This window comes from Phyllostomus discolor, chromosome 9 (genome assembly GCF_004126475.2).
Source record: "Phyllostomus discolor isolate MPI-MPIP mPhyDis1 chromosome 9, mPhyDis1.pri.v3, whole genome shotgun sequence".
Lineage (NCBI taxonomy): Eukaryota > Metazoa > Chordata > Mammalia > Chiroptera > Phyllostomidae > Phyllostomus > Phyllostomus discolor.
The window spans coordinates 75,502,391-75,646,569 of NC_040911.2; the positions used below are offsets into that span (position 1 = coordinate 75,502,391).

General features: G+C 39.1%; 1 protein-coding gene across 5 annotated transcripts; it reads right to left on the reverse strand.

Annotated features, from left to right (window-relative positions):
* Positions 1–26,643: 26,643 nt before the first annotated feature.
* Positions 26,644–105,774, reverse strand: SNAP25 (synaptosome associated protein 25). 5 transcript variants are annotated; one of them, XM_028523938.2, is made up of 8 exons: positions 105,629–105,774; positions 55,607–55,742; positions 53,775–53,816; positions 46,723–46,771; positions 39,810–39,927; positions 36,053–36,178; positions 33,232–33,376; positions 26,644–27,923 (listed from the first exon to the last, which is right to left on the reverse strand). In XM_028523938.2, the coding sequence occupies exons 2-8, from the start codon at positions 55,676–55,678 to the stop codon at positions 27,855–27,857; spliced, it is 621 nt and encodes a 206-aa protein (XP_028379739.1). In that variant the 5' UTR covers positions 55,679–55,742; positions 105,629–105,774; the 3' UTR covers positions 26,644–27,854. The 5 variants fall into 5 exon arrangements, with proteins under 5 accessions (XP_028379739.1, XP_028379741.1, XP_028379742.1 ...); XM_028523940.2 differs by lacking the exon at positions 39,810–39,927 and adding an exon at positions 40,089–40,206 and having other exon boundaries at positions 105,629–105,773; XM_028523941.2 differs by lacking the exon at positions 39,810–39,927 and adding an exon at positions 40,089–40,206 and having other exon boundaries at positions 105,449–105,773.
* Positions 105,775–144,179: the final 38,405 nt, after the last annotated feature.

Below are 144,179 nucleotides of genomic sequence, written 5' to 3' on the forward strand. Positions count from 1 at the left end.
TCCAGCAAGTTAGATCTAGTCTCTGAGAGACCTGACATCATAAAGGGATATTGTGTTCAGGTCTCCTGATCAATGTAAACATTACCTCAACACTGCTCAGCTTAGTCACTGCCACGATTTCTCTCTTTGCCTGTAGCACCACACTTTATGGAAGAGAAATTATTGCTCCAGTACTTCACCACCTAATATTTTTGAACTCCAAGATCTGCTGCCATAGAACACTGGCATGACACTGCTCTTTGGAAAGTCACCAAGTGCCTCACCTTCTCCGACCTAATACGCATTTTTTAATCTTGATAGATGACACCACTGAACACCACCTTCCCACTTCACCATCTATTGGGAAGCCTTGTTTTCTTGCCTTTTGTTGACATGGTACTCCTCTCTTTTCTATGCATCCTCTTGGCTGTCCCCTACAGTTATTCTCCAAAATTTTTTTCTTCCAACCTCCCATTCTTTATATTCATCCTCTTAACATGCATCTGTTTTCATAGTTTCAGCCACTACCTCACTGATAGCTGGAGCATCAGCAGCAGTCTTGACCAGTGAAGTACACTTGAGGATGGAATTCCCCAATGGAGCATGGTGAAGCAGGACAGTAGAAGGAACTTGGCCCTGTGGTGACTTCATTGAAGCTGCCATATCTGTTCTGCCATACTTATCTCCTGATTTCTTCTATGTGTTGGGATAGACCTTGTGTGTTTAAGCCATTGTTATTGGATATTCTCTGTTGTGTACAACAGAATCTAATTTAAATAATAAAATGGGTAATGCCTTCTCATAAAGTCTGTGTAAGGTTTACATATAATATAGGTCTTATGCCTAGCTCATGTGCCTAGCCAGGTATAGCCTAGGTGGTCATGATATTACAGACATTATTATTGTAAGCTCTATGCTTTCATTTTCAATGTCATGATGCACCATACTACAGCATGCCAAATGTGCCCAAAATAAAACCCTTCCAAAGCCAACTCCTCCTCCTAATTGCCTTAGTTTTTGGCTTATGACAAGCCTAATTTCTTGTTTTAGTCAAGGTTTTGATTCTCTTCTTTCTTCTCCTAATACTGAATCAATTGCTAAATCCTATTGATCTAATCCTTCAAATTTTCTCTAATTAATTTCCTCATTTTTTATTTTCCCTGCAAACTCCCCAGGTAAAATTTCATTATCACCTCCCCAAACTACCTCAATCATCCACTCAGTTGTTTTCCTGCTTCCAGGGTGCCTTCCTACTCATAATAATCCTACAGAAACCCTGACATCTTCCAAAAACACTGCTCTAATCTTGTTACTTCTTTGATTAAAAACTTGAGTTGCTGTCATTGTTCACTGGGTTAGGAACGCACCTTAGCTTGGTACTTGAGACCCCAACCTGTTTTGTAATCCTCATCTCCGACTCCTTCTATGCTAATCAATCTAGACTCTCCAATTTGCTTTCTTAATTCTGTTGCTTGGCTCATGTTTCACTCACCCACAGTGTCCCCTTTCTACACAACTCCCTACTCTTCAATGCTTTAGTTAACTTTAAAAGCTTCACATCTGTACTGTCACTCCTCAAAGTCCTGCTTGCAAAAAAGATGTTATTTTCCCTGTACTCAGAGCACTTTGTTTCTCTCTCATGGTGCTTGTGTGCTATTGCTTTACAGCTATGATTCTCAAATTTTAGGGGACATCATAATCATCTGGAAGAATTATGAAAATATAGATTGCTGGGACCACCTCCCAGACATTCTGATTCTGAAAGTCTGGGGTTGGGTCAGAGGATCTGTAATTCTAAATCCCAGGTAATGCAGATGCTGCTGGTCTGGGGACCACACACTGAGTACTGCTTTCTAGTTATCTGGATCTGATTCTCCCTCTACATTGTAAACTTCTTGACAATATGGTTTATTCTATCTTTGTGTTTCCTGAGGTCCCAGCACACAAAGTATACTTAAGTAAGTTTTATTTACTTAAATAAAATTGAATAGAACAAGAAGCCAAATTTCTACTTTCAAATTTGGCACTGACCCTTTGGAGTTATGTTCAATTGTTAGTTTCCATCATCCAGAAAGAACACATCTAAGTGCTTTTGCTGAGAGCATAGCCAAATTCTCCTTGGTCTTTGCTATTGTTTTTGATCTGGGGAAGTGAGATCATAGCATGTGTCTGAAGGAACATCAGGGATTGAGGACAATGACAGGACGTGAATTCAGGAAAAGCAGTAGTTGAAGTGCTCCCCCAAAGGAACAGAATGACAAAAGAGCAACGTTTAGGAAATTAAATATGAAGGTTGCCACGGTAAGGTAACAACAGATTTCAAAATTACAAATCTGTAATTGTACCTGGAGACAGGCATGTAATAGTCCTTTCCACATATTTTTGTTTCCTCTTGTTTTTAATGTTTCAGAAGCAAGTCACTCTGAATTCAAATTGTGCTCCTAATTATTCTTCTTATTATTCTCAGGATGTTCTTTAAAACCAACATGGCTTTTAGGGAAGAAAATTAATTGCAACTTTTCTCGGTGTGAAAATGTAGGAACTGGCTCTCCTGGCAAATTCAAGTCCTGTTTTCCTCCTGTGTGTAGATAACAGACTGACATTCTCCTTCTGCTGTCTATTCAGTTATCCAGTCAGGGCATTTATTCAGGAGGGCAAAAGGAAGGTTTGTGTGTGGAAAGTGTTGTGAAACGACAAGAAAATAAAGAACAAGTTAGCCAAAGAAATGAAAACACTGCAGTCATCCCCCAAAGACCTTTGTTCTAAGCTTGAATGTTTCACATCATATTTCTCAAGAAATAAATCCTACAGAAATAATGAAGGATAGATGGAGAGCATTTAAATACAGATGTATATCAAATGTGGATTTTTTTTATTTAAAGAGGCAAATAGATTATACCCAGATGGAGCATTAAAAATTCACACCTATGCATCATCACTTTTTAGCAGAGGCACAGATGGTACCTTTTCATTTGTACCGCATGCCAACATAGCTGACTGCCCCATCCTCAAGATGATTCCTAGTTTACAAGTAAGAGGACATGTTGGTTGAGTTAATTCAGACACCCTTGGGAAACTGCAGTGCATGGGGCCCTGACATTACTATTTTATAATATTTTCTTCTTCAAGAAGCAGATGGGCTTACCAGACACTGACTTTTATCTGCGGTTTTTAAGTAAGGTGCCCCAGGGCTTCCTGACCTTTCCAACAGCAGGCCACTGATCTACAGCGATGGAGAGAAGCACACAACATCTGCAGACCTTCTGTGGAAAGCACTTGTTTGTTTAAACATCTTGTTTCCTTGTTATTTCTACTTCTGGAAATCAGAGAGATACTTATCTCTTCTTATCCCAAAAAGGTTAAAAATTATGATTGATGTTATTAAGGGCCCATGACTTTTGTCCTGAGTAAAAAAACGAAAACCAAAAAACAAAAGAAGCCAGAGTGAAAATACACCAACCAAGATCACCACAACAATCACCTCCACCTGACTGTTGGAATGGATTGCCTGAGGATAGTAGCAGAAATCCTTCTTCCTGTAGCGGAGTTACTGTTATCTTCTTAGGGCAGCGGACCTCATTGCAGGGCTCAGGACAATCCCACTCGAGGAAGGCACAAGGTAACTAATAATTGAGTAGCACTTATAATTTAACTAAAGGGAGAATGGAATTGTTTGCCAGCCTATCTCATGCTGTCCTGAAATGTCTGCTTCAATGTGATAAAACAAAACTGGCCAGAGAGCAGAGAATCCCTAATTTTTACATACTCTCTGGCCCTAAAGCATTCACAATCTAGCATTTATTTACCACTTTAGTTCTTGGCTTCCTAATCTTACTGATTTCACTGGCAATGATAGGCACTTGCCATTTTCAATATTTCACAACTATGTTAACTAACTTCTGTTGTCTCCTGTCCCTGACTATTAATGAAGAAGGGCTTTCAGTTCTTTGAAAAGCATCATCTCATTTTTTAGCTCTTCCTGTGTCCATGCCCTTTGTCATGTGGCTTTACAGCTTCTGCCATCAAGAGGTTGAGCCTATTTTCCTGTACTTTGATTCTGATTTAATCCATGTGACTTGTTTTGGCCAATGGGATATTAACAGATGTAACTTAAGCAGAGGCTTGAGAAAGAGCTTCTTCACATCCATTGTGGCTTGTATCTCCTGTCTGTACAAGTGTGTGCCCAGTTACCTGCTGGAGAATGAGTGCCATATAGAACAAAGCTGAGTTATTCCATTTGTCCCAGGTAAACACAGTGTAGATCAGCAATTTTCAACCTTTTTCATCTCATGGCTCTCAGAAACTAATTACTATAATTCTGTGGCACCCCCCAAAATATATTATATATTTTGCTAATCTGACAAAAAGTAAGTATAATCCTTTTTAAGAAACACTTTGTTTTAAATCCTCACCTTAGGACATGTTTATTCATTTAAAATAGAGAAGGAGAGAGAAACATCAACATGAGAGGGAAACATCGATAGGTTGCCTCCCTGACATATCCCGACCAGGAATTGGACCTTTAACCTCGGTGTGTGCCTTAATCAGAGATCAAACCAGAAAACCTTTGGTGTACGAGACAACACTCCAAGCAACTGAGCCATCCAGCCAAGGAAAAAATAGGTATAATTTTGATTCATTTACATTGGACAGCTATTGGCTATTGTGTTGGCTGTTGTCTTTTCTTTTTAACAATCTAAAGAAAAAGAAGTAAGTGCCCCTGACTACATTGTCAGGTACTGCATGTTTTAAAAATTCTTGTGGCACAATAGTTGAAAATTGCTGATCTAGAGCAACCACCAGCCACTTGATCCCCCTACCAATCCTTTACCTTCCAGCCCATTGTTCAATTCTGGTTTTTACCTCCAAGGTAATTCTCAAGTTCACCCACTTTTATCCACCTCCACAGTCACCTCCTAGTCCAAGTCACCTACACAGTATCTCATCTGGATTTTGTAATGGTCTTTTAGATGGGGCCTCTGGTTTACCTTACACTTTCTTGCAAAGTTGTTCCTATTCAGTAGCCAAGGGGTCTTTATAAACATAAATGAGATAATATTAGTCCCCTGGATAAACCTTTTGACAGATCCTCCTTTCTCCTAGAATAAAATCCAATACACTTACACAGCTCTCAAGGTTCATATACTGTGCTTTTTTTTTCACCTGAACTTGTAAAATGTTCTCATCCTTTTACTAGACTTCCATTCCACTGGTCTGATCTTTTTTGTCCAATCCCATTCCCATCTTAGGGCCTTTGCAGGTGCTGCACCCTCTGCCTGGAAAACCCTTTCCTTGGTAATGCTCATCACCAGCTCCATGTCCTCCATCAGTTTCTGCTTAAACATCACCTCCTCCTGGAGATCCCCTCTGTCCTCTATCTAATAAGCCCCTCCAAAGTTGCAATTAGACCATTTAGATAATTTCTTTCATGACATTAATCACAATCTGTTATTATTCTATTTAGTTATTTGCTTCACTGTTGGCTGCCTTCCTAGCTACCAGGTAAATTCTTCATATAGAAGATCTTGATTTCCTTATTTTCACTGGTAGGTAAAAACTAGAGGACTCTTTTACACACACCACACATGTAATAAGCATTTGTGGGTATATGGTAATGATTACCTTAACTTCACATATATATGTAATGCATATGTGGAACATACACATATGCAGTGTATGCTCATATGTATAATGTACATATATATGTACAGTCATAACTCAGTACTTCTCAGCTTCAGAACTCATCAAACCCTGTACTCATTGCATTTTGATGAGAAAAAAGTGTTTCAGTACTTGGTGCTTGCTCGGGACTCATTGCATTTGCTAAAACTTGTATGAGTCATGCTGCCGCCCCACAAAAGAAAATTCTTCATTACTCCTCACTTGCTCACCACTCAGCTCCCCTCTCTTGGGATGAAACAGAGGTCCATGCGTCAGACTCATGGTAGCTTGTGAACAGTGCAGAACCCCCACATACTCCTCATTACTGTCTTGTAGTTTTAAGTGCTAATCATGGGTTACAAAAAGTTTAAGACCGATACTACTAAGCCAAAAAGGTAGTTAATAAGAACTATGATCAAAAAGAAAAAAGAGATTATAGCTAAGTATGAGACTGGTGTAGGTGTGACTGATAGCATTCTTGTGTTCAAGATGCCAAGAGTGACAATATCGACAACAGTGAGAAGTAAGGAAGCAATTAAAGCAGCAAATGTTGCTAAGGATGTAAAGTCTGTGAGTAAGCAAATTTCACAGACATTGGAAGAAATTGAAAAATTGCTTTACATCTGGATTAATGAAAAACATTTAGCAGGCGACAGCATTCCTGAGGCAATAATTTGTGAAAAACCTAGGTAATTGCATGCTGATCTGTTCAAAGGCAAGCCTGAAACAAGTGGTGAGAGCACTGACCTGTTTAAAGCCAGTCATGGATGGTTCAATAGATTTAAAAAGAGAACTGGCATTCCTAGTGTGGTGAGGCATGGAGGGGCAGGCAGTGCCAACAAAGAAGCTGTCGAAAGCTATGTCACTGAGTTTAGGGAGTATGAAGAGGCTAAGGGTTTTGTCCCTCAACAGGTGCTTAACTGTGATGAGACTGGTTTGTTCTGGAAGAAAATGCCTAACAGAACCTACATCATTCAGGCAGAGAAAGCATTGCCAGGGCACACGCCAATGAAGGACTGGCTAACTCTGTTGTGTTGGAATGTTAAAACTTAAGCCTCTACTCGTGTGTCACAGTGAAAATCCATGAGTTTTCAGGAGATAGAATGTGATAAAAAGCAATTTAAGTAAGATATGGAGGGCTGGTTGATGTAAAGCTTGGGTCGATGAGGCAGTTCTTTTTAGAGTAGATGAAGGAAGTTTTTGACCCCAGTGTGAAAAAATATTTGCAGGAAAACAAACTGCTTCTGAAGGGCTTTGTTAATTTTGGACAATGCTCCTGCTCACCCTCCAGGCTTGAAGGGCAACTTACTGGAGGAGATCGGTTTCATAACTGTGAAGTTCTTGCCCCCTAACACAGCTTGTCTGCTCCAGCTCCTGGACCAGAAGGTCTTTTTCCAGAGTTGTTTGGAGTAACCTGGGATACACAGTTGACACTCAGAGAGTTCTAGAAGCACCATTTTAATATATTCTACTGTGTTAGGCTCATAGATGAGGCCTCACATGAAGTCTCTTAAAAGACCATGAACTCTGAACTCTGCCTGGAAGAAACTATTGCTAGGAGCTGTAACTCCAAGGGACTTACTTAGAAGGCTTAGAAGATGATCCTGGTAGCCCAACAGTGCAGCATATTGTGTCTCTGGGCAAGTCCATGGGCCTGGAGGTCAGTGATGAAGATGTCGAAGAGTTAGTAAAGGAGCACTGTTGGAGTCCACCCTGCCTGGTCTCAGGAAGCTGTAACCCCCCCATGACTTAGGCTGAGTGAGAGACCTCGGAACCAGGAGCCACTAAGGAGACAAAACTTATTTCCCTGGCATGAACGCTACCTGTTCTGTGCCTGGCCTCTTATGCTTGATCAGTTAGCCAATGACAGGTAAGATTTCCCATGGAGGGAATTGCCTAAGGCAGGCATGATCACAAGGAGGCCTCAGGGAAGAGACTTGGGGCTGTGGAAATGAAGGGGTGATAGACATCAACCCCTGCCACCTCGGCTTTGTCAAAGCCTGAGTCCTTGTTCTAAGTTGTGAGAATTCCAAGTCTCCTGGCTGCCTTTGTCTCCTGTGTTGGCTCAGGCCTGTGGAAATAACAGGGGAGGTGCAGCCCAGACCAGAGTTGGCCGACCCCTGGGGTAATCAGGCCTGGGACATAGAATATGCAAGATCCTGTGAGATCTGCTTGCTGGAGGATGCTATTGAATTAGAATTTGAAGGCACAAGCAGGAAACGAAACTAGCTTTTAGGTCCTGTAGCCCTTTTAATTTGGTAGAATCCCAAACTCCACCCAGAATCCCAGTGGGATATCCACCAGCACCTTTGAAAGTTACCTATTCCTTTTGATCTTTGCTGCCAGACTGTAAGTCCACAAACTGTCTGTATTCTTAATAAAAAGCCTTCTCAGGTGGGGGCTTGGTGCTTTCTCCACTAGAGAGAGTGGCCGTTTTGTCCCTATTTCCCCACAGGACCCGGTTGTCTCTGTGTATGTTTTTCTCATGTTTCCACGAGCCATCTGCACCATTCCGCAGTCACTGCAGGCCAGTGGTCGTGTCAGAGCACAGAGCAGAGCTCAGCACTAAGCAGCTGCAAGAACTTCAGAAAGAGCAGCAACAGACAGTGGCTGAGGAAACTTCTTCAGGTGAGAAGGAGGGAAGGGGGAAAGTCTACTGCACTGATAAAAGAAATGTGCAGTAAATAGGTTGAAGTTCAAAACTGTGGAAAAGTATCACCCAAACAAAGCTCTTGCAAGCTAGCCCTGGCTGGCGTAGCTCAGTGGATTGAGCGCGGGCTGGGAACCAAAGTGTCCCAGGTTCGATTCCCAGCCAGGGTACATTCCTGGGTTGCAGGCCATAACCCCCAGCAACCGCACATTGATGTTTCTCTCTCTCCCTCTCCCTCTCCCTCCCTCCCTTCTCTCTCTAAAAATAAATAAATAAAATCTTTAAAAAAAAAAAAAGCTCTTGCAAGCTGAAATGTGGACCTGTTTAATGAACAGACAATGTCACACTTTGGAAACATTTTGAAACAGAGGGAAACAGGTTTCTTTTAATAGATTTTTAGCGGAACTCTGTAAATCTGAGTATCCATCAGTGTTCAGTGAAGCCAAGAGACAAAAAAAAACACAACAAAAAACCAGAAGAAATCCCTTAGAAACTGTCTGAAATTGTCTTGGAAGAGGAACCCTATTCCAACAATTAACCCCTCTCCTCTTCCTCCTCCTCTACCTCGCCAACCATCCCATTATGCCAGGAACTCCTCTCAGTACAGGTAACGTGAAGTTAAATTTTATTTTATTTTTGTTAATTAATTTTTTATCTATATCTGTTTAGTTTTAAGGTTCTATATTACAAAACAACATCATTACTTAATATTAGCCCACTAAAATGAGAAAATTTGGGGGAACTTTCACAAATTATTTCTAATTACATTCTTTTTTAAAAAAGATTTTATTTATTTTAGACAGAGGGGAAGGGAAGGAGAAAGAGAGGGAGAGAAACATCAATGCGTGGTTGCTTCTTGTGCACCCCCTACTGGGGACCTGACCTGGCCCACAACCCAGGCATGTATCCTGACTAGGAATTGAACCGGCAAACCTTTGATTCGCAGGCTGGTGCTCAGTCTACTGAGCCACACCAGCCAGGGCCTAATTACATTATTTCTAATGGGAAATTTTTTTGGTACTCATCAGGAGTTCCAGAATGAATAAACAAGTACTAAGGTACCACTTGTAATGAGGCTTTTATTTGTAAACTGACAGACACATGCACATATACAATTTACTCTTCAGAATCTTGTATTGCATAAAAATATAAATAGAACATCTTTTATAACCTCAGAGGTAGGCTTCTCTCATCCCTAAGATTCCACAGTGTTCCTTTGTACAGATACCATAATTTATTTAACCAGTGAGACCTAGTACTATGGTTGTTCCTATTTTAGTGATGAGGAAACAGAGACTGAGGGAGCTAGTTTGCTGAAGCCAGCCAATGTTGAACTTAGTGTCCAAGATCCAGTCAAGGAGTGGGGCAGTGCAGACCTAACCTGGCATGCCCTGGGGATGTGAACAGGTGGAGGCAAGTATGTTGGGGGTGGGTTCTGTTCCTGTTGCTATTGCATTTCTTGGCCTGAGGCTTTCTGTTACTGGTCCTCTCTCCAGCCAATGCTCCTCCCAACAGTTGAATGAGAGGATGTATGTTGGTGGCTCTCAAAAAGTAGTGTCCACAAAATTACTTGGACATCTTGTCATGCAGGTATTTAGGTCCACCCCAGAGATTCTCACTCAGCAGATCTTGGCTGGGAGCTGAATTTCTGCATTTCTAACAAGTTCTTAGGAGATGCCAACACTACCAGTCCATGAACCACCCTTCAGGTGTGCGAAGTGCCCTGTAAACTCTGAAGCCCATGCAAAGTCATGGGGAATGTGAACTTTAAGTCTTTATTAAACCCTTACTGAATGCCAGTTATGGTGATAGGTATTCTGGAGGGAAAATAAACACAATGTGGGGGCCTAATTCAAGAAGGCTTAAAGATTTAGTTTGTGAAAACAACACGTGTGTTGCAAGAACATAAATTTTCAGTGCAAGGAAGAGTGAGATAAGTGTCAAGGAAATAGTCTTTAATTAGAAACCAGTTCTTGGGGAAAAACAGCACTCTGCTCAGTGCAGACAGTAGGATTTTTGGCATCTACTTATTGAATATTAATTTTGATGAACCTTGTGCCCGCATTATAGCAGGTGCTGGACTAACATTCTCCCAGAACTGATTGATGGCTGACTAGAACTTCTGCTTGCTCATCTGTCACTGAGCCAAGACTGTCTTAAGAGCCACATCATCATAAAGAGACGTTCTCTTAGGTAGGTTCCTCATAGGTGAGCTTAAGATGAAGATTCTTGTGTAAGTGATTTATTTAGGGAGGACTCTCGGGAAGAACCTGTGACAAGGTGAGTGAAGCAGAATAAGGCAGGGTGGAAGGGAAATAAAGATGTGGTCTCAAGGATAGCCTCAGCCTGGGGCTCTGGAGCATAAAGAGCACCTGTAGCTCTTCCACCTTGAGTCAGGTGCTGCCTCTTATAACCCAATACCAGTCAGTCATTGATGGTGGACTGCCTTGGGGGGGGTGGGGTAGCTCCCACTGGCACTGGAACTTTCAGTAGGACCTTGCAGGTCAATAGGCCCCTCCGTTGTGGTTCAGTGGATTCCTGACCTTCTCCCATTTCCACTTGGATTCTCACAAACTTTGTAAAAACACATTTTCCTTGTTCTTTTTAGCAAGAAAGTATTTCACACATATTCTAGGTTCTAGGCATTTGTGAGATCCTTTTAGGACCTTAACTTCTCTGTTTCAAAGTCTACAGTAACATCATTTGATAATGAAATGTGACCTGCTGGCTACAGGGAGAACCCTGGCATTTTCTCTCTGGGGTTACACACCTGTCATTTAGCCAGTGTGAGACTGAATAGCCTGCTTCTAGTCTAGCTCCCTCCTACCCTGTTCCACATTGCAGTTGGGGGAATCTCCAGTGAAGGAAGTCTGATCACTTCTCTCTCACATAAAATATTTAAGCATGTCCTATCACCCTGTTTTGGTCTGTAAGATTCTTCATGCTCAGATATTTGCTACCTCATCTCTCACCCCTCCTTAAGCTTAAGGGATGCTGAAGTGTCCACTCACCAGGGTTTCTGCATGTCCACATCTTAGGTTATTGTAATACACTGAGTAACAACCACCCAGAGGTAGTAGTCCTACCTCCTGCAAACCGTTAATTTTACTGTAAAAGGAGAAGGGGTCTCTGTGGATGTGATTGTTAAGGATCTTAAGATAGAGATATTATCCCCAATTACCCGGGTGGGTCTTGAATGTAATCACAAGTGTTTTTAAGACAGAAACAGAGGGAAAGTTGACACACAGAATGGAAGGTGCTATGAAGATGGAGGCAGAAATCCATTTGGCCACAAACCAAGAAATGCCTGCAGCCACCAGGAGCTGAAAGAGGCAAGAACAGATTCTCCCCTAGGGCCTCCATGGGGTGCATGGCTCTGCCAACACCTTGATTTCATACTTCTAACCTTCAGAGCACTGAGAGAATAACATTCTGTTGTTTTAAACCACACACTTGTAATTTCTTATAGCAGCCATAGACAACTAATACAGTTGTGATATTACCTCTTTCTAGAATTACCCCATCCCCTCCTCCTATAACACATACTTCATCAGGATGATTCCTGTATTTGCAGCTCACATGCCACCTCCTCCAGGTAGCCTCCTAGATGTCCTCCAACCCTCTCCAGGTTCCAGTCTGAGTAGAGACTCCTCTTCTGTTTCCCACAGCTCCTCTCTCATTGCTTTTCCTCATTCTTTTGTGTGACCATTGTATGTCAATCTCCATGTTAAATTAAAAATCCCCATGTGCCTTATTTATTCTTGTATTCCCTGGTTTAGCACAATGCTGAATGTAAAGTGGCTTCTTGGTGAGTATTTGTTTCTTCCCACGAAGAGGAGGGAGATGCTGTTGTTTAGTGACTAAAGGGGAGTTTTGGGGGCCTGTGAGGCTTCATATCTCTGACCCAAACCTGTGTTCCATGAGTGGGTGGCAGGTCCCTTGGCTGGGCCAGCTACATGCAGGCTTCTCCCCTGTGAACCTGTTTCTCAAACCCTCCAGCTCAGCCAGCTCAGAAACTTTCTGAGACCTCAGACCTAGGGTACTCCCTTCAGCTTTGTGTCTGCAGGGCCCGTGTTTATTTTCTGCTCAGCTCTTTTTATATTCTCTTCCTCTCTCCTTCTCTTGCCTCCCAAACAACAGTGACTCAAAACCTCAAACACTGCTCCTTTTTCCCATTATTTTTAGGAGCCACATGGTTTCCCTCATTATCGCCTGAGGGCTAGAACAGGAGTTGGCCTGCGGTGTTTTATTCCTCAGGGCCACTCTGGGGGATGCAGAGCAAGTGACAGTTCAATAAACTGGGGGTGGCGGTAGTGTTCTAGAAATCTGTCTGCTGAGGGGGTGAAGGCTAAACGTGGAATTTGAAGAGTAGGGATTCATGTTAGACAAAGGGATGATGCTAGAATTTTAAAATTCTTCTGCAAATTTGCTCCAAAACTCAGACTTCCTGGACAACATTTGCAGCCAAGTTTAACAATCCTTCCTAAAGTCTAACAGTTTTCTATCAGCCTCCAAGGAAGGTAGATAATTAATTTGTCTTTTTAAAAATTATTATTATTATTATTTAATTAAATTTATTGGGGTGGCATTGGTTAATAAGATTGCATAGGTTTCAGGTGTACTTTTTTTTTTCTTTTTAAACACTAGGTAGAGGGATTCCAAGATAGGGGTGGTATTGTGTTTTTTTTTTCCCCCTTTATTCTGTGAAGAAGCCACTGTAGTGTTGTAATTATAAAACCTGGGCTTTGGGGGAGGCTGTATAGTTTATTAACAAATTAGCTGAATTAGTTATTTATTGCTGCAGAGCAAGCTATCCCAAAGTCTAGCAGCTTAAAACAACAGGCGCTTATTACCTCAAAAAGTTGTTGAGAATCAGGACACAGGAGAAACACATTCTACCTCAGGGTCTCTCATGAAGTTGAGGAATGTAGGTTGGGCTGCTACATGCTGCAGAAGGGTCTGAGGATCTGTTTCCCAAAAGTTCTTTATATGCCCGTTGGCTGGAGGCCTCCATTTTTTTGTCACACAGACCTCTCTGCAGGGTGGCTTGAGTTTCCTTATGACATGGCAATTGGCTTCTTCCAGGGTGAGTGATCCAAGAGAAAAAAAGAAAGAAGCACACGGCTTTTGATAACCTAGTCTGAGAAGTTACACACTCATTTCTGCCTTATTCTATTCTTAAGGGTGAGTCACTAAACCCACACTTAAGGGGAAGAGAATTAAGCTTCTTCTATTGGAAGGCACATCAAAGAATTTGCAGATATATTTTTAGCCACCAGAGTGGCTTTCCTTCAAATAGCTCTAGAGATGGCAAACAAATCATTGTTACCCTTTAGATAAACTATCACCTGGTATTTGAAAGTTTTGCTGAGAGGTTGTAAAAGCTTGGAAGTCTTACGTCATGATCATTGGAACAGCTAAAAATTAATAGCATTTAATAGTGAAAAATAAGACCAACTCGGATGGGTGAGAGGCTATGTTGCTCTCTTAGGTAATAGAAGAAAGGATTTGAGAAGTGTAGGGGATACCACTGACATCAGTTTAGTACTTTCTGTTTAATATGTACACTATTAACTAGCTATCTCATTGTGCTCCTAGATTCAACAATCTGACACCAATTATCACACAAAATCCTTGCCTTCAAGGATGAGACAGACAGAGCAGAGATATCCCAGCTAAGCTGCTGCTGCCTCAGCCTAGCCCCACCAAGACAGAACCCCACCTGACCATAGATGCATGAGTGAGCCCAGCTCAGATCAGCAGAACCACCTAGCCTAAGGCTGCTGAATCCTGCAGAAATGTGAGACATTAATATTTATTGTATGCCATTGAGCTTATGTGACTGTTATGCAGCAAGAGTAACTGATACAAGTTTAGGGTGTCACGAAAGAGACAAACATAAAGGCAAAATTTGCAATGCAATATGATACATATCACCTTTGAAGATTGAATGGGGTGTCCTGAGAAGAGTGAGAAGGAAGTGCCTAAATCTACCTCAGGGTGATCAGGGAAGTCAAAGACTTCAGTTGATGCCTAAATGAAGTCCTAAGGATGAACAGGTGTTTACCAGAGTGGGGTGGAGATTGAAGCTGGGGTGGGGGAAGCATATCCTTTTTAGATAACAGCAAGTGTCTTAGTATACTAAGGAGCCATAGCAATGGATGGGTTCCAATTGTTGGCAGCCACTGGCTCATGGATAGCTTCATAAGTCCTGCTAAAAAGTTTGGTTTTTATCTTAAATATAACTACTAAAGGAATGAAGAGGCACCACATGACCAGATTGATGTTTTTTTAAGCTCTGGGAATGGTATGGACCCAGGCAGGAATTGGGGAGGCTAGTCTTGAACCTGTGGTCTTCCAGATTTGGCCATGGGCAAGAAGGGATTAGAGGAGGGAGATATTAAGAGGTGGTACAGACAAGTCTTGGCAACCAATTCAGTGAGGGGGCGATACCTGGCTTCAGTCATGAGGCAGAAGAGTTTGGATGGGGTGGTGGTGAGGATTTCCACGAGGGTCATGATGAGTCTGAAGTGCCTGTGGGTGACCTGGAGGGAGCTGTTTAGTAGGCAGCCAGAAATTTGGTTTGGTGCCTGAGAAGAGGAGCCACTATTAGGCATCTCATTTGGGGCATTATCTACATGAATGCAATGGCTGAAGCTACTACAGACAAGGTTGGGTTTATGTAGAGTGAGAAGAAAACCAAATTTAGTACCTCAGGGAAGCAACAACACATATAAGATGGGCAGAAGAAGAGGAAGCAAAGGAGACTAAGAAAGGAAGCAGAGGAAAGTGGTTTCACATAAAACAAGAAAGTGGTTTTGAAGTTGAAGGTTAATAGTATCAAATATCCCAGAAAAGCTGGAGCATGAAGGACTGAAAAAGTGGTTTGTTTGTTTTGTATCAGGAACTATGATGAGTTAGTTTCATGGTAACTTGAGCAAGTGTTGACTCAAAGGTCAAGAAGGGTGAGAGATATATTGCATAGAATAGACAAGAAAATGTAGACAAGAATGGTTATTTACTTCATCATAGAAGAACCATTCATGGTCTCTTAGCCCCAGGTTTGCCTTCAGCCATAGATAGGTAGACAGTTCTGTGCAGGCTTAGCTTCACTTCAGGCTGACAGCATCTTGCCTCTAGTGTGTCCTTTGAATTCTCCCCTCTGTCCAGGGCTTTTCCAATGTCACGGTCACCCATGAGAGTTTGCTCAACACTGAACAAATAATTTGTGCCTAATAATTGCAGAATGCCACTTTGCTCTACTCTAGGAAGCATTTTTTTCATACTAGGAAGGAATTGTGTAAACTCTGCTCCTACTGACCTTTAGTTTTTCCCTTAAAACATAAGGTAAAGTCTTGCCAAGAGAAGGAAGGAAAAGCATGGTTGGGAGGAGGTTATTTTTTTTGTATTTAAAATGCCTCTAGAGCTGAAGGAGAACCAGATAATATGTTAGGAAATGTATTTTGTTGTCTTTTTAAAATTGTTTCAAACCTTGTTGTTGAGGTATAACATACATCCAGAAAAGTGCACATATATTATACAGCTCAGTGTATTTTCACCAACTGAATACACACATGCAACTCGCATCAAGAAACAGAACATGGCCAATACCCCAGGGACCTCCCTTGTGTCCTGGTTAAGTCACTAACCCTTCACCTTAAGGATAACCACTATCCTAACTTCTAACACTGTGGATTAATTTACCTGTTTTTGAACTTCATATACAGGGCTCAGCACAAATAATGTCCCTGTTTTATTACATAAAAAATCTTTTATTAAAAAATCATAAGCATGTAGTTCTGTAACATAACAATATCACACTCAAGCACACCTATGACTTTTTAGGTGAAATGTTAAAATTGCTGTCCACCTCGTGCGAGATACTCATGTACCCTACCAACCATGCTCAATAGTGCTACTTCTGCTGAAACCTGTATATAAATCACACAATATGTTCTTTGTAGTTGGCTTTCATTCTACACTGAATTAGTAAGGTTTATGCATGTTGCTTCAGCTTAGAGTTGTGATATGCTCATTCTCATTGCTGTAAGAGTCCCATGTGTAAACAACCATAAGAGATTTCTTCATTCTATTGTCAATGGGCATTTGAGTAAATTCCAACTGGGGCTATTGTGAGTACTTCTGCTATGAACATTCTAGCACATATCTTTGGGTAAAGAAAAGTACACATTTCTGTGTATAGATACCTAGAAATGGAATTGCTGAATCATAGTGTATGCATATGTTTAGCTTTCCTAGATACTGCCAAATCGTTTCTCAAAGTGCTTCTATCATTTTATACTTCCATCTGCTGGGCATCAGAGTGTCCACGGGACCACTGCTCTTTATTGACCCCAGTCCAGGTATTTGCATGAATACAACCTGTGTTCCCAAGGACCTCATCTAGAGTTTGGGGTGTATTGTCCAGGGTTGAATGACAGAAAATTTAAGATGTTGACATAAGAGTGGAGGGTGTGAGTACCATGGCTCTTGGAAACATTGGGAAGTTGGACTTAGAGGAAACTTAAGAGAAGCAACTAGAAGTTTAGATAAGTTTGAAGGGCATGCACAGAGATATAAGAACATGAGAGAATGGAAGTGTGAAATTTTTGGTCAGAGAATGAGTTTAAGGTCTCAGGACTTTGGGGCAATGTTGAATGGGTTGAGACTGAGGATGAGAGTGGCTTTGTGGTATAGACACTTGTAATCAAGGTCACCATGATGATAGCCATGAAAATCAAGGCAGAAAGGGGGATCAAGGAACACAATTTCATCAGGAAGCTGAAAGAGAAATAGCCTGGAAATGGCAACAAGTAACTGAGTCCAAACTAGCCCCTGTCTTCCAATCTTTCAGCTACTATTATTATTTAAAAGTTCCCTTTTATATTTTTTCTTGTTTCACTTTAACTATTTCATTCTCTGCCCCCCTTTCTCTTCTGAGTTATTTTGCCAGAATCTTTCAACCCTGCCTTCTTTGGTGTCCCTTTTTCTTATCTTCCACCTCATGCTAAAGTTTTTGGCTCTTAACCTCTGGGTCTTCAGAACTCAAAAACAAAAATAAAAATTCCTTATTACTTTCTTCTGTCATCTAAAACCTTTGATCTGCTACCAATATTTAGAACTTAATTTTTCCCATCTGTTCTACAGTTTGTCCTTTCCATTGGTCCTCCAAATGATTCTAAAACAGTGGTTTTTAAAGATTTCATTTTCTGTCATTTTCATATTTTCTTCTTTAGCCATGAAAGCTCTTTCAAACAAAACCTCAATTGAGACCTTATGTATGGAACAGGAAAATAGGAAACTAGTCTTATGATGTGAATCGTGCCTTCTAGGGTTGAGCAGTATATAACCTGCACAACTGTATGCAGGGCACATCCGATGCTTCTTAAACATACCTTCAAATTCTTGTGTCCCTGTCTCTGTTCCTAGCCCCAGCAGTGGTGACTAATTTCATGTAGACTTCAACCAGCCTTACAAAAATATAAAGAGACAGTGCCCACCTCAATTCCACCTCTCACTTCTGCCTGGGGCTTATTTGACGACCAGTACAGGACATCCTTGAAAAGAACCCTTCGAAATCCATGCACACAACATAGAAGTACAGAGAGTTACCATCCTGTCCTGTTGGTCCTTCCAAAGGACCATGGAAGTGGATGGCTAAATCTTCCTTTCTTTTTCCAGGAAGATGGTCCTAATGTGCACCTCATAAGGATTCTCAGCTTCCCACAGGAATCAGATGCCTGTAACATTGATTAATTCCATAATGCATTCTTGCATTGAATCTCCTCCCTTCACCATTTCACTCTTCCATCCCTTTTTTCTGATCCCTGGAATCACACTTCCAGATAAAGTACATAGACTTATGCCCTTATCTCAGGCTTTGTTCTCTGAGAGTCAGCCTGTAACACCCCATAATTCAGCTCTTGGGGGTAAAATCATTGCTCTGGAATAAAATTATGTTGAGATAGTTCAGATATCTTGAGTTGAGCAGGCTATTTGAATTTAAGGTGCATAGATGAAAGTTCAGTGGGCAGAAATTCAAATGGACCATTGTCATGTTCAAATCAATTTGTATGGAAAACAAAGTAGACTTTTAGTGGAGAGGTATAAAAGCTCTACCCCCTTGGAGAATCTATTTGGCCTAGTTTGGAGTTTTGCCTTTTATAAAAGATAACAGTATGGGTTTAGGTCTCCAGGGCTTTCTATCTCCACAGCCTCTGAAAGTTTAAAAACACACACCATTAGCACTTGCCTCATCTTTCCTAAACTGGTGTTGTCACGGTTCCCTTAAAGAAGTAAGGCAGTGCCTTGGAAGACAGCAGTCACCTCCCACACCCCCACTCCCCCAGATACCTTAGATACATCTTGTGTATACTTAAGCTGTCTCTGACACACATAATTTCTTTTTCATCCTGAGTAATCAGCCTTTTAGCAAAGAGAACAGTATATTTTTGTACAGAAAAGATTGGAAGGAAAGGAAAATAAAAGAAAGCCCTTCACTCCCTGAAATTTCAGGGTAAATTCCCACAAAATAGCAACAAATAAAAGATGTCAGGAAAAAACCACAGAAGTTTCTAGAATAAGGGTATTTGTCAAGTGCTGGTTGAAGATCTAGTTCTATTTTGAACATTTTGCAATGGTTTTTTTCAAGTTCTGTTATTTTGGTGTTAATGATGGTACTGAAACCCTATTGCTTTGAACAGGAGGGATTTGTTTTACTATTTCAGGATTAAGGTCAATCTTATGGACAAGCTGCCACATCCTGTAAGCACTCCCCAGTCCTGCAGAAACTCTGCTCATGCTTCTCAAATCCTCTCTTGGGATGCTAGCCAGCTGAGCCCTACAGTTTTTCTTCTGAATACTACTGAAATAGAAGAATGTTAACATGTGTCCATTCTAAGACACACAGAAGGTTCACCCTAAGCATTTTTCCCCCATAAAATTCAAAGCACACAGAAGAGAGAATTCATAGGCCTCTTTGAGGCTGAGGTAGATTACTGTAGGTAGTCAGCTAGCTATTAATAAAGAAAGGTAGGAAAGGGAATCAGACATTGTTGAGCATAATCAACCAGAGAGCATAAGCAGGCTTATGCTACAGCTTCACTACAGGAGAATCACAGCATTGCCCTGCCAAGGATTAACCTCCTCCCTTCTTGCTCCAGTACTGGATTGTTGCGGGGAGCAGAGGGAGGTAAGTACATGTGCAATAAAAATCAAAATGGTGTAGGCAGAGGTGCTTGACCCTAGAGGCCGGTCAGTCTAACCTGGGAAAGGGATCAATTGACTAGGTCATGGATCCATCATAAGCCCAGGAAAGCTGGGGAAGTTGATTGGTTATTTTGAAAAAGCTCCTGGTCTTTTCCAGGCCCAAGATAATACAACTCAGCTTCACAAAGAAGCTCGCTCTTTCTTTCATGCTCAGAAACATGCATTGCCCTGTTCTTCACATGTTCTTTCTGTAGTGACCATCTGGATCTAGCAGCCACAGGGACCACAAATGCAGGCTCTAGGTGGGAGCCTGAATACATCAGTGAAGCTGGAAAAAGTTCTTAGCTACCTGGATGGAGATTGAGACGGCTGAGCTATCTCCTGCAGGCTCCAAAGGATGAAGATTTAACATGAAATGGAGACTGTGGACACTGGCCTTTGTTTTGGCCTTGCTGAAGACATGGTTGTACGTTGTCCATGGAAGGACAGACAGAGATGGAAGACAAAGAGAAAACCCTCTATTTCCACCCAAATAAATCTTACCATACCACAATCTCCCATGCATGAGTCCATGAAATGCTTTTTTTGTGATCCTGTGAAAGAGCTCCATTTCCACGGGCAACAGATTGTAAATATAGTCATATGATTCACCCACCTTGGTATCCACACCCTTTATAGTATGACTTTGAAACTTTTCCTAATATAGGTGGAGAGAATTTTCCTATCTCCTGAGACTGAACTAGTCTTGTCACTTGTTTTTGCCAATAGAATATGGTAAAAGCAATGAGCTTAGAGGAAGTTTTGTGTGCATCTACTCTATTTCTTGGAATTTTTCTGACTCTTCCATGAGGCTAAATCTTGGACTACTTGAGAAGAAGAGACCACAGAGAGAAGTAAAGTGCATCAGCCAAAAGCCAGCCAACTCCCATGGTTAAGCTGCCCAGCTGACGTTCTGTTGACTATGTAACATGAGGTGCTTTGCAAAGGCCTGAAGAACTGCCAACCAAGCCCAGCTCAAAATATCAAATTGCAGAACTGCAAGCTAAATAAACATTCATTGTTTTAAGTCACCATGTTTTGGGGTGGTTTGTTTCATAGCTGTAGCTAACTGTTACAGAAGTTTCATAGCCTCCACTGTATTTCTTGAATCATTTGTCTTGTTTGCCTTATTACCATTGACAATATTGGCAGAAATGAAAACAATAGTAATATTAGGATAGAACTGTAGAGTTCTATGACTCGTTTGGTTCTCATAATAACATCTAGAGAATAATTTCTATTTTAGATGAGATCAACAGCAGGAACAGTGTTAATATCCTTGACTTTAAGACATTTGGGTAAAGGTCAGAGAGACTGAAATATAATAGTGAAAAAATTCAACACATCAACTGCTACAATTTGGTACATGGAGATACTTGGACAGTTGATTGGTAGAATTAACAAAGTAGTGAAACATATTTGATGTGGAAATATATTCACATAAACTTAAGATGAAGTTCATTGTGTAAATCATGCATACATATATGCAATGAAAGAATTCTCTAATTAGAAGTGGCAAGGGAGGGAAGCCTGTTTTTGTCTCTGATGGTGTTGATTGTGTTTTCTTTCACTTAATTAATTACTAATTTATTTTTACTTTTTAATTGAATTTATTGGAGTGACGTTGGTTAATAAAATTATTAATAGGTTTCAGGCATACAATCCTATAATACATTATCTGTATATTGTATTGTGTTCACTACTCCAAGTCAAGTCTCCTTTCATCACCATTTATCCTCCCTTTACCCTCTCCTACACCCCCCTACCCTTTTCCCTCTAGTAATCACCATACTGTTGTCTGTGTCTCTGAGGTTTTCTTTTCTTAATCCCTTCACCTTTTTCACTCAGCCCTGCAACCCCCACTCTGACAGCTGCCTGTCTGTTTTCTGTATCTATAAGTCTGTTTCCATTTTGTTTGTTTATTTTGTTCATTATGTTCCACATGTAAGTAAAATCATATGGTACTTGTCTTTCTCTGGCTGGCTTATTTGTCTTAGCATAATGCTCTACAGGGCCATCCATGCTGCCTCACAGGGTAAGATTTCCTTATTTTTTATGGCCAAGTAGTATTTCAGTGCATAAATGTACCACAGCTTCTTTATCCACTCATCTACTGAGAGGCACTTGGGCTGCTTCCATACTTAGTTTTTGTAAATAACACTGCAATGAACATAGGGGCACATATATTTTTTGAATTAGTGTTTCTTTTTTGGATATATTACTAGAAGTGGAATTGCTTGGTCATGTTTTCTTTCACTTTAATTGTTATGTTTGTGGCATATAAGATTTACAAGGCATTTAATTAACATTAGTTGATATTCTAAACCATTCAGGGAAACAGGCAAGACAAGCATCATTATATCCCTTTTGCTTAGACCTACATAGACTAAGCCTTAGGAAAGTCTGAAGATTCTCTTTCCATAGCACCTTGACACTACCCTTTAGTTTATAACTTTGTGGGAGGCAGCAAACTTCCTTTTCGTTCCTCCAACCCTTGTTAAGGGGAGAGTGTGGTGGTGCATAGGTACAGAAGCTGGATTTCACAGGTGAAGAACAATGTGCTAAGGCAATAGTTGGTATTGCTTTGCATGCAGCTCCTTGATCACCACTGATGAATACCAGTTTTTATTTAATTTTTATTTATTGATTTGAGAGAGAGAGCTAGAGAAACAGAGAGAGAGAGAGATAAACATTGATTTGTTGTTCCACTTCTTTAGGCATTCATTGGTTGCTTCATGTATGTGCTCTGACCAGGGAACAAACATGCAACCTTGGTGTATCAGGGCAAATGCTCTAACCAACTGAGCCATCAAGCCAGGGCTAGAATGCCAGTTTTTAAATGCAGGTTGTAAGAATTAAGGTCAATGTCACTGGTGATGAATGGGTCCAAAGAATGCTTGGAAATAGGTGGAAGGCAGCACCTATAGAAATTTCTGTGTGGCAGTGTTTTGGGGGAAATTCTCAGAAGCTGGCATGTATCTCATGAGAAAGTGTTGCCTGAGGTAGGGCTTCCCCAGAAGCAGATCCTGAAACAAGGTTTTGGGGCAAGTAGTTTATTTGAAAGGAGATTCTAGGAAACACAAGTTGTGAGGTGGGAAAGAGACAGAGAAGAAAAGAAAGTCATGAAAGAGAGTGATAATCATCAGGCAAGTTATCATGTGAGGAACTGGGATTTTTTCTGCAAGGACATCTCTGAGAGATAATGTAGAACACACATGTAGAGCTATCCCAACCTGGGTCCAAGGAAACTGGGTATCTACTCACCCATCCCCATCCATCCTGGTTGAGGACTGTTTCCAGGGGCATTAAAACTTTAACATTTCTGGTGTTCCCTGACCCAAGGCAGAGAATTACAGGGTTCTTCACTGCAACAGCCTTTTGTGAATAGAGGAAATTGCTCAGAGGTTGTAGACTGGGCACCAAGTGTCTTGTAGAAGAATTATGGGCCACATTTTTCTGAGTTGCTTGTGGAAAGAAGATCATGAACTCAAGGCAGTAAACTCCCTATTATAAGAGCCTGGAGGAGCTATGGATGGGCATAAGGGTGGGTGGGGAACACCAGCTAGTTGAACCCTGCCTGGGACTGGAACTCTAGAATTCTAGAATGTTAGATAGTTATCCTGGAAATAGTCATGGGTACTATGGTTAAATGACTTGTTTATAGTTTACTTTTCCTTAGCCTCTTTGTTTCCCAAAGCTTTCTACATGTAGAAGATTGATTTGAGTTTCTAAAACCTAGATAGAAAACCTGAGGTATGTGACTCACCTACTTGAAGGTAAATTACTAAGTTGATGATTGTACAAAACCCACATAAAAGAAGAATTCCTAAATTTTAGACCCTAAAGTTAACACTTCCAACTCTTCTAAGAAAATTTGACTTGATATTCGTCCCTTGCATACCGTTTTATCCTCTGAATTTGCCTCCTTGCTTGGGCCAAGGATTTTGCAAGTGTCTTTTGAACAATGGTGGAAACACTTTAAACCACTATTGACTGAGTTGCAGAGGAGGTCCTCCAGGATTACAAAGTGAAAAGATATAGGTAGCTTGTACATTTATTTAATTAATCCTGGCCCATCTTTCCTAAATGGGTTTACTCTGGACATACCATTTTAGTTATTCTAACACTTGAATTCTCTGCTTAAATTTACCTTATCTGTGAGGTCTTCTATTTTTATTTTTTAAAAGATTTTATTTTTAGAGAGAGGGTAAGGGAGGGAGAAAGAGAAGGAGAAAAATTTCAGTGTACAAGAGAAACATCAATGGGTTGCCTCCTGCTTGCCCCCAACTGGGGACTAGCCCACAACCCAGGCATGTACCCTGATTGAGAACTGAACTAGTGACCCTTTGGTTCATGGGACAATGCCCAACTCCATGAACCACACCAGTCAGGGCCCCATCACTCTGTTTTAAAATAACACCCTCTTTCCTATCTCCTGAACTCTTTGCTCTTCATTGTTTTGCATTTTCCTCTGGCACTTACCATCTGATATACTTCGTATTTTACTTGTTCGTTTATCTATCTCTCTCCAGCTTGAGTGTAAGTTCAGTGAATGCAGGGAATTTTCTACTTTTCCCCCTTTCTGCTCTGCTCTCAATACTTAGGACCTGGCATAGAAGCCCAGTAAATATTTTACAAATGAATAAATAAATGATAAGAGGCAGGTTCACCAAGAACTCCTGCTAAGAAATCCAATATACTTGTCTTTGCTGTTTTTTATGAAGCCAAATATCTCCTGGAGTTTCTGGTTGAATTGAGGGAGGCACCATCCTGAATTTATTTTCCAGACCTCTCTATAGCTTTGGATTTACACATACATCATGCTTATATCACTTACTAGCTGGAAGATCTTGTTTAAATAAACTATTAATTTCTTCCCCTGAAAAATGAGCTATTAATGCCTATTTTGTGGAGTTTTTAAGAGGCTTTAATGAGTCTACCTATATAAGGCACTAAACACAGGACCTGGCATGTACTGGATGGTAACAAAGTATAGATTTTCTTCCCTTTCTCTTAATTTTCAGTGTAATCATCCAATTGATGACAAAGCAGTGACACAAACATTGGGAAAAGTTGGTCAAATCAGATGCTGAGGGAGGATGTGGAAGAAGAATAACAGAACCTAGAAATAGGCAAACAAAGGAAAGGACTCTGTTGCTAGGATCCAGGACCAGCTTTCACCTTGTCTGGCCTGTCTTTTGTAGAAGGCTTATGGAAGAGGGAGGCAGAAGGTTTAGCCTTGACACAGTTCCTCCTTACCACAATCATTATATTTCTAATGTACTTCCTGAGTTGGCACGTTACCCAGAGCTAATTCATCCACAGGGTATATGTTCTCTTTTAGCCAAAAGGAGTTGATTGCATTAGAGCTGAGGTTGAATAAACTCAATTATCAAAGAAATATGCTTCAGAGTGAACTATGTGATGGACTTTAAAGCAAAATGCCCATATCTTACCTTTCATGTATCCAGTATGGGTTTTTAATTACTCAGACAATGTGGAAACACACTCACTCACCTGACTGAGAACAGATGGAATTTGGAACAGAGTTTTCTAACATGGCCCCATACATTGCCCCCTTAGCAGTTTTGACATATGCCATGTATTTATTCACTTTCTATGTCTTTTAGCATCTTCTGTAGGATGTAGATGTGTTACAGCTAGCTCTTAGAATAACTTTCCTGAGCATCTAGAATATCTCTAGAACCTGTTGTGAGGCTTGGAAAGAAGGTAAAGAACTGCAAACATTTACTGAGGATGATGAGTTTGTCTTCACTGTTTTTACTTCTTAGTTGTTCTCACAAAATCTTAAGAGCTGCTGGTGAAATGATCTGCAGCCAACCAGAACATCCAGAATAAACTGATTTGATTGCTATTATGGGATAGGAGAGGCAGAGCGGGTAGTAGAGGTGACAGAGGTGATGGTGGTAATGGTGGTGGCTGGTGAAGGTGGTAGAGACGGCAGAGGTAGAGGCAATGGTGGTGATGGCAATAGTAATGGAGGTGCTAAAGATCATTGGGAAGGTAGCAGTGATAATGGTGGATGTGCTAGTTAAGATGGTGGAGAGGTGGCAGAGGCAGTAGGAGGATGAAGGTGGTGATAGTCAAGGCAATGGTTACATTGGAGATAGAGGGGGCACAGGTAATGGTGAAGGTGATGGTGGTAGAAGTGTAGGTAGTAGAAGTGTAGGTGGTCAAGGCAAAGATGGTGGAAAAATAGCGATGTTAACAGAGTTGAAAACACATGTCTACACAAAAATTTATACATGAATGTTCATAGAAGCATAACTCATAATAGCCAAAAAGTGAAAACAATCCCAATGTCCATCAGTGGCTGAATGGATAAACACAGTGTGTTTTCCGTATAATATTATTTGTCCATAAAAAGGAATGAAGCTGTGACATATTTTACAACATGGATGAACCTTGAAAACATTATGCTAAATAAAAGAAGCCAATCATGAAAGATTACATCTTGTCTAATTCAATTCATATGACATGTTCAAAACAGGCAAATATGTAGAGGCAGAACATAAATTAGTGGCTGTCTATGGCTGGGAATAGTGGGATGGGACTGACTGCTAATAGGTATTGGGTTTCTTTTTGGGGTGACAATATTCTAAAATTAGACTGCACAATTCTGAATATGCTAACGACCATCAAATTCTATATTTTAAATAAGTGATTTGTATGATATGTCAGAAAACTGTTACAAAGTCAAGGTGGCAGTGGTGGTTGTGGAGGGCTCAGCTTTGGTGGGAATATACCGGGGAGTGGAAGGAAGACTGATAACTGATACACCTGAATCTATTTAGGTCCACGTCTGAGCACCACAGATTACTTTTCCCATGTCTTCTGGAAAATTATGTATCTTCCCACAGCCAATACTGAATCTACACACAAGTATTTTTGAAACAGATTATAAAAATCAAGGCAAGTTTCAACTGCTACTGGAATTGTGTCTAAGAGACACCTTTGTTTTTTCCATTCAGTGTCCTCAGCACACAGAATTGGCTTCTTAAGGGCAATGGGATGAAGTGACCAGGCTTTCCCTTCTTGTGTGAGTGCAAAATCAGATGGGGTCCATGAAGAAGTTAAAGCAGACATCTGGTATCTATAATTTTTAATAATTTTAAACTAGCTACAAAATGTCAATCACTTCACAAACTGACAGAGGAGACAGGAGGAATTTAATATTACATGCTGTAATGATATTTATCTCACAGTTTATCTATATTTCATTCATTTATATTATTTTTTAAAGATTTCTTTATCAGCTACTAAACATCTCAGCAATTTGGTATGCATAGCTCTAGATTAAGCAACAGAGAATTGAACTGATAACAAACCACAGGGAAAATGGTGATTAGTAAGAGTCAGCCTTATAAAATTTACATCTCCACAGTTTCACAGCAAGATAGCTTTCTCCAAAACACAGCCTTCAAAAGCAGCAAACAAACCCTATATTACATCCACTTGACATAATTTCAGCCAAACGTTGATTTTGCTGGAAATGATTAAATGGTGTGTGTCAAATTCATCTTTTTTTAAAATTATTTTTTTAAAAAAGGATGATTATGATTAATAAGTCTATATATTGACAGAAAGAAAATGACACTACTGCAGTTTTGCTGGTATAACTTAATCTTGACAGTGTCTCAATACTGAGCATGCTTTGTTGTTCTGTTGTTGCTGTTGTTGCGTGTGTGTGTGTTTTCTCATCAGTATGCTACTGTCATGGAAAGATTTTGTTTAAGTAGGAATCTAAAAATCTATTTAATTCTCATGCATAAATGCATAAATCACATCACTTTTAGTGCAATGCCTGTTATGTAATTCCACATTGTCTAATCATGAAATCATAGATGACAGCCATGAGGAACCAAAGACAGCAAATTTTGAGAGTTTCAGAGCCTGACACCCAAAGAAAGGACCGTGACAGTAGCTCTGTGGAATGTCACAGTTTTACAAGAACAATACTGTGATTGAAAGAATCAACAGCACATTGAGCATTCCTAAATTGTTGTCATTCAGCAAACACCACTGAGGAGATAAAGGGAAAAATGAAAACCAAGACATCTTATGTAGGGAGTTAGAGCCACCAAATGACTACTATATACAACCTTTGGAAAGAAAGAGACTCAGAAAGAACAAAAGACATAATATTTTTGGGAAACTGATGGACAACACAAGACAACATTCACAATGAGGGTGGACTGATGTGTGTGTGTGCAGACCTACTAGGTAATACCATGAGAAAAGCATGAAGGTGCTGTCTTGCTTGACAGCATTTGGAAGAGAACACAGGTGGACACATTTAACCACTCCCCAGCATCTTTGTTGCACGTTGGTTGGCCTCATCAATTCTGGTTTTGTTGGAATCAGCCTAGGAAAGGACAAAGAAAACAGAATCCAGGTTAGCCATTAACACTTCATTCACCCCTGTGAGTCCAATTCAAATGCACCCTTTTTGATGAAGGTATCTCGCAACTTTACCAGAGTTGACCATCTCTTCTTTGTGTTTCTACTATATTAGACATGATCATAGAAACTTGATCTTAGTTCTCATGACTATTTCCCCCACCAGAGAGTGTCCTTTTGGGGACAGAGTTATATCTCTTATATTTCTCTCCTGAAATGACACCTAATGACATCTATGGTGGGCTCTTACATCTGTTGCATTGAGTTGAACTATTACTATTTATACAGTTGGGTTCAAATCAGAGATAACATATTAGTAGTGTTACTTTGAGTAAATTACTTAACATCATGGGGCCTCAGCTGTCTCATCTGTAAGCTAGGGGCAATAGAGAGTACTGTTAATAAGCACCAGTGTATACTCTATTTCATTCATTCAACTTTGGTAACAGCAAGATAGACATCAACTATGAAGTGTATACTGTTATTAGCTCCCCTTTCCAAGTGAGAAAACCTAGAACAGAGGATTTAGGCAATTTGTCTAAAGTCATAGTACTAGTAAGTGGGGACACCAGAGTCAGAAGACAAGCAGCCTGAAGTCAGAGTCCACACTGGTAATTATTATGTTAATCATTTTACTTTTTAGATTTGCTGTGAAGAGGAAATCCATTTATGCACACAATGTGCTTAGAATAATGTTTTGCAAAAATTAAGTGTTCAATATATCTTATCTTGAGATTATTATTAGGTGAAAATTTGGCTTGCTTTTTGGGATTTTTAATTATTTTACAGCCCCATTTCTGAAGACCCACTTCTATGAGTTTGAAAACTGACTTGTTTTAACACGAGTACATTTACCATATTTTCATGTCTTGATTGATAACCTCACTGCTTGAGCTAACTTTTGTTATATATACAGCATGAAACCCAGGGCTGCTACCAAGACAGACCTTTAAACCCCAGAAAATAAACTGTTCCTAATATCACTGAGAAACCTAGGAGTCAGCAAGTAGAGGCAAAAATTAAACATTCTAGGAAACAACTGTTTTTCTGTCAATCAGTATTTATTCACTGATTACTGATTTTGCTTCTACTACTGTGCTTTGTGCATTCCAACCTCTATCAAGTTGGGTCTTCTATATTCAGTTTAAGTGTGGGGTCCCAGGACCTGAGAGTTATCCATATTCAAATAGAAGTTTGCCAAGTGGAAACAGAAATATTTCTAGATTATTCATAATTCTAAATTATCCAGCAATAGTTTCCAACCTCTGTTTGGATTATCGAGAGTTGACTTTCAAAACAAGTCAGGGAGAGCATTAACTTTCCTTGATTATTTTAATCCATAGACTCATATTTTTGATCTTGGGTTCCTAATTTGGAAAATAATATTCTCTTCAATTTTACTTAGCTTTGTTTTATCCTTACCCTAGGATTTTTTTTTTTCATTGCTTTTTAGAGAGGGAGGGAGAGAGAGAAAAAGAGACAAACATTGATGTGAGAGAGAAATATCAGTTGTGTATGAGCCCCAGGGATCTAACCTGCAACCCAGCTATGTGCTCTGACAGGTAACTGAACCCACGACTTTTTGGTCTATGGGACAATTTTCCAACAAACTGAGCCACACCTGCCAGGGCAATTTTTTTGGCTTTTAAATCTTCCTTCTTTAGCTACAATTCCTATCAGAAATAATGACATGTTGGTGCAAAGAAAAATTATAGGTTTAGACCAATGTGAAATGTTCCTGCAGATTGAATTATGCTATTTTCCCAGACTGAGAAAAGCTTAAATGAAAAAAACTATCCATTTCAAAATGAATGACATTTTTGTAGGCAAATGTTCTAGGACCTCCTGCATTAAGAATGCATTAGTGACCTTCACATGGTGGAACAAGAGGATATTTTAAAGGAGAGCATGAAGTTTCTCTGGACATCTTCAAAGGATCTGGGAGGAGCTGAAACAGACCTGTGTTCAGTGAGCATCTGTGATTTCCACCTAAATTTTTTCTGAAGCATATCAAAATTCCAACCCATACAATATCAGACACAAAGATGCCACATCTTTATAATTAGTATAACAGAAGTAGTATCTTTTAGAAAAAAATCCTGAAATAATCTCCTTTTAGATATCTTCCTGGTATTTGGAGAATGCTCCTGTGTTTATTCTATTTATAGGCTTTAGGATTGTATTTATGGAATTCATCTCATCCCACTTTTCATGTTTCTATTTAGAGGATCCTGAACTTGCTGGCATACCCAAGATATGACAAGATTTGTCCTTGTGGGAAAGCCAAGATGCCCACTGGAAAGCCAGTAAGAGAGTTAGAAGGAGCCAATTAGCCCACCCTTCTGAACATGCTGGAAATCTCGGAATCAGAGCATGGCAGGTAGTTTTTAGGCCACAGCTCAGACTCCCAGAAGTAGAGGTTTATTATCCACCATGGCAGCCAGTTCTCATCCCAGGTTTGAACTATTCTTGTATTATCTTTTAAATGAGAATTGCAGGAAAACCCTGTTGGACTCAAGATCTTAGTTTTCAAATGCCATGTTTCCTTGTTGGTAGGAGAATCTGAGGATTGCTAAAGCTTCAGCCTCACTGTATTCCACCGTGCATGTGGCATCTGCCCCTGACAAATTTAAACTGAAGTTTGAACATCACTAAGTTATTTCCTTAGCAACAGTTCCCATAAAATATCTGATGTAAACTTGTCCTATTTTAATGTTATGAAACAACAGTACCTTTTTAACCTTAGAAAACATATATGTGGGGTGGGCAAAAGTAGATTTACAGTTATGGGCATGCAAAAATTTTATTCTTATATTATTATGTATTCATTATTGTATTATTGTCCACACAAACAACTGTAAACCTACTTTTGCCCGTCTGTATATATAAATATCCTAATTAGAAAGCAAGCTTTTTTAAAGGGCAAAGTCATTTCTTGACAGTCTATGGGCACATACTGAAAATTTCATTGTTTTGAACTCCCGAAACTTTATTATTAATCAAAGTGATGAGAAAGGATCATTATTGATGGAATTTGCTGAAAGTTGTTGCTGGGGTCATGACAGCATATGAGAGAAACACCAGAAAATTCTCTTCCCTCCTACTGTGTGATTTTGATTTAGTATTAGGCATGTGGGAGACTCTGCACACCATTTCCTATGATCAGAAGTGAGAACATATGTGAGAAGGTGAAAGTCTGTGAATTGTGAAGCCCACATAACATGCATTGAGGGCAATGCTGGGATGAACTGGGTTCTAACTAAATCATGTCCAGACTGTAATTATGGGGGGGAGAAAAAGCTAGTTATTCAAGGCAATTAGACCTCTTCCCACCCCTTAAGCAACTCAGTGTTCAAGGAATGACACCAACCATAATGGCTATTTCCCCCTGAATTTTGATTAAACCATATAGCTGCATATGTCTTTGTTTTTGTAGTAAATTGGGCCCAGAATGAAAGGTTTTCCCTAAAGAAGACAGCTAGAATTGCAAAGTGGCAGAATTAAAGTGCCACTTGCCTTTCCAGGAACAATTTTTCTTGCTTAAAGTCCAACTCTATCAATAAAGGTTGACCCCTCTCTCTCTCAGTAAAATTTCTCCTCCAGAACTCTAATTGAGTTAGAGATACATTATCTCCCTACTTCTTTGAGTAAATTGAGTCCATTAATAGAAAAGGGCTACTTGTTTTTTCAAATCATTTTTCTGTTGGAAGGTAGTTCAGCAATTATTCCTTAGTTCATTTTTTCTTGGCTGTAATGGGTTAGGTCAGTTTGTGTTGACTCCAGTGCATTTTAAAACTCTCAATATCATTCTAAAACCTATTGATTTGCTCAGCTTTAAAAGCTTTAGAGTATCAAAGGCTCTAAACAATGGTAAGTATGTCATGACTTGTAAAAGTAAGGCAAAGCACAAGCATTTTGCCAATCAACACTGACATTTGTGTAGCTAAATATTGATCAAGTAACATATTATGCAATCAGATATTTTTAATATGGAGCCCATAGAGCACAAGAGGACAAAGTGTTCCCTTTCCATCTGCTTATTCCTTTTTCACATCAGTGGAGATTGTTTAGGTACCAAGAAACTGAATATTTAGCCTTATGATTCAAGAGATCTCAAAAACATCCTTCTCTGTTCATCAAAGTAGAATAAATTGTTAAAAGGAGATTTGGGATCTCAGGCTCAAAACTTCAATATCTCCCAGGGAATAAACTCACACATGATAAGATTAGTCAACTATAACTGATTACAGATGCACAGTTATCATTAAACTTATAATGTGTCTATTGTTTCCTTTTGTCATTTGGACACTTGAAAATATTGTAAGTAATAGTCAAGACTCTACTGATTGGTGAGGGGTGGAATACAAGGACATAGAAACTATGTCAGATTTATATAATGTGGAATGTTAGGTTTTGGTGTCCCAAATATTTTTTATAAAAGCTTTCCAGTGCTCCTTTCTCTTCCCTTGTAATCTCAGACCCCCAACCTCACCCCTCCCGATTCTACTCTTGCCACTCTTCCTTATGCTTCTTGGTGACACGATGGCTCAGTCTTGGAGTTGCATCTGGTGCCCTTGTGTGAACTCAACCTTATGTCACATTATGTTCCTTACTTTGAAATCTGGATATGTGTATTGTTGGACCAGAAATGGAATCTGGGCCTTTTTGAACTATCATTAAAGCTTTGGCATTTATAAAAATCAAAGCTTATATTGATCTTCTGGTTAAACTAAAATAACTATTCTTTTCCCCATTTCATGATTTTTATTTCTAAATCATATCCACTTGACGAGGTCCAAACCATCCTACAAGACTCAGTTCAAATTCAACTCTTGTTTTTTTTAGATTTTCCCACCCCTCGACCCTTAAAATATTTCCTCATCTAACCTACTTAGCATTTCATGTGTGGTTCTCTCAGTGAATTACATTTTCTCTGGTAATAAATTCATCTGGAAGCTAATAGCCTCCCTTAGGCTGAGAGTTTCTAGGCAGCAGGGATGGTATCTTTCTCATCTTGACATGTTCTGTGATGCCTAGCACAACACCTAAAATAGAGGTGCCCCTGAGGAATACCTGCTAGATTAAATTCTATCCTGTATTTATTTACCTGTTGCTGAATTTTTATCTTGGGGTAGATGAAAATTTTCTGTCTACCATTGTGCTTGAATCTACTGCCATGGTGTGAGGGTCTCATTATGCCCTTCGCACTTTCTCAGTGATTACTTCAGAAGAAGTCATGAACAATGGAAATGTGCTGACTGCCACATGCTCACCTTCTCCATGATCCTGTCGATCTGGCGATTCTGTGTGTCAATCTCATTGCCCATATCCAAGGCCATGTGACGGAGGTTTCCAATGATGCCGCTCACCTGCTCCAGGTTTTCATCCATTTCATTTTCTCGGGCATCATTTGTTACCCTTGGAAACAAGTAGCAATTTTTGATGGATAAAGGTTGAGAGAAAACTTGAATGCCAAGGATCCAAAACTTAGGAAAAAAATCCTAAGACCTCTAGGTATCAATCTTATCTATCTGAAATCTCCATTCAATGGGAGGACAATATTTATCTTGTATACATTAGAAAATAATTTTTGTTTTTCTTTATTTTATTAGAAAATTTTATAATACATTTTGATCCCTTGAATTTCTAGTTTTAAAGAATTTCTATTATTAAATAGGTTAATTTATTTACTTCTGTCGCTTCTGCCAGCATATAATTTTGTCTCTTTAAATGTTTATCCCAATTTTCACTTTTTAAGAATAAAATTATTTTAGTTGGGAGGATTCCAGGTCAGAAAATGAAGATGGAGCTAATTAGGAACTATATTTTTCTTTCTAAATTATCAACCAAAATCTCCAAGAGCCAAATTGAGAATGAAAGAAAAAGCCATTGTGCTAAGGCAGAGCATGTCTCTGCTCCCTTCTTTCCCATTGGGGACCAATGTCCATGGGAAGAGTAATGATAATTTCTACTGCCTCCTAATCTTGCTTGCTCCCAAGAACTCCAAAGGGAGCTGCTTGTTTAAGATGATTTTTATTTTCTTAGATTTCAATGCTATGGGATTTTTGGTGGCATTGTGAATTGGTTATTTCAGGGGGAAAAAAAACTGTGATAAAAGGTTTTGTTCCAGTTTGAATAGAAAGGAGTTGGCTCTCAAAGTGCCTTGCCATTTTGCTGTATTTTTTTTTTCTATAGCTCAGCTTGAAAGTTAAAAAGGCAGTAATTCTTATTGCAAATGGTAGGTACTTACACTTACTCCAGAATGTTCTGGCTAAATAACATATTCCCACTATAGATGGTGATGGGCTAAAAGTATTCAGAGGGGTTAAAATCCTCCGCCTGTGGTAACTCCTAATGCAGACTAGCCCACTGAGGTTTTTAAAGCAGCCCAGCCCAGAAAAATTAGGGGGAAACTTCCTAGCTTTTTTTTTAACATAGGAGAGAAGCTTATTTAAATGATTGTCAACAGCTAAGCATATTCTTATTTGATGGTTAGCAGCCTTGATTGCATATTAGAATCACCTGAGGAGCTTTAAAAACTGCAGCTGTCTAGGTCTCACTTCTAGAGATTCTGATTCAATTGGTGTGGATTAGGGTCAGGCACTTGTATTAAAACAAAACACTCCTCCAGTTATTCTAATATGCAGGCAGGAATGAGATCCCCTGCTTTAGTTTCCCTGGGAGCAGATAGCAACAGGAATAAAATTGCCATCTATGAGGCTCTAGGTAGATATTTAGACCTTATACCTAAGTGACAGTGACCTGTTCCTTGAATCTGCATTATTGATTGGCATCATTAGTGGCCTGGGTGATGAGTCCTGGTATAGTAGCCTATAAAAGTGGATAGGTATTTTTTTTCTTTTCAACAACAGAAATATTTATTACTGTAACTGTTTTCTGGTCTCCTAAAAGCTGAGTTCTGAATTGACAGATCTGTGTAACATGAGATTTTTAAAAAGATTTTATTTATTTATTTTTAAAGAGGGAAGGGAGGGAGATATATATATAGAGAGAAACATCAATGTGCGGTTGCTGGGGGTCATGGCCTGCAACCCAGGCATGTACCCTGACTGGGAATCGAACCTGCGACACTTTGGTTTGCAGTCTGTGCTCAGTCCACTGGGCTATGCCAGCCAGGGCCCAGATTTTTTAAAAATAGATATTTAACTTGGCGTTTGCTTCCAGATCTCAAAGGAAATGATTAATGAGAAGCCAGGTATGCCCAGTATTCTGTCTTTGTACTCCCAGATTTGTTCTCTGACCTTTGCTCTCTGCCCCAAGAGGCTGACCTCTCTACAACTCAGATATCATTGAGATATCATAGATATCACTCAGGTTTTCTCACCTCTAACTTTCAAAGGACTTTGGCAAATGGCCAATGAGAGTTTGGAGGGCAAGAGGAGTAATGAGTTGGAGCATCTATTGCCTTTCTCATTTCCCACTGTTAATAGTTTTGGCAGCGGCTACATTTCTCTACCTATTACCTCTGCCTACAGCCCTAGCTATTGCTGGGTTGTGATAATAGCTCTCTCCTGTCTCTTCAGAACTCTTCTTGCTGTTGCTAATCCATAAATGCTTTATCAATTCTTGTTATTAACCCTATCCACACCTCTAAACAATCTCTTTAATAGTTCTGTTCAATTAAACTCACAAAATGAGATGCCTGTCTACTGCAGCGTTGACCCTGGATATTGATCATGTGACTTGCTTTGTCTGATGAGGCTTTGGCAAACATGACACAAGCAAAGGCTTAATAAGTGCTTGTGAATTAGAGCCTGCCCCATGGAATGCTTCTACCTCCCTGTAGGAAGCCTGAGCTATCCTGCTGGAGGAAACATGATGAGAACAGAGGCACTCTGCTGTAGGCCCGGCCGACCCTAGCAAATGTTGACAGCCCCAAACAAATGAGTGAGGCCTTTTTGGATCATTCCACACCCAGTTACCTGTAATGAGTGAGCCTAGAAGAGGCTGTCAGAAGAACTGTTCAGCCAATGTACAGATTCAATGGGTGTTGTTTTAAGAACCAGTCAGCCTAGAGTTGTCGGTTGTGCAAAAAATAGACAGCTGCTACAGTGTTGGCTGCACAAGGCTCACCTGCGAATGAAGCCACCACTGATGGCCATCTGCTCCCGTTCGTCCACCACACGAGCAGGCTGGCTGGCCACCACTCCATCCTGATTGTTGCCCCAGGCTTTTTTATAAGCATCACTTGATTTAAGCCTATGCAAAAAAGAGGGTGAGTAACGAAGGCAAGGGGGTGGAGCATCAAGCTCACAGCAATGGTTATCTCTTCAAGCCAAGGGCCGAACCAAGCAAATGAGTTTTAATTTGAGGCATTAGAGAATACCGATATATCATAATATGGACCCAAAGAGTTGGCCACCACCATGCCTCAACTACTCAGCATTTTATTTCCAATTGAGTCAATTGCAATTGTCGAGACTGTAACCTTTGCCCACAGTTTGTTCTTGTTTTGGTTTGTTTTTGTGGTTTAGTTAAAGACAAGGATTAAGGTAGCTTGAGGACAATCAGTTCTATTTCAGTGACATGGTTATATTTTGAGACACAAAACACACAGGAAAACATACTGGCAAACAGACACAAAACAAGACTGCCAAGTATAATGTATACAACACCACAGCAACACACTGCCTTCAAGAAAAACATACTTGACTGAGTTTTTACACACTGCCATGAAGAATTTCCTGTTGAATTATTTCCCCCAATGCATGTGTGGAACTAACCATTCCAACTCTGCATGAAGGACATAAAGGATTGGTGGTTGGCCAAGGGTGATGGTCTCTGAGTTGCCTCTAACATGATCTGAATTAGATAATATATCGGTACTTCCAAACAGTCACCATACATCCAGAGTTGATGTACAAACCTTTGTCCACAGAGACAAAAAGTAAAAGAGGCATAGTGAAATGAATGCAGGAAAATAGAAGAAAGAACAAGCCATCTAGCATCAAAATGGAAAACCCCTCTACATAATCTTCATGCACCAGCTACAGGCATGAGTAGAAAGTGAAGCATTCTCATTTAAGCCAAACTACTCCAGAAGTTGACCATTCTCGAAAAAGGCACTAGCAGGACAGTAATAGCCTTCATGAGGATTTGAAACGCAGTTTCAATTGCTTCTTTGTCGGTCTCAAGGGCAGGGTGGGAGTGAGTACAAACTCCTACTTCAAGCTATCCTGGATGTGGCACGAGGGGAGTGGTCTGGAACTGGTGTGGTCTTCACGGGCCATATTTCACTGAGCTGCCTTGGAGAGAAACTTAAAATCCAGGCATACCTGTTGTGCCCAATAGAAACATGTGCAGCTTATTTTGGTGGGTGTGTTGTAATTTAAGGCAATCAAAGATGTTGTTAGGTTCTTTGCATAGTAGAAATCATACACCTTTTAGTCCAAAAATGAAAACACTTCCTTTGGTCCCATTTTCATAATTTCTATTAAAGATATTTACCCCCACTTTTTAAAATTTTAACTAGACAACCACAGCTCTCTCTGTTAAAACTGGCTCTACTATTAAAACTTAATTGGGGAACAAACAACCCTGGAGACATATTAGAAAATTGTACAGATACAATTTCAATAGCTCCCACAATCTAGTATATAAAGCCACAGCCCTTAGAGCTGTCATAATTTACTGCGCTAAAGAACCATGGGCCCATTCAGTGGGACAGGATCCAAAAACTAATTTAATAGAGCTCAGTGTCTGTTTTGTTCCCCCCCGCCAATTTCCCATCCCCTTCCTCCTCACATTAAAAGAAGTTACCTGGACCTGGTGATGTTTTCTGCTATGTAAATGTCTGGTATACCATCTTTGGCAAAGTCAAGGGGGTAGGAAAGTTTGCGTTTCTGAAAGAAGGCAAATCACTGCACTCACAATGCTGCACATAGACTCACATAACTGCCGTACATCTACCATAATCCTTCGAAACATGCCGAGACAGGGCGAAGCCCCCAGAGAGTCCAGGGCACCACCAGACACTGTGTTGTGACACATGGTTTTTACAGCATTATTTACACACAATGGGAACACTTCGGTCAAGCTTTGAAGCTCAAATAGGGTCTCCTGTGCAGTAAGAAATCTGTGCCCACTAATATGTGGAATTTGTAGGGGTCATCATTTCATCCAAACATTAGAATCCATCCTAAGGGGACCTGCCTCGGTTCTTTCTCTATACTCAGTTGATGAATGGGGAAAATATGTCTTTTGGAATTTATTATAAAACAGGTAGAAATCTCCCTTGGTGGCAAGTAGCCACTGAAAGATATACAGTGAAATCTTGACTAACTGGAATGCTTTGAAACGAGTCATTTTAATGAATTATGTGACTTTCTTAATTAACAGTGGGCCATGGAGGAAAATTTTGTTTGAGGGTAATTGGTGATTATTAGTTAAATTCTTGAGCCACTTTCTTGCCTTAGTCTTAGGGTAGTGAATGTGATCAAATCTTTTCTCAGTTATGGTTTCTCTTCGTGAGTCTAATGGCCTTTCCTCTGAAGATCACCTCTTATTGTTTGGTCCTCCTAGATGTGGAAGTTACAGAAGGAAGACTGTGCGAAAGAATCCAAGCTACCCAGATTGCCCATTTTCAATTTCTGATGTTAATTTCCCCCCCTTTGTTCATTTGTCTCTTTTTGCCAAAAGTGGAAGGGGACAAAAATGTAAATACATTTGAGGGTTCCAGTTAGCTAGATTCCAGTTAATCATGCTTTACTGTAGATCATTCTTTTTAAAAAGAAGTTTTAAATTTATTTGTAAATTGAGCCCCTCCCCCTCCTAAACAGGAAGTGGGATATTTTAGATCAGCCTCAAAGTTTAAAGGACGTGAATGGTCATATAATTAGCTAGAAATCACATCAATTTCTATTCTAAAAGCTAGGATCAGGAAAGCTTTTAGGAAAAAGGTTTCTATTTAAAGGGAAGTGGGAGGGGTAAGGGAGGTCACGTAATGGGTTTAATTTTCCAAATGCATGTAGGACAATCCACTCATGCATTTTTTTCCACAGCTAGTCAAATGAGACTATCTTCCAGAACCCTCATTTTCAGGTTCTTTCTGTCGCAAACCCTTATAACCACATGTCACATTTCTGCTACATTCCAAAAAAGCGTTGCAGAACCTTGAGAACAGTTGAATGTGTTGTGATGTTGTGCATGCAAAATCTACACATTTCAACATTTCGGCCAGTGTACAGGTAGATCTTCCAAGAGGGAGAATTTGAGAGGGATGGGTCCAATTTGGGTAAGGCTTGAGCACTTCTTGCTGAAGGACTACTTGCCTCCCTCCACCTTGGGTATCGCTTCGTCATCTCTTGTCTAACCACTGATCAAGTTTGGCAACCGGCAGGCAATTGAGAGGGTGAATCTTTGTCATAGACTCTAACTTACAGAATGCTTACCTGGGCCAAATTTCCTGTCTTGTTTACTTCTGAAAAATCAAACCTTGATATATGTGCTTCTCATCTTCTAAACTTAGCCCCAGTCTTTTCTAAATCTGCAATTTTGACTTTTGGGGTTGGGAGAAAATAAAATTCACTGGGTGACTCTTTCCTGAGGCTAGTCTCTGCCTCAAAGTACACTTTCTGGAAAATGTTGAAACGTTTGTCAATAAAAGTTGCTGACAGTGAAGCTTTCACTGTAGTATGCCTGATTTTTAATGCATCAACAGTAACTCCCACTAATATCATCTATGCTATGAGATGAATGCATTGGAGACGGTATTGATCTGTTCTGCATGCCACATGCTCATCCTGTCTTTGTGCCTGGCAGGAATGAGCTTTTCAAGGCTTGGAGATGGGCCTTGGGAAACCAAAGCTTCAGGCAGGCAGGCAGCACCTACTTGTTACAGGGACACACACAAAGCCCGCAGAATTTTCCTAGGTCCGTCAAATTCTTTTCTGCTTCTTTCATGTCCTTATTGATTTGGTCCATCCCTTCCTCAATGCGTTCCAGTTGTTCTGATTAAACACAAGTATTTTATCCCCACAGAATGAAGCAGATGGAAAAGGACAAAGAAAAAAAGACAAAACTTCAGACATTCACTTTGACATTAAAAAAGAAAAAAAAAGAAAGAAAGAAAACTGGACGCCACAGATTAGAGCTGGTACCCAGTACCTACTTGTTACAAGGACATATGAAAAGGCCACAGCATTTCCCTAAATCTTTTAAATTTTTCTCGGCCTCCTTCATGTCTTGGTTGATATGGTTCATGCCTTCTTCAACACGATCGAGTTGTTCTGGTTAGGACAGAGGGATGACAGTGTGGAATGAATTTTTTTTGGGTTTCCAACAGAACATGAGAAATGACTATGTGAAACGGAATTGAAAGATAAGGAGAGATATTACAATGCATTGTCCAAGTGGATGCATTGCTGTAGACTACTTCTGTTGCCCTATGTAGGCACGGAAAGAAGGAAATGAACAAAAATGATGCTCAAAATTGTTTGTAATTCAGACATGATGGGATGGGGTATGTAAGCCTGTCTGATTTTGAGTGTCCAGGAAAAAAGCACAGCAGATTCACTTACTCAGATGCCAGTGAAACCCAAGTGAATGAAAAACAGAGCGTTAGTTCGTGTGATAGGTGTTGAGATTTAATGCTACCAGACAAAATATTTGCTTCATCCTTAACAATGTCTCTATCATGGTTTTTTTTAAGCATCCTCGACCATGTAAAGGTTGGAAGTAGAATGTATCTTTTTGGAGAGGGGTGGATAACAACAACCAAAGTGATCATTGGCAATGGGTTCTGGATCTTTTTTCTCCTAGCTGTGGCCATCTAGCTAAAAGCAGCTTGTGGGTAGTGTTTAGTTTTGAATACTTAATTCAGAGAAGCTGTAAAAACAGCTACACCTGCATACAACTTTACAAGGACTGGAACATTTCAGTTCATCCTTCTTTGTATGACTTATTTGCTATGAGAGCTTTGGGAGGTGTTTCACTTCTCTGTCCCCTGATCTCCCATTCTCTACCATGGAGGGCCTGCTGGATCCCAGCCACAGGTGGAGAGCAGAGGAAATGAGCACATGAGTCTCAGGAGGAGGAGCAGTGGACTGGAACTTAGAACAGTACTGAATCATCGCTGCCAGCAAAGCTGACCTCAGTGTACTGAAGACGTAGATCGATAGCTATAAAAACTAATTATACTTCTAGGTTGCCAGAGTTACATACACTGACTTGATTAATTTTTCAAAAGTTGCGTCACCAAGTTGAGTAAACTACAAATTCAATGAAAGGATTTTTAAAATAGCTTTTAAGACCATTAAAGGAAAGCAGCAATGGGACATCTTGGTTGTCTAATTACAAAACATAATTACACTTCCATTCCTCTTTTCGCCCATACTTTCATGCATGCATGCCTATACTTCTGGGAGTAAGGGCATGATTAGGATAAAACTGACAAATACGTTTCCAGTCTATGGGCATAAATAATCACTTAAAAACAATTTCACATTAAATGGTACAGTGAAATTGTCATTCTGAAAAACAAAGGTTCACTAGTGACCCAAACTGGGGAACTGTCCATTTGGAAAACAAGAGCTTATTGTTTTCTATTTTGTGAGGCTGGAGAACAGAATTCAGATTATAAGGAATCTGCTGTTTCTGCTATGCTTTTCAAATGACCAATGAACACAAAATTTCAGTGTTCATCCAGTACTAGATAGCTTTAGGAAATAACAGTGTTGTGCTGGTGACCTTTTGCTGAATAAATGCAGGTGTAGTAATTAAGGTCTTCAAGACTAGCCTGAAAAAAAAAGCTATAAATAAATAAATAAATGACTATTCTTTACATCCCAGAAGATTTTATACTTTTTTAAAGACTTCATTCTAGTTTATTTAAAAATGCAATAAATTAGTTTGTAGGTCAAATTAACTATCAAGTGAAGAGATTGGGGGGTTGGAACCAATCAACATAATCAAAAGAAGAACCATGTACAGACAAAAATAGGGTGCCAAACCCCAATCGAATAGTTGCTAATGGCTTCCTGGAGTTCTGGGTTGAGATGAGATTGAAGGAATGGCTGGGCTCAGGGGGAAGAAAGCCTGTTGGATTCAACTAATGACAGTCGAAATACATACAGATTCTGGCCTGGGGATATGTATATATTAAGACATTTGCTCTTCCTGAAGAGTTCTCTTGAGTTCATATTTTTATCAAAATATTAACTCTGATTATATTACAGGAAATCCATGCACTGTGTCTCCAGGGATTAGGAGGTAACAGAAAAATTGGCCCACAAGAATTGGACTTCTGAACTAAATAATTCAAATTAAAAGATAAAAACAAGCAGATCCAAATCCATATTCTGAGAGCTGTGTTCTGCCATGGTCTCGGGCTTGTTCAGTAAGGTCACAGCTAAGAGAGGATTCTAAAGCTCTTTCAGAAAAGTTGATTCAGAAAATTATTTTATAGCTACGAATGTTGGTTGAGTGTATCTTTATACATAATTGTAAGTCAAATGCTTAATTTAAAAAATATCATGGAACCATTTTCTCACAGATATTCTAGCAATAATATTAATTTTTAGGGTATACGTTATGTTTGTGGCTATGTTAAGCATATTGGGACTTCTGAGCACACCAATAATTTCTATGAAGACATTTCTCAGGAAATGCTTGAAAATAACCAATATCCTCATTCCATTCTGAGGTGGACAGCAGCTTCTCGGAGACTGGAGTCATGCAGTGTCTAGGGCTGACTGCTCCTTCACTCCCTAAGTTTGCTTTCTGGCTCATGTCTCTGTGTTTTTGGAGCTGGGAAGGATAATAACATTTTCGGTCAGAAGAGGTATTCCACTAGATAACACTATGTGTTTCAACAAGAGCTTAAATTTTTTCTACCATGTTTGGATGACCAGATACTTGTGATAAATCCACCAATGGCAGTATGCCCAGAGATAAAAATTTAGTCATCTGTTCTACTAATCTTACTCAAGTAAGGCAAACAGGGCCCTTGGAATCCTCAACTTGGTAAAAAATAGCAGAAAAATAGCAAGACATCAATGCTATAGATCAGTGTGCAAGCATTCATGAGTACATCCAGTTATAAAATGAATGCTGCCTATATGATTTTCATTTTTCTTGGCATTGTTGAACATATGAAAATTCATTTAAATAAATTTAAATAACCACATGTGCTACCATATTGGACAGTTGCAGCTTTAGTTATTGATAACATATTGGTGAATGGACTTTAGCAAGAAGGATGTCTTCACAAATGCTACATTTTTGCACCTTTTAAGAAAGCAAGCTCTCTGGATGAAGCTTTACTTTGTCTTTAGTTTTCTAACCAGGGGTCAATGATTTTACTGTTTAGTTTAGAGTTGATCCCAGGAGATTTTTCCCAAAAGCTACAGTTTCAGCATCAAAACAAACATATAACCAAGCAAAGACCAACAAAAGGAACAAGAAATAAGTAAGTGAAAAGTTAAGTCATCACACATTAGTGCTAAGGTTGTTTCAATGGGATTCTCTTGGAGACAAGAAAAGTCCCAGGACTCAGTACATTTCCAGGGCTGTCTGTCATGCTTGGTGCTCCTTTGTGTCTCCTGATACCTGGGTATAAAACAAATATTAAGTAAGGAATTTCTGAGTGCAGTCATTTAGCTGGGCAACCTGGAATGGTTCTTTAGGAGGATGATGGTTTCCTGGGCGTCCTGTGCAGCTGAAGATTGAAACAGTCAACACCTTTAGTATTCAGGCATAGACAGAAGTACTAGGGCATAACTGGAGAGAAATTTTAAAGCAGTTACTGATCTAAACAACTAAATACAGCATAGGCAGAATTAAAATGCATTTATGATGGCAGTGAAGATAGTTGTTGACTTATGCTCAGTCGTAATTTTAAAAAGGTCCTCATCTCCTATTATACTATAAATAGAACATGTGAAGCACATTTAACTGAGGAATTCAGCAGTTACTGTGGTGTGGCTACAACTGAAATGTTTTAGCTGAGAACATTAACTATCTTATGGGTAAAATCTGCTATTCTGTTTTGCTTCTCAGAGAACAGTATGTGGACGTTTCTGGGAATCATTTGTGCTAAGAATAATACATTTTTGCATTTGTATGACAATTTGGCAAATTTTATCTCTAGATTTTTTTTCATCAAAGTACAATGAAGTTTGCAATTCATTAAGCATGTTACTCACTTTCTCTCTTTTTGATCTCAGATTTGTATATATTATTTTCCATGATTTTATGTCAGTGCTTTATAGTTAGGGGGATAGAAGACATTTTCCTAAACTTTTGCCCAGCCTTTTCTCCTATTGCAATGCTCCTTTTTTTTTGCCCCCTTCACACACAAATAGTTAACTAAGAGAGTTAATAAGGCAGAACTGTAATTATTTGAATGTATATGTATCAACTTAGCTCTGGAAATGGGGTGCCACTCTTTCATATGGACATCTGCTGCTTAATTTAAAAACAAACAATGTCTAGCTGCATCCTGAGTTTCAAAGTCTGGAACACCACTACAGAGATCAAGCCAGTAAATCTTACAATTACAGCAAAATTATTTGGGGAGTTCTGAAGACTGCCACAGCCATTGTAATTTCCTCAAAAAACAACTCCACTAGATTCATTTATTTGCATATAAATCTTGACAATTTGTATTTTAAAAATTGGGGGAAACATTGGGGTTGATGTTCAATTGCTTTCAAATATCTTTTATTTTATTGACTGATTGGTATATATTTATTGAACACTTTGAATACAAATAATATAGAAGCATAAGTCCTTACATGACAGCCATGAGGGTTCGCCCTCATATGTCCCTTCAAGAGGGACCCTACTGGGAGGATGTGTTTAGCTGACACCTCCAGATGCTGCACCAGTGAGATCTGCCACAGCATTTGCATGGAGTCCATGCTGTCCCCAGGGTGCTTCTAGCCAACAGCTGAGCACAATGGCATTACCAGAGCTAAAGCATTCCTGCCCAATGTGGAGCTGTTCTTTGGGTAGTCTTTGCTCCTGGGCTTCCAGCTGGCCTGGCTGAGATGTCTTCATCTCAGTACTGCAGTACTGCATTTAACACCCTTCCTATTCAATTTTCCTTCTCCCCTCTTCTCCTCTTGTGTCAGATTCACCTCACAGTCAGGAGGCTTTCCCTGCCTACTCCTCCTTCTCCCCTCGACTCATCGGACATTTCCCTGATAAATCTCATGCACTTTTAACTGATTCTCAGCATTTGCTTCCCAGACAACCCCAATGATACACCTTTAGCCAGTCCCTGCATGTCCCCTGCCCTATAACAAATGGTTGCAAGGTATTTTTTATAGCATAATTCATTTGGTTGGTCTCTCCACTGACAGACATTTAGGCTGTTTCCAGTTTTACATTACAGGTAAGTCATGTACATTTTTCTTTATGTAATTGTCAATGTACATTTGCAGTGGAATGTCTTGGTCAAAGATGGTTGCACTTCAAAATTTGAAAATATTATTAAACTGTTTTTCAAACATTTGTTAATAGACTATAGTGTCCATCTCTAGAATGAGAGTTAGTGTTTTTCAAACATATTCACAGCACTGGTGACTGTAAGTTTAAAAAATCTGTGTCAGTCTGCTAAAGAGTGGTATGTTATTATTGTTGCTGGTTGAAGCATGGTTTCATATGTCTGTTTGTAAACTGATGATTTATAACCGACATCCATTTTTATTTTAGTTTGTTGCCTTTTTCTTTGATGATATGCAAAGGCTCTCTTATTTCAGAAAAATGCTTTATGTCTTTTATCTGCATGGGAACATTTTTCCCAGCTTGAGGTTTTTGCTTAGAGTTGTTTATGGTACCCCATAAACAAAGATAAAAATATAAAACATTCATAACAACTTACAAGTTTGATTATGGTATCTCACAACAGCTTATTTAACAACTTGTGAATAAATTATTGTGAGTTTTATATTTTTATCTTTGATGCTATAAAACTTTTTCATGATTCTGAAGAATTTTCTAATGCTTTCATAAAACATGATAAAGATAAAATTTTCTCAAAAATCTGTTATTACTATTAGAATTCAGAATGAAATCAGGTAACTAACTTGTGGCTAAAATTACATAAATCATCACCATATGACTACATGTATTGAGACAAAGAAAAAGTTCTGTACTGTCCTTCTTGATTCCACCTGCAGATGCTACACTAAAATGTTGGCCCTCTGATTTTTATTGCTTCTAGAGTCTCCACAGTTTTAAAAACAGGTCTAATATTTCAATTGGCTCAATTTCCCATCTTCCAATGACCCCCCATTAGCATATAACATGTTAAAAATAGCACACAGTTATTTAAGGCATCTCCATAATAACTTGGAAATCAGAATGGCCAGCTACTGACTTAGGATGGTAAAAAGAAATGGACAGCATGATATATATACTATTCTCTCATTCTAACAATTTTTAGAAGAAAATGAAATTTATGGGAAAGATTGGAAATAGGGAAATAAAAGGATTCTCACGCTGTCTAAAATACTATAATTTAAAAACCAACAAAACAAATAATAAATATTACCCCACCATATAAAACAGGGAGGTTAGTGTCATGCATTTAATCATAAAGGCCTCAACATTTCCATACATTTACCTTTACCAATCTTTTCAACAGACAAAATTTAAAAAGGCAAGGTAATAAAAACTCTATAGTGCTCATATTCATATGTGTCTTTAATACATGTCAAAATGACTATCTGTGTATGCATGTATTTTTATGTACTTCATTTAGATGAAAAATTGTTCTTACTGAAAAAATCTCGACTTACCTCCTTGTTCATCCAACATAACCAAAGTCCTGATACCAGCATCTTTACTCTATATTCCAAGAATGGTAGCAAAGTAGAAAAAGAGTTAGAGAGAAAAGAGAGAAAGAAAAATCAGTAAGGGGACAATTAGCTCTATTAGAAATGGAAAATGAAGAAGGATCCAAGAAAAAAAGGGAAGAAACATGGCAAGAGTATTAGGGGCTCAGGAGGGACTCAGAGGAATGGGTAACCTGTGGACTTGCTCTATCAGGGATTCTCAGGTTAGGAGAAGGGGGCTACAGCTCGGTCTCCACAGACAGGGTTGTAGATAGGGCTTGGAATAGAATTGGAATACATATACTTAATATTATACTTAATAATTTTACATTTGGAAAGTACAAACACCTACATTTTCGTAACACCAACCACAGAAAGCTAATCTTACAAAATCTTCTGGACTAAATCTTCTTTTCTGGAGCCATATATCAGAAAGCCTTCTTCAGTAAATTGGGGAGGAATGCCACCTACGTGAAAGATTTGTAAGAGTCCTGGGCGGGGGGGTGAGATTTTTAGATTTATCAAAGGAAAAGATTGTTTTAAAAAAACTGAGAAAGACAGCTCAGAAGGAAACTCATTCTTCTGTAAGATTTAGAAAAGGAATTGGCAGATGAGAAAGATTATTCTGATAAAATTTCAGAAAAAAAAGAATTTTGGAATAATCTAAAATAAATATAATTTTATTTCAGATGGAATCTAAATTTCTTTATTATGAAATATAAAATTCTGCACAATAATATAATGAAGTAATTTACTCATGAGCTTTATAACAGTCTTCATTACAGTTCTCAATGGAAGACCTTCTGTTTCATAAGGTAACTGTTAATAAGTATAAACAGTTAATAAAATGGTGATGCTTACAGTTTGAGTTAATTGTTTTTCAAGGAAAGTTCCTGTATTGTCTAAAATAAATTCTAAAATAAGACATTTATCACAACCTTATTTATTTTCCATGGCTTATTTTAAACTAAGAAAGAGAGAGATGTTTAGTGGAGGTCAACAGAGGGTGTTTTTTAAAAAACAGCATTTTAACAATTCAATTCCAATAGTGCTTCCAAAAATTAAGTAAAATACTAAGTGATTTCTGTGACCTTTTATAATTCCCCATTTCAGAGAATGTGATGAGTTAACTCTCCCAGACACAAAAGTCTACCTTACTTTTGAACACATTTGGCTCAGCTTTAATTGTGAAATCAGGCTATAGTTTGGAGATTGATGGACGGCACAGATTCTAGAGCCAGACTCTACTCTGGAATTCCTCATGATTTCATTTTCTAGCTATGATACTTCACACAAATGTCTTAATTGCTCTGTGCTTCAGTTTTCTCATTTGTCATATATAATAATAGTTACTAGGTCATTGAGTTATTATGCAAATTAAATGAGTTAATATGTGGCATGTGAGAGCATGATGCCAGGCCTATATTCAGCATTAGAGAAGTGTTTATAAAATAAGTACCTTCAGAAAGTACATCTATAGCAGGATATCTAGGCAAACTAAAAATACCATTATTATCCACTACCATCAGAAGCTTCTAGACCACTCTTTCTCAAACTTTAATGTGCACATGAGTCCCCTGCACAGGAAATACCTTGTTTAAATGTGGACCCTGATTCCGTGGATCGCTGATCCTAGGATAGAGCCTGAGATTCTGCATTTCTAACTAGCTCTCCCATGTTGATGCTGCCGGTGCAAGGACACACTGAGCAGCAAGATTCTAGACCCCAGAAGACATTTCAAAATCTTCTTCTTAAATATGTTGTAAGGACATGTGTCTACTCTAGCCTGTATTTTAATGATTTCTTTGCCCCTTTCTGCAATTTTTAGCCATTGCTTATGATAACAAATTATAAAAAGCAGATGGCTTATTCAGGCATATGCATGTGACAATGCAAGTTCTGATGAACCCAGAGCCACTACAGAGCATGTTCTCAGAGCACCCAACTCCAGGCCATGCATAAGATTCTTGTTCCATTCTGTTGGGGGACAGTGTGTGGGAATAGGTTAGTGATTTCAGTGGGGTCAGTCTATCTCTCACCTGTTTATACTTTTTTGATATGCTCTTATGCCCTTTATATTATATGGAGCTCTGAAAATACAATTTTACATTTGTTCCATTTAGTGCTAAATGTTTCAATACTGGAACGATTCACAGAACTAATCCAAAGGAGCAAGAGTTTACCCCAACTTGGGAGAACAGAAGCAGTAAACAGGGACCAAGGAGTCAGAAATGCTGGGTTGTGCTCTCAGCTCAGCCAGCAGCTACTTGCACGACTGAAACAGTCATCTGACCTTTCAGGATGTTTTCTCATCTTTAAGAGAAGGGTAGAGATGCCAAATAAGATTGGGTGTTTGGTAGGTTGTTTATTCACTCACTTGCTCATTCATATACACATACATTCCTTCATTCATTCACTGTGTTGTTGAGCCTCCATTCTGCACAGGCACTAAGAATAAAAGGTAGGTAGACAAATACATGGCTTCTCAGCTATGCTTCATGTTGTGACAATTTGTTCAGGTGGAAGGAGCAGGGATCTGGGAGTAAGTAAGTCTGATTTCTAGGCTTCTCTGAGCAATTCTGTTGCTCTAGAGTCACCTGTTCTGTTTCTCCGCTTTCCCAGCTCTCTGATGGGAATAAAAAGTGCTCTTTCACTTCCCAGATTTCTTAGGAGGATAAAATGAGCTATGGAATGCAAAGGCTTCTACAAGTTCATTTTCAAGGGAGAGAGTGGGTTCAAGAAGGAGTACATTAAGATAAAGGACTTAATTTGTATGGAATCTCAATCAGTTTAGAATGAATTGCTTTTATTTTATTTTAATTTATTTTTAGATCCTTCTGTTTTTTGTGGAATTCTAAAAAAAAAGGAAATATTGTAAGAGTTGCTGGTGGACGGGAAATTATGTGCTGTGCATAAAAATTCACACTCTGGAATCAGGTAGACCTGGACTTTAATTTCATCTTAGCTATTTGTACCTGTGTGTGTCAAGCAAGGCACCTAACTGGTGTGTACTTCCATTTCTTCCTTGGTAAGATGGAGATCGAAATGTTATAATTTTACTTGAATTTTTGATAGCGCAGGAAGTGGGCATACCTAACCCATGCATTGTTCAAGGGTCAACTGTAGTAGTGAAAGGTGGCTGCAAGGATTGTGTGAGCTAACATATGCTTGATGATGAAAGCTTGATGATGAGAACCTGGCACATAGTAGGTTCTCAATAAATTTAAGAATGTACATTTGGCTTCATTGTTTTGCTGACAGCTTTTATCAAACTAACTGAATTGTTCTTTGGGGAAACTATCAGCTGGGCAGGGCTGGGGACAGTATCTCAGGGGAGGCAGAATATCATTTTCACCTCTTCCTTAAAGAGTATTATGTTTTAATAGTTAAGAGTGAGAGGAGGTGGTTCTATTTTTATCTTAGCTCAATTCTTGTTTTCTATTTGAGATTGGTGGGACAATTTTATACCTAAAAACAGGGCAGTTTGAGATGTGAACGATTTTTGTCCATGCCTTGTTTTTCTTTTTCCTTCAATTTTTATTTTTCCTTTCTTGCACAGGAACTAAAACCATGTTTGTAGAACATTCTAAAGTCTTTCTTTTGTCATCCTGAGATGCTTTCCCCTCAGCCCAATACATCCGAGCCAAAACTAGCAGAGGCCAGGTGCTTTCTCACTGCCAGAGTTCCAAAAGACCCACATCTGCGTGTCAGAAAACAGCTGCCCTGCCTGAATTTTCCATTTTAGCAGAAAGGCAGGCGTGACACAGCTATAGCTTTGGAATGGGAGTTCTCTTTTCATGGCCAAAGTGTCTTGAAAGATAAGTTGGCATAAAAAGAAAAGAAGCTAAAACAGCCATAAAATGTTGGGGAACCCCCAGGCACCACTCCAGGCTTCTGAATCAGCTCCCCTGAAACAGTGTGGCTTTTCCTGGACTGAGTTTTCATAACCCAATGTATTCATGTATAGATGGCATTTAGTGATAGCAGAGTTAATCTTTTTGTCTGGCATCAAATGCTCCTTTAGGATACATTCATGACTCTCCCACCAAAAGTAATTGTCTCCTTTATGCACTTAAGGCAGGCACGGCCTTGAATTTGGAGAGCTGTCTTCATAGCTGTTTGCCTGCATGAGATAAATTTTCATCTCCTTCCCATCCCCATAGTTAGATATTCCATACACATTCATTGAAATGCATCCATCAAAAGAGGCAGTAGCCACCTCCAGTCTGGGGACCGAATGCTATGTTATTTCTAACCTTTTTATCTATATAGGCATTAGGCTCTTCTGAACTTTCCCCACTGACCTCTGTGTAACTTTACATCACCCTTGAAATGCTGATGTGGTGGCTTCTACTAAAAACAAGACTGTACCCTGCAACTCTGTTATACCCTACAGTCTATGAGAGAATGCTTGAAGTCAGACATTCCACTGAAAGTGAGACTGTTTGTCTTTGGGAGACATCATTCAAGGAGTAACCTTTCCTGTCTTTGAGACTGAATTTCAATAGATATTCTGCTCAATTCAAATTATATAGCAGTGATGCACTTTGGGATCATGGGCAAGGTCCCGGTATTTCAATGCTCAGATTTCCAAATCAAATCATTTCTGCCCTTGATGAATATTTAATGCTCGTTCTCTTTAAAGATAATTTCTTTTTTGATTGAAAAGCAGAATATCATCTGAATAGCCAATGCCCTAGACATAAGAGCTGTTTGACCATAAAAATAAAATAAGCCCAAAAGAAGTAAGAACAGATCAATCTACTGTAATAATGGCTTGCTCCTAATTTCCTCAGCAGGGAAAGCCTAATATCCTCCTCTCACTTATTAGAGGTAGGAGAGAGCTTCCACTTGTTTGGCTCTTTGTTCTAAGATGCAACTTCATGTTTGATCAAGAAACACTTTAGAGAAGCAAACATGTATGATTCAAGAATCCTACTTCAATGAATGGAGCATTTGAGATTCTTTCTTCCTGTCAGAATAAATTAGAGCAGACACTCCCTTTTCAAAACTGGCCGATAATGCCTGCAATTTAGGAAGACACAAACAAGAAATATCTGTGGCTCAATAACCCTGACGGGTGAGGGGCCAGTTTAAAGCGGTGTGACACTTTTTTGGTTTGTTTTTTAATTTTGAGAGGGGGAAGGGAGAGAGAGAGAGAGAGAGAGAGAGACACTGATGTGAGAGAGAAACATCAATTGTGGCCTCTCGTACATGCCCCAACAGGGGACCGAACCCGCGTGTGCCCTGACCTGACCAGGGCCAAAGTCGTGCCTTCTGATGCATTCGCTCCACCTCATTCCATGTTCTGGGCAGTGTTTTGACATTGCTCAGGTGAGCAAATTGGTAATAGTTCTGCTATTTTAGAAATATACTTCACATGTACATACATGTAAATAAAAAATTTAAAAGATGAACTTGGAGGCTATGTTGAAGATGATAAAGATGCATCAAGATAATTATGTCAGTGGACTCTGGATTCCCTTCAGGTCAACATCAGAGCTCACACAGAAATGTTACTAATGTTTGTTCCTTTCACTTGCTGTCAGATTGAGGGACAATAAATCCACCTGAAAGCCTCTCCAGCATTTCTAGAATTAGATTATATGCCTCCTTGGTCCTCAAGTATTTCTGCATGAATGGGGTTCCCAGGATAGAGCAAAGGAAAATTTCTCTTCATTTAGAAAGCAAAGGCTGCTTTCCTGTGCTGCTGAGGGTCCCTTAATAGCCTGCCCTCCTATGGGTGCCAATTTGTGCTATCTCACAGACTCAAATTGTCCTTTTTAGTGGTAACAGATTTTATTAAGTCCACCTCCCTGCCCTTCTCAAGTGTCCTGGGAGCTCCTAGTTTCACCTGTCTTTACTTCTCCTGTGGCAATTCTCATTTAGCCATCATATTTCATTCCTAGATGAGAAGCTAAAGTTGCAGAAACAAGAGATGCTGGTTTCTATGGTGGGAAAGGCAGCCGCTCTTCCTTTCAGCATTGTAAAATTTATCTTTTTTTTTGTTCATGTCATTGCATAAGCAATTTATAGTGACATGAGCAAGTTGGCTCATTTAATTATTCTGCTAGAGAACCTCCAAGATCTCCAAAAATGATAACCACACATGCATTTACATGTTGATTATCAGTTTCAAACCATAGCTAAAATAGCATCTCACTGAATAAAAACTATTAGGCTTATTTCATTCATTTAAGATAAATATAACCCACCCCATTCTTTTCCCACTTCATCTCTCCCAAAGGACAAGCTCAATTAATCTATTTATTCTTCCTGGTTGACTGCTGCGCTCCCAAATTGGAATCAGTGAATTTTACGGTAAATGGCCTTCTGATTCCATAATTGCTATCTGACCTATTTTACCCATTTAAAAATAGTTTGGGATTTATTAACCATGCCTTGCAATGGATGTTCAATTCAGAGTCAGGAATATAAAAGAGTTTCTATGTTTACATTATTGGTCTTGATATTTCCCCCTTATTAAAGAATTATCCTCTTGTTTTATGAATTTTATGTTATTTCTCTTATTTCATGAATTTCAGTGCCTGACTCAAAACATAACAATTTCTGAAAATGTTATACCTATAGGGGTACATATTTTAAAAAGTCATACATGTGGCTAAAGACAGAAGGGAGTGTCAAAATTAGACGCGATTGAAGGGCATCAAAATCCCTACAAATAGGCTTTTATGCAGATAATTCCTTTGTATATTAATAACCACTCTGGTTTGTTTAAAGTGATTGAATCTTTTGTGATTTCATGGGAGCGTTTACTTGGAAATACTATCCTTCTCTGCTTCTCAGATTGTAAAGACAGCCTGGGCTGGGAGAGCAGATACTTTGATGGCTACCTGGCAACTTCAATGCAGCATCTCCCTTACCATATGGCTTCTGGGTAGGCTCAATTAGGCCTGGAATCAATGGGATCATGACTTAGGGAAAGACAGTAGGGTCTAAGGAAAGAATATGTGAGTGAAAGGATTAGTTTATCATAAACGACAGTTAATCCTTACCTCTTCAACCAGTTGCAGCATACGACGGGTGCTTTCCAGCGACTAAGATTAAAAAAAAAACATAAACATCATAAGTACAGGATTCAGAACAGAGGTCTTGGGAAAACAGAACTACATTTTTCCCTTTTCAGAAACCCTAAGAGTTACTATCACATATTCTTTTCTGTTTGTAGCTGAATCCCAAAGGTTCTTCCCATTTTCAATCTCTTTCCTATCAGGCTTTCTACCTAATAAGATTCCCTAAAGCAATTACATTAAAGGTGATCTTCATAAAATCAAAACTATATGAAGCTGATCTGGATATCAGAGAAAAAATAATCTGGAAAGGATAATTTTGCAAGGGCAGGATGCATGAAAAATGATCTCAAATACTCAGAGGACTAATTTGACCACCCTAGAATAAGAATACTGAATTTTAAGAACAAACATAATTATGAATTGAGATGAATCTAAATTGAGTTTCTTAGATTAAAAACACAATTAGCAGTTATTATCAAAACAAATTAAGCTGTCATCTTAGGGTGAAAAAAAATCAAGCATATTTGAAGTAACTAGCCTATAGGAGGAGACAACCATAGTAAATATCTTCATCCTCAGATAAAAAAAAATGAGTTGGAAGTCTGGGTCATCAGGTGCTGTGTTGTTACTTTTTTCTTTGTCCATTTCAAACTACTAGAATCTAACAGCCTGTGTGACTCCTCAAAACTATGCTTTTAAGTGATGAACTTATTTGGGGGACGAGATTTTGCAAAACATGAAGAATGTTACATTTCCTTGAAGAGCTGTGAGCAGACTGCTATTTGGAGTAGAATGGCTGTAGGCAGTGGTATGCTGGCAAGTGTTTAACATCTGGATTTCCAGAAAAAAATATGAGTATATATATGATTTAAGTTTATAAATGATGAGTAGCACAAAATTTACAAGTGATAAAATACACAATACTCTTTATTAGAAGTTCCACATAACCAACTGGTTCTCCGTAACAGCTTTTGTTGATTTGTACTGATCTCTGTGCCCATAGCTAAGTAAGGGTAGAACAAGTTATTTCTGGCATGAACCCTGGTTGATAATTTAATTTATGTTAATAAGTAAGAGGAAAGTGAAACAATGGAGACATATGTTAAAATTTTACTCATTTGTCAATGATATAAGAGACTGCTTTGCAGAAGAGAATTTTAGTTTTCAAATACTAGACAATCCTCAAAACAATGAGTCCAGCTCTGATTTGTAGTGTTTGCAGATTCCCACAGTGTAAATACTCTTACCCTGTCTGATTTGTAAGTACATATGGTGTCACTGACAGTGAACTTGGGAAGATTCCTGGTAACGCACCATTATATCCTATCTCCACACTACAGAGCAAAAATATGTCAAGAAATTTGACAGCATAGATAGTGGTAAAATACAGTAAAATGATTAGGAATTGATGAGTTTTGAGTGTTTAGTACCTCTGATTTTAATATCAATTATTTAATCCTTAGTTTACATAATTCAATTTTAATACCAGGTTGCAAAGTTCTGGGAAATGTAACAACCAGCTCTCAGAATTGAGCCAGCTCCAGCACACTACTGGGTGCAAGACACCCAAAGACATAGCTATTTTAGAGGATCTTGGCTCTCTAGATTTCTGGAAGCTGAGAGTTTGGGCTAAGACATTAATTTGTATGTAGGTTTTATAATTAACCCATAGTTGTCTGCAAAGGCCTTAGGTGTAGAGGAAATACAGTTATACTACCCCGTGTGTGTGTGTTAATTTTAATTGAGACATTAGAAGTAGCCCTTTTCCCACCTTTCCCCTGTCTTTTACTCCCTTCTCATTCTCCATCCCTCACCTCATCAGCCAGCTGGTCAGCTCTTCGCTGCATCTCCTCCAGCTCATTGCGCATGTCTGCATCTTCGGCCATGGTAGTGGTAGGGGGTGGCTGGGCGCCTGGGCTGGGGAGTCAGTGGTAGGTTTGGCCACAAAACCTGGGAAGAAGCAGATTTTAACATGTAAGAGCTTATATGTATATGTGTAGGTATGCATAAATGGGAGATATAAGTGGCCCATACTCCGTCTCCATGATTCAGTCATCTTCTGAGCTGGAAGCTTTACTCAAACAGGAGTCAAGAGAATTATGCTGTTTCTCCAACAGACACCATGAATGCATACTTGCCAACATTACCATGGAGGAAGATACCTGTCTACTTATGATGTATCTTGTAAGATACAGACCACCCAAGAATTAGGAATGATGGGATGGAGGGAAGTGGTTCTGGTCAGTATCTTTAAATCTCACATTTCTTTATTTTTCTTTTTAACAGCTTTATTGAAGTATAATTGGCATACAACAAATCTCACATATTTGAAGTGTATAATCTGAGAAGTTTTGACTTATGTATACACCCAAAGAACCATGACCACAATTAAGAAAGTAAACATATCCACCACCACCACCAAACACCTTACCCTAGACTGAGACAACTGCTTATATGCTTTCTGTTACTGAAAATTAGTTTGCATTTCCTAAAATTTTATATAAATGGAGTGATACCATATGTACTAGTTTTTCCTCACTTTTTTCACTTACATAATTATTTTGAGATTCATTAGTATTGTAGCATGTATTAATAGTTATTCTTTTTTATTGCTGAGTAATATTCCATTTTATTTAGAGGCAGTTAGAAACAAAAGACAGACAATCTTTAGTTTTTTTCATTTTAAAAAAATTTTTAGTTTTTTGTTTACTTTTCAGAGAGGGTACAGTAGGGAGAAAGAGAGGGGGAGAAACTTCAATACAAAAGAGAAACACTTATTGGTTACCTCTCATACATGCCCCAAGCAGGGACCAAACCTCCAACCTAGGCATGTGCCCTGACAGGGAATCAAACTGGTGACTTTTTGCTTTGTGGAGTGATGATGTCCAACTGACTGAGCCACACTGGTCAGGGTTAGTCTTTTTAAATTTCTATCAGAGATTGCCAAGAGCACTTATATGGGGATGGAAAACTATTTCTTAAAAGAGGGATGGGTCCTTGGCCCTGAAATGTGACCAGCCCATTTTTTCTGTTACTCTCTTGAAATCCCCTATGGTACAAATTACAGGTAGCCTGACTGAGCTACCTCCAAAGCTAACCAGTCCCCCACTCTTCACCCCTTCCTTTCTTCTTCCCATTCTTTTTCCTATGCTTCCTTCCTTCTCAAATATTTATTGAGTACCTGTAATATGGCAGGATAGTGTTAGGCACTAGAAATATGATGATGAATGGGACAGGCAAATTCATTGCTGTCACAGAACTACAGTGCAATTGGGAAGATGGGAAGGAAATAAGGAAATTAGATTATTCAGTGTGAAGCTAATTATATTTGGGAACATACCATGGGTGCAATGGGTCACATCAGGCCTCCCAAAGGAAGTCATGTACCCAGAAAAGGCCATCAGATGAAGAGTTCAAGAAGATAACTATTTGATAATGATAAATACTTCTCTGTGAGTAGCACAATGGTAGAAGGCATGGGCTTGTGTCTTGTGGCTAAGAAGGCCACCCATGCACCAGAATTTATCCTTCCCCATTCATGGTAGGGCACAGTCTCTGAGAAAAGGCTTCCCAGCTGGGAATTACATTTCTAATCCCTATTGCAAGGAGGTGGTGCCATGTGACTAGAAATGGTTTATGAGTTGTAGTAAAAATTCTGTGTGTACCTGCCAGACGATCACAATTCAAAAACAAGAATTCCTTTGACACTCTCTCTTTCTCCTTTGCCAGGAAAAATAGGGTGCTGGAGGATGGCCAGGCCATGACACAGCAGGAACTTGGGCCCCCTGAATCTATGACTGAAGGAAACTTGATAGTTGACCAGAAAGACCTGAACCTTCATATAAGATGACAGTGTATTTCTATTGTGCTACGCTACTGAAATGTGAGGGCTTGTTTTGTTATAGCAGCTGGTGTTGCACTAGTAAAGGCCTGAGGAAAGTTAAAATGGAATGGAGGCATTTCATAGAAACAGGATTTCCTAACTGAAAAACACAGTTATGTTTGTCCTTCCGTTAAAAACTGAAGCTGGGAGAGGAAATTAGATTTAGGGCTTTGGGGCAATACCATGTTTTTGTTGTTGTTGTTGTCGTTATTATTACTGCTATTATGATTTGTATGAGAAGCTTTTTTTTGCAAAAATAAAATGAAAATAATGAGGAACATACCCACTGGGAGGCAAGGAAACCAAAGTTCACAGAGGCAGGCCCTCACCATGAGCTGCAGAGGGCAGGTCTATGACCCTAGCTCCCAGGCCCACTGCTACAGTGTTTTCTTGACAGCTAAGGTGGAATTTCTCTGCTATTCTAATTTAGTACATATTGTTAGGATCTTTCACATTTACCATATTTGTGAAGTAACACAGACTATTCAGAGTTCCTAGGTAGGAGGAATCCTAAAGTAAAACTTCTTTGGAGATAATAGATTTCACGGTTCTTTTGTTCCCAGTGAATCTTGGGCAAAACATCAAATATGAAATCATAGTGAAAAAGAAGAAAAGAGCTTCAGGGCTGCATTCTACCAGTGACATTAAAAAGAAAGGTAGTAAGCTTAAGATAGATTAGTTTTATGGGCAGTCATTTAAAATACTGACTGGGCATCACACCACAAGCATGCTAATTTTTGCACACCTATTCTGGCCACCAGAGTATGTACTTGTGATGTCATGTAGAGGTTTACATGTTTTGTGTTTTGCTTAAATACAGGCTTCCACTTTAGAAATTAGAAATATAGGCTGCCACCAGAATATGTACTGATGATTTCATGTAGGGGTTTAAATGTTTTGTGTTTTATTTAAATACAGGCCTCCACTTGAGAAATTAGGGATCTAGGAATCAGAAATTAGAATAAACTCACACCAAGTCACTTCCAGACCTTAAGATAAGCAGAAGCACAATTCCCATGTCCCCTGAGTGACTGGGATCGACCCTCAGAATAAAATGGTAGATCATGGAAACAATGAGTAGATTGTCGGCTGGAGCTCCCTGGAGTGGAAAAGGGCTCGGCTATCAAAAAACCTGGTTGGGCTGGGAGCTCTGGCACTCAGATGCTGGGTGACTCTGTGCAAGTTTATCACTGGCTCTGAGTTTCAGTTTTCTCAACAAGGCAAATAATACCAGTCTCACAGGCTCATTGAGGGGATATGTTATAAGAAGCTCAAATCTACCTTGTTTGTAAGGATGTGGGGGCTTATTATTGATAAGCCTTGCTCATTCTGGATAAGCCTATATCCTTTGCCAAGAGTGGAACAAATCCAACACTTATTAATTAGTTTTCCTTTACTAACTGCTGGGCAGGAGGCATGCTGAGCACCCGTGGAAGTCCGAAACCGGGGAAACCAGCAGGGTGCCTGAGCCTCCAGTCCCTCAGCAGCACCTGTCATGGGATTACTACATAGTAACAAACAAGAACATCTTCTCGTCTTCTCCCTCTTTGTATTTTGCTGCCAGTTTCCTTAGCGGAACTTCTTCCTTCAGTCTAAGCAGGCAACTGACCTTTCCAATTAATAGATCAGAGAATTAGAGGGCAGAAGTCTGTGTGCTTTCAGACCTGTAAGACTGTTGCAATTTCCTACTCCTCCAGGTCTGTTTGCTGATGGATGCTCGCTCTCACTTGCTTGCACGCTCTCTCTCCTCTCTTGCTCTCTCTCTGATCTCATGTGTTTCCTTGGTAATTTCCTCTCAAAGTTGCTATTTTCAGCACCTGAAGAACAGTTATTGGGCCCCTTGGATTCACACTGACAGAACCCTATGAGGAGCTGATTGATGGGCAGCTGGGGAGGTGGCAGAGAAGCCATGTGGTGAATACTCTTGTTTTCATGGTTTCCCCAGAAGCTCCTATATCTGTGTCTTGCTCTAAAGTGTGGGGGCATGTCTGAGATTTTGGAGGAAGGCTGATGAGTCTGACAGATTTCAGATGCACGTCCTTTCAAAGCTGTGAAAACAATATCTCCCATCCTAATAAGAATGGAGGGACAGCAGGCATGGGACACACATTCAAATCCTCTGTTGGGATGTCTAATGCTAGTATTTGATAACTTGTCCCACAAAACCCAAGCCCAGCATATTAACATTCTGAGAGACAGCACTTAACGGTAATTTCAGTAGCTAAAAGGATGTTAATAGTGAAATGGCATTTATTATCTAGGCAATGTGGAACACTTCACTCATATTAGTGCATTAAACCCCCATCCTGTGTGTTGCCTGAGCTGAGAGTGTGGCCCCAGCCAGCAAAGCATGCTGAGTAAATGAGGAAATAAGAAGCAGAGCCACTCAAAACTATTCCCCGGGGCTCTGATGAAAGACATCTCCCATCCATTAAGGGCCCAACAGTATTCTATTAATTATTTCAAGTCACCAGTGTTTTGGGGTCTGGCCCCTAGTAGGTGTTCAATTTATGTTAATTGACTTACTGAATGAATGACTGAATGAACTGTTCTAACACCTCCAGGTGGCATTTAATGTTCCCAAGTCAGCAGTTTTCCTTGTGTGGTCTAGGGCAATGCTTCTAAAACTTCAGCAGGCATCAGAATTTCTGGAAGCTCGTTAAAACAGATTGGTGGATACCAGTCTCAGAGACTCTGAGTCAGTTGCTCTGATGTGGGGTTAGATTCTGCATTTCTAACTAGCTCTCAGCTGATGCTGGTGCTGTTGGTCCCAGACCGCACTTTGAGTGACTCCGACCTATAGGAGCTCCTATCTTTGGGAATGTTAGCAAGTGTCACCAGGTGAGGTGGGGACAAGGCTCTCTGGTGAGAGTAGGGAAACAGTGGGCTCAACTAGGGTGCTTCAGGGAATTAAGGCCAAGTCCAGCTCACTGCCTGTTTTGGTACTGGTCATGAGCAAAAGGTGGATTTTTATATGTTAAATGGTTAAAAATACTCAAGAAGAATACTTTGTACACGTAAAAATTACGTCAAACCCCAGTTTCAGGGTCCATAAATAAAATTTATCTGGAGCACGCACATGCCCATTGGCTTCCTTCTTGTCTATGACTCCTTTTTTTGATCAATTAATTTATTTTTATTCTTTCAATTATAGTTGACATCTAATGTTATTTAGTTTCAGGTGTACAGCATAGTAATCAGACATTTATATAACTTAAGAGGTGATTGCCCTGATAAGTCTAGTACCTAACGGCAGAGTTGACTGGCTACAAAAGATCAACATGCCCCGCAAAGTTGAAAATATTTACTCCCTGGTTCTATACAGAAAACATTTGCTGAACTCTAGGCTAAATAAATTTAAACAGAAATCCTTAAAGCATTTTTCATCAGTCTTTCATATCCACAAATCACTGAAATATTTCCTGTAGACAGACACATGTGTGATGTTTTTGTTTTGTTTTGTTTTTTTCTGTCTGCATTTGACTGTAGAATTCCCTTTTCCTGGGGCTTCCTGTGACAGTGTTTGCGTTTCTTGGACCATGTTGTAAACGAGAAGTGATCCAAGGCATAAAATATATACATGAATTTGCCTTTGATAGATAATTCCTATAGGGCTTTAGGACTGCAAATCATATTTAATCCATGTGATTAATTGCTAGGTTCTGGGGTACTCACACAGCTCTTACAAAGATTCCTAATTTCTATGACCATCTGCAAATGAAGGATCTCAGCCCTAGTTGCAGCACTGGACGGTTTGTATCAGACACAGAATCCTCTGAGGGTCTGTCATATTGAGGTATGTGGTACAAAGTCAGCAGGTTTCAGTTACTCCTTGATGTCAAGTGTAATCTGTAAAGCTCTTCATTTTCTAAGGTTGCATGCACATTTATTGAGACCCACAATGGACACAGGTCAGATGGATTCTGGAGACGACCCTTTCTCCCTTATCAAGGGGCTTATCCATTTACATGAATTAGGTTAAGACTGCTTTCTCAATGCAGAGTCTGAACTCAAATATGAGTTAAGACCTAGGCAGAGGAGAAGAGCATGTGTTTTTGATATACCAGGGGGGCGTAGACCTAGATGGCTACTTTGCTGAGAACAATGGCCATTAGTCCAAGCATCATAGGGCAAGAAAGTCTTGGAAAAGGTATAATTCTCTCCATGTTTCACTTTTTAACTAATAAAATAAACCAACACACTTACATATTTCAACACCTATTGGCTGAATTATCACAGAGAGCTGAAATCTACACCTTGAAATCTCCCCACACCGCTTACTCTAATGAAGCTTCTGCAGGGGACATCTCCTGTCCACACTGCTGGTGGAATTCAATAAAAGCTCATTAAACACTCAGTAAAATTTAGCAAAAGTTTATTAAAGGCTCACTATATTCAACAAAGCCCAAAGAAGAACAAAGGAACTTTATATGTGGGACAATTCTTCTTAATTATTAATAAAAATTTATACCAAGACTTATTGAGGGCTTACTCTTTGCCAGGCACTACTTTAAGTCTTTTCATATAACAACATACATAAACGTTATATGACACAGGTGTGTGTATTATTACCATTCCCACTCTGTAGACTAGGAAATAAGCTTAGAGGTAACTACTGACACACAGATGAATTTCAGATCAGGAATTTAGGTCATTTTCAAAGCATATTTTTCTCAAAGCACATCTTGTGGATATTTTGTCTTTTAATTAAAAATTGGAAATATTTTACTTGTAATTTCATTTACATATTGAAAAATAATATGGAGTGTTTTGACAGGAACATCTCAGTATATCCCAGCATTTGATATTATTTATCATCTCCACCTATGTTTCTAATCTCCAGTTCTTTCCCCCTTGTGTTCATTTTTATTTTTACTTCTATTTTCTTTTTTTTAAGATTTTATTTATTTATTTTTAGAGAGGGAAGGGAGTGAGAAAGAGAGAAAGAGAGAAACATCAATGTGCTGTTGCTGGGGGTCATGGCCTGCAACCCAGGCATGTACCCTGACTGGGAATCAAACCTGCAACACTTTGGTTCGCAGCCCGTGCTCAATCCACTGAGCTATGCCAGCCAGGGCCTACTTCTATTTTCTTCCTAAGATAAATCATGTGTTGTTCCTTTTTATCTTCTTGAATTAACAAAAGATTAATTTATTTTGCATTTTTCTTGTTTTGGGTACAGTATACTTATTGCTATAAATTATCCTCTCTGTGTTACTGTGGCCCTATCCTATAGGTTTTGGAATATAGTACAGTTTCTGTTATTTATTTCTAACTAGCTTTAAATTTCATTTTTATTCCCTCTGGAATTGAAGAGTTATTTGAATGTACAATTTTAAAATTTAAATAATACACTTTTTGTAATGAAATAATACACATTTTTTGTTTGGGAATTTTATTTTTATGGTCAGTGAAAGTGACCCATGTGATTTTTGCTATTTGAAATTGGTGAGATTTCCTTTGTACCTTAACACATGACCAATTTCTGAGAATGTTTAACATGTATTTGAAAAGGAAGTCTATTCTATCTTTGACTCTATCTAGCTACCTACCTACATCAAGTCAGGCTTAAAAGGAAGGTTTATTATTCAAGTCCCATTAAATCTTGAGTCAACTTGATTTATTGATTTCTGTGTATTCAAATCACCCATAGTAACTGTAGCTTTTTCACTTTCTTTTTATATTTCAGCCTATTTTTGCTTTTTACACTTTGCAGCTGCAAAATCATACACACACACTCTCAAATATCCCATAATTGCTACTTTTTCACAGTGGATTGTAGCTTTTATCAATATTAAAGATTAGTATTGCACCTGTATACTCCATTTCACTATGTTATGTTACAGCTTTGGTCAAACTCAAGGAATAGGAATATACTTCTTAGACCTATCCCTTTTATCTTTGTAAAAACAAAGCCAAAACAACAGCAACAAACCAGTATTACCCCTTTGCACTGTGGGAGCTCTCATTTGCCTCATGGCTCAGAATCTAACAGTGGGGAAGTGACCCACTTTCTCTGGGTTTTCATCCTCACCTTCCAGAAGGAGCCAGCACTTGGATATTTGGAGGCAGGGGCTAATCATCTCTTTCCCCAACTGTAATGATATGTGATCAAGGATGTGTTTAATGCTTTATTTTCACTGAACGAAATCTCTCCTTGAAGTTAACGGAATTGTAAGGCCCAAAGTGCCTATTCGAAGGGAATAGTGAAGCACAGTGACAGCTGCTGAGACAAGCCCCAAAGATTCCTCAAGTGCATTGGGAGAATTTTCTATTCTGAATAATAGGAATTCACCCCAGGTTTGTAGCAGCCTTTCTCAACTAAGAAAAATCTGCTGCATTTGTTCCAACAGTCTATGTCACATAACTTGTCAAAATATTAGGCACAATGATAGTCATTTATTGAGAGCTTGTCATGTGATAGCAATCAAACCAGGAACTTTATATAAAATTAGGGGGTTTATTTAGATCCCCAAACCTTTGTTACTCAAAACCAAATCAGCAGCATCAGCCTCACCTGGGAGCTGAGGCTCTGCTGCACACCTACTGGATCAGGTCAGATCACCTACTGCACAAGATCACCAAGCATCAGAAGTTTACGTGCTGCTCTAAACCACATTATCTCCACAATAAGCATGAAAAGAATGAGGTACAACTTGACTCGATAATGAAACAAGATCACAGGGCTGGTCAGTGGAAAAGGCTGAGTGTCTCATGTTGGGGAGCTTGACTCTGTGCCTATAACATCCTCTGCTGCACAGCCTGCCATTAATTAGTTCATGTTGCCCATTCAACAAAAGTTTATTAAAGACCTACAGACTTGCCAGCAGCATTTGCAACCCAAGCAGACTGAAAGCTCTATGGGCCATGAGCTCTGACTGTCTTGCAACAGTGTCCTACACTCTGACGGGGACTGGTGGACTCACTAGCTGATTTCCATGAAACAAAGTCTTTCATTCAGGAAACAAGAGGAAGATGCTTATCAGGAAAAGCACCCTGGAGATTTTCCACTTCCCCCAAATAACAGTTTGTGAAGGCTAAGACCAGTTTAAGATCATTAGAGCTCAAAAGGGAGAAAATAATGAGGACTTTGAGTATTGGAGACTCTACTGATTGTCCTGATAAATTCTTCTTCCTCTGAGAATAAGGATGCAAATTTTAGTGTTAACCTAAGGTCCAGAGCAAGGAATAATTTCAGCAGATAACATATAGTAAGGTTCTATTTACACTTCTATTGTTAAAAATGCCATTTCTTAAATCTGCTGTGTCTGTGGTTGTATAAGACCTTTAAAGTGTGGGCTGGACTTGGCTCCCTGCTCTTCTATTTTGAACATTCTTATGCATGAAATTCAACCTTCTTCTCTTTTCATAGTGGGCACTACTGGTTTTAATAACTTTCATGCTTGAATCAAAAGATTATCTTTCAAATATGAAAAATAAATGGCCCATGAATGACTGATTTACTACCTTACATCCATTTTATGCCCATTATCTGGTTCATGGATAAATCACAAGTGCTCATACCAGAGCTTCTCAGTAGTATGGTGTGAGGTTTCCTTGCATCAAAAGCTTTTTAGTTGCTTGTTAAAATGCAGACACCCAAGCACACCACCTATAGAAAGAGATATATGAAGGTGGGGCTGAAATCTGCATTCTTAACAATAACCATGGGTCCTTCTTATGCCCCCAGAATGGGAGAATTTGTGTGCAGCATCACATAGGACCTAAGGGCTTTCCAAACATCAATGGGAAACTGATAATCTTATGTCAAAACCATCTAGACATGCAAGCACATGGTTCTGTAGCACTTGGGAGGCCATCTTGATCTGAGGTGACAAACTTTGTCACCATCATGCTGTTCTCAATATTTGATGTCATAGTGTATATTATGTTAAAAATACTGTAAATGCATTCTTTATAAGAAAATTGGCTTAAGAACCAGCTTGAATGACAGATATTTCAACCAGCTCACAGAAGTGTCATCATCACCCTCTGTGTCTCTGAGGGGGGCACTGACCACCATTAGAGCCCAATTCCTTTCAAGCTTGGTTTACTTATTTTCCAAACCACCGCATCCCACCTCATTCCTAAATGGGACTATATGTCTGTACATTTGGATATATAAGCAGATACAGTCCTGATCTTGTTTCTTTTGAGAAGGGAAGTCTGAAGTCTCCAAAAAAACCATTCTCTGGGCTATTCTGGGATTAACGACAGAAAAGCTGACAGGCAGCTTTGGCTTGGATTTTGTTTTTTAGGGACCTGGGTTTGGGGTGGCCTGGCATTTCAATGCAGCTAGCTTTGGCATCTTGTAATTGTAACAGTGCAGCCAGCCACAACCAACACTGATTATGCCTAAATACCCCCTTTTCAAAAATGCCAATGTTTCCTTTGTCTATTTTGCAAATGTGGCCAAATGGGTATGTAGCACTGAGGTTTGTATTATACAACAGTTCCTGATTGTTTACTTGGAGCAGAAACAGGGAGGACTCACTGTCCAGGAGAGAGGGAAGGGCAGAACCAACCTCATCCCATTTACTCTGCTCATAGTCAAAGCAAACCACAGTAACTGGTTCATCCATTTAGCCAGTATTTACTGAGGGCTACTGTTAGAGCAGCCACATCTGGCTGGCTGTCGGAATGGAATGCCTGCCCCTTAAGGATGGCTGTAGGGGCTTTGGCTAGAAGCCTTTTGCTTTCAGGTCTGCTCCTCCATCTTGCCTAGTAGAGGACTGATGAAAATGTTTGTTTTCCAAGCTGCATGTTGGCTATGCTGTCATTAATCCCAGAATAGAGCAGGGAAGGGTCTCTTTGGAGAATTCCTCACTTGGTTTCTGGGAGAAGAGTGATATCCATGTTGGACTATCACTCAGACACACAAAAAATAAGTCTCATTATGCACTACATAAAATGATTCTCCTCAGGAGTGCATGAAACCACAGAATCCACGACCAAGCAGAAGGGCCCTCATTTTCACTGAAACAAATGCTCTCTGTGCCCCCATGACCAGGTCAACAGTGAGAAGGAAGCTGCTATATGGCTGGTTTCACACATATAATGGACACTCCAAAGGTTCTCTCAGGATCATGCCAAAGCTAGGAACTCATATGCCATTGCTCCGCTGCCTGGCTTCCTCTCTGTCTCACTGTCCTGTGTCTCCCCCTCACTTCTGGTTTTTCCCATCAGCACATCCTTAGTAAGTCACTTGCAAACAAATCCTTGCCTAAGGGTCTGCTTCAAAGGGACCCTGCCTGAGATGACTTCCCCCAGGCTTTTGAGCTATATTTGATCAAGTATAGATGACTGTAAACTAGGTACTAAAAGGAATCTACAAACATTGCATTAGGAAAAAGGGTTGAGGAGAATTCCCCATATTCCCATATGTACCAAAGAATATGGTACATATTCTTTATATATTTGTAATGTATATTGAGAAAACATAGCACACAAAAATTATTACTTTATAGGTAGTATTGCTTAGAATGAAGTTGTTTGAAACATGAGTTTCAAATGCAACTAATAAAATTTGAAAAAACAAACTTTATCATCCTCTTAAATTCATTTCATGAACCATTAGTGGCATGTGTGTGAGAGTATGTGTAACTGTGTGTGTGCATAGTTCGTCCAGGACTATGCTATTGGCCTAAGGCTTAAATTTGGCCCTTCATTCTGTTATGGTTAGGGAATGTTCTTGCTCACTGATTCTTACTTGGAGGGCTTATTAAAACTCAGATTGCTGAGGCAGTAAGTGATTCTGGAATGGGGTCTGATAGTTTGCATTTTTAAGAAATTCTCAAGTGATACCCCTGTTGCTGATTCAGAGAATACACTTTAAGAACCTCTAGTCTTACCTGCTCTGACTACTAGATCACCTTAATTCTTCCACTATAATATTATATATTCACTGGATAAGCCTTTTATGCAAGTTGCTTTCTCAGAGTGCCCAGAGGAACAGAAAGCTGGGACTGTTTTGTGTTGGTAGAACAAGTTGTCCAACTAAGATTGTGTATTATTTTTAATAAATACTGGCACAGAAGGAAGGATTCATCCTGAAGTTTGTTTTTCTTATAACAAAATGCCTAATTTTAATGTCATGGGAGAGGAGATCTATAAATGTCACCTACTTTAACTACTAGGGGTGGTAGATATCTACTAAATAATTACTGAGAATCACCAAATTGGCAGAGAACAATCTGCAACAGACTCCAAGGAACAAAACCATCAGCATGGGGAGGAAGTTTTGAGAAAATAAGAGTTTGGTTCAATAAAGAACCTTGACAAGATCTGTCCAAAGTCTGGGTGAGAAACCTTAGATGAAGTGAGTTCCTGTTCTTCAAAAATGGCTAATGGCCTCTGGTGTTGAAAATCAGTGAAGAGAAGGGACCCTGGATCATGCAATGCGTACATTCCTTTCCAAGCCTGAGGCCCCTGGCTCTATGAAGGAAATGAAGGTGTGTTTATGGCATTGATGCCACAAGCTGAGGTCCCCACATAAGAATGATTTCTTTGTAGCCATGGGAATTGAGATTTCTTGAGTAGCAAGGGAAAATCCTTTATGTCTCCTCAATATTCACTTTGTCCACAGACATGGAGGTGAAAATTTTGACGCAGCTAATTTACCCTTTTGTCCCTTTTGGGAAAGGTTTGCCATTTGGGAAACACCACCATCTGCTTCTTGATATCAAAGGATCCATTGTGTTTTGACAAGAGAAGAATATTTCCTAAGTGGACAAACTCTCAGGAACTTGGTGACTCACTTGCAAAGTCTGCTTCATAGAGGTGAGAGAGCCAAAAAAAAATGCCAACCTAACATTATTTCTCAGATTACTCTAATAATCTCATATCAAACGACACAGGCATTCATCCTGGACTTACATTTCACTTTTGTGGAGATAATATTTTTGGCATTAGATAACAGTTCTTCTAGGCCTCTCATTGAAGCAACCAGGACCTACAGACACAACTCCACTCCAAACAAATCACCATATACCAACTTAATAAATAGTTAAGCTGGGAAACTCACAGGAAATTGTTTGCTCTAAAATATGAATTCCCTGCAGGGTTTCTTAAATAGCAAAGCTCCTATTTTACAATCTAACATTTTATAGATCATTAAATACTTGAAAAAGAGGCTGGGAACAAAAAAAATTAAAAAGTCTAGCCAAAGTATGAGGAGTCCCAGCTGATGGCAGAAGAGCTCCAATTGATGTTAAAGTGTCTCTGAAGTGATTGTGTAATGTCAACGGAAACAGAAGACTGATTTGTAAAATTAGATTTACCCAAGCAATCTCTGCTTGCTGAAGATGAGTAACTAGTGTGACTGCAACTACCTCAGTGTATAAATCTGGCTTCTTCAGTTACTCAATTTGGCATTCACTACCATTGATATGGAGTGGATTTAAAAGCACTTTGGATTAGACTTTGTGCACAGAGGGCCTGGGGAATTTTACAAACCACACAGAGAGCATGTATTGAGAACATCAGAAAGAGGAAGCTTTCTGGCCATATGGTAAGATGATCATGCTGGATAAATCTCCACTCATTTTGAGTGCCCGATGTGCACTTCTATCACTGAACGCATTTGATCGTGGATAGTTTCAAGGTACAATTTCAAAAAAGTTAAAAACATGACTTGTAAAAATATACAGTGAACCCATGTCAAAGATTTATTTAACTTATTACATAGGAAACCAACAAGTGATAAAGCTGGTTCAAAGAAAATTCATATATAATAATGCTGGAATGAGATTGCTAAATTAGATATAAAGCTGGTTAATATCTTCTAGGGAAAAAAGCCCCACCTTGTAACTTTTATAGTTTTCTACTAGACAGGAAACATTTAAGTTTTTAGCACACAAAAATCTCCAAGTTAACAAACATGAAATTCATAGAGTCTGGAGTCTGATAAAAAGTGAATAGTTGAAAAACAAACAAAATTATGTCATCCTTGGATGGATCCCTTAGACATGTATCCAGGCTTTTTGCTTTATTTCCAAGTTTTGGATAATTTTCCATCATAACAGAAACAGATGAGATTTTCCTTGGACACATGTTACCATGAAATTTTTTAACAGCCACCAGGTGAATTTTTGTTTGGGAAAGCTGAGTGGATATTCATGCTTCTCCTGGTGTGCTTAGTGAAGATGAGTTTAAACAAACCTCATTCTCATGGTTTTCAAATCGGGGGTGGGGTGCAGCACATTAAAATCTCTTGGGAAACTTGAAAAATAATCCAGATGCCCTCGCAACATCCCAGGCCAAATCAATGAGAATCTCTGAGAATGGGTCCCAGACACCAATATATTTTAAAGTTCTTTAGGTGATTCTCTTTTTAAATTACAATTTATTGATTATGCTATTACAGTTGTCCCAATTTTCCCCCCTTTCCCTCCTCCACCCAGCACTGCCCACTCCCTCAAGCAATCCCCACACCATTGTTCATTGCCATGGGTTGTGTATAGGTTCTTTGGCTACTCCATTTCCTATACTGTACTCTACATCCCCATGGCTATCCTCTAACTATCTATTTGTACTTCTGAATCCCCTCACTTCTTCACCCATCCCCCCACAGCCCCTTATCTGGTTTCAGGTGATTCTAATATGCATGAAGACTGAGAAGCACTGTACTATTTAGAATCAATATATGTGTGTGTGTGTGTGTGTGTGTACACATACATTTATTTTTAAATTGGGATAATATTAATATATATATACTGTTTTTCTTTCATTATTCATTATATTTGAAGGTTTTTATTAATCATTAAACATTGCTCAAATGCCATTTTTAAAGACTATTGTGTTTGATTACATAAATGTATTATGATTTTTTTGGCGAATTCCTGGATGTTCCTTCTGTTTTCTTTTTTCTCTTTCTCTCTTTTTTCTTTTTTTGCCATTATAAGTTAGATTGCCATGAACATATTTATACAAAAACCTTATCTACATCTTGGATTGTTTCCTTACAATGAATTTCTGGAAGTGAATTTACAGATCAAAGAAAATAAATGTTTTAAAGACATCTGAGACATATTACCAAATTGCTCTCTACAAAGTTTTATAAACGTTTACTTTTTAATTGATGATTTCCTCAGTGTTTTTATTTATAAGATATTTGTATATTCCAAGAACAGTTAAAAATTTCTTTTTAGTCTTTGTCAGCAGTCATTTTACTTTAACTTTTTAATCCAGCTAAAACTTATTTTAGCACATAAAAGGAAAGAGTTAAAACTCTAATTAGATATTTTTTCCAAACAGTCCCTTTCTCAACATCATTTCTGAAGTACTTTATATCTATCTTCTCTATTAGTTTATGATTCAAAAAAGCTTACAATATAATATGTAGGTTAGTTAAGTGTACTTTGTAGTAGTGAGGAGACTCACAGAAGCACATGAAAAAGGTTGAAACTATGTGCAAACTGTATTGAGTGTATTATTGTTTCAATTTTAACCATTACCATTTCTTAGAGCTATCTAGTTCTGGTTATAACTCTCACTCACTTATAGAACTCCTAGGTGTTGAAAACAATTCAAAGCTCATCCTCTCTAAGATGGCTTTAATCTGTCCTCAAGCAGCTTATAGCTTTGCCAATAACAGACCTTCCTAAATCCATCTGTTCTGCTTTAAATATTTGCCTTCTGTAATATTGTTTTTACTCTTGAATTACTATGAGGAAAGATTTTTTCTACATAATGTCCCAGATTGACTTATTACTAATTATTAATTTAGTGGGATCAATTTTTATATATTTCTATTTATGTATATATTATTAAAGTCTCATTGTTTTGTGCTTAATAGCCCTACTTAAAATAATTAAATGAAGCTTGCAGTTGTCAAAGTCATATTACACAAAGGAAAAGGAGGCCAGAAATTTTAATTATGCTCAAGAAAACAGAAACATTTTCAATGAACATAGAACTCAATTGTTCTCCCTCCTACTAAGTTTTTTAATGAGTTATACTCCATTAGCACTACTACTCTCTATTAGCTTTGTTGAGTCTGAGAAACTGTTATTGTGCCTCTGGGGGCAGCTTACCATGACTTCATCCTCTCCCATCCAGCCTCTATCTTGATTAAAAAGTTAACTACTCATTGGAAGGATATACCCAAGGTGGTAGAAAAGATTTAAGGGTGTCATCTACGTCCAGAAGAGCAGGCATTGCTTGATGGCTCTATAAGTGATCAAACTTTAAGTGTGTTCCAGCATGAGTGAGTCCATGTAAGACCATTCTGACTTCTGACAACCTGGCCAGGTGGTGGTCACAGTCATCACACTCACTGAAGGGCACACTTGGACTTTGAAATCTGGCAGACTCAAATAGGCAAACTTTCAGGCTCTTTTCTTACCTTTCTCACAGGCCAGGCTCTGGGCTGCCCTGACACCTCCTAGGGAAGCGATGCCTTGATGTCATTTCAAGTGCCCTTAGATAGTAAATGGCTGTGCTAAGGAGTCCTATTGCTTCTCAGCAACTTTTTTACTTCAAATGAAGAATCAGCAAAAGCCTCAGTCCCTGCTATGGCTGAGTTAGAGAAGAAAGCTGAGGGAACTTTCCTGAGGTCAATGAAGCACAGAGTGGCTGTTTCTGTTTTCTGAGGCTTTGGGATCTCCCAGTGCTTGGATAAAAGTTTCTAGACTCCAGGTACGCCTGACTAGATCACACCTCACCTTGGGGCCACAATTTTTTTTTGCAGGATTCCAAATGCTTCTTTCTCCACCCACTGCCAAGTGTCTGGGCTTTCAGTCCTGCCCCTCTCTTGCCACTATAGTGCTTACAAAGCAAGCAGCTGAAGGTGGGGCCAATTACTCAAAGCAAGCTCTTGCTTTGTAGGAACTTCAAAGAGGACCCTCCTCCTTTGGGTTCCACCAGGTCTCAGCAGAGACACACTTCTCTCCTGGCTGTGAGAACGAAGGAAAAAGGAGGTTTTCCTAGGCTGGCCTCTCCCAAGAGTCAACCCTGAGCCAAGAATCTGTGTGCAAAGGGTTTATTGGGGAAATACTCCCAGGGATACCACAGAGACCAGGGAGGGAGTAGACGAAGTAGGTTTAGATAGGGTAAGAAGCCAAGCAACCCAAGCCTGTTCTGCAGAGAGCTCTGGAGTAGAAAACATGCCTTAGAGCATGTCATACCTTAAGGCCATGGAGCTGGGCTTTTGGAATCCCTCCCACACCAGTCAGTTACTGGTGAAAGCTACTGCCTGGGGCAAGGGCACACAAACTCCCAGGCTTTTCTGGCTGTCTGTATGGGCAGGGCAATCCTCTGGTGTTACACACACGCAGCCCTCTGCTTGGTGGAGTCATAGACTGCCTTTAGCAAAAACACCTGCAGAAGCTGTGTTGTGGGATAGTAAAAAGGTCCCATGGGCACCTCATGGGGGACCCACAGGGCCTGCCATAGAAACTGTCTGGGGATAGATTTTCTTGTAGCTTTGTGCTGAGCATACCCCAGATCTAGAGAGGAGCCATCTTGTCAAAAGCAGGTGGTAAGCCATCTTGTCAAAAGCAGGTGGTAAGCCATCTGTGGCTCTGTGGGAACATGAGGGCACATCCTGCTTAGGGAACACTGCCAGTCAGCAGGGTGGAAGGCCTGGCCAGGTCACCCTGGAACCTGCCTTGCCAGGCTCTTGGCGGGCATCAACACCTTTTCTCCAGTCCTAACATGTCGATCACAGAACGTTTTTGTCATACACTTTATATGCAGCTCTCAGACAATTTATGTAACTACCCTAAATACATCTTCAGAGTTACTATTGAATGACACCCAGAGAGAAATTGTTCTATATATACAATTACATTTTTAACCCTCATCACTCTGGGAAGTTTAACAGTACTCTTTAGTCTTGCTCCATGTCCAGGATCCTTGGGTGCTCAACCTCTCATTCAAAGGCTCTAACAATAACAAAATGATCACTGAGGGCTTAGTGTCTGCCAAGCCATGTTTAGATCTTTGCGTGTGATAACTCACTGCAACAGTCCCAGCAACTCTATGAAACAGGTGCCTTTATGTCTGTTTCACAGAAAACCAGGGTACAGAGGGTTAAGTAAATGGCCCAGTGTGCCACAGTCAGTAAGTGGCAGAGCTGGAATTTGAAGCCAGAGAACTGAAATCCAGACTCTTTGTCACTGACCATGAAGTTACAGCATGGTGGGCATACAGCCCTAGAGCTTATGAATGGATTCTGGATGTGGAGAAGCCAGAATTCCACCAGGATTTGGTTCAGTCCTAGTGAATAATTCTACTTTAAAAGTTAGATCCCTCTGTAGCCCTCATTTACTCTTCTCACAGTTCATAGGTGAAAAATGAAAGATAAGGTAAAGAAAAGTTATTTGGTCAAGATCACACAATTCTTAGTATCCTTAGCACCTCATTCTTGCTGTATGGCCTTTCTATCCATATTGTTTCACTCATTTCCTATGTATCTTCTTCCTTAGAAACAACTGAAAAACAGTTAACACTTACTGAATACTAGGTCCTCAATATAATACACATCAGGTACTTTACTAAGCACTCTACATGCATTATTTTATTTAATCCCAGTAATATGCCTATGACATAGGAATCTATGTTTCTTTCATTTTTTTTTCAAGTGGGAAATCTGAGCTTTAAGGAAATTTAAATATTTTGCCCAAGGTTACACAATTAACAAGTGGCCACAATCTAAATCTCCTTGATTTTAGATTCAATTGTTTTAATTAGTGTCAAGAAAAGTTATCCAAAACGGGGAACTAAAGCAAAATAATGACAGCATCCTTTTATATCATACTGGAGCATTGTCTTATTGGCTCATCCACTGATTATCTAATTTTCTAGGGGAATGCGTCTTTGTTTGGCTTACTCATTTTCCACTTTCTCTCTCATGAGCTTTATTGAGGCATGATTGATATACAATAAATAAACATATTTAAAGTGTACAACCTGACACATTTTGTCATATGTACAGCATCATAAAACCACTACCATGATCAAGGTAATAAACATATCCATCACACCCAAGTTTTTACTATTTATCTTAATTAGAGACCAGATTGTCAAGTTAGAAGTTACTTACAAAATACTGAGCAAATGATTTTTGTCTAGTAGAGATGCAAATAATTCTCTTTGGTAGAAAAGATAATCCCAAGTGTTATAGTTTTATGGCCTTATAGAACATTGATCAATTTCACACTTAACAAATTTATTTTAAGATTCCTTTCCCAATTGTCTATATAAATCTTTGTTCCTCAAATACTCTGAATAAGCTTTATCAGCTTACTGGTTTTCTCACTAACAACATAAATGAACTTTGACATGTATTCTTTATATGTTGATAGGAGAATAATGTTTTAACTTTTCGGTAATTAAACTTGGCCACTACCGAGTTTGTGTGTGTGTCTCAGAATGTGTTGGTGTTTCCCTGTGTCCCCAGACTCTTCCAGAGACCAAATCAGGGCACATATTGTCTTACCCACCTAAGGATGGTAGAGCTTTAGATAGTTCTAGAAGGTCATGGCAGCCATGTTAGAAAGCAAGTTTGTAATTACTCTTTGTTATTTGGCATGTACCGGTGGAGTGCACTGGCAAACAACAGCATACAGAAAATTTGTGCCTTGAGTCTTTGCAGATTCTTGTTTTTTCCATTCTCCCAGACTTGAGATTTCTTTTTTTCTAGCTGCACAAATATCTAAAATTTCCATAAATTCACTTTCTAAGGGGCAAGTATTATAGGCAAACAGGCTTTTCTAGGCTTGAAGTTCACTTAAGCTAGAACCTCAGAGGAATGTGATGCAAATGAAAGATTTCATGAATAACAAAATGGAAAGACAAAGGTGCCCAGGAAAGGTTAGGCTGCTTTAATCACAAGTGCAAACATGGCTCCTTCAAACGGATTTATGTGTTCCTCTTTGGAGGTAGCAGCAGGTTTATTTAACATTTTCCAAGGAATCAGATCTCATGCCTCTTAATCACTGCTCCATCAGGAGCAAACTTGATGAAAATGCTTATCTACTTACTTTTACTGTAATCCTCTAAATCCCCATTATTTCATTTGCCATAATATCACCTCTCAACTCTGCCCTGCCTTTTTTTCCTGACCAGCTTCCACATAGCCTTCCAAATTCAGCACAAATAGCATCTCCTTGAGGAGGCTGGTGTCTTGGGCAAAGATCCCCTCTGGACTCCAGCATGCTTTTAAATCTATCGAATATCTTGTCCTAGTATATTTCTCACCTCATGCCACATTGACCTCTTTATGGATCTTTATCGCCCTCTGCCCCATCCTGTGACAGGTCCTCACAGGGTACCTTTTGGTCCCAGTAGCTAGTACAGAGAAACACTGAGTAAATATTTTTTAGAACAAGAACCATAGATCACACTTCTTTATAACATTTTTTTGTTTAACTTGATGCTGGGTTATCAAACTTGAGTAGGCACTCACATACATGGTGCTTAATTATTTTCTGCAGTTTTTGGTTTCAGTCTTCCTTTGACCATTTAAGACAATACATTCTCAATTAATTTGAACATGTTAATATATATGAGAGTCCAATAAGCAATTTAAGAAATCTCACACACACACACACACACACACACACACACTCACACACTTAATCACTGGCCTCAATGTCAAAGAAGGTGAAGTACTTAGGCTAAAGAGTGGAGGCAAGTGTTGGAGAAACAGGTCAAGGTGTCCTTTACAGATAATCTGGAGACCACTCTTGTCCATTTAGGTGTCATGTTTGCAGGCCTGATCAACACACCCAGAGTGTAGCTCCATGCCATGTTTATCCCAGAGCTCCGGTTCTCAGCAGATGGAAGGTGATCAAAGTCTCCCCAACATGAAATCATGAAACTGTGCCATGTGCTCTTTGACGTTTTTAGTCTCGACTAGCTCTTTCATGACCTGGACACAAAACCAGATCTCTTTCAAAGCAGTTTGTAAACTTGATTGTAAAGTAAGTTTTTAAAGAAAGTGGTTTTCTGAAGAAAATTAGTTCCTTAATTAAGAAACTATCATTTTAAAATGTAACTATAGAATCAGAGATCGTGAAAATGTCTTGTAAGTGGAAGTCGGTGTTTTGTTTTGCTTTCTTTAAGAAGAAGGTTGGCTAAGGGAGTGCTGGTTGGAGTGTGGCCCAGGACTGGCAGCATCCATAGGTTTCCCCAGGGCACCTGTTTGAAATGGAAACTCATGAGTTCCACCCTAGACCTGCTGAACTGGAGTTGAGGGTGAAGTCCAGTAAGTTATGTTTTAACAAGCTTTCCACATGATCCTGATGGTCACTAGGTTGAGACGCAAAGACTTAAAACTTCCCAGATAGTTAGCTATCTTCTTTGGAAAGCAAAATACTTCCACAGAGTCCTCAGTAGACCAGGCTTCTGAAAATTTAGTCATGTAAAAATCACCAGGAGAACTTATTAAAATACAGATTCTTGGGCTCCAACTTTAGAGATTATAATCCAAAAGATTTGGAGTGGGGTTTAAGAATCTGCATTTCTATCCAGATGCATAGTGTTTCTGCCGGTCCCTGGGCCACACGTTGAGTAACGAGGACAAATACCTAGAGACCTATGAACTAATCCTACATGGCTACAAAAGCTACACTCCACCTAGTCAGATCATCATGAAGGCTTGGTGGTCACAAGGTTTACTTTCTCCTTGCACAAAACCCAGTGATATATCACCAGGCTCTTTGCTGCTTAAAAACAGCATAGAGACCTTAAGAGCAGGCTTCTTTCTGTAGCTTCAAAAGGCAAGATCTTTGTGTATTTTCTTTTTCAGATCTTTTATTGAAGAGGACAATCATTTACATAGCAGTATGTAGAGGATGCTGGCTGCAGGGCTCATAACAGTGCCCATTCCAGGGCTTCCCAGCGACAGCCCCTCACCAAGGGAATGAATGAATGAAGAATGAACGACTGTAATCCCTGCATCTCACAGTAATGCCTGACTCTCAGAAAGGCTGCCTCTAAATTCTAAACTGTCTTTGTAAGCACTATAACCTCACTGAAATAAAGGTGTGGGCTATAAAGTTGGGTAAAAATTGTTCATCTTCATTTTTTTCCATGAGAGTAAACTGAAAAAGTGATATAAGACAAAATTGGCCAGTTGTGTGTCCATGGCCTATTAAATGAAGCTCTCTGAACTTCTGTTCTTCTATTCACGAAGCGAAATTAACAGTACATACTTAACTGTTGCTGTGAACAGAGCTACTCGGTGTCCTTCAAGGACCAGCATCATCAACAGCAGGGGGTCTGTTGGAAATGCAAATTCTTAGACCCTACCGCAGACCAACTGAATCATAATATTCAGGGGGGGTGCTCGGCAATCTGTGTTTGAATAAGTCATCATGGGATTCTGACAAACACCAAAGTTTGAGTAACACTGCATACAAAATTGACAGTAAATTCTCATAGTCAAGAATGGTTTACGGAATGATGTTGCACTGCTTCAAATGTTGGCTCTAGTTTTATTTTACTTGCTGTTTGACCTCAGGTATGATGTTTACCCTCTTTGTGCCTCATTTTCCTCATCTCAGAAATTATTATTGTAAGGATTAAATGAGTTAATTCACATAAAGTGGTTTGCAGAAGGCCTAACGTGCAGGGCTCAATAAATGGTATTACCGGTCATTTAAATATAGATAGAAACAAAGCCAGTGTTATACTGTATGTATAATGCTTATTTATAATTATTGTCTCCAAAATGTGAGATCATGGTTGTTTATTTATATTTTATACTTTACACACTTTTTGCAATTAACATAAATTACCTTAGTGACCAGAAGAAACATTATAAAATGTTTTGTGTTGAAAAGGAGAAAATATTAACTGAGTTAGATGAGGTGTTGGGGTTGACCATGCAATATTTTTGGATACTCATGAGGCTCCCTGCACCCATGCCTTTATGCTTACAGCCAAGCATACCATTTATTGGCTTCTGTATATATGTGTGTTTGATCGTTCTCATGCACTCAATCAGGAAGAGCAACTTCCTAGGCCTCATTACTCATGGCATGGGCTCAGGGTGGATTGAGGTGTTCTGCATCCCTCCTTGAATCTAGGCAAACACTAGGTGAACAAACCAAGGGAAGCCTAGTTGATCCTGAAACAGACATCGTGGAACAGAAATATGCCCTCTTAGTTAAGGCCATTCTAGACCAATTGGCTCTCAGCTGACCCACCAACTGACCAAAGAGTGAACTCAACTAAGACTGGAAGAACCTCTCACCTGAGCTCAGCCCAGATTACTGACTTGTAGGATCAAAAGCTAAATAAATGAAAGTTATTTGAAGCTACTAAGAGGGGTTGCTTATTATCTAGCAAAAGTTAACTGATATACTGGGTAACCCTTAAGAGTGCTACAGTGCCATTATCCTATTCTTTTCTCCACATCCAGGAGTGAAATTCCTTTTCACTCTTTTATGTTAAGCTTTTTACGACAGTTGGACTATCACTATGAGTAAGCACCAGGCAGCAAGTAGAGCAGAAATGAAGCATGCTTGAAAAGCACATCAGTAATGAAAGGTGCTGCCTTCACATTCTTTAATAAAAGAAAATAGGCCAAAAGGAAAAAAAAGCCTGGCTCAATATAAATTTTTCATATGTCATCTTAGGAACAACTAGCAATTCTATTCTTAGTCTGTTCCTCTATTGAAGCTAAAATTTATTTCCAGTTTAATGTCTCTTGGTCTGAAAGGAAATGCTGAAGACGTGGGCCAGGACAGGAAGCACATAGTTGGTAAAAGAAAGTGTTGTCATCCCATTTCACTTAAGGAGCCTGAAAAAATTTGATGTAGGAGTGGACCCCACTGATCTGACCAAGTGATTATTGATGGTATGCCACTACTTTTCACTCTGCTAATGGTGATCAATTAATGAGAGCCCAGATGCAAAACTAAGGTGTTCTCTGCAACTTTAGGGAGTAAGAAAGACCTTTGCCTTTGCCATTGAGAAATTGCCCATTCTTTTCTAACTTTTGGGACATAGTGGTTTAAATTAGATAAATTAGTCCATCTCGAGTGCTGAGAAGCACTATTGTTAATACATAGCTAACTCCCTGCATATAGGCAGTGTCTGACCTCTTTGTGTGTGTGAATCTCCACAACACCCTTATTATCATCATCCCTGTTCTATACATGAACAAACTGAGAAACAGGAAGGTTAAATAACTGCCCCCTAGGTCTGAGGCCAGAGTATCTGCCATTAACCCTTATGTCAGAACCTGACCATACACTAGGACAGTGCCTGAGCCATCGTGGATGGTTAGTAAATACTGTGTCTGACTGACCACATGAGCCCTAAAAAGGATGTTTCACCTGGGGTTTGTGAACACTCTTAGAGAATGAATGTTAGTGACGGGTCATTACCCACCATTCCTTTCTTTTATTTCTTTCCCCTTAAAGGGCCACTCTTTCTGGAGTTCAAGGGGACCATAACATCCTTTACAGTTTAAAAGTGGTAATTTGGTAGAGAGTTTAGGAAACTTGTCTGGAAAGTGAGTTTTCTCAGGACGCATACAGTTTTCACTCAGGTTCTATGAGTGGTGATGGCTTGGGTATTGATGGAAATTCTGGGAATGGAGGGCAACAAAATCACACCTGCCTCTCACCTGCCATTGTCAAGGTGACTTGCCTCTTTTCTTTCTTCTATGTAAGATGTTTTAGCCAAACGTCAACATTTTGTGGTTTCATTCAGTCTTTATTGCTAAGGAAAACCTCACAAGTGCAATTTGCTCTGCCTCTCAATAAATAGATCAGTCCTTTTGATCTCTTTCCTTCATCTCCTGTCCCCCACCACAATGTACAAATGTGCACAGAACACATATGCCCACTATCCTTTCATTTGCCGTAAACCAGGAAAATTCAATGTGACACCCTAAATATAATGGGTCAGAATCTGCTCAGAACCTTATGTCCCCAGTGAAACTGCTGGAATTCTGAGTTTTCCCAGCAGGCTTCGGACAGAAGTGGAGTCAACATATTCAAGGGTAAGATGAATTCCAGTGAGCTTCACTGAACACGCCAACCCTCGAGGACACTTGTTACCTGGGCTGAAGCTTTGAAGTCTCAGATGTTGGTAAAGGTATGTTTGAAATTTCAATCATGATGTGAATTAACATACTTTTATTCCTTGCCAAGTTTGGAAGCAGAAAGATGATTTTTATATGAGGACAAAATGGAACAAAGGAAAGGACATAGCTGATAATTTACATGTGCTCTTGAGGTCTCAAATTTGGATGTAGTTTCAAACATTAATAAGTCACAACACATTATCATGAGCCTATTTAATTATAAGTTCATTTAAAAACATATATCGGGCACCTACTGCATGGGAACTTCAGTGTGTGTACATGTAAAAAGATGGATAAGATAGTGCTCCTGTCACCAAGAAGTTTGTAGTTGAGTTTGGGTGCAAGAATATGGATCTGGGACACACCTAGGGCAAGAAACTAAAGGCAATACTTTGAAACACACATTGTCAGAAAAAAGTATTTATTTTAGACTCCTAGAGCTCAAGGAACATTCATTCTCCTGAAACATAATTGGATATAATGTAAATTTTCACAATCAGATACTTTCTTTGCAAACCAATCCCTGACACAAAAATGAAGTTATGCAAATTGCTTTTCTTAGATGTGGAAGACAAAGCATGAAAATGTATTTGGTCTAGATTCTTTTATGCTGACCTTCAGTTGCAGTTATTCAAAGAGGTGTCCTACTCTCTCCAATCCCTAAAATCAAAGACATGCTGAATTTTCCCAAGGGCACCTTCAGAAATTGAAAAAAACAAGAGACAAAGGGAGGGAGAAGGAGGCTTCCATGGAAGGGATGCTTAATGTCCTCTGGCTTTTGGGGGAGCAAAGAGATTCCTTAGTTTTTCCAAACACTCTAGTTCTTTTTTCCCCACCCCTGCCCCCAACTTGCTGTGTATAAGCTTACCCAAGATTTCACAGATGTTTGTCCTACTGGACTTCCCTGCCCTTACCAGGCCAAGCCCCCTTTCAAACAGTCTCACAATACTGGACACTGGTAACACTTGGTGTAGTGCAGTGGTTATGAGCATGGACTCTGAAGTCAGACTGCCTTGGTTTGAATCCTGACTCTGCCGGCTCACTGTCTGTGTGCCTTTAGGCAAGCTACTGTGCCTCAGTTTTCTTATCAGTAAAACTGGGATAATAATAGTTCCTACCTCACAGGTTTTTAGTGAAGAGTAAATAAGTATTTATGAAAATGATTAGAACAGTGCTTGGCATATAGTTAGGGCTAAGTAGGTATTCATTTAATAAACATTGAGGAATGAGTTGTTTAATATGTCTCTTGCAAATTTACTGTTTTATGTCATTGAGGTGCACTATTGTGGCAGTAGATATCTGATACAGCAAGGAAGGAGTAAGGAAGGTATTGCTACTATTACTACTATTGGTGGTTAACATTTATAGAATGTTTGTTCTCTGTCTGGCACTGTAGTCAAAACTTTGTAGGCATTATCTAATTCAATCTCTGCAATAACTCTTAGAAATAGGTACTCTATTGATACCCATTTCTCAGATGAGGAAACTAAGGCTCACAAGGGACTAAATAATCTACTCAAGGTAATACAGCCAGGATGTGCTTGTTCGGTCCCAGGGAATCTGAGGAATAGTCAAAGTTCTGGATCATTTGAGAAAGTTTGCACAATAGTGACTGGGAACTAAGGCAAATTGATTGTAACAATATGGCCATAAAAATGTGTCTCTCAGATTTTTGCCTGTAGGTGGAGCTTGACTACCACCTTCTTACACACACACACACACACACACACACACACACACTGAGGGTAGGCTAGACTCAGGGACACATCTCCAAAGATTAGAGTATGGAAAGAAAAAGAAGCTGTACAGTAGAGAGAGACCTGGCAAATACTGTCCTGGGCAAGTGGAAAACTATAACATCACCAGTGATGTTATACGACTTTGCTTTACTCCCTGACATGAGGTGACAAGAAGGGCACTTCACTTCTGCCATATTCTTTCCAGAAGCCCATAGCCCCAGTCTTTGATAAGAATAACAACAGACAAACCCTGATGGGGGAACATGTTAGACGCAGCCAAAGCTCCTCAAGACTATCAAGGTCATGAAGAAGAAAGATGGAGAAACTGTCACAGAGCAAAAGAGACAGGGGAGACATAACAACTAAATGCAATGTGGTTCCTGCATTGGACCCAGAAACAGGAAGAAAACACTAATGGGAAAGCTAGTAAAATCCAAATAAAATCTGGACTTTGATTAATAGTAATGAACTGATGTTGCTATCCTAGTTAGGACAAACGTGCCATGATAAGGTAAGGTGTTCATAATGAGAGGAGCTGGATGAGAGGCATACCATCTCTGGATGAGAGGTGTATCAACTTTGTAACTTTGATGCCAATCTAAAATTATTCAAAAATAGAAAGTTTAGTAAAAAATGCCCCCAGAAATAGTGATTTGACTGATTGAGGACATGGCCTGGGCTTTGGAATTTGCATAAGACCCTGGGGATTCTGATATGCTGACAAATTTTGGAAACCACTGGTCTACATTCTTCAGAGCTACACAGTTGAGAAGGCCATACAGGGCCGCTACTCCTGAGCTCTGGTTCCCTCTCTGTGATCGCAGGGCAGTGATGCCTTCTGGAACAGCCCTCCTTGCAAATAGGCCACCTTTACTCTCACATTTATTCTCAGAATCAGAATTGGATCTCTTTGGTGGATGAGTCTAATATACTGGTTGGTTAGGTGAACCTAATCCTAATCTCCTTTTATATGAGCTAAATAGATATTCAGATGTAACCTTTGTAGAACCAAACTAAAATAGAGTCACTTATGTCGGGGACAAAATGGAGACAGTCAACCACAGGCACATGAAGGAAACTTAACCTGACCTTACGGGAATTTACAGCTTTTCTCAGAACTACGCAGAGGACAGCATCCAATCCCCAAACTCTAAGGATGTTTACACCACTTCTGCACTTCCTTGTTCCCTTGACTCAGCTGCTCTGATCCAAATAGGGAAGAAGACCTCTGGACAACTAATTAGATGAAAAACCCAAATAACTTTGTATTTCTCACATTAAAATCCCCTTAGTCTGTAAGCAATTCTGAACTCACTGCTCCCATAGCCTGGAGTTTCCTGACTTGCCAGTGGAACACCTTGTAATGAACTCATCTTTCCACTTTGTTTTATTCAGTATGCAGAGCTGGGGTTTTGGCACCACCCAGCATGCAATGAATTTATTCTTGAGAAGCTATGTGAATTGAACACCCATGAATAAATTCCTATTTTCAGTACATAGTGGGAGCTGTCTATTTAAAGGTGTTTTGAAGAGAACCTGTGAGCAATAAGAAGTTCCTCCTGTAACAGGCCCCCCATGTTAGCTGATTTAATTTATTTAAACATTTAAAAAAATAAAAATGTTTTCTTGTAGCAGGGCATTTGCTAATCTAGTCATCCCCCTTCCCTTACCCAGGAAGGTCATGGCTACTATAATGGATGCTGGAGGTGCCCTTCCCGGACCCCTGTTACACTGTACTGGCAGGTGCACCTGTGACTTCTCCTGAGACCTGCCCTTGGTTGACAGGGGCCACCTCCTCTGGGCACCTGTGCACTGCTGGCTGGCCAGTGATGGACTGATGCAGAGATACCTCCTTGCATCAGGGTAGGACAAACTGTAATGCAACTTATAGTCTGGAGCTCCCCAGGGGATCATGCTGAGGCCTGTCCCCAGCTAAGACCACATCCTTGTCAGCCTTTTCCTCTGTCCCTTCCTGACTCAGTCACATTTTTATAGGCTGACCTGGGAATCCTTCCTCACTGAATCCATTGCATATGAATTACACTGCAACCAGAGCACCTGACTTCCATCAGCTTAGGGGTCTCCTGTGGCCCCACCTGGTGCTGCTGATGTGCTGGCCACCCCTGTCTAGCTGGGAGCCCCTAAGTAAGTAGTGTCATCTCTCCTGGTCTAAACCACACTTGGGAACTGCAATTACCACCTACTGGGGTCCATTTCTGCTCTTGCTCCACCACAATCCAGAGTGACCTTGTGAAATGATAAAAGTCAACATGTCAATCCCCTTCTTAAAACCCTCCTCCCAGTGCTTTTCAAACAAAAGCCAGATGCTCCAGGCCATGGATGATCTGTTCCTCCTTAACCCTCAGCCTCATTGCACACCACCTTTCTTTTGCCCACTTCCCCCACAATAACATGGCCCACTGTGGTTCTGCAAACACACCAACCATGCCCCCTTGGTCCCTTCTCATCAGGAGCTTACCTCTCATCTCTTCAGAGGACTTCTCTGACCCCTGTCTCTTGTTACCATCTTACCTTATTTTAATCTCCTTCTTAGTTTCATCCTCATCTGATATTGTTCTTGTCTGTCTGTTGGTTTCTTTGATGTCTGTCTCCTCCTACTAAAACCTCCACAAGAGGAGTTCTTGCCTAACAAGTTCATCTCTGTTTCCCCAGTGCCTAGAGCACAAAGCATGTAATAGATGCTCAATAAATGCATGGTGAATGACAAAAAGATAGAGGGAGAATTGTCGAGTGCTACAGGCTCCAACATTGCACAATAAAGGTCCACAGAGTTGAACTCAGTTTATGCCCTTTGAGGCCCAGGAGCTGTTGCCAGGCTGCCTGTAACTCCAGAATAAAGATGCCATCCTTGCCCCGTGAATGCTCCCACCCTCAACCTGCTCCCTTGAGCTGTCCCATCTTGTCTTTCTGGCTAAGGCCTTTGCTGCTCTTTTTGGCTCAAGGCAGCCCAACTTTGGTAAGGCTCAGAATGCCAAGGGCCCCACAGCCTACACTGGCCTCCCTTAGCTGGGTGGGTAGCCCCAGCCCTTTTGCTTGGCTCTGTGAAAGCTCAATGAGGCATTAGGGCATCCCCATTATGCCCAGCAGCCTCATCCCAGCTGTGTTTCTGTAGCTCATGTCAGGGACCCCCAAAGCCCACAGTGATTGCTGGCTCCACACAGTGATGAAGCCATTCACCTCACTCCCAGGGACGCTAACTGCAAACACTGAATGCTGAACGCTCTAGAGGCCCCTGCCTGCTCTTCCAGGGCTCTGCAGGCCTCAGCTCTTCTGGAACGCTGATTGTGGATTGAGGCAATCAGGTCAGAAAAATGCCTGCGGGCTCCAACTCAGGCTGGCAGGCGGGTCTGCAAACATCACAATTACCCAGTCAGGAGGAGGCCTGGCTGCTGACAAATGGTCATTTGGGGGACCTCTGACTGTGTGCTGTGGATCCATGTGCCCTCTAGAGTTGGAGCATGCAGACAGCTGAAGGAAGCACTGCTGGGCTTTCCCCATGTGGGCAGCAGAATTCTAAGATGGATCTCAAGGTTGCCACCCCTGGTACTCAAGCTCTGTGTGTAATCTCCTTCCCTCCAGGGTGGGCGACAAATGTGACAGGATGTCACTTGGTGATGAGTTTATGTTATGAAAAGGTTATGGAATCTGGCATGTGTAATTAAGGTCCCCAGTTAGTGGATTTTGAGACAATCAAAAGGGAGGTTATCTGGGGTGGGCCTGACCTAATCAGTTGAAAGTCCTGAAAAGAGGGACCTGGTCCTTTCTGTAAAAGTAAGGGGGCCACGTGGCAGGGAATTGAAGGTGGTCCCTGACTGACAGTCAGCCAGGATATACCCTCAGTCCTTCTATGCAAGGGAATGAACTCTGCCAACAACCTGAATGAGCTTGGAAATGAACCTCAGGCTCTAGACAAGAAAGCAGCCCCAGCTGACAATGGGAGGGCAGACTGTGAGACCCTGCCATGCTGTGCCCAGACTCATGACACAAGGAAAGTGTGAGATAATAAATGGTGTTGCTTTAAATCACTAGATTTACAGTAATATTGTTGTATAGTAATTGATAAGAAGAACACACCTGGGTTCCAGAAAGACCCCTGTGGATTCCTGGTGCTACCTCTTCGAAATCAGGGTTTCTGTCTGCCTTGTCTCCCTTTACTCCTCTACTTATGGGTTTTTGGGGTTAACATGCACCTCTGTTCAACAAGCACTAATTTAACAAAGTCACACGGTATCCTTACTTGTGAGCGAGGGGTTTGAGTTGGAGGCTTCCCAACATTTCTTGCAGCACGACATCCACAACTCCAGGGTAAGACCCTACACGTGGGGGCACAGGGATGGTGAGGCATGCTGAAAAGATCAAAGCACCTAGGGCTGGGGTCTAGGGTGGGATTCAAAACTAGGTCTGAATGACACAAGGCCCCTACCCTGTTTTCTCCATTAAAACACGCTGGATTTTGTCAATGGCCTATTTGAACCCATGGTATAAAACACACTCACTGAGCTTTACCAGGGCATTTTTCATCAAAGACCCAGCCCCATTCTTTAAGTTCTTTCAATTACAGCTTTATTTTCTGTTTTGTCCTGGGAGGGCTGGAGAGAATCAGCTGCTCTCCAATGGCTCCAGAGCAACAGAGGTGGTACTGGCACTGATGCTCTATTGGTATTGTTTTTCAAAATGATAGTATGATTCCCATCAGGTCAGGTATATTATTTCTAAAATGGAGCTTGTAGAGCACCCACGCCCTTTTATATACATGCTTTTGCCACCTGGAAGTTGAAGTTCTGTGTTTACTGTTGCAGTGTCCTTGCTGAGACTGCGAGCTACTGCTTCCCTCCCACTCTCCTGCTGGCAGGCTGGAACTAATCATGCCTTCTCTTGGTCCTTACCCTGTGCTGTTTTATTTTTTAAATATTAACAACAATAAATTGGGACTTACATTTTGGTCTGATGCTTAAAAACAAATCCTTGTGCTATATTTGCTTTGAGCTCACAGGAGAAATCAGCCCTAAAGTCACAAGGTGCCACAAAGAGATGGTTCTCTGATTCTTCCAGTAGGAAACCAGAGGCAGCAGGATCTGCCAAAGCACCTGACAGATGCTGGCTGAAGGAGCACAGATCATGAGTGGGTGTGAGTAGGAGGATGTTTAGGGACTCAGAAATTCAAAGATATAATGAGCTTGGGAAAAGTGGTCACAATGCCCAGGGTCCAGGGGCTAGAGGATTGAGGGACAACCCATTGCCTTGAGAGAGTGTTTGGAACACCAAAGGGACAGAAGTTAATTCCCTGGATCCAACTTGAGAATCCCAGATAAAGGAACAACAGAGACAGAGATGAGGAGGATTCTGGAGAAATGGTAGTACAGCCATAGTCATTACAGTGTGTAGAACTAGTCTTGATGATGGGTCTGGATAAGAATCTCAGCTCTGCCATTTCTAAGCCAAGGGACTTAAGGTAATTTAGTTAACTTTACTGCATCTTAGTTTTCTCAGCTATAAAATGAAACTAATAATATCTTGCAGGTTGTCATGGGAATCAAATGAGATGATCTATGCAAAAACCTTAGCTTATTGTCTGAAAAATGGGTGGTGAATAAATAGCACCCAGTAGGAACCCAATGAACATGTGTTGAACATATGTTGACATGTGAATGCACCAAAGCTGGAGACAGCTGTTGTGTTGTGATGCTTAGGGTGTCTGGAGATGACAGACTGCAAAATGTAGCAGCCACTCTTGAAGCTTTACCTACATCTCCTTGACACCAACCTTTCCTGGATATTGAGGCAAGCACCTACCATTCACCACTTTAGGGATTTCTCCAGTTTCAGAAGTAGGTTTGGTCTTACACAGGGCTGGTTGCAAGTTTACACCTCTTAGCCATTGAAGGATGGGAATTGGATTCCCTGACCTTGGGGTGAGGCAATTCAGGATTGAGCTCCAGCAGGTGATTACCTGCTCACCAATACCCCCTGTATTGGCTTCCTTCCCATCCCATCTAGCTTCCCTGCTTCCCTACCAGTGCTTCCTAGGATCATCTCTTAGGTAAAATATATGCCTTTACTCTTTTCTCAGGGTCTGCTTCTGAGAGGACCCAACCTAAGAGAGTATTCTGATTAAAGAATTTAGAAGCCTTTCCCTCCCTTCCTTCCTTCCTTCCTTCCTTCCTTCCTTCCTTCCTTCTTCCCTTCCTTCCTTCCTTCCTTCCTTCCTTCCTTCCTCCTATCCTTCATTCCTTTCTCTGTTCCTTCCTTACTCCCTCCCTCCCTCCATCTTCCTTCCTTCCTTCCCTCCTTTTTGTCCTTTGGGAGCTCAGTAAGCTGAAGCTGGTGAAAGAGTAGACAGTTCTGCACAGGGTTTGATCTTACGGGGTCTGCACTCTGATATTGAAGTGAGTTGAGAAAATACACACCCAGGACTCAGCATTCCCTTTGGAAGTGCCCAAACAGACAACTGGGTGAGTCAGACATCCCCTGCTAATCTATGGAATAGCTGAGACGAAGGCTCTGGTGGGCCTGCTGTGAGGCCCCAGTGCAGGTGCCTGGCTTGTTTTCCATGACGCAGCAGCACAGTCAAAAAGCCTTCAGGGTTTTTTCCACTGCCTCCTCCCTTGGGTTCCTGTTTCCAAGGTGCTCATTGGGCAGAGGGCTGGCAGAGAACTGTTTCTACCATTATAGGGAGCTCTTGCAATTAGGGGACAAAGCAGGGCTTGCTTAAACAGTGGGTATTTCTGGAAGGACAGAGAAAATCTTCAAATATATTTCCCCCTACCAAGACAAGGCCAAGTGAAATTTCATATAAAGAAACATCATCATGAAACAAGAGGGAGCTGATTTGTTTTCCAGTTTGAATCCAGAAAGGCTTACTTACCCTCAAAGTTCAAAGAAAAAAAAAAAACTTCTCTTTGATTCTACCATGAATTTACCAGATATTTGAGTCTGGGATTGCTTAGCTTGGAGAGATGCAGTGCGATATTCCTCTTGACTCCAAAATACCTTAAACTTAAACCCTAAGGTTCCAAGTTTGGCTGGAAAAGATATTAGAGAGCCTATGACAGTAGGGTAATGCAAACCCATGCTTACATCCCCTGCGTGGTGGAACTTAGTGGAAGTTACACTACCCCAAATGGACAGCAAGTGCCTAGTCCCCAGCCTATGGTATATAGTGGGGCTTTCTCTGACTTAAGCTCCCAAATTGGTGGGGGCTATGAAACATTTTCTTTCTTTCTTTCTTTTCTTTCTTTCTTTTTCTTCTTTCTTTCTTTCTTTTCTTTCTTTCTTTCTTTCTTTTCTTTCTTTCTTTTCTTTCTTTCTTTCTTTCTTTCTTTCTTTCTTTCTTTCTTTCTTTCTTTCTTCTTTCCTTTCTTCTTCTTTCTTTCTTTCTTCTTTCTTTTCTTCCTTTCTTCCTTCCTTCTTCCTTTCTTCTTTCCCTTTCTCCTTCTTCTTCCTCCTCCTCTTCTCTCTTCTTCTTCTTCTTCTTCTTCTTCTTCTTCTTCTTCTTCTTCTTCTTCTTCTTCTTCTTCTTCTCTTTCTCTTCTCTCTCTCTCTCTCTGTCACTTTCTTTCTTTTTCAAAAATGGCCACAATAATTCCTCTGTCAGTATTCAAAATTTTGGGTCAGCCCTCCCATATTATGTGCTTGATCATGTGACTTACTTTGGTCAATGAGACAATAGCAAATGTAGCCTAAATGGACTTGAAATGTGCTTATGCACTGGGGCTTACCTCTCTTGCTGTTACTGGGTGACAAGAGATATACAGTCTAATCACCCCTGTCATCCCAGCCAAAAGCAAGCATCAACCACCTTTTATGGACCAAGTGAAGACTAGCTAATCCACTAACTGACTGAAGAGCCAACTAGCTAATACACAGAACCATGAGCAATAAGAAATTGAATAGTTGCTATTCAAACCACTAAGTTTTGGTTGTTGTACAATAAAAAATACCTGCATCAGGGTTTCCCAGTTATTACTGCTGTCTGGATTACACATAGGTCCACTCCTCCCTCTATTCTACTGACTTCCTCCTACCCAACCCTTGGAGGACTGGAGGAGGATTCAAACCCTGATGCATCACCAGTAGAAATCTCAGGTGTCTTCATATCACAGTTGTTGCAGATATCTCAAAATATTGTATATTCTCATCACAACTTTAATTATGGTAGTATGAGACTCACCACCAAATATGGTTATTTAATGCTTTAATTAAAAAGATTATATATTACTATACCACAAATTAAAAAATATTTTGATGACTGTTCTTCACTATAGTTGGTTTTCTATGAACTCCTATGTATTTTACTTTATACATTAGAAATATCACTCTGAGAAGGAATCCATTGTCTTTACCAAATTGCCAGTAGGGTCAATGGAAAAAGCAAAAAACTAATTATATTCAGATAAAAAATAACATGGTTGATCTATTTAATGCATATTTTCTCAATTTTGTCTCTTAAAAACTGACGTAACTTATAAAGACAACTGTAGGAACAAACTGTGGCAAAATAAGTCAGAAAACTTCTAGTCATATCTGATTATGGCAGATCACCAAGAATGCCATCACTTTGGTAGGCAATGGAAACAAACTTAAATGCCTATAAGGGCTAAGAAGATAATAAAAATGTGTAGATTAGACAACATATATAAAGACATATAGTGTTAGGCTCTGGGGTAAACTGGAAAGGAAATATCCTGCCTTAAAACATTCAGATTTAAGATACTTCACTAGCCAAATAAAACAAGTTTGCAGATAGTATTAAACCAAGAAGCCACTGTTTTTTATCCATGAATTAAGAACAAAATTGGACATCTGGCCAACTTTCATCCTTGAGCTGCTTCTGCCACTGAATAAGGAGTCACTCTTTTCCAGGACAGTCAAATTTCTTATGCCCCAGTTTTTATATCTGCAAAATGGTTATGGTTACCTTACTACCTTCCTGCCCAGGGCTGTCATGAAGTTTAAAAATTAGATCATAGTGGGAAAAACAACTTGGCAGAACAAAATGTCATTAAATAGATGCAAGGGTGAATCATTACAACTGTTTGGTAAGTGACCTGATAAAAATTCAGTCTCTGTATATAAGACATATTCTTTTTTTTTAAGTTACCAGCTTGTTGCATCAAAAGAGCCATCTCAGTAACAATCAAGGCACCTTTGCCTGCTTCACCCAGAGGCCAACTCTGATCCCATTTGGTCAGAATTGTTAGTAGAGCTAGGAAGAGAAAAAAACAGGAAGGAAACACTCATGTGAAACTCAAGCCCTGATGTGAAAGGCTAATTTCTAATTTAATAATGCAAAAAGCTTTATTCAGGAATCAAAAGTTGACAACAAGCTCAAATAAAAAAAAATTAGACTCCTGAAATGCTAGAGAAAGAAGGGACTAAAGCAAGTAGAATGAGAATATGAGCTCGAACCTGAATTTTCTGTCCAGAATAAAGATCTTGTAGCCTAATATTATCTTCAGCTTCACTTCCTCTTTTAGGGTTGTGTTCCTTCTTGCACCCCACCATTTAATCAGATGCCAACGTTTCATGTTTATTTTCTCATTGGATTGGAGATGATTTGGCTTTCTACTGGGTCTTTTTGATGATTAATGGAAAGATGGACTCGTCAATGAATGCAGAGGCAGAAGGTTCTCCATTTCTTTCCCCCTCTTTACCTTGTTCCTTTCTCCACCCCTTATTGTGCCCAAGGAGATTTGTGGCAAATTCAGTATTGGCTAGAGCAAGGGCTTACACTCATCATCCCCCACTAAGATGTAAGCTCTATTACAGAAGGACATGATTGATTTTGTTCTCTGCTTATTTCCATTGCTTAGAACAGTGCCTATCATATAGTAGAGGGAAATAAATATTTGATAAATGAATAAATTATAATAAGGAGGGAACATCCTACAAAAATCAGGAAAGTCTAAGCCCAGAAAGATGTGAAACAGCCATCCTTCACTTTGGTTAGGTTATTCTATGTTCTTGAGGGCAACTTACTTTCTTCTTCTAAAACAACATTTTGCCTATGGTTTGTAATCCACCCCAAGCTTTTAAAGCAAAGAAAGAATGATGACTTACTATGTCTGCCTTGAAACTGGATGTCCCCTCAATAGAATTGTGTGGTTCCAGCATGTAGAATATACTCTTCAGTAATACTCCACACCCACTATTTATTAGTATAAGCTGGGTGACCAGCCCAGCTGGACCAATCAGAGCCATTACCTGAGATTTTTGAGCATGGGGTATGGATGACAATTAGCAGTCCTTTTTCCATAGTGGATGTGTTGAAAGTACAAATTGGGTGTTCATGTTTCTCGTATGTGGAGGGAGAAACTGGCTTTTTAACAAGAGAAGTAAAGTCAGTGTAATGACAGAAATAGGTGGCAGAGAGAAAGTCTTGATAGTGTTTGAACACTGGGCTTGAGCTGTTTTTGAATTCCAACTACCTCTTTGTTTTTCCATTGGTCTGTCTGCTCAACACCTGTTCAGATTTTTGAGCCAATCAATCTTAATTTTTGCCTACACCACTTATATTTGGGTTTTTGTCATGTACAAAATCCAAATAGACATAAGCAACATGGCTTACTTTCTCAGGGAGTTCTGCCTGGAAGCTCAGAATTATAGGAATGTCTGTACCCTACTTTTATAGGTGTTGGATCACCATCTGAGGCCAAAGACTTCTGAGGATAACAACCAACAGAGAGGTTTCCTGATTGGAATGTGGACCTGTGCTGGAGAAAAAAAATAGAAAGACATGAAGGTGGAAGTGGCAAGACAGCACAGGGCAGTAGAAAGGGCACTGAACTGTGAGTCAGCAGCCCTGGCTGCAATGCTTACCTTGTGACTTTAGCAAGTAATTTATTTCTGGATCTAGTTATTTGTCATTTTTTTAAATGCCATTTGGAAGGTCTGTTCAAGCAACCCAAATCTATGATTCTGAATGAGAAGAGGGAAGAAAAGAAGGGTGATGTGAGCTATCAAGGTCAGTTGGTGCTCTGATGCAGGGAAGAAAACAAGAAATTGCAGGGATGAATGGAAAATGTCTAGGTCCTTTTTGTACCTGAGACAATTTACTGAAGGGCCCAGGGGAGAAGTAATGGCAACTGCTTTATCCTTTCTACAGTGAGTGCTTTCCCTCTCTAGTATCATTCAGAGGCTGTGGACTGGGACTGTAGAAAGAAGGAAGGGCTGTTGTATCATTTGATGAAACTTTAAATTTTGAAAAAGCATAACAAAAGAGCCTCATTTCCCCCTACTAAAACCCCCTTCTTTGTTGACTCTCAATTTCTTCATCCTTCAATTCATTCCTATAAACAATGGCATCTTTATTACTAACTCAGAAAGGTGAGTAGAGGCTTCTATCCAGTGGTCCAGGACAGCTTTTCACTCTCCACGTACTTACAGCTTTTGCAAGGTAGAGAATGGTGGAAACACCACATCCTCATCAGACCCAGTTTAAGATCAATGTGAACACTTGAGGGAGCTACTAAGATCTCTAGGACACTGGTCCTCAAACTTGAGCATGCACCAGAATCACCTGGAGGTGATGAAAGCACCGAACACTTTGGCCTCACCCCTAGAGTTTCAGATTCAGTAGGTGTGTGTGTGGGGAGTGTGGGTAAGAAATGCATTTCTAACAAACTCTTGGGTGATAATGATGCTGCTGGTCCTAACACCACAATTTAGAATGAGTCCTAGAATAATGCACCACTGATTGTGGAGGGTCAGTAGTACTGCACTTGGGATATTAAATTCCAACTCAAGTTCTCTCTCTTCTTAGCTATGTGAAAGTATAAGGAACCATTTTGTTCCTTTCAAAGACCCAATTTCTACCTTCTACCTTAAGATGGGAACCTCTACTCTTTGGGAAGGCCTGTATTGAGAAGATAGCTTCCACCATCACCTCCACTTCTTCTTTTATTTGCCCCTCCCACCCCAACTTAAGTGCTCTGTGAAATGAGAATAGGCAGTGAGCAAGCATAACTCAGCCCCCCACTTGGCTTTTTTTCTCTGGGATGTGCCTGCCCACAGTAAGCTGACATTTACTGTTTCTCTAAGTTGCATGCATCCTGGGGCACGTTCTGCACTTCAGGAGGGATGGTGGGTGAGGGAGGTAATACCTAAGGTGTTCTAGCTGTCCTGTCTGACTACACATATATCTGTAGCCCTTTCTCCATTGGTGTGTCCCAATGTCTATACTTGGAGTAGGATTAGGAGTAGGAAGAGTAGGCTTATTCTTACTGCTCGTTCTAACCATTTTTTTCCAGTCAAGCTTTAACAAATGGCCTGATATTTTCATCAGTAACCCCCATCTGTGTATTGGTTGGTTCATGGAGGGATTAATGGTGGCAATTAGCTTCTTGGAATCTTTGGTAGAACCTTGACCAAACAGTATCATCTCTAGTCAAGTATGGAAAATAATACCCACCACTTAAGAGGCTGCTGTACAAATTAAATATAACACTAACCACAATAGACCACAATATAATAAGCAGCACATAGTAGATGCTCAAGAGTGTTCTCTTGTCTTGTAGTCCTGGACTTGTAGAAATCTCCCAAAAGCAGAATCTGAGGTCATCGTTGTATACAGGGTTGTTTTGGAAGTTTTTTCCAACTGTGAAGGGAAACCATTCTGTGCATGGCTTAGGAGCATACAGTTCTCAGTTTGTATAGCTAGCCAATGCAGGTTTTATATTTATTGGTTTATAAATAAAGCTAAAGGTTTTGAATGAGGTGATGCATCTAGGGATTTTGTACCTAAGGCTGGCTGTGAGAAAGCCTGTGTTTCCATCTCTCTGTCTTCATATTGTGTGCACATACAAGAACATGCATGCACACACACACAATATTTAATAGGAAATTGAAGCCTACCAACAAAAAAACTTAACGAAAAGCTGAATACAAAATAAGGCTAACAGATGTAGCTTTAATAATGGTTCACTAAATAGCTCACAGCAAATTTCTTTTCCTTACGCTAAAGAATAGCATAAAATTTTGCATATCATCTCCTTTAACTCCTTGAAGGTCTTGAAAACCCTTAAGCAAGAGGGGACCAGCATTTAGTTAAACAATAACCAAACCTTCTTGGTCTCCAAATGTTATCCTGAGAGCCAAAAGAACACTCCCAGAGATGCTATCCAGAGGCATTTTTAAAATCCTCCCTCAAATAGAAAAATCATAGACTATTGACACATTTTCCCACGTTAGCATACATGCTGCTCAAGCTAAAAAATATAATGTGATACCAAGACTTGTTGTTTCTTAAAACAAATTCAACATAAGAAAGAGAAATTGAAGCATATGGCCCTCACATAACCTGCAATAAAGAACACTGGAAATCTGGCGTGGCAAAAGGCAGATTGTGAAACATGACAACAGTCCCTTCCTCTCTCTCAGAATGGGAGAGGTAACTACTTCACTAGCATTAGCTCATTTAGGTCTCATGACAACCACGTGACATATGCATGGCAGTTACTGCATTCGTTTTACAGGTGTGAAAACTGAGGCTAATACAGGTTAAGCAAGTCAGTCAGGGTCATGTGGTTGATGTGGCAGAGGTGGATTAAGCATGCAGGCATCTGACTCTCAATCTAGGGCTCAATGAGCTTGTCTGGATACTTAGTTTTTCTGGTTATTCGTATGATCATATCTGACCTACCTTTTTAGCCCCGAGGACTGAGTTTTTGAATTTTGCTGTCTTATGTTCTACATGTTATGAGCATGCTTTCTAATAGAAGATCTTAATGGATTGTGTACAACTCACTGAAAAACTCATGGGCTGGTGGGGAAAAAAACATGGACTTTGTAGTAGGAAAAACAAGAATTCCAACAGTTTAAAGGTTGCCATGAAAATTAAATGAGATAATGTATGCCAAGGGTCCACTGGGCCACCATAAGCATTCAATAAGCTAATTATTGTGGGTTTTTTTGTGGTCATCAAGTATGTAATATCTTCACTCTTAGGTGAGAAAATAGGGTGCATAATAACTGACTGTTGGTTTTGGACTTGGTTCAAGAGAAGGACTAGATAAAAGAAATCCAAAATTCAGTGTTCACTTGGTGATGGTTTTTTCTTAAGGATAAATGGGTCTATAAAGGAAATGTTAAATATATATATTTCCTAAAAAGATAAGTGGGACTGATTTGCCACATCATAGCTAGGTTTGTTATTCTTTCCTAGACAAGTGGCATTGAATGTTTATGAAAAAAGTTAGAGATTGATGTGTTTAGAGGAAGCCAAATCAACATGGAGAGTTTGCATATATCATGCCACCAGTTCTAACAGAACAGTAACAAAGATGTGATCCTCAAAGCAAGAGTTGGCCTAAGCCACTCATCTATGACCCTGGTGACTATAATATATGTCTTAATGGATGTGTGGTATCAAAAATATCATTTGCCATCTCAGTGAAAAGTAAAGAATTTTAACTGTGTATTTCATATATGCTAAATAGCTTGGTTTTATATGTGAAATTTACTTTAATCACCCAAAGGCAATGGTTTTTCATCTCTGAGCATAAACCTACTTTTAGCAATGTTTTTGCAGTATCTTCTGATTCTTCATTAACATTTTCACCCCTGATTCACAGCTGACACAGCAGCAGGTCAGAAAAACAAATTATTTGTCAAAATTTGACAGCTAGTTGGGGTGAACCAAAATATTTCTTTGGGACAGAATCTTATCCCAACATTAGATGAGTTGTTCTTATCATAACTTTTGATCAATAAAAGGAGGAATTACAGTGGTAGAATTCTTTTCTCTGCAAAGGGGTAACTGATATCCCTCATAACTCATTCCTTCCCTGTATACCTGGTGTGTGACAGGCATTGTTAGAGATACTGAGGACTCAAAGATGGTTAAGATATTGCCCTCACTCTCAAAGACTTCCATGGTCCATTAGGGAAGAGAAATGCATAAGTACATAATTGCAAAGCCATGTGATAAATCTTACAAAGGAGAGGAAAACATTGCTCATTGATAAGAACAGGGTGACTAACATGAGGGAGAACTGATCCTGAGTCTTTGAACCCTATTTAATGGTAGGAAGTAGATTGGCTTGGAAGGTACTGCCATGCAAAATAAGCTACTGCAGTTTTTTCTGTTACCCTGTTCTTGCTCATGAATTTGAGATGGACTAGGTTTTCTGGTCTAGGAAGCACCATTTTTTTCTCAAAGCTTAATCTGTTTTCCCTACAGTGGTGGGAAATGGTCTATATAAGAAGAGGTCCCAATAGCCTGAGATATTGAAATATAAACATGTGTTGGAGGAAAATTTTAGTGAAGTCCTAGTTAAGTGTCATGTGAAGAGACAAATTTACACAAGGGCCTAATTGAAATGTTTACTAAGTTTCTTGATGGCTGAGGCTATTTTTTCATACACATTCTGTTTATGATGTAGCAATCTGTCTGTGAATACTAACCACTCAGTAGAAACTTCAATAATTGAACATTTTAGACAGTGAACTAAGTTCTTTTTTTAAATTGAGTTAATGTCTTAGATTCTAAAAAGGATCCCATTTGGAACATATCTTCTAAAATAATATTGCAAAAGGGGATGCCCAGCAAAATGCACTGAGGGCAGAAACATGCCTATTTTGCTTATTGCTCTATCTTTAGTAACCAATCTAGTGTTTTTCTGGTACATGACAGATACTCAATAAATAATTGTTGAATAAATTAATTAATGAATAGTGCTGTGATAATAGGTGATTTCTGTTTGAAGAATACAGGGACAGTCATCTTGGAATTCAACAATTTTTTGGCTTTTATCTGGAACACTGCCTTGATTTTTAGTGTTACAGTGAAGTTATAATAAACTTTCCTATTAAAAGGAAAATTCACTCTATGGCACTACTGCCTATTGAAATCATTTGTTAGTGTTTTTTTTTTACAAGGCTCATTGGTATTTCCCTCTGCTTTCTGTTTATCAATGGAGAAGTCACAGTGTGATTTACCTATAGCTAGCTGTCAGACCAACCTCAGACTAACTGCAGGGAAATATAAGAAATATACTGTTTTGTGATTTGTCGGTCAATATTCTTTACAACTGTACAAAAGATATATAGAATGAGGAGATTAATAATTTGGTCTGAGATTTGCTGTGGAAAAGGAATTCTAACTTGAGAGACTCTCAAAACTCAACTGAGAGATTTCTCCAAAATAAGAATTAGGCAGGAGAGCAGGGTGACTCTGGCCTCAGGGAACACCTAAGAAACTTTCATTTTCTTACATGCTGTCATCAGTAAACAATAGAAGCACTAATACAAGCCTACAGGTCTGAAAAGTCATCTCCCAAGTTCAAAATCTGTGACTAGTTTGGACATAGGAAGTGATGGGGAAGCTGAGATCAGATGGTCATTTTATAGAACCTACCTTTTTAGCAGGAAAATAACCTTTTCTTCAAGTATAAAATGGACCATCTTGGAAGACAAGATGAGGTGAGTCAGCAGAAAATGCAAACAGTCTCCATTTAAGACATGATAATTAGGTATCTTTGGGTAGTAGAAACTAGATCAGTTCAACAACAAAATCCAAATACAGAAGAAAAGATAAGTAAATTGTTTTAGTTTTCCCTTCACTGCATCAGAATTTAGCTTTAATTAACTAAAAGGATCAAATATATTTTATCCACACCAAAGAAAGCAATCCATAAAGCTAGTGCAGCTGTCATTCAGCATCAATCGCTGCAGGCATGGCAATTCACTTGGAGTTTCTCTAGAATGGTAGTTAAGCATTTAAAAGGAAACATTAAAGAAAAATCCTTTAAACAGGCTTCCCCTCATCTTTTGGGGGATACAGATTTGTTCTTAGCATCAGTTAATCACTACTGACGGCTAACCTCTGTGAGTCAGCAGTAAGAAAATATTAATCTCCTAATGTAATGCCATGCTTTACTTCAGGAAATGCTAAAGGGGTTATAGTAACAAAAGCATGGCTTTTCTGAAACATGTGAATTAATTCTCATGTGACTATGAATTAAATTAATACTGTAACACCAACTGCTAGCCTCTGAACTGTGAAACTCATAGGCTTTAAAACTTAACTTCTCTCCTCATCCTTTATCCTTAAAGCTGTTTTGAAATGTTATCTACCACACACACCCCTCACTCCAGATTTGGTTAGTTTTTGAGCTAGCTACTAATATCATGTGATTCAGGTCATATGGAAACATTACTTTTTAAGTACTTAAGAGCTCACGGATTCTATAAAAGTTTCTGTTTTTTCTAAAGTGACAGAGAAATAAAAGGAATGAGGAAATAGCTAATAAACTACTTTAATTCAGACTTAAAGTAGCTATAGAATATGATCAAAAGGGGGTCTAGAACAAAAATAGTTAATTAACTGAAAAAAGAATGATAAAAAGTTTATGCAGGTTGTAGAAAATAGTCAGTGCCAGGCAGCAATTAAATCTGATTGGGAAAGATGGGAGATCCCCAAAGCAGTGATGACACAGATCAGGGCTTTGCAGGGGGAAAACAGGATTTAAGTATGACCAGAAAATCTTCAGAAAGATGATGGAAAAGCAGTTATTGAGGGAAAAACAGAGAGAGATTGAGGAAGAGGGAAACTATGAATGTAATTAATCCTATGGTGGGAGAGGGGGTCTGGTCAGTCACTAAGCAAGTATTAAGGCAGTGACAGCTGAAACTATCAGGTCACTAGACCCAGACCTATTACCCGGGGTTTTCACACTGATATTATTGACTTCTGAATGGCAGGAATACTGGAAAACATTAGTCCAGTTCTGTCATTCCGCAGATGAAGAAACTGAGTTCCACAGTAGTTGAGTGACTTATTTAAAGATGGTGTGATTCCAAAACAGGAAATTACAAGCAGTTGCTTCAGGGCTAACATCAGGTCTCCTGACTCCTGATCAGCATCCTTTGCCATCACTCCCTGCTGCGCAACTGAGGGGAAAAAGAGATTGCAAAAAGATTATGTATATTCTCTGTGCCTCCTTTGGCTAATATGAAAATTGTGGATGATGCAAGAGGTAGCACAGTATGTAGTTAAGAGCTTAGTCTCGGGAGTCAGAGTGATCGCGTTTCAATCCTGGCTCTGCTCTGTTATATTAGGCAAGTTGTTTAGCCTTTTCTTGACTCAGTTTCCCTATTTGTAAAATGCAAATAATAATAGCACCCTACTACAAGGTTGTTATGAATATTCAGTGAGCTAGTATAGGTAAAAGTTTTCAGAATTAGGGTTCCCTCCTCTCCCCCACAGACCTATTCTGATTATTCACTGCTTTGGATATTTCTGTTTTTCTAAATCAGATTTATGGCTCACTAAATGTTATCTGATATTATACATGAACTCATACAACTATGGTTGTTTTCATTCATTTAGAAATCAGAAACTTCTTAGATTTTGTATTAAGTAAAGTGCTTTGAGAGCCTTGTGAAAAAAATTGTGTAGAAATGAGAAGCTACAATCAGTACAGCAATAATTAAAGAGTTCATAGTGTAGCTGGAATTCTCTGGAAGTTTCTCTTAAGTCTCTTTACTCCTATAAGACTGATTTTTAAGAACCTCTTTCTCCATTCATCATGTCCTCCTTCTTCATTGCTATGTCACATCTCTTCCCTCCCTCTTAACTGCCATTTGGAAAGCCCTCTGCACTCAGTACAATACCTACCGGGATGACCTCCTCCTATAGCATCAAATGGCATCACCTCCAGCTTTCCCCCAGGGAGTGAGCTTGAAAATAAAAACATTAGCCTAAGGATGTTTCTTCTGCCAGCATTTTGGTAAAGGACAGATGAGAATAGTCCCTTGATACTTCAGAGCCAGAACTGAAATAGCAACAAGATTTATGCCTTCAATTGCCATTTCTTCCTCCACACAAAGCCATTGACTGTCAGTTCACCAGTTCCTTCAGCATTTGAATTTTGAAGTTCTGCTGTGAGAGTAAAAGATGAAAAAGGAAGTGGGTATAGTTCAGAACTCAAGCTAGCCCTAAAGTGAGGGTAATCAACAAAAGTCAGCAAGGGTGGTAGGGAAAGAAGTAGGATATAATGCCCATTTCATCTCAGTCTTCCAAAATTTTACTTTTTTTTTTCAGTTTTAGCCATTTGGGGCTGGTTCTATGTATCATGTTGCCTGAAACATGCACAGAAAAACTGCCATATTCTTAATTCATCCAGTCAGTGTATCTGACAATGTAGAATACTCAGAAGGTGCAAGAAAGTGTTATGCATAATTATTATTCAAGTGTACCTTCTGGGTACCTCTCATCACCAAATTCCTGACCTGCTTTTCATTCTCTCTAGTAGGTGCTCATCTTGAATAATTTGTTTTAGTTAGTAATCTTGAATAATTTGTTTTAGTTAGTAATGAAAAACTCTAAACTTACAATTAACTTCTGGGTAGGACTTATAAATCTATCTGTATGCTGAAGAGTGATCCTAAAAGACGCCTAAATGAAGACTGATTCTTTTTCAAAATTAATCATCCCTTACAACACCGATTGCTTCCCTCTATTTCTGGAAGAATGCAAATTTCATCCACTCTGTCAATAGCAATTCCTAGATATTAAAAAGGACCTACATCAGCTTTTGCTCAGAAATCAACTTTAGAGAATAGAGTACCAAGTCTTCAGTTTGGTATTCAAGGTCTTCTACAGAAGGCTCCAACTCTTCATTCCAGCATATTCTTCTACACTAGCTTCACATTCCACCAAATGGATAGGTATTTTTAGGATTTATTGACCATAACTTGGGCTTGCTTAACTTTAGTTCTGCCTATGCTATAACTTTTACTTAGCAGACCTCCCCCTTCTCTCTAATCTCTAAAAGCCAGCTCAAGTCCTGTCTCCTCTCTCAAATCGTACCAGTCTACTGTCCTCAGAATTTACATTCCTTAGTTTTGGTCACACTCACTTGGCATATAATTATATAGTCCCTCATGATGTTTGTTCTACTGTTTTAATGCATTTAATTCTGGTATTATTTATTAATTTTTATTATTTATTGTTTCATTAAGATTACTAGTGCTAAGTGTATTGAGGTCTAAGACCACATAAATATGAGACTTTATATCCTCCAGGGGGCTCATATTTGTATCTGGTGCTCACTGCTTGATCAATATCTTCCTATCAGGTTGGTCCCTGCTGACAAGGGATGACACTGCAGAAACATATCTAGCACTGAGGCTGTAAACACCAATTTCCTTATCTATATAGCATTGTAAAGCAACTCCGTAGTGTGGGAAAAATATTCACAGTACATCATGTAAAAAGCAGATTTATCTATTTTATCCTTCATGTCTCCTCTCTCAACTTATTTCTCAAATTATCTCTCATTTCTACTCATCATCAAAATCTGTGTGTTCTGTCGAAGGCCAGTTGCTGTGGAAAGAGGTGCTACTGGCAGAGACATCAATCTCCTGGTTGATAACCATCACTTCAGGGTTAACTCCCAGAGCTTAGGAATGTCTTAAGACAAGCTAATTAAGGGACAGTTTGTATAGTGTTTGTGCATGCGTAGTTGTGCATGTTTAACAATGCAAAAATAAAATTGTTAATTCTTGAGAAATTTTACTGTGGAGAGGTGAAGGAGATGATTGTTTTGTATTCTGAAAGCCAAGGTGGTAATGCAGAAAATGCCAATGAGCAAGCAGGCAGGTACCATTGGATGGTATGAATGAATGTTTCCTGGCTCATCCCTAAGTCCATCTGCCCCTGCCTCTTTTTTCTGTATTGCCCTGAATTTTTAAAATTTAAAACTTAAAATAGGAAGTCTCTTGATTTTTCCCCTGAAGCTTATCAATGATGTGTTAAATTCATGTTTCAATTATATTTTTCTTTAATTTCTCAGTAAGCTATTCTAGAATTAGCTCCATAATTGTGCACATCGCCACTTCCTCCCAGATCTGTGCCCTTTGCCAGCTTCACTGCAGTCTTCTACCTCCGCACCACCCCCACCCCAGTCCTCCACTAGAAAACAAACCCAGCAGTAATTACTAATGTCCAAGCACGTAATTCCGGTAGCACTAGGGTTTTTCATTTGACGCAACTACGCAGAGAGCTGTCTGGACATGCAGAATAAAGTCAAAGGTTTTTGATAACTCCTATTCATTTTTCTCCCATCCTCCCATCACTAAAATACAGTTGTTTATTTTATCTGCATGTTAAAGAGTTATAAAACTATTTCATGCAGTTAAATACTGTTGAATAATAATTTTGCATCCATATACAATAACAAATTAATATATATTTACATGGAATTGCATGATTATCCATAAAAATAAAAAATTAAAAAAGCTGAGAAAAAGCACCTTTTGTATGTGGACAGGGAATTTTGGCATCTGTAGTACATAAATGATTAGAGTTATAGCTAACTAAACACAATCCAAGACCTTATTTTGAGGCTTTTTCAGGGGATCTCGTGGTAGCATTTCTTTAATGCGTCGTATGTATCCTTACATAATACACTGTTACTCTTGTTTAACTACTCAGATAGTCCAGTTTTGCTCCTGGTCTTTTAATGCAGATTTTATCTATAGCAAACAGCTGGAAATACCCGTTTGATGATTTGTGTTCACTCAGAGGCTCCAAGCCTCAGAGTAAAAAAATGGTTAAAGTACTTATCATCACCTCAGCAAAATCCCGCAGTGCTGTAATAGAAATTGCAGTAGATCTTTAGGTCAGAGTCCGATTTCAGTCTAATACCATGGTCATTTCACCACATAACCCTGAAGGACACAGTTGGATTGTCCCAAGACAGTCTTAATGTTGTCACAATCAGAAACTATCACCTGAGATAACTAATGTCCATGGGAAATACTTTCACTCACTCTGAAACCATGGCCAAAGAGGTTAAATCTATACCCTATAGGACTTGTAATATTTCTTAGAGATTTTTTTTTTTTTTGGCTGTGTGATTGGCTTCATGTCTAAGTATAAGGATGGGGGAGAAGGAAGAGGAAGATGGATTCATTCTTAAAGTTGATTCTGCTTAGTTCAACTAGCCCTATATTGTTATCAAATAGAAACATATATATGGAGATATATCTCTCCCATAAACAGATCGTACCGGCATCTTTCTATATACTTCATTCATAACCACCCAAGATTTACAGACAAATCTACTCTTTGATAAAAACAAAAACAAACAAAAACCCTTGATATATAACTAAGGGGTAAGAGAAGAAATTGTTTTCAAAATGCGTTTATTTCCTACCTAAAAGTGGAGGAAGAGGGCAACACATAAAATTTCTTCCCCAGGAGCTGAGGGGATGAGAGCAGATAATTGCCTGCAAAGTAGTCCCTGCGGGCAGGATTTATTTTTTCTTTCCTATCTTTTTAACCTACTGTGTCTGCTTCATTAGGGGTCTCTGTAAGACCCAGGTCTCAGAGAGGCAATTTGGCCCGCAGCCCTGGAACATCTAGCCTTGGCTAAGCATCTCTGCCGCAGATGCAACACTGCGGCCGGACCACTGTCCGCGGTGCTGAAAGGTCGAGGGTGCCAGCGCCGTCCCTCTGTATTGCTGTCCAGGGTGCTGAGTGCGGTCGCCCCAGTCCCTGAGGCGAGCCCACCCTCGTTAGCTCTCCCCAGAGCCCTCCCACCCAGCACGACCCGCCCGCCTCCCGCCAGCCCTCAGTGGACGAGGAGCAGTCGGCATAAATCAAGTCCGTGGGTCATGGAAGCTGCTGTCGCTGCTGCAGCTCAGCCTGCCCGCGGCGGGAACTCCCGCATCTCCGTTCGCCTCTCCGGCGCCCACACCCTGCCTTCCCCCAGTTCTTCCCTGGGTAATAGCGCTCTAACGTCAACAGTCAAAATGACAGGGTCAGAACGACAGGGTTTGTTTATTTTGATGTACAGAGAAAAAAAGAGCAGCCTAAGCATCTGTGAAGGCTGCATCGCAAAATGGAGAGAGAATCCCAATACTGTTTCAAAAGAGTAAGTTATTAATTCAGTACGTATCCTTGCGTTTCCTCCCAATTGCTGCATCTGCAGCGTCCCCATTCATCCTTCCCTAAGCAGCTCACCTCGAAAACACTTTATAAAGCCCCAGGCGGGAGTCCAGCCAACGCGCACACACGGAATACCGCACCCTTGGTGCACGAATACTTGTATTTGCCCAAGTTCACCCGGTCTGCCCAGCTGTTCTCCCTTCTGGGTATGCTGCTGTCCAGCCAGCTCCACGACCTGGGGAGCAGGTTCCTTACCTTGGCTTCTCCAGCGAGTGCTGTTCCTCCGGCCCCTGCAGGTTGCAAGTGTGGAGGAGCCGCCGAGCAGGCAGGAAGGAAAGACAGCGCCTGACCTCGCTAAGGTTTCGTCTTCAATGCAACCTGAGCTCTGCCCTCATCAAAGATGGCCGTTCCTTTTGACGTCAGCAGCTTTTAATAGCCACCTCCGGGAGGGGCGGGGGGAGTGAATTAGGGGGAGGGCGGGGAGAGCGTGGAGGGAGGGGAGAGGCTGCGGGTGGGAGGAGAGGAGCCGCGAGGTGCCCCGCGCTTGACTCAGCTCTCTGTGCGCTTTACTGCAAACCTCTGTGTTTTAGTCTTTTATAAACACCGGAACGGGACGATTGTTATAACTCCATTTTAACATCCGGTCTCGGACAAACACTTTTAACTCAAGACTGGTTTTCTGATATTGTTTTGATATGTGTTATGCATGTATGTGTATGCATGTGTATGTGTGATATGTATGTGCATGCATATGACATATTTGCGATTATATATTTTAAAATTTTCCCCTGGTGAATTGACTCCTTGGTTGAATCATAGCGAGGGGGGAGGGGTAGGTAGAGGAGGAGTAGAAGGCGGGGGCTGGGGGTGCGCCGATTTCAACTACAATTTCTTTTTTTCTAAAGAAATGGGCCTGATGGGGCATCCCTGTCAACCCTCACCAGCTCCATATATGGACAGGCTACGTGGGTTGCTATTTTTATGAGTGATTTCTTCCTTTTATCAAAGCCACGTCTGGGGCTTGGAGTTGGCGTTAACGTGGTCAGCGGAGGGAGAGGGACGCGCACAACGTTATCTGAAAGGACGTCAGAGCAGATCGCTGGGCGCTGTCGGGGGGAAGAGAGGGGGAGGGCAGTTAACCCAAACGGCGTGGGTTTGCTTGAGTTCAAGGCTTAAGAGTTGAGACTTGTTTGCTGAAGGCAAAATAGATGACGCTGTTTTCGGGTGAATTTGCAATCAGAGCCTGGGTTTTTATGCTGAGTTTCTTATGACTAGTCCACGGAGGCGCGTGCACGCCTCATAAAATCGTCCAGACCTCGGGGGTGGGAGGGGAAGCAGAGGGCTGTGCGTTCAAGGTTCGCTGGGAAGCTACAAAAGAAATTCTGGTGGTTTCTTCTGTTGCAAACCTGGGTACAAGTTTAGGCTGACTTGGGAGCCCTCTGATGCTCAAAACAGGGCGAGAGCAAGAAAGGCTACCTGTGTGGTCATATCACAGATTAAAAATAGTAATCATAAAGCAATAATCGGAATTGCCCTTCTTTGCTATGCGTTAGTCGTGGCGGGGGGGGGGGCGGGTATGCAAATGTTCCGCGGTGGCAGCCTTTTGGATGATTCACAGGTGTTTGGGAGGCTGTCGTGGGGTTCTCCGAGGGGAGGGAGAGCTGGTAAGCGCGTGGGAGGTGGGGGACCTCGGCTGAGGAACTGTTTGTACTTTTCCGGAAAGGACGTGGTTAGGAGTCGTGCCTTGCAATGTTGAAACTTGATGGTCTCTCTTAGGCAACGGGAAATCCTTGTCTCCGGTCCAGGAAAACAACGCACCCCTTCCTTTCCCACCCCCAACACACACACTTCCACCACACACACGTGCTCGCTGGCCTGAGAACCAGCTTAGATTTGCACACTGTGATATAGAGGGGGTGTAAAAGAGGGGGAGGCAGGGGAGGGAAAGAGAGTGGGGAAGGCAGAGAGAGACAACTAGAATGAATCCCAGGAAAGCAGAGTTGTAAAGGGGGAAAGGGGAGGGATTAGAGCCAACAAACTATAAGAATTTGATCAAGGATGCCTTTCATTGAATATGTAAATAGAAGTCATTATTTCTTAAAGATTCCCCAACCCAAAGGGTATTTTGAATATTAATGTTTTCAATAAATAATAAGTAGTGTTTGAATTTTTATTAAAGCTGGATTCCTAAAACAAGGCATGTTGCTTAAATTCGTTTGCTTGAATGTTTATTAAACATTTAGGATTCTTATACAAAAAGAACAAAATCTGCAAGGTCCTTAGACACTTATTTGCCAGTAAAACTCTTAGTTATGGTTCTTACTTTCATTATAAAGCAAAGTGGAACGGGCTGGGAGAAATGGCCCCGAATGCAATGTCAGTACAACATCCTTTACCGTCAGGATTTTTTTCTAAAATGTGCCACGTTTTTTAGCATGCAGAGGCTTTAGGTGAGTAAACCTGCTGTGGGGAAAAATAAAACATTTTTATGGCCCTCAGATTGAAAGTCATTTAGTAGAAACTTTGTGAAGGAATGGAGGAGGTAGGGGATTTTCCAGAATTAAAAAAAAAAAGTGAAAAAGTAACTATATCAGTGATGTATTCTCATCCTGCAGGCAAAAGCTATGTGCTAGTCACAGGGGAGGATGGCTTGGAATTCAGAGTTTTCAACTGCTGATCTTCCACACTGACATTTTTAAAAACTGCAGATAAGAGGAACTAGGCTGATTCAAAGCATCACAGAAAATACTACAGGCCCTTAAAGATTATCTCATGGTGGCAGCAGCATTTTTCATTCTCCTGTGCTTGTGTTAAAAATAATGCTCTTTGAGAGGCTCTTTATCTTGTTCTAGGGAAGGTAGCAGGCTAATTTGAGAAACGTAAGCATTGGATATATATAAGTCTACTAAGAATGACCAGATAGCCCTAAATATATTTTTAATATGATAATGAGATTTTTCACATAAGGCTTTCTGAATGTTTGTTTTTAAAAAAAACCCATAGTCATCCTTGCCAATAGGGAACCAGCAGATTCATGTTATTCAGGATCTATAAAACCCTAAATCCCACAGAGAAGGAAAGTGATGAAAAATTTACTCTGAAATGATTTAGCTGCCTGTGAGTTATTTCTACAAAGAGCCAACATGTAGAGTAACTAATGCTTAGGAACTCATTTGATGAGTAATGAGAAAATTACCAGTTCTGCTGGATGGAGATTTGCACTATACTAATTCAGTGTTCGAAAGCTTTTTCTGATATACCATGCACCAAAGTATTATAGCTCTAGATACAAGATATTTAGCTGTATCTCCCAGGTAATGTGCAAGATTCATGGTTGAATCAATAATTACAACTTCATAAAGAATAATGATAAAAGCTTTTATCAAATATCATATGATTTTTCCAAAGTCAATTTGCAAGTAGTTTAGAAAGAGCCCAGCTCATAACCCCTCTCTCCAAGGTCCTCCTTTGGGACATGCCTAGTATCCTGTGACAATATTTCAAAACACATTGAGGGCACAAGTCTTGAACACAAGAATATAAAATTTGACAGATCAACTGTTTTGATTCCTTGGTTTGCTCTCCACATTGCTTTTTTGTCACTTTCTCTTTATAGTTCTTTCATCTTTTACCAGAACCCCCACCCCATTTATAGATAATGACCTAATAGTGCCTGTCAAAAGCTTAACTGCTTTAGATCTAAACTGCCCAGGCTGTCGCCGTTCCCCGAAGCCTCTCAGGAGAGGTAGAAAAAGAACCAGGAATATTGGTTTCAGTTTCTGGCTTGCTACATTGAGGAAAAAAATAAGACTGCACACCCAGAATTTTAAACAACGCTTTGTATTTTACAAAGAACAGCATTGCAGGAACGAAGGAGAAGGGCATTCAGCAGTCAGAGGCTGGGCATGTCTGCATTCCTGTTCCTTAATGTGTCAAAATTATAGGTTCTCTTCTGTATATGAATGCATCTTAGGGCCTCCTCGATTCTGAAACAGGCCTGCAGTCAAGAAGGGAGGAAGAACCCTGTGACAATTAGGGATAGAGGGAAGGAGAAAATAGTAGCTAAAATTAGCAAACCTCAAAAGGGCTCCTTGTAAGAGATCACAGCATTCCTTCGGTAAGTCTTTTAAGAATATTATTAGCTTTGTATCCTCTCTGTACCCCAGTTATCTCATAGGTAGAATTGAGAATAATTATAACTAACTCACAAGACAATTGTGAACTACTTTGAATCATCATGTTTGGCATTATGAAGTATTGGTTAAGTAAAATAACTATATCAATTTGATGAGATTTTTAACTTTCTCCAAGTAATAACAGGTACCTGCTTTAATATGGAGGGTTAATTTTTTATTAGCTACTAACTATATATGTATCACTTAATGGCTCTGGACCTTTGGTTTCTTCATCTGTATTAATTAATTCTTTTATTCAATATCTAATACCTGCTGTATACTTGGCACTGGAATATACTGGGATTCAGGTAAAACAGAAGAGAAAATTGAGAATTAGAGAGGTTAAATAATCTGACTGAAGGCACAGCTAATATATGGTATAGCTGGATTTTGAACCTCAGTGTCAAAGTTCATAATCACAATTCTTTAGTAAGACTCTTCCAGCCCATTCAGACTCATCCTCTCTATATTAGTTAGGGATCTCCAGAAAAACAGAACCAATAAAAGGGGTGTTTGTGTGTGCACTACACACATATACACTCTCTCCCCCTCCTTTCTTGATATATATGCAAAGAGATTTGTTATAAGGAATTAGGTTGAGTGATTAGGGTGAGTTGGCAAGCTGAAGATGCAGGTTAGCTGATGGTAGCAGAGTCCAGTCCAAAGACCAGAAAGCTCAAGACCCAGAGAGAGTGGTTGTTTAAGTTTGAATCGGAAGAAAGAAGCCTGTGTCCCAGTTTAAAGGTTGCTGGGCAAGAGTGATTTTCTCTTCTTCTGTGGAGAATCAGCCTTTTTGTTCTATTCAGGCCTTTATCTAACTAACTGAAGGAGGCCTGCTACATTAGGGAAAGCAATCTGCTTTATTCAGTCTACTGATTTAATATTAATCTCATTCAAAAACACTCTTACAGAAACATCCAGAATAATATTTGACCAAATATCTGGGCACCTGGCCCAGTCAAGTTGACATAAAATTAACTGTCATACCCTCGCTTTATATGTAACCTCTCTGCTTCAACATATGAAGTCTGTCCATAAAGTATCCAGCCCATAATATGAACAACAGAGACATTTACTGAAGTAGTACAAAATACAAGAAATATTGTACATAGGACAATGATGCCTCAGTCCCCTTCAAAGTAGGCACCTTGGGACTTCACAGAGTTCTCCCAGTCACCAATAGCTGCGGCACTGTATTTTCCTGAATCACATAGACTGTCTGAAATCTCTTCTTCAAAGGTGACTTCAGTTTTGTGAAAAGCCAGAAGTCACAGGGCACCAAATCTAGGCTGAGTGATTTGATGTTTTACCAAAAATCTCTGCATGAGATGTGATATATGAGCAGGCACATTGTCATAATGAAGGTGTCAATCACCAGATGCCTATAGCTGTGGCCTTCTGAATCATCTGAATAGTTTCCTTAGAGAAATGTTCAAGCTTAATGCAAAATTTGATGCAGGTTCATTGCTCTACTCATTCAGTCATTTTGAATGTGATGCCCACACAATACACTGTTCACTCAGTGCTGTCTACCACCCCCACTGACTGGTACAGTGAAGTCATCATTGTTCAGGCATGCACATTCCAGTCCACTCTCCTTGGCTGCCAGTTTACATTGATGTCACGCAAACCATTCTCATTATATTAACAGTGGCTGGACTTCTTCTGGGCAGACTTTGTACTGTGGTTTGTGTACTCCTTTTTTCATTAGCAGCTTTAGGGGGCCATTTGCCAATGGGATGAGTTTATGGAACAAGGTTTGGTTAGGGTGAATTGCAAGAGAGGAATCTATTATGGCAATATGATTACCTGGAATAAATGGATGCAACTTATTCAAAGGAAGAGTGCTGAGTATAATCAAAGAGGGAATTCAGAGATCAGTGCCTAGTAAGAAGCATAAATAAGAATTGGGTCATCAGTTTGCACTCAAAAATATTTGAGGGAATCAGACAGGAGTCATAAGAGAACAGTAATGTTGACCACTGGTTTTGAGGGGATGATATGAGGTCTTAAGTAAAAATTGATATTAAGGGCTAACAGCTCTGGCAATGAAAATCAGGCTGAGATGGGCTAAGGTGAATAATTCAGGATTTTGGCTAGGAATAGAATAAGGAGGCTTAGGATCATTCTATTCGTGTTGACCATGAAGGGCAGTGCAGTTCTGTCAGCTAATGGGAACCAGGCTGAGCAAGGCACATTCTAATATGTCAGCAGATAGCATTGGTGCTCACTTAGTCATATCCAATGAGTTTCCATCTTTCTTAACCTCTAGCTTTACCTGATACTTTGTACCAATCATTTTATTTCTTAAAGTGCTCTATCAGGTGTCCTCACCTCTGTTTCTCTTCCTGCTTTGTTGGCTTCTCATTTTCCATAGCAGATGGGTTGAAGCAGAAAAATTGTAGCGCTCAGCAGGTTAAGCTGGACGTTTCCCTGAGCTCCACACAAGCCCTCTGGGAGCACCATATGTCTGTGGAACATGTTCTGACTCTCCACCATGAAAACTTCTGTACTCTTAAGCCAAAAAGAAGAGTATTGAACAGATCACAATTACACAGCCCTGTACAAATTCCAAAGCACTGTCACACATGATCTCAATTTATTCTCATAATCTTCTGAGGTATGTGTAAAAGTAATTATTATTTTAAATTACAATTAATATCCCTGGCTAGTGTAGCTCAGTGGATTAAGTGCCAGCCTGTGAACCAAAGGATCGCCAGTTTGATTCCCAGTCAGGGTGCATGCCTGGGTGGCAGGCCAGGTCCTCAGTAGGGGGCATGCAAGGGGCAACCACACATTGATGTTTCTCTTCTTCTTTCTCCTTCCTATTTTCTCTCTCTAAAAATAAATAACATCTTTTAAAAATAAAGAAATTACCTATTGAATTCTGATTGATTTTCTATGTACTGACCATGGTACTTCAAGAGAACCCAATGCCCCATTCCTCTCTTTACGTGTTGTCTTAAAAAACACCTGATTCATGTCCTTGAGTTTAACCATCATTTATATATGTATGACTGTTAATTGAATATACAATCTCATCTTCTCTCATGAGCTTCTGAGTCATATTTCTAGCTTCATACTAAATACTCTCATCTAAGGATCAAAAGCATCTCAGCTGATTTCCTCTACTCGTCTTCTTAGATTTGTAATTAATAACATCTCTAATCATCCCTGTTACTAAACTACCACTCAGAAGCATCTTAATTTTATTCTATTTTTCTGGCTTCTCTGAATCTGTGTACTCTCATTTCTTGGTGATTTTATCCAATTCTAGAAGTTTAAATACCATCTATGTTAACATTCTTATATTTACATATTCAGCCCTGATTTATCTCCTGAATTCCAGCTTGCATGTATATTCAACTTCTTATTCAATTCAATTCCTGCACTTAAATATAAAGCAACTATGGACATGTAAGCTATCATGTACTAAGTACAATTCATGATTTTTAACTCCAAAATGGCTCCTCTTTCCAGTGTTACCTATATTGGTAAACTGCAGCTCTTTGCTCAGGATGAAAACCTATCTTATTTCACTGATCTTTTTCACATGCTCATCTAATCCATGAGCAAATATTGCTCTACTTTCAATACATTTCATAAGTCCAACCACTTTTCAACTTTCCACAGAGCCTACCTTAGTTTAAGCAACTGTCATGTCTTACTTGGGCTATAACAGTAGCCTCTGAGTGTGTCTCCTATTCCCTATTTTGCCACATAGCTGCCATGATAAAATTTTTAAAAGACAGCTCTTTCTCAAAAATGTTTAATGGCTCCTGTAACACTTAGAAATCCTTGTCTTCACCTATAAGATCAGGCTCCTGACCACCTCTCCAAACTCATTTCCCAACACCTACTTATCTTTATTACAATCACTTTGGTCTCTTATTCATTGTATAATCAAGCTCAATCCCACCTCAGGATCTTTGCATATTTATTGCCTTTACCTGAAACACTGTTCCCCAGAATTCTCAAGTCTCACTTCCTCAAATGCCACTTTTTCCAAGGAGGCTTCTCTGATGATCTAAATTAGCTAAACCAACTAACGTTCAATTTCTTTAGTCTCTTAACCTGAATTATTTTTCTCCATAGAACTTTTCTCATCTTGAGGTCATATATTTGTATACATATATTTTTTATCTATATCTTATTCCAAAAGACAAAAATTTTCAATAACATTAGCTTTTCCTGTGGGTAAATTCTTATTGTTTCTAAATAATATGCAGACATTGCTAATTCTTGATTTATAAAATAGACTATCATTTAACTTTCTGTTACAATCAATGATAATCAGACTCTCTTATTTCATCTCCTTTTCTTCTCATTTTTTTAATACCAGGATTTGCTGTTAAATAATCACTCAGCCATTAATATGATGAGTTAAGTATTGTTCATGGATAAGTTAGTACCACACAATAAATATGCTTCTTTTTAATAATTTCCCATTTTCCTTGTGGAAGATTTTAAGAACCTCTATAGAGGAGAAAAGGATGGTTGCTTACAAAGAAACATGAATCACACCAACATCAGACTTCTCATCAGCAAATCCAGATGGTAGAGGTCAATGAAATAGTCTTCAAATGTTGGAAGAAAATAATTTTAGTCTATAAGTTTATACTAAGCCAAAATGTTAATAAATAATAAAGGACAAAATAAAGACATTTCCAAACATACACAAACTCAGGAAGCTTACTCTCTATGTACTCTGTCTGCAAATAAAAGCATTTTCTGAGGACTGTATCTCAGCAAAAACAGTTAAGTCACAAAAGTGTAAGAAGAAAAAGAAATTTAGTAAATATTAGAAGTAATGTAGGATTTCTTTTCTAAAATCAAAACTGGGAAGCAAGTCTAAAAACAAATCAGTTCAAATTAGATCATTTAACAAATAGTGTCATTTAAAAGGTAAATGATCCTAGTATTAGACTGACAATAACATGAACATCTTTTAACAGCAATAAAAAAGGTTAATAAATGCCAGGAAAAACAGAAGCTATCCCATTCATTTTTGGTTCAAATATTACACGATTTTGAGCAATTTTTGATGGAGCTCAAAGAAAGTATTCCAAGTGCCTTTTTCTTATTATTTTATTTGTGCGAAGATTTAGTGCCATAAGAATATATAAGAATTCATTAACTTGTTCTTCAATGAATAGTACTTATATAATCATAGTGCTATAAATGCTATTTATTGATTTTTAAAGTTTATAATCAAGCTATAGATCAAGCACAAAAATGATCTTTACCTGATGGAATCTAAATGTTATGAGGCCTAACATATAAAAGTGGTGGTAGAACTGTTGTAATGTGCTAGTAAAAAGAGGGGGCTGGGAAGGATACAAAGTGAAGAGGTATTATTTAATGTATAAGCCCCAATTTACTCATTTTACATGGTAAAGGGTTAAGAGAGTTGGTATAAAGTCAATTGAATAAAAAATAAATTTTAATTATATTATATGATTACACATAAAATTATACATAAATTATAAAATTAACCAACGGAAAACCTAAAATTAATATTTGTAACAAAGTTTGAGTCTTCAAATAAGGAAAAAATAGTCAATTAAATCATGTTCTAATCTTTAAAAGAGAGAGTTAATACATATTATCCATAGTTGGTAAATCAAGAGATAGAAGTATATCATTTAAAATTAAGGTTATAAACACTAAGAAGAACTTAAAACTGACATATTTAAAGATGGTCTTTTTGGGAAAGGATAAAAACTAAATTGCATGATTTTATTAATTTTTTCATGTAATTGTATTATTCTTCTTAAATAGAATAGATATATTAAAATTATTTCAAAATACATATAAGTGACAATGTTAGTTCTTGGAGCTGCAATGTTCTACCTGCAGTGTGTATCTCACAATACCTTGGAAATTCTAAAAATTTGTTTATTCGGTTTATCTATTAACATCCTCTTTTAATGGAGCAGAGAAAGTATTCTCTGAAATATACTTAACCCCTCTTTTTTCTGGGCAATGCTTAGGACAGAATCTGAATTAAAATTGAAAAGTGAGATGTGAGAGCTGATATCTGGACAGGAGGCATGTTGGGCTCAACATTTTAAGAATAAAATTGTGGCTATAGGAGAGCCACTTTTGAAATGGTGGAGTAAGGACCTCTATAATCTGCTCCTCCTTAAAAGAAATGAGAGCATCAACAAAAATTGTCAAAGTCAATTTTTTTACAACTCTGGAAATTAACCTATGGTTTGCAACAATCTGAGGAGCATTTATTCAAGAAAACTCTGAATCTATGTAAGAATAGCAAACTTTGTGGTGCTTGACTTTCCCTATTACCATTCCCTTTTTCTGGCTCTATAGTAACCTTGAAATCAGGAGCCTAGATGGAGATGACATTTATTTGTTTGGAGATTCTCATTCAGAGAGAATTGTCACTACTTGACCTGTTTAAAAGTTTTCTGGAAACTTCCACTCTCAGGGCTTGTCTTCTTTAGACATGACTCAGAACTAAATCAGCGTGAACAGTGTCCTCTCAGGACATTTGTCAAAAATAATCAGTAGCAAATGTTTAGTATAGCAGCTGCCAGAGGCAGTGATAATGGTTGGGGCAAACAAGAGGCTGATAAAAATACTTAAAAGAGCCCTGACTGGATCAGCAACCCACTGGTATGGATCAGTGGGTTGGGAGTCATTGTACAAACCAAAAGGTCATGGTTTGATTCTGGGTCAGGGCACATGCCTGGGTTGCAGACAAGGCCCCCTGTTGGAGGGTACATGTGAGAGGCACCTGATTGATGTTAGTCTCACACATCAATGTTTCCCACCCTTTTTTTATTCCTCCCTCTCTATCTCTCTAAAATCTTTTTTAAAAACTTAAAGGAAAATGCTGAGAAATGAGATGTCCATAAAGGCTTCAAAAAGCTCCTATATATATATAGCACTCTACTGAGAAGGCCCTATTCTCTTTATGACTTTTAGACTGCATAAGCAAGAAGCAAAGGCTAAGGCATTGAGGTGAACTGCTCTCCAGAGTGTTGAAACACTACCCTAATACACAGACAGAGCTTCTCTGCAAAGACTGTGAGACTTATTGGTGCAAGGCAGTTAAGGAAATCCATTCATTCATTCGTTAGTAGATCACTAGGTGACTGAGCAGAGGCTTCAGCTACATGTAACAAAGAATTCAGACTTTATAAAAGCAGTTTAGGAAAGTCACTAAACAAACAGTGGCAGCAACAAATGCTGGGAGGTGAGTATGTATATGTGTGTATGTGTATGTGTGTGTGTTGCACAATCTAATTTCCAGAGTTACTACATTATACTCTTTAAAATGTCTAGTTTTTAACTAAATATTGAAACATTCAAAGAAATTTGGTTCATAAGCAAGAAAAAAAAAAACAATGGAAATTTCCCCTGAGGACACCTAGGCATTGGACTAAATGGTGAGCAATTTTAAATCAGTGATTATAAATATATTCAAGAACTAAAAGAACTCATGTCTAAAGAACTAAAGAAAAACATTAAGAAGATGAATCACTAAATAGAGAATATTAATAAAGAGATAGATATTACTTAAAAATGAAATAGGAATTAAAGAGACTGGTAGCTGAGCCAGGCATTGTACAAGATCAATAAGATGGAACATGGGGCAGCTTTGTATTTTAGGACTATTTTGCTTGCAAGTTATAGAAATCCAGATCATAATGTTACAGAGTGCAGCCAAGAGGTGGAGACCCCAAATAGGCATTTAAAATGGGGTCCAGAACTCGAGGTGTCCAGGAGATTTTAAGATGTCTTCACCCCCACTCCCTAGGTGTGGGTTGGGGGAAGGGACAAATGGAGCAGGGCCATTGAGAGCTGCTTTGCATAGCAACAGCCTTGCAGCTAACCTCTGGTGTGGTCATTTAACATATCTATAGCCTTTGGCTGGTCGCTTAGATATGTTAAATAGCTGTGGCCATGCTCTGAGCCAGGGGAATGGAAGTAACTACCCCACCAAGGTGTAACTGGGGGGCAGGTCCCCTGAGTTAACAGAGCCTGCGTGGGAGCTTGGAGAAGATTGGCTCCATGACATGGGGCCACACCTGCCCAGGCTCATGATGGCAGTCCAGTAAAGCTGGAAGGATGTGAGTTCTGGCCTGTGAAGCCGAGTGTGGGAGGAGTCGGAAATGGGGCTGCAGAGGAAGACTGGCGCGGGGATTTAAACCCAGAGGCTTAAACCCCCACCCCCCCAGAGGATTTAAACCCCCCCCCCCCCCACACACACTTGCAGCCATTGCGCAGGGGGAGAAGCACGCAGTTTTGGCAGAGTGGGGACTCCCGTGGCCCTGGGAGAGAGAACCATGTGCCTTTGCCAGAGTGGGGACCCCCGAAGCTTTAGGAGGGGGAACCACTACCTGGTTTTAGCAGAGATCCCGGTGACTCAGCTGAGGGTGCCAGGAACCCAGGGAGGTCTCCTAGTCAAGATGGAGTACTAACTGGGAATAACCAGAGGACTGCCTGAGCCATGGACTTCTATTTCCTTTCCTGAGATGCGGTACTCTGGACTGGGCAAAGGGGGAAGGAAGGAATGACTGTGTCTGTTTGTGGGTGTTTTAAGGGACTTTGGGATTTTTGATAAAGACATTAGGTTACTACTTTAAGTTTGTATAGCATTAAATAAACATTTCCTTTCCTTTTCATGAATCTCGGGCATTGAGAGATGTCTTTCCTCTGGCGGTGGACATGACGGACCTGGGGCATTTTTTCAATAAAGTATATTGTCCCAGGCCCCTCTTGTGTGTTCTGTAACAATAATACCTTAGGCAAAAAGGAAACATAATGGCTTGAGGTGAACTCCGGCTCACAGTGTCCCTGGCAATATGGCTGAGATGAGACAAATTTACATGGACTACAGAGTCCTGTGGAGGAAAAGGGATGGCACAGCCACTCTGTCAAAGGGAGAGCACCCCTACCTTTGTCTTGACAGGCTTTTATTGCCCTTAATTTGCACAGGAATACAGGGTGTGTGTGGAAAGCTCATCAGTCATTGTCAGGCAGTAATGACCAAATGAATAACATTCAAAGAGCCCTGAGGGCCTATTTTGAGTCAGGGTCAAATAGCTAAAGGGCCATAAAATTTTGGGGAAGCAAACTCATTTCATGCTTGGACCCTCTTTATTTATTTATTTATTTATTTTAATATATTTTATTGATTATGCTATTACAGTTGTCCCATTTCCCCCCTTCACTCCCCTCCACCCTGTACACCCTCTCCCACCCACATTCCCCCCCTTTAGTTCATGTCCACGTGTCATAAAGTTCTTTAGCTTCTACATTTCCCATACTATTCTTGCTCTCCTGTCTATTTTCTACCTACCATCTATGCTACTTATTCTCTGTACCTTTTCCTATTCTCTCCTCCTCCCACTCCCCTTGTTCCTAACCCCATGAGATCTCCCTTTCTGTTCCTGTTCTAGTTGTTTGCTGAGTTTCTTTTGGTTTTGTTTTAGGTGTGGTTGTTAATAATTGTGAGTTTTCAGTCATTTTACTATACTTGTTTTTTTTAATCTTCTTTTCTTAGATAAGTCCCTTTAACATTTCATAAAATAAGGGCTTGGTAATGATGAACTCCTTTAACTTGACCTTATCTGAGAAGCACTTAATCTGCCTGCCCTTCATTTAAACTGAGGATATTTAGCAAAGCAGGCTTCACAGGGTTTTATGCATTTCTTAGACCTGATTGCCCTGGGAAACCCACCCTTTCCAGCATAGGGCCACACCCACCTCCAGCATTGCTTCAGGCTTAGGTCAGACATGGAAAGTAAGGCAGCCAAGAGATTAGGAGACTTCCTGCAGACAGGATGACAACTCAGGCTGTGTGAAAGCCAAGGGGTGAGGGTCCATCACCCCCTTTCTCCATAGTCCCCCAAGTCCTTCTTCAAGGGCCCCCTCATGACCATGCCTGTCTTAGGTCATCCCTCCCTTGAGGAAGCTTACCTGTCATTGGCTAATCAGTCATGCACTGAAGGCCAGGCAGGGTGAAGTAAAGTGGGCAGAGGCAGTGATCCTGCCAGAGGGATAAGCTTTGTCTCCTTAGTGGCTTAGGGTTCCAAGGTCTCTCACTTAGCCTTAACTATGGGGGGTTACAGCTTCTGAGACCAGGCAGGTGGTTCCCAACAATGGCTCATATAATTAAAAGTTTGAGTCATGTCTGGCTTCAAGAAAGTGAGTTCAGGTGCTCAAACAATGCCATTCAAAATTTATCTCCTGATATCAGCAAAAAACAAACACAAACAACAACAACAACAATAACAACAAACACACCACTTTCCCAATAGTGAAAAATCCCTGACTACTTTTACATTGCCCAGCCTGGGTCATGTGTTTCTTCCATAATCAGCCACTGTGGCTAGAAGGCTATTCTGCTCTAATTGGCTAGCCTGGGTCAGAACCATGATAAGCCCCATCCAAAATATATGTACTGTGAGTGGGGAAGGAGAGTTGACCCACACGAAAATCAGAATGAGGTAAACAAGAAAGAGAATGCATGCTGAATAAGAAAAGATAACACACTTGTCCCAGAGAGTGGGGCCAGTTGAGCAACTGAAGGCATTTAAAGTGCGTGTGGGAAGTCAGAGGCTCATCAAAGTGCTGAGGCTTGAAGGATTACCTAACCTAGGAGAGCAAATCTGACTGCAGATGTGGTGTTTTCCTATTGTAATTCTTGCTACAGCAGTGCTTCTCAGATTCTGATTTAGGAGGTCTAGGGTGGAGTCCAACAGTCTGCATTTCTAACAAACTTTCAAGTGGTACTGCTGTTGCTGGTTCATGGACCACATTTTGGTGTGGGGTTGTGCTGGAGTATTAGGAAATCTCCATTCAATCATCTCTAGCTATGGTGAATTCCCCATCTTGATTGCCCTTCTCTTGAATGGTGAGGGTTGGAAGGGTCTGTGTGTTCTGAGCAGGCTCTGTCCTGTTATCAGTCATTTCTGTCAGGGATAGCATAGGGATGAAGGCAGCCTTTCCATCATAACCATGGAGTTCAGCATTTCCCTGCTCCAGGTCTACACTGGTTTAAGGCATTGGAGCAAAGGAAATTTCTAGTTTAGGATTCAGGGAGATTAGTTAGCTGGCCTACGATCAGCATTTTACTCAATAAAGGAGCCAGACATTTATTGTTCTTTTGGCTGTAGACTAGAGAGATTTTCAAACCCCAAATGAATGCATTCGCCTGAATGGGCCCTGCTAAGGCATATTCAAATCAGCAGAATTGCCTGGTTGACCCACAGGTTGACAAGCCATACCAAATGACTGTTGTTATGATTCACTGAGTTTGGGGGAAGCATGCAACATACATTATTGTGACAAAAGATTACTAGGAGATTCTATGCATGAACTTAGGCAAATTTTTAATTCTCTTCAAGCCTCTATTTCCTCCCTAAAATGGGGATAAACCTATAAAATTATGTGACTGTTAAATGATAAGGAAGGTAAAAAAACTTACAGTATTCCAATAAATAGCAAAATTAGAACTATAGTTTGACCTTCTATAGCTAGTCTTCAAGAAGCCTTATGAGAAAGAAACTTTCTGGAAGAATTAAATCAATGATGTGAGAATGAGAGAAGAGAGAAACATTTTATGATTTCTTCTTGGTATCAGGCACTTTCCTATGTCCTTCAATATATTTTATAGCATTATATCTTTCCTTACCAATTTATATGGTAAATTTTATTATTCCCTCTTTATAAATGTGGAAACTGTGACTCAGAAAAGTAAGCTGATTTTTTCAAAATCAGACAGCTAATATTAGAGGCCTTGGGAAAGAAAAAGCTTAGGTCTGTTCACTCTAATGACCTTGTACTTTCCCCTAATAAAACCCAGTCAAACCTTGCTATTTTTATTAAAATATTTCATTCGGGGATACTACTACAGAGTAAGAACATAGATTTCTTAGCCAAATTTTTCCATTTGACTTAATGTTTCTTCTTTTTCTAGAATCAGGCTCTCTCTCTCTCTCTCTCTCTCTCTCTTTCCCTGCTGCCTTCAGATCCCTGTAGTTAAAATTCAAGCAGAAGGCAAGTGACTCAGCAAGTTGAATGTTAATCTTGATGGTTTATTTATTCTTAGAGAAAAAAATTCTCTTAGCAGCATATCTAGAAATAGGGGAATGAAGATTTTAAGGCTTTTGTAAAATAGACATCTTATAAATACACAGCTTATATACTATTTTTGTTTACTTCATCTGGGCAGGAAAAGAGGCCTAAGCTTATAGCAGACTTTAAATAAACCTTTCTACATATTTATACTCACACAGACAAAGTATTTTTTCTTCCTGCACTTAATACCTATAGGAAATCAGGCCCAGGACAAATTTTGCCAAATGTGATCCCTTGTCTCTAATTCTCGGTTCCCACTAGTTATAGCTTTTCCATTTTTAGTCATAGAAACAAAGGACTCAAAACCCATTGTTTATATTTTTAAGCACATGACTTGGATTTGGATGATGTATTTGTCAGAATAGGCTAGATTATACTGCAATAATAAACACCCTCATTTTCATAATGGCTTAATCTAACAAAAGTTTATTCTTCTACTGGCTTCTTGTCCAATACAGATTAGCAGGAACTTTCTTTGTTGTAATCACTAACAGGTTTCCACTGATGAACAGTATAGCCTACAGCATAGGCTTCTATGACTGTCAGTGTTGGGGAAAGGGGGAATCAGCCAAGCACAGGCACTTAAATGTTTCCACTGGAAGAGATATATGTCATTCCTGCTCATATTGAACTGTGAAAATCAAGTTATCTGGCCTCTCTTACTTTATGTAGTGGGAAAGTAGAGTCTTTTGCATTCCTAGAGAAGTGGAGCTAGAGGTTTTATAAACAGTTTTAACAACTAGCCCAGATAGCCTCTCTGATGTTCAGGTAGAGTCCTTGCCTCTCCTGAGACAAGGATGGAGTAGGATCCTGGACAACTGATTTTTGTCTGGGGTTGACTAACTCTTCCTCTTGGGTAAAAAAATCATGCAATATTTTACAGGTTAACATGTAGAAGGAATATACATATGTTTCATTGCTTTGAATAAGGTAATATTGAAATTTATTCTTTAAAATGATAAATACCTGAAGTTAATTCCCTTAAAAATAGGCAAGGTTCTTTTCCAGTTTATTCCTGTTTCTGTTGTTACTTGAAAGGGGGGCTTACATTGCTTGTATTCTCTCTTTATCTAGAAGATGTAAGGTTTATATTTCTAAACCTTTAATCTATAATAATCACTGAACTCCAGGAAGTTAGAATTTGTTCATATTAGAGATGTGAAATTTAGCTTTCCATGGTAGACTGACCTTTCAAATATGTAAAATTGATTTGAAGAAGCTGCATGCCTCTGTCTAATTGTTTTTGCAAAATATAAGTCATCTTTTAACTTCCTAAAAAGTGTTTATCATGTTTTCTACCCAATACAGTTGAGATAACTTTGCCTAGAAAGCTGGACACACTGATATGGAAGCAATTTCTAGACTGCTGCTATCCAATAGAACTTTCTGTGGGGCCAGAAAAGGTTCTATAGCTACATTGTGCAATAAGTAGCCATTAGTCACATGGAACTATTTAGCACTTGGCACATGGTTAGTGTGACTGGGAAACAGCATGTTAAGTTTTGTTTAATTTTAAATTCTGGTCAAGATGACAGCTCACTTCCTTGCACAACCACATCAAAATTACAATGAAACTATAGAACAACCATCACTCAGAACTGTCAGAAATTGAGTTGAATGAAAGTCTGACAAGTACAGAATTAAAGAAACAACATCCATCCAGACTGGTAGGAGATGCAGAATGGGCTAATCCCATATCCACATGTGGTGCCAGAAGGAAAAGCAAAAGAGCAAGAAATTGGAAATATGTTTAAAAATAATGAAAGAAAACTTCTCTAATGTGGTAAAGGAAATAGACATGCAAGTCCAGGAAGCAAAGAGTCACACACAAGATGGATGCAAAGAGGCCCACTCCAAAACACATAATTAAAACACCAAAGGTTAAAGATAATGAGAGAATATTAAAAGCAGCTGGAGAAAAGCAGCTAGATACCTATAGGGGAGTTCCCATAAGTTTCTCAGCCGATTTCTCAAAAGAAACTTTGCAGGCTAGAAGGGATTGGTAAGAAATATTCAAAGTCATGAAATGCAGGGACCTACAGCCAAGATTCCTCTACCAAGCAAAGCTATCATTTAGAATAGAGAGACAGATAAAGAGCTACTCAGACAAGAAAAAACTGAAGATGTTCGTCATCACCAAATCAGTATTACATGAAATGTTGACAGGACTTATTTAAGAAAAAGAAGAAGATTAAAACTATGAACACTAAAATGACAATAAATACATATCTATCAACAATTGAATCTAAAGAATAAACTATGCAAACAAGAAAAACAGAGACAGAATCATGGATACAGAGAGCATTTTAATAGTTACCAGATTAGAGGGAGGTACAGGGAAATGGGTGAAGAGGTGAGGAGTTAAGAAGTACAAATAGGCCTTGGCTGGTGTGGCTCAGTGGATTGAGTGCCAGCCTGTGAACCAGGGGGTCACTGGTTTGATTTCCAGTCAGGGTACATGCCTGGGTTGCAGGCCAGGTCCCCAGTTGGGGGTGCATAAGAGGCAACCACACATTGATGTTTCTCTCCCTCTCTTTCTCCCTCCTTTCCCCTCTCTCTAAAAATAAATAAATAAAATCTTTATTTAAAAAAGAAGTACAAATAGGTAGTTACAGAATAGCCATGGGGATGTAAAGTACAGTGTGAGAAATGGAGCAACTAAAGAACTTATACGCATGACCCATGAACATGAACAATGGCATTGGAATTGCTTGAGTGAGGGGGGTGTTGGGTGGAGGGGGGAAAAGAGGGGATAATGAAATAACTGTAATAGCATAATCAATAAAATATAATTAAAAATAAATTTGTTTAATTTTAATTAGTTTAAATTTAAATCTAAATAGCTACATGTGGCTAGTGACTACTCAATTGAATAGCACAGCTTTAAAAGCTGGACTTTCAACAAATGTTTATTATTATTGAATTAAGAAAAAATAATAATTCATCCTTAATTTGAAATAAAGGAAGCTTATGTGTATTTCCCTGGTCTGTCTGCTGAAAACCTCTGACTGCCATTGGGATGTTTTCTAATTCTGGCATTTGGGCATCTTAAGATCTTAGCAAGCTGCAGAATTGCTTTGTTGGAAGTGGACACTGATTAGGCTATGCTGGTTGGCAGTGATGGACTGTGAGACAGGTGGAAGGACAGTCATCAATGACCACAGAGTGGAACTATTTTGTCCGACAGCGTGGTGGTCCTGACATCCTTTCCTGGTAAGACCTATTGGCTCCAGAAGGTGGCCTGAGGTGATCAAAGAAAGGGTCCTGCAAAAGATCCTTTTTCCAGCTTATGCTGGATAAGTTCTGAGATTTATAATCATTCTGTTACTTCCTCCAATTGTCACCCCCATTACTAATGGGGATCAAAGTGGATAGTTTTACCCTCCCCAACATTGCCCCATTTTAGTAAATCTTCCTTATCATTCTGTGAAGTGACAGTTGCTCTTTCCTCAAACTTTTCTAAGGTATTAAACAAACATAATTTTAACTTCACTCCAAATACACTCACAAAAGTCAATTGCTTACCCTATAGGTTTCCCCTCCCCAATATAGATATGTGGCAGTGGGCACTGACTGCTACCATCATGAGGACAATGCAGTTGGGAATATGCCCTCTTCCTGATTTGTCCAGAATCTCCAATTCTTAATATGTGCCATATACTGTGCTAAGCCCTGAGGGCACAAAGATGTTCCTTTTTAGGGAGCTTTGGCCAACAGTTATAAAGAGACATATAAACAGTTAATTTGTGATAAAAACAGGTAGTGTGAAGTGCTTGAGAACAAAAGGAAAGGAGCAAAACAGAAGCAGTAAAAGCGAGATTAATATTCCCCTTATTTACTTGGGATTCAGAGAAAGAAATATTTCCAAAAATATTTATGGCAGAGATTGGATCAATACTCACCAATTTTATTGCTTCTTTGTGATCTTACTAAGCTACATTTCTCAGCCTCACTTTTATTTAGTCTGAGACCATGTCACAAGGTTCTGGTCAATGTATCTGGCCAAACAGTCATACCTCTATGAAAACTCCTATTTTTTTCTTCTTGATTTTTCTTCTCTCACAGGAACCACTGAGGACAAATGCAGATGAACGTCATAAGATGAATGGAGCTGCATCCTTGAAACACTGCTTGGAAGTGACAGCAGGAAAGACCCATGAATCCAATGGCATTATCATGTAAGATATAAACATTTACTGTTGAGTTGGTGTATTTTGGGGGCTGTTTGTTTTAACTGCTGATGCCAATTACTCTTCCTAATATGTTGTCCAGTTGGCTTTAACTTGGAGATCAGATATAATCAATGAATTTTAAAACATAGAAAGTTCTCAGTCTATTTAATTTTTTCATTTCACATACGGAGAATGAAGTGACTTGCCTAAGTTCACACAGTCAGTTTCTGGAAGTGCCAGGGCTAGAATCCAGTCTTCCAAACCTCAGTCACAGGCTGGCTCCACTGGGCAAAACTTGCCTCTATCCATCTATACATACTTTTCAGCAGCTCTCATATGATGGCCAGTGAAACAGAAACATACAGATTGAATTTTGTAGAAAATAAAAATTGTCTTTATGAGGAAAGAAACATTGAAATTTAATGAAAAATAACTTATTTTGATATTAGCCTTTTTTAAGTTGTTTGTAAAGCACTGAATTTTAAACATGGCTGGATTGATTAATCAAGACAAGTTTAGCTTTATCATCAGAACAGAGCTTTATACTGTTTGGTTTTGTTGCACTATGCATGATATTTGTTTATCCATTATCAGGAGGGAAGAGGTTGCAATTCCTTGGGTGCAATATGTGGGCTCATAAATTTTTGAGCAAAGTAGGCTGTAACCTTGTTGACCATCAGTTTCATCAGATTAAACTCCAAGTTTCTCAGTGTATGGACTAAATCCATGACACCTATACTTTCTAGGATAAAGTGGGCCCAGAGAACACAGGGCAATGGACGACTGTGGCATGTGTTGTTGCTTGCATGATCAGGAACCATTTCTCCTTTTCAGTCATAGATACCGAATTATGATGCATTGTGTGGCAACAAGCCTAGCCCAGGTGATGCATAGTGATGAATGTAAACCAGACATGCCAATCTTGGCCTTCTTTGCAAATGGTTTGTGTAGAAATGGGAGTGGGATCAAATTCTGACCAATAAAATATAACTAATAATCTTCTGAGAAATATTTTACTCTCTGTTAAGAGGGATGTGCTGAGGAAAGGCTGTTATAGTTTGCCCCTTCTTTCCTATATCTGGATTTAGTTGTGTGAGGACATTACTCTGGGAGCTGCAGCAGACCCAGGTGGGGAACAACCAAGAGAAGTTAGGGTATTTTGTTTTTTGTATCCCTCTGTAACATTTCCTCTCCACAAGTGCATAGTTGCTTGTTTCTCAAATCACTGGGATTGAGGGACTAAGAATTAGGCCCCTAATAAGTCTAGTCCCCCTCCCTTTCTCTGATAAATCAGCTTAATCACTATGTTTCCTTCCATTCTACCTGGTACAGTAAATATTTGCTATCAAGTTTCTTATTTGTAAAATTGGGATGATAAAAATATATATGCTTTTTTATTGAGAGGTTTGAAGGACTGTATTAAGTTTATTTATTCAACTAATATTTACTGAGTACTTGTTCTGAGCCAGAAATTGTGGTGAGCACTGATGATACTAAATGAACAAAGTAGCCATGATCTCCTGTTCTCATGAAACTCTTATATGGTAGAGAAGACAGGCAAGAAAAAAAGCAAACTTTTAAGCAAACATACCAAGAACCATAAATCATAATAATTTCAACGAGCTGAATAGGATGAGATGCTAGAGAAAATGAGTGGGGCAGGAATACCATTTTAGATAGAATGTCTAGAGAAGACCTCCAAGAGGTGTCAAGATGAGATTCAATCTGAGAAGATGTAATGGAGCTCACCCGCTGAAAACCAACAGCAAGGGAATAGGTTTTGTAGCAGATGAAACAGCAAGAACAGAAATCTTGGAGATGAGAGGAGCTTGGTCATTCTAGGAGAAGCAAAAAGGCCAGTGTGGCTGGAATGCAGTGAGTTAAAGGGAGAGTGACAAGAATGGCAGAGGCTAGGTGATGCAGGATTTTATAAGTCACAATAAGAAATATCAATTTGATTCTAGTTGCAATGGGAAGTCTTTGAAGGATTTTAAGCAGGGAGTGACATGATCTTGAATGATTTTTAAATCAAAACTCTAGCTTTTGTGTGAAAAAGAGTTGAAGTTCAGGTGTAGAACGAGATCAGATAGGAGGCTACTGTCACTATAGGCAGGAGATGGCAGAGTTTTATACCAAGAGAAGTGATGTTAGAGGCACTGAAAAGAAATGAATAGTTTCAAGACAAATTTATAAAGCAGAGTCAACAGGTTTTGCTGACAGATAGGGTATGGGAAGTAAGAGAAAGGAAGAATTAAATTTCACACATTTTTGGTTTAAAGAATGGATGGATGATGGGCTATTTTTGAAAGAAAAAAGACTACAGAAGGAGATTTTGGACTTGGGGGTGAAAATCAACAGTCCAGTATAGATTTATTTTTTAAGATGGCTATGAGACATTCATATGGAGAGGTCAGGTTGATAATTGAATGTATGTCTATATATAAGTCTAAGCTGGTGTTATCAGTTAGCTATTACTGTGTAACACATTACACCAAAAGTCAGCAGCTTAAAGTGATAACTACTCTGTTACCTTATAATTCTTCAGAGTGGTGAATTATCCTGGGCCAAACTGGTATTCTTATTGGTCCTACCTTTCCTGAATGCATCAGTACTCAGCTGCAAGTTGTCTAGCTGGCTTTGCTTCAGGGGGTTGGTTGATTGTGAGACGATATAATAATTTATGTGTTTTTGTATCTTTAGCGAGTTGCCTTGAGCTTGCTCATATGATAGAGGGAGGGTTTCAAGAGTAAGCAGTGCCTTAAGCTAATAATTTGTACAACATCACTTTTTAAGCATTCTGTTGACCACAGAGAATTGTAAGACCAACCCAGATGCAGTGGGTGGAGAAACAGACTCCACCTCATAATGCAAGCTCTTGCAAGGTCATATTGCAAAGGGGTATGGATACTGAGATGCCATGAATTGGGTCATCAGTGCAATTAATTAACTATAGTATAGGATATAATTTGAGTCTTCAGCATATAGATATATAAGTGGGAACAATTAAGTTCAACTAGAGAGGAAGTATAGATAAAGAAGTGAAACATCTTAGAAACTCCACCATTTGGCTAAAGAAGTTGGGCCAGAAAAATGTGTTAGAAGGTGAAACAGGAAGTAAAAGTATGTAGAATATAAATTAATGTTCAATAAAATAAGTCTGAATATAGTTCATATTCATTTATTGAAGGTGTCCTCAGTTCAGGGTTCTTAGCTAGCTCTGTGGTAGAAAAAAAATGATGTAAAAAGTGTGGTCTTATTTATTGCAGAAATTATGTGGAATTTATAATTAAGTTGAAGTGACAGCCTCATACTTACATAAAGTTAATAACAATGTTTGACAACTATACAGTTGTTTCTTAAAAGCCCATCACTGAGAATCCTTCAGTGAGATAAAAGTCAATCTTATGGCTGCTTACATGGCTGTTTTCAGTTCATGAAAAAAATCAAATCATATCGTTACTAACTGTGTGATCTTCCATGTGTATGCTATATTGCAAAATAAAATTAGTAAAAAAAAATTCCCACCAACCTCAACTCTTTGGGTTGATGCCTGATAGTGATTTAGTTTGGTTAAAAATACTAAAGGTTTTTTTATAAGAACTTATTTTTGATATAAATTTACATATATATAATATAGTTATATATATTTCCAGATCAAATTTTAGAAAAGAGGTTTGAGAGTAAAAAAATAAATTCTTTCTCCCTATGAGCAATTTAATCACAAATGACTGATTTATTTTAATAGTTTTGAAAACCCAATATAATCTTTGTCTTCTACTCCAGTTTAAATGAACCCATGATATATAAAAGGACTTTAGTTCTTTGCTTCAGCATACACGGTACTTTTAACATAGATTGAGAGAAAATTCAAACAGAGGAGAAATTGTTTTTGTTACAAATGTATGCTAACAAAAGCTAAGAAGTTTCTTTTGAATAAGACAAAAAATGGAACAGTTAGAAAGAAAAGAAGACCTTGCAAGAATTAAAAAAAAAAAGGTCAAATCAGGTAGGAGCTTGCTTGCAAAACTGAAATAGGGATAAATCAGCCTAGTCAAAAAAGAGAAAGTAGCTTTTAGAAAATTGGTTATAGAAATACTCATAGAATCGAACTTGGTTGGGATGATTTAGGGATGCTGGGGAGGAGGGATGGCATGAGAGCTCAAATCCTCATGAGAATCTTATTATGTTCTAAAAAAAGTTAAAGTAGAAGTAGTTCTCATATAACAAATGCAACTAAAAATTATTATTAACTATATATTCATGGTCTATAAGCATGATCAGTGTCTGAACTCTCATAGTGTTGCCTAAATTGCAAGGTGCTTAGAGATGATGCAATATAAGAACCCTGAATTTAGATGAGGAAACTGAGGCTCTGATTGGTTAAATGATATACTGAAAGCTATCTGAATAAGTAACAATAAAGAGGTATAAGGCTCATCTGAGTTAATCACCTCAAGGTCTAAACAGAGAGGCTTGTGTTTTTGTAGGCAAACCATGGAAAAATCATCCTTGTGGAAGATATAGGCAAGGCCTATGACTAGAATCAGTGGGACCGCCAAAGAAAGTGATTTACAATGGGTGCCAATTTCTTTAAGAGTGAGTGTAGCAGTTTTTAAAAAATGGCGACAGATTCTTTGACACCCCTTTCATTGAGAGCTTGGGGTCCATGTGGCCTCCCCTGGACCTGGGCTGACTGTGACTACCATCTTAAGAACAGATTGGGGGTTGGGAACCAAGAATAGAAGCCAGAACACTGCTTCAGAGGCTGTTGCTGCCATACAGAATGATGGCAGCTTGGACTGGGGTGATGATTCTAGAAATAGAAAGAAGTAAAGAAATTCTAACTATATTTTGGAGGTAGAATTAACTGGACTTGGTGGTAGAAAGATATGGGAAGTTATGGCTTGAGTAATTAAATCATGCTAATTTCCCTAGAAAAACTATGTTTTCACTAAAACATAGTTTTTGTGAAAAACTATGCCTAATATCCAAAAGTTCTATTTTAGCCATATTCCATTTGGGGCAACCATGAGACATACTAATTTCTACTAGTGTCTGGGTTTCAAGTAGACAATTGTCTACAAATCTGGAGCTCATGGAAGTGATCTGAGCTAGGTATAGGATTTTCCTAATGATACAAAAATGAGTTTTTGCAATCTGATTTTTTTTGACACAGATATGTTGGCCTTTCTCCAAACCTGTGAATCTCAGTGTCCTCTTGGACTTCCCAATCACTTTAGATCCCAGCATTGTCACACAAAACCAAGGTCACCTTCCTGCTTCTCTGTCTGTGTACCTATAAAGATTTTTTTCAACTTTCTCCTTTTGTGAAGAAAAGCAAAGTCTAACCAGATTTCTGGGCTCTTAGCTGCAGCATCAGAAAAAAAAATCAAGGTCTATAGCTTATTTAATATCCACACCATATATTTGTAATTTTGCAATAGCCCCAAGTAGTTCAAGAGAAGTACTGGAGACCCAAAGTCTAAGAAAAAACTAGTGCCTCTCAAGAGTCTTGCCTGTAAATTCTGTAACTCAGTGTAATGTAGTGCATCCATTTTTCAGTCTATAAAAGCCTGAAGGAATGACTGCTCCTCCAGATCTATTAACTAACTCCCCATTGGGCTATAGTGCTGCTTGGTCCCCTGCTCCAAAATTCTCATTGTACCTCTCTCAGAATTGCCATTATTTTCCCATTAGGTCATTTCTATTCCCTCAAACTTGTCAGCCTGACCCCATTAAGTCATCATTTTTGAAAGATATACATGTTTAACTCCTTTCCTCAGAAATCATTTCTGTAATCTTCGTAATTCATCCTTGTCAGAGAAAATAAAATAGCTTAAAAGGAGAAGAAAAGGATGCTTTCTTCCAAGATTTTCCACACACCTATATGTATCCATTGTTGTTCTGGATTCTTCCCTTAAGGATCTTAACTGGGAAATGCCCCACTGATAACATAGTGAAGTAGGGTCTATCTAATAGGGCAGAAGGAAGTCAGTTAGTTAGTGTCAACAATTGTGTCCTTTTAGAAAGACTAAGATAATATTATTGCCAGAAGGGAAAGTACCATCTTTCACAATTGGTTATGATCTTAAACTCTGGGGACAGACCAATCTGAGTACATAACTCTAGACTGACCCTTCACTAACTGTCTTACCTTGAACTCAACAATTTAAGATTTCTGTAAAATACTCTTTTCATCTAGACCATTGCACTTCTAGCTCTTTGTTGTCCTTCAAGTCTTACCTCAAATGTCCCTCATCTGAGGGCCCTTTTCTGAATGCTCTGTCATCTTGGGAAACCACCCCATCTCTGGCCAATTATTCTCTTGTTCATTCCTCTATTTCCTTCCTTGTACTCATGATAATATTTTTAATTGTCTTCTTTACAAAGTCTGTTTATGTGCTTTTATATTTTTTCAGTTGTTACTTTATCCCCAGCTCAGAATAGGTGCTCAATTAATTAATGAAATGTCTGAGCAAGGCCCAAATTGCCAGCAAGCCTGGTCAAAGCTCAATCTGGTTGATTTTTTGCTGTCTTGTGCCAAGCACTATTTAATAGAAATACAATGTAAGCCATTTATATAATTTAAAATTTCCTAGTTATCACTTTATAGGAGTACAAAAGAGATGGAATTAACTTTATAATGTGTTCTATTTTACCCAATACATCCAATATAACATTTTAACATGTAGGATTGGCAAAAAAAAATTTTTTTCCATTAAGGTGGCACTAATAGTGCTCAGTTGTCTTTAACATCATTCAAAACAGTTTTTTTAGATTGCATTGTAACAGCTGTCTTATTAGCATGCATTTAAAAAAACAAATTGGTGAATTTTGGAGTCACTTTTATATTGAAGATGGAAGAAAATATGCAAAATATTTAGCTCATTATGCCTTATTATTTCAAGAAAGGTAAAAACACAACTGAAACAAACAAACAAAAAGCCTTGCGTAGTATATGGAGAAAGTGCTGTGAAAAATTGAACATGTCAGAAGTGGTTTATGAAGTTTCGTGCCGGAGAGTTCTCACTGGATGTTGCTCCACAGTCAGGTAGACAAGTTGAAGTTGATAGTGATCAAATTGAAACATTAATTGAGAACAATCAACATTATACCATGAAGGAGATAGGCAATATACTCAAAATACCCAAACCAATACATTTATTGGTAAAAATGAAAAATGTATCTTTTATTTTACAGAAAAAACTAAACAGACTATATTATTATAGTTAATAATAATGGCTAATATTATCAACATAAAATTATTAATATATAATTATTGAGATAGTTTACATTAACTTTTTGTAGTAAGCCTTTGAAGTCTGATATTTGATACTTAAAGCACATCTTATGTTAAATTCTCATAGGAAATCCCTGATATGTATTTCGATTTTAAAATTTATAGTTGAAAGGAGATTTACATACTCAGTTTGTTCCAAACATGGTTTTAAACATTTTCCAATACTTGAATAAGCATCTGATTTTAAATGTAAATTTAAATAAATTAAAATAAAGTAGAATTAAAAATTCAGTTTAAAATTACAGTGGACGCATTTCAAATGCTTAATGGCCACAAGTGGTCAGTGGATACTGTATTGCAGCTCTAGATATCTTGCCAAACTTTTCTCATCATGTTGTCTTATGAAAATGAATCAGACTGTGTTGTTCCAAAAGGAAGAAGAGAAAGGAACTGGCACACATTCAGTAAAGGTATGCCAGGTACTTGGGCAAATATTTTCTAAATAACACTTCATATTAAGCCAATGAGGCTAGTTTAATTGTCTCCATTTTATACATTGGGAAACTGAAAGCTGAGAGAGAGGGGGAACTTGCTGCAAACACATGGTGTCTTTCTCTGTCCAGTGATTTCCAAAAGAGAAAAGAATAGGCAAAGGGCACATACCTGCAGTTTTCTACCCTGTCCTCCCCATCTCATTCTATGCAGTACCCCCAAACCTGAGAGCTTGCCCAATTTCTGCTCAGGTGTAGGCAATACAATGCAGGCTTTCTGTTTCCTACTTCTTGTAGAGCCTGGGGAAGACGGGTCACAAGTGAGGTCCTATGCCCAAGAACAGAACTAACTAACTTTTTCCCTTCATGAAAGGCACTTGAAGGCAGTACTCCTCCTTGAAGGTAAGAAGAGCATTCCCTTGTCCCACAGCCAAAGAATCACCAGAAAATTAAGATCTTTGTCTTAATGATCTTAAGGTTGATGGGAAAGTCTCTTTGGGTTGGAATGGCCTCTAGGAGTTTGTAGATCAATTGGGTTTCAGTCATTTAAAATCTTTCACATTATTCAATTTGGACAACATTTCTTCTATTTTCCTTTGGAAAAAAACAATTTGTATGTTTAAAACAAGTATGAGGTGACCAGTCATCATCTGTGTTTATGTACTCAATTTCTCAAAAGAGTTTGGGTAGAAAAAAAAGAATTTTTATGACTTTATATATGTGAGATTACTAGTTACCCCTCAGTATCCCCTTTTCTTTCTTTCTCAGTAGTTTAGTTGGCTCATGCACATCCCCTAAGAACAAAGACTGCATTTCTCAGCTTTTCTAGCAGTTAACCATGATTGTGTGACTACATTTTGGTCAATGAAGTAGAAGATGTGTTGTGTGAGGTAGACGGAATTTCTTTAGAGAAAGAGTCTCTACCCTTCACATCTTTCTCCAACATACAGGCTGGAATGCATAGTTGATGGCTGGAATTTTGGTATCCATGTTGGATCAGGAGGTGAAGGTCATGTGACAAGTATAATGGAGCAACAAGATAAAAGGAGCTTGGGTACTTGGTATCATGAAGTGCCAAGCCTGTCCCAGACTGTCTAAATCTAGATTCTCTTCATGTAAGGAGTTATAAACTTATACCCTCCTTGAGTCATTATTTTGCACTTTTTGTCACATGCATCTGCACCCAAATCAAATCCTAAGTGAAACATACACATTTTGAAAGTAGACGTTTTGGGGGTTTATTTTTACATTAAATTTTCCAATGTTATTCTTCACAGAGCTGTATAATGGGGATAATTACCAAGGAGAGTATTTTTATGGTTAGGGTAGGATGGTATAAGTGTTGAACAGAAAGAGAAAAAGTCTGGTTGTCCTGACTGTCAGAAAGTGATGCCTAGAATGTTGGTCTAGTTATCCCAACCTGTTTAATAATGCCTAACAGACACATGCACAACATGTATGTATAAGAAAAAGACTGGAAAGTGCCCCAGTTGAGAGCAGTGGTTATCCTTGGGAGGTGGGGTAGATGATACACTATATTTTCTTCATCTTATATACTCTTGAATTATTTGCTGTTTTTTTAGAATGAACATTTTTTATCTTACAATATGAGAGGTGGAAATAAGTCCATAGCCAAGGGGTGGTAATGATTATAAGGTCACAGAAGCCAAGCAGTGTTAAGCGGTGCTTCCTTCTAAAGGCATGCTCAGGCCAAGACCACACCCTTGAAAACCTTAGCTTCTACTGGATCTGTACTTTTGCCTTTTAGGAGCTTCTCTTCTGCTTAGTCAATTTGAGGGAGTTGTTGCTAGGGAAACAGGAGGAATTCTGGGCCAGTCTGGGGCCACCTGCAGACTAGATCTTCACAGTCTTACACCTACATGCTTATTCCAGGTACTGGAGTATGAACTCATTTTCATTTTGTTATCACACTTTTTACTGAGCTTCCTGAAATACCCCAATTCTTCTTAATGACAGGCATTTTGCTTCTCTCTTATAAGAACCCATTTCTCTGTAGAGCTTCAAGGTTATTGGCTTGTTATTAGAGATTGATTATATTAATGAACACAGATTTTCTTGCCTCCCTTTATCCGCAGCTTAGGTGACTGATATTCCACATTGATCCTGGGCCTCACCTTGGGATTGATATGTGTTTGATTAATGAGACAGCAGCCATCTATTGAAAGAAGGCTTGAAAAAGTGTATATGCATTTTTGCTTTCTCTCTTGGACCCTTGCTCCATGAAGAGAATGCACCTGAACTAGCCTGCTGGAGGGATGTGAAAGATACATGGAACAGAGCCAAGCCATTCCAGCTGAGGCCACCCTAGATCACTCAATTGACAGTCAGCCTGGCAGCTCATAGTGGATGCCTGAGTAATCCCTGCCAAGATCAGCCAAGGCCAATCCAATGTTGCAGAACTTCCTTGTGGAACCTTGGGCTGATGAGAAATAACAAATTGTTGTTGTTTTATGCCGCTAAGTTTTGGGATGGCTTGTGGCATAGCAATAACTAATTGATTCAGTTGTACACTTCCCTGCCTACCTCTCCCACCCCATAACCACAACCAGGTCTACAATTTATCATTTATATGACTATATCAGTTAGTTTACACAGAGTAAGCTAACTGATATACTCATATAATTTTTTATGGCTTAATCACAACCATTTATTGATGGTTATTCATGAATCTGTGGGTTAGCTATGGTGTTCTGCTGATTTGAGTTGAGCTTACCCAACCTTGGTCTTGTTCATGCATTTGTCATCAGCTGGAGGTTTGGCTGGTGCAAGCTGATTCATTATGGTGATATTGGGATGATGGGGTCTCTTTCCACATGGTCACCCATTATCCAGAAGGCTAGTCTGAGCTTATTCACATGACAGTAATAGAGTTCCAGAAGTAAGCAAGAGTGACAAATCCTAATGTGAAAGTATATTTAAACCTCTTTTTATATCATGTTTGCTCTATCCCATTGGCCAATACAAACATGGCCAATCCCAGAGTCAATGTGGAAAGGCACTACCAAAAGATACAGATACAGAGGGGCATGAAAAATCAGGGCCACTGGTGCATTTGATCCATCATAGTGACATCACACAAATTGTTTGGGTTTTCTGAGTCTTAGTTTCTTCCTCCAAAAAATGGAGGTAGTAATAGTAACAGGTTGAATTGTGTCTCCCAAAACAGTGTGTAGAAGTCCTAATTCCTGGTACCTGTGAATGGGACCTTATTTGGAAATAGGATCTTTGTAGATATAATCAAGTTAAGTTGAGCTCATTAGGGTGAGCCCTAATTCAATGTGACCGATGTCCTTCTAAGTAGAAGAAAACACCGTGTGAAGACAGAGACACACAGGTAGAACTCCATATCCTGATGGGGCAGATATTGGCATGATACAGCTGTTCTCTTTGACTAGAGAGGATGTTCCTACCTTCTCTACCTGTGGTAGTAGTTCTTAAACTTTGGGAACTTTAAAGCATGGATCAGAGTGGAGGGAACACAAAACTTGAGATAAAAGACCCACATTTGAGATCCATATGCAACACTTAATGTGCATCTTTGAAGAAGCCACTTAACATCTCTCTACCCTAATATTACTATCATTCTTATCACATGGTAGAGAAAGTAACTTCATTTGTAGAATCAGTTAAGATAATGAACCTGAAAGTGCTAAATTGTGTAATGGTTATTCAGTTCAGAAAAAGAAAATTCATTCATTTATTCATCCAGCTAATAATTATTGGAAGCCTATTTTTTTCTTGCCAGGTCTCTGATAGATGCTGAGAATAAGGTAGTGAGCAATATAGTTAAGGTTTCTACCCTCATAGGTCTTATATTCTAGTGAAGGAGATAAGCAATGAACCAGCAAAAAAGGCATAACTGTGAACAAATAGATAATTACATGTTATAGTGAACTGGAGAATAATTGAGAGAAGCCATTTGTACTGGTTGTTAAGCAAGAAGCACAGAGTTAACAACATCTGAGACTAGAAAGCTCTAGTCCTCTATGCCTGGAGGAAAAACAGGCAAGTAGAAGTGTGATAGGGATAAACATTCTTTGTTTTTTGCTATATTTCTATAATATCTTCTGAATTTTTCTGTAGATTTGATTTGTCTTTCTGCCTTACTACTCTCTATTCATTGGATCATGTATTTATATATATTCCTGGAGAAGGCAGTTACCCCCTAGACAAATGTTGAGTGTCATTGGATTACAAAGGAGGCCTTCCTAAGTCTAAGGAAACCAAAGTTTAGAAAGCTTGCTTTTTTGACAAAGAAAAGGAAAAAAGAATTTTTTTAATTTTATTTTAATCATTGTTTAAGTACAGTTTTCTCCCTTTTACTCCCATTCCAGCCCACCCACCCAACCCTCCCCACTTCCCTCCCATTATCACCCTCCCCCTAGCTTTTGTCCATTTGTCCTTTAAATTTGTTCCTGTAAACCCTTCCCATTCTCCCCTGAAATTCCCTCTTCTCTCCCCTCTGGTCACTGTCAGTCTGTCCCCTATTTCAGTGTCTTTGGTTATATTTTGCTTGTTTCTTTGTTTTGTTGTTTAGGTTCCTGTTAAAGGTGAGATCATATGGTATTTGTTTTTCACTGCCTGGCTTGTTTCGCTTAGCATAATGTTTTCCAGCTCCATCCAAGCTGTTGCAAAGGGTAGGAGCTCCTTCTTTCTTTCTGCTGCATAGAATTCCATTGTGTAAATGTACCATAGTTTTTTGATCCATTCATTTACTGATGGGCACCTAGGTTGCTTCCAGCATCTAGTTACTGTAAATTGTGCTGCTATGAACATCGGGGTGCAAAAGTTCTTTTGTATTGGTATTTCAGTGTTCTTAGGATATAGTCCCAGCAGTGGAATTGCCGGGTCAAAAGGCAGATCCATTTTTAGTTTTCTGAGGAAGTTCCATACTGCTTTCCATAGTGGTTGTACCAGTCTGCAGTCCCACCAACAGTGCACTAGGGTCCCCTTTTCTCCACAACCTCTCCAACACTTGTTGTTTGTTGCTTTGTTTATGATGGTCATTCTGACTGGTGTGAAGTGGTATCTCATTGTGGTGTTAGTTTGCATCTCTCTGATAGCTAGCGATATTGAACATTGTTTCATGTGTCTTTGGATCTTCTGTGTGTCCTCCTTGGAGAAGTGTCTGTTCAAGTCCTTTGCCCACTTTTTAATTGGATTCCTTGTCTTCTTAGAGTGCAGTCGTGTAAGTTCTTTATATATTTTGGAGATTAAACCCTTGTCTGAGGTATCATTGGCAAATATGTTTTCCCATACAGTTGGTTCTCTTTTTATTTTGATACTGTTTTCTTTAGCTGTGCAAAAGCTTTTTATTTTGATGAGGTCCCATTTGTTTATTCTTTCCTTTATGTCCCTTGCTCTAGGGGACATGTCAGTAAAAAAGTTTCTGCGTGAAATATCTGAGATTTTCCTACCTACGTTCTCCTCTAGGACTTTAATGGTGTCACGTTTTATATTTAAGTCTTTTATTCACCTTGAATTTATTTTTGTATAAGGTGTAAGTTGGTTCTCGAGTTTCATTTTTTTGCATGTAGCTGTCCAGTTCTCCCGACACCATTGGTTGAAGAGGCTATTTTTATTCCATTTTATGTTGCTGCTTCCTTTGTCAAATGTTAACTGACCATAGAGACTTGGGTTTATTTCTGGGCTCTCTCTTCTGTTCCATTGGTCCATGTGGCTGTTTTTATGCCAGTACAAGGCTGTTTTGATTACAGTGGCTTTGTAGTATAGTTTAGTGTCAGGTATTGTGATCCCTCCTACTTTACTCTTCTTTCTGAAAATTGCAGCAGCTATTTGGGGTCGTTTATGGTTCCATATAAATTTTTGAAGTGTTTGTTCTATGTCTGTGAAATAAGCCATTGGTACTTTAGTAGGTATTGCATTGAATGTATAAATTGCTTTCGGTAGTATGGACATTTTGATGATATTAATTCTTCCAATCCATGAACACGGTATATGTTTCCATTTGTTTGTGTCTTCCTTGATTTCTTTCCTCAGTGTTATGTAGTTTTCTGAATACAGGTCTAGAAAAGGAAAAAAGAAATTTAAAAGTTTAAACCTTCCTCTTACATATTGAGAGAAACTGGACTCTGAACACAAGGTTACACATTAAACCAGAGGTAGAGAGAATTTAGTTTCCATTTAAAGAGAAGTTTCAATGAGATACAAAGGAGTAGATATTTTTCCACCACTAAAAGAGAAAAAGAGAGAAAGGAAAACTGAAGGACAAGTGGTCAGATATAAATGTACTAGTTATTTTTAGTAGATATAAAAATCTTTTGAAATATGGTTTTAAGAGAAATTATTGTTAAACAGCAAGCATTTTGTTGCCTACCTCCATATTGGTAGAATGGAGGTTTTGTTCAGTGTCCATCTTTACCTCATGCTGCCTGTGTGACTAGGAAAACTGAACTCCCCTGTAGTTACAGGGGTGGGACTCAGTTGAAACAAATGATGGTACTGTATCCCAACCCCCCTGATGGCAATTGGTTCAGAAACCCAGGCTTTAATCAATCAGCATATGACATTCCTCTGTTCACTAATTTGTTTTGAGATGGTTCCATGAGGTTGAAGGTTGCAGAGACGTTTTCTCCTTCTCTGTCCCATTGGTGATAGAGAAAGCAGGCTCCCAGTACTATTTACTGCCAACTTCTGACCAAGTGGGAAACCAGCTGTGGCACTAGACCAACAATGTGGCTCTCAGAATGGAGAAACAGAGAAAGCTCATGTCCTGGCTAATATTGCTGAGGAGCTGAACCAGCCAACTGCAATATTAAACTTTCTGTTTTCTGACATAATAATTTTATTTCTTGTTTAATCAGTTAGAGTCAAGCTTTCTATTATTAAGAGCTAAAAGCATCCAAGATTATATAATGAGAAAAATAACCAGATTGTTTTGGAGGAGTGTCAGAACAGGGAGAATTATTTCTCGCTTTTACCAACAGATTTTAAGAAATATTTGAGATTATTAGAGGATTCCTATGCCAACATGGGGAGGTGAAGACAGAATATAAATGGGTACATGGCATAATGTGGTTAATCAGCAAAAAAAAAGCTTATGCACCTGTTTTGGTCTGAGAATGCTTTATAAGGAATTCAGAATTTTCTTCATGACCCAGGGGGTAGAGGACATAGGGCATGTAAGACAGTTAAGGAAGCTGGATCGTGATACCATCAGGGGACTCTTGCAATAAAGGGCATGTTGATTGCATAGTAGAGGGCAGCAGGGTGGACCACTGGAGCTAAGGTTGAATGGAAATCATTGCCATGTCCCAGAAAAGGAGTGTAACCACCAAGACCCAAAGAGAAGGACAATTCATTAAAGGCAGACCATCCATTATACAGGATCCATCAGCACTGATTAGAGTTTTCCAGGTAAGGTGAGGCATATCTGAACTTGAGGTCATTGGGAATCAGCAGAGAAGCACATGTGGGTAAGAATGTAAACTTTTGCATATACCCAATGTACCATATTAGAGGGGATGATCAGGTTGTGAGACCTATTGAGAAGAGATATAATCTTGAAAGGGCATCTGGAATTGGGAGTGATTACTCATATATCCAAATAAGACTGGTTTAATCTGAAAGAGACTGTTAAACTCATCATGGTAGACTGTAACATTTGCCCTAATTCTTTGCCCATGCTGTGTCCATGTCCTTTGTTATATGACCTCATAACTCCTCTTTCTAACCAAGTAGAATCTGGAGTAGACCTATTTCATCACTCCTGGATCTGGAGTTGACCATGTGACTTGCTGTAGTAAATAGAATGAAACTGAAGAAACATGCCCTTCTTGTAAGCTGAGGTCTCAAAGGCCTGTGTGTTTCTATTTCCTCGCACTTTCATGCCTGCCATCAACGTGAAAACATGCCCTGGTTTAAGAGTTATGTGGAGGAGAGCTGAGTCACCCTAGTTATCCCAGCTGAAGTCATCTTAGATCAGTTGACAGCCAGGTATGCCCAGATGTATTAGTTTTCTATTGCCTTTGGAACAAATTACTATGATTTTAATGGCTTAAAAACCACGCATTTATTGTTATAGATCTGGAGGTCAAAAGTCTAAAAGGGGGTCCACAATGCTGCATTCCTTCTGAATGAGATAGACCTTTTTCCCACTTTTAGAGGCTTCCAATATTCTTTGATTAGTGGGTCTTTTTTCTCTCTTCAAAGCCAGCAACATACCATCTTCTTTCCCCTGTGAACTTCTGACAACCCCTTAAAATAACCCACCCATATAATCAAAAACAATCTCTTCACCTCAGATCTTTAAATTAATCACATTTGCAAAGTTCCTTTTGATATTTAAGGTAATATACCCACAGTTTCCAGGAATTAGGAGATATATGTCTTTTGGTACCATTGTTCTGTCTACCATACCTGATGTATGAGCAAGCTAGACCAAAATTAGCAGATATAGATGTGTGAGCAATACATGCTCATTATTGTGTGTGACTTGGGTTTTGAGATAGGTTGTTATATGGCGTTGTTTTATCAATTGATAACTGAAACATAGAGATTGAGCTACCTTTCATTGCCAAGTTTAAAATTCTATCCTCCCATTGGTTAAAATGAAAACTACAGTATAAAATGAAAACAAAAGAGCAAAGAAGAAAGTTCCTTTCCTTTTCTTTTTCTTTCTTTCCTTTTTAACATTTTTCTTTCTACTCTATTTTTTTCACTGTGGGAAAAAATGAAAGATGTAGAAAAACAAAAACAGAAAAAGCACATCTAATCATATCATCCCAAGATAATTACTATGGGTATTTTTGTGCATATCTATCCAATTTTTTCCAAATATTCAATCCTAGGAATTTCTATTCTGGGACTTTCAACTGAAGATTGGCCTGAACTAGGAAATCTTGCCTTTCACCTTAAACACCTAGAAATGTCAAAACAAACATATTAGAAAATAATAAGTGAGAGAAGGTCAGAGTTAGTGCATTTGAAAATCTTGTACTGTTTGGAAGAAGAAGATGCAGAATAATCCTAGCTTTCTTAATTAAACATGTTAAATATTTAAGGGTAACCACAAAAATGATAGAAATACAATGTGACATCCAAACCAATGGAGGAAGCTGGAAAGAAAGAGATCCAACAAAATTCAGAGACAGGGAGAAGAAGCAAAGAAAAATCTCCTAAAGGGAATGCACAAACAAGATAGCAGAGATAAGTCCAAACATATCAGTGATCATAATAATATAAATAGATTATATAGAAGGCAGAGATAATCAAATTGGTTTTGAAAATCCACCTATTTTCTACTCTCCACAGAGGCACTAAAAGTAACAAGACTCAGGAAGGTTAAAAACAAATGGATGGAAGAAGCATTTGATATATCAAGCAAATACTAAAAGTGTACTGGCATTGCACATTGCCACTATAGATACAAACAAAGTCATAAATAAACTGAAGTACTGTTTATACTAGAGAAAAATTTAAAATAAACTAAACAACTGTAAAAAATGGAAAGGATGAATAGATTATATATGTATTCACATGATGAAATGCTATATAACAGTTACAGTGAATGAACTAGGACCATATGAATCAACATAGGTTTTTTAAATGTTGAGTGGAAAAAGAAATAGAAAAACATTGCATTCATCCTGATAACATTTATCCATATAACAAACAACTGTATATATTTCCCGTATGTATGTGGCAAAAATATAAAAATCTGGACTGGGTGATTAATATACACCATATTTATGACAGTCAGTTGGAGAGGGGAAAAGATGAGATAGAAAAATATAATTAAAAAATAGCTTTATCTGTAATATCCTACTTATCTTAAATAAAAATTCAGAAGGAGATATCATTGTTTGTTTCATCATCTAATTTTCTGTACTTAAAAAAACAATTAAAATAAAATAAAATATTTTTAAAAATCTCCAAGAACAGTTCCTTAAAACAAAGTGAGGGATTCTACTATCATATCTAGTACACAAAGAAAAAGAAGAAGAAAAAGAAATCTGTAGTGCTTTGCAACTTGCAGAAAAATATTGAGCATTATTTACTACAGGAAAAATTGGGAAGATCTTACATGTCTGGGAATAGTATTGACACCTACCTTTGGGGAAGTATTAAAGAACTTCTGAAATTCACATTTTTGAAAAATAGTTCATGATGTGGCAAAATTTTCACAATAAACTGTCAAATTAATTAAGCAGCTTGCAAAACTATATATATGTATATGCATATAAAATTGACCTGCTTTGTGACTGCCAGCATTATGGGTAATATTAGCCATATTTTCTACAATAAGCATATATTACATTTAAATTTACTTTTAATTAAGAAGGCTAGTTTCATTGCAATCATATAAACTCATAAAATTATATAGTTAAAAAATAAAAAGGCTGCTTTTACAAAAAAACATACTTAATGATAAGTGTTAACATTCCAGCTCATTAGAAATGATTCAGATTTGAGTGTTATTTATTTATTTTCTGCTTCCCTTCCCACCTACAGACCTATTGATTGTGGATTCAGGGCAGAGGAAAAATAGTATGATAGGACGGTGGAGTCCCAATGTGGTATGGCCAGTCCACATAGCACTCACCTGCCACCAGGGTAATACGGATGGGCCAGTAT

Bases quoted from the DNA above. Each gene is read 5' to 3' on its own strand.
- SNAP25 (XM_028523938.2), bottom strand. From the start codon at position 55,678: ATGGCCGAAGATGCAGACATGCGCAATGAGCTGGAGGAGATGCAGCGA. The intron at 33,377-36,052 runs GTGAGCCTTGTG...CTTGTTTCCAAG, and splicing joins AGTGGTGGCTTCATTCGCAG to GGTAACAAATGATGCCCGAG. The intron at 27,924-33,231 runs GTGAGCATGTGG...GTCCTTTCCTAG, and splicing joins TCGACAGGATCATGGAGAAG to GCTGATTCCAACAAAACCAG.